General features: G+C 36.0%; 2 protein-coding genes across 2 annotated transcripts; one reads left to right on the top strand and one right to left on the bottom strand.

The window, feature by feature from the left end:
• The first annotated feature begins 33,742 nt into the window (after positions 1-33,742).
• On the top strand, positions 33,743-91,091 carry LOC149537506 (nifU-like protein 2, chloroplastic). Its single transcript, XM_089798927.1, has 4 exons — positions 33,743-34,120; positions 34,223-34,340; positions 59,588-59,898; positions 90,560-91,091. The coding sequence occupies exons 1-4, from the start codon at positions 34,043-34,045 to the stop codon at positions 90,746-90,748; spliced, it is 696 nt and encodes a 231-aa protein (XP_089655053.1). The 5' UTR covers positions 33,743-34,042; the 3' UTR covers positions 90,749-91,091.
• Positions 91,092-94,367: 3,276 nt separating this feature from the next.
• On the bottom strand, positions 94,368-108,722 carry LOC149537505 (uncharacterized). Its single transcript, XM_089802335.1, has 5 exons — positions 108,478-108,722; positions 101,029-101,590; positions 99,764-100,170; positions 98,950-99,036; positions 94,368-94,720 (listed from the first exon to the last, which is right to left on the bottom strand). Exons 1-5 carry the CDS (start codon positions 108,600-108,602, stop codon positions 94,471-94,473), a joined length of 1,431 nt encoding a protein of 476 aa, XP_089658461.1. The 5' UTR covers positions 108,603-108,722; the 3' UTR covers positions 94,368-94,470.
• Between the last annotated feature and the right edge of the window lie 34,399 nt (positions 108,723-143,121).

Raw genomic sequence — 143,121 nt, 5'->3', positions numbered from 1 at the left:
ATTACTGTAGGGATTAAGAGGGAGTTTTCTATACCTTGTAATCCTCAACATAATGGAGTTGCAAAACAAAAGAATAGATCAAATGTTGAATCAACTAAGCTATGATACATGATCAAAACCTTCATAATTTGTTCTGGGCTAAAGCATCTAACATTGCTATTTACATTCAAAATCAATGTTAGTACTTAGTCTTAGACAATATCACTCCAGAAGAAGTATTTACAAGCATCAAAATAGATCAAAGTCACCTAAGAATATTTGGGTGTCCAGTATATGTACACATTCCTAAAGAAAAGAGAACAAAGCTAGAACCATCCGGAAAGAAAGGAATTCTCATCGGGTATAGTGAAAACTCAAAAGGCTACAAGGTCTATATCCCAAGTGAAAGAACTATTGAAATTAGTAGGGATGTTGAATTTGAAGAAGATGTTGCCTTTCTAAAAATAATGATGAGATATTCACAAAACTTACCACTAAGATCATCTGATAGAGAATGAGAGGGAGAATGACACTTCATCTCTTATACCTACTTTTGACGATGTTGAAAATAACAACAATAAAAAGAGACCACTTTGGGCAGAAAATTCATAAAAGAAAATCATTTTGAACTCGATGAAGTAGAAAAGGAAGTAAGAAAACAAGAACTCAATCTTGTTACATTGCATTAGTAATAGAACTTATCAAATAAAAACCTTCTTACACTAAAGAAGCCTTATCAAGTCAACCTTGGAAGGAAGCTATGATTGAGAATACAATTCAATATTAAAAAATGATGTATGAGACATTGTACTTAGACCTAAAATAAATCAATAGTTTCTTCCAAATGGTTGTACAAAATCAAGCATGCACCTGACAACAACATTGAGAAATACAAAGCTAGATTCGTAGGACAAGGTTTCTCACAGAAGGAAGGTATTGATTATGAAGAAAATTTTGCTCTAGTTGCTAGGTATACATCAATTAGAACCATCTTGGCCATTGCAACATCTAAAGGATTGAAAGTCCATCAAATGGATGTTAAGAAACTTTTCTAAATGGTGAAATTGAAGAAGTGCACATTAAGAAACCTGAAGGTTATATTACTTACAACATAATTACTCATGTATGCAAGTTAAAGAAAGCACTATATGGGCTCAAACAAACTCCAAGAGTGTGGTATGAAAGAATAGACAATTATCTTACAAAGATGGGGTATTCTAAAAATGAAGTTGACCCTAATCTATATTTCAAAATAGATGGAAATTACATGATCATTCTAGTGTTATATGTTGATAACTTATTAATTATAGGTGAAGAACATCTAATAAGGAAATGCAAACAAGAATTGATAGCTGAATTTGACATGAAAGACTTAGAATTTCTTCACTACTTCCTAGGACTAGAAGTTTGGTAAAAGGGAAACTACATCTTTCTAAACCAAGAAAAATATAATATTGATATTCTAACTAAGTTTGGAATGATGGACTACAGATCAGCTTCTACTCCTATAGAACTTAATCTACATAAACTAAAGGATGACATGGATAAATCTAAGCCTGTTGATCCTACTCTCTACAAACAGATCATTGGCTCATTAATGTATTTAGTGAATACAAGTCCTGACATATGCTATGATACTAACACCTTGACATAGTTCATGGTTACTCCGAAGAAGATTCACTTGATCGAAACTAAACATATCCTAAGATATCTAAGAGGAACTATTGGCATGAAAATCAGATATGATCAAGTTGAGATAAATCTTCATGGTTTTTTAGATTCAGATTAAGAGGTTCTACTAAGCATAAGAGTACTTTAGGATGTTGCTTTAGTCTTGGATCTGGGATGATTTCCTGGTTTAGCAAGAAATAGTCCTCAGTTGCACTAAGCTCTATGGAAGTATAATACATAGCTACCTCCTTTGGAGCCAGAGAAGCAGTATGGCTACAAAAGCTCTTATTTGATCTATTCAGAGAAGCCTTGAAGCCTACCATCATTCATTGTGATAACCAGAGTTGTATTAAACTATCAACTAATCCAATGTTTCACAATCAGTCAAAGCATATTGATATTCCCTATCACTACAACAGAGATATGGTACATCGAGATATCATTAAACTTGAGTACATTAGTACTAATGAACAAAAATATGATATTTTTACGAAGGCTCTTGCTAAAGTGAAGTTGGTATACTTCAGAGAAAAACTTGGTATGATTAAATTATGATTTTGAACATTGAATTTAATTTCAATTCATATGTGTTTATGCTTCTATGGTTGTTGCTCCAGATATGTAATGAAAGGTGACAATCTTTCATGGACATATATATTCAAAAGTTATCTTTGTAAGGCGACGATCTTACAAATGATAGGCCTGTTATTATGACTATTGGTTGAGCTATTTTGAAAGTCATGAATAAAAAATTCATTATGATTACTCTAGATATTGTTTCAAACAATTAGAGATCATAATTCATGTTATGATAGTGTTCATAGCATTGTGATTTATGTTATTTGACAAGTCTTTATTTCTTAGAGTGGTAGTGTCAAATAATGTTTTATGTGTGGATATTCTAATATCTGGATTCTTTTTTACTTCTCCCTTGCTAAAGAGGGAGTGCTGAAAGTTTAGCTTAAGTAAAAAAAAAATATTATATATATATATATATATATATAGTTTAGACAAATATGGTTCAGATCAATCATATTACTATTGTTGTCAATTCACATTAGGTTCTATCATTTCAACTGCATTGGATTACTTTCAAAATTATCCATCATCTCTGATCAGGGATCGGTTCTTACTTGAATTGCCTTCGATAAGTATTAAGATCATTATCGAACATATTCCTGGGCATGATTAAATCATTTTATGTTTATGGTTAACTAAACATTAGTTTATGAACACGTAGGGACATGACCCCTATGTGGCCTTTGGCTTGTAGAGTCATTCCCTACAAGATTACAACTCTTCGCAATTATATATATATATAACTGTTCTCATTAGTGGACAAGGCAATATGAAAAACATAACATACTTGCAGTCCCAAGATTAATAAAGAAACATTGCAGATTAAAAAATACATTCCTATCAACATTCAACATTCCAGTCACAACATATCAAAAATAGATCTAAATGTATCTACCTGTCTCATTCAAGATACTCAAGCAAGTAAAAGTCTGATATAAATCTATTATTATTTCTATTAGGGATCCTATAAAATTAGGAAAAGGCCAAGATACATGATGATGATGGTAAGGTAATTGGACTGGTGAATAGATGAGAGGTAACTTATTCTATCTAGACCTATCGAGTGAGACATGTTTGTTTACACAATAAGAAGATGTTTGATTTTGGCACAAAAGATTATGTAATGTGAACTTTGACAATTTGGTTAATATCAGTAAGATGAAGAAAGTAAGAGGGTTGCCTAAACTAAAGAAGCCTGACAATGCTATGTGTAAACAATGTCAATTGGGAAAGATGACAAAGTATAGTTTTAAGAGAAAAACATATACTGCTAATGATATTTTGGAATTGGTTCATACTAACCTTTGTGGACCCATTGGTATTCAAAGTTACTGCGAAGATCATTTTTTCATTTTATTTGTGGATGACTACTCTAGAATGATGATTGTGATGTTTCTTAATGCTAAATCTAATGTTTTTCAATTATTTCAGTGGTATTTAGCAAGAGTTGAAAAAGAATTAGGGAAGAGTCTAAAGTTTTTGAGATCTAACAAAGGTGGTGAATTCATGTCACATGAGTTCAATACATCTACAATGATAGAGGAATCAAAAGACTAATGTTAGCACCAAGGACCCCTCCTTAGAATGAAATAGTTGAAAGGAGAAACAAATCAATAATGGATTGTGCAAGGACATTAATGATGGAGAAGAACGTATCAAAAAAATATTGGAGAGAAGTTATTGATACTGTTGTTTATACCCTGAATAGAGTACAAGTCAAGAAAGGTACAAATGCTACACTTTTTGAACTATGGTATGGTTATGCTCCTAATGTAAATTATTTCAAAATCTTTGGTAGTAGATGCTATGTATTGAAAGATAATAGGAATGGAAAGCTTGATGCAAAAAGTGATGAAGGCATATTTGTAGGTTATTCCACTAAAAGAAAATCTTATAAGTGTTTAAATTCTAACACTAACAAACTTGTGCAAAGTGCAAATGTGAGAGTTGACAAGTTCCTAGAAAGAGGTGAAACTTCATGTAATGAAGAACCTAAAGACTATAATACTTTCATCTATGTGAATGATGATGCTCCCAACACTCAAAGTGAATAGACAAGCCAAGTTGCAAGTTCCCATCATACAAGAAATGATAGAATACAAATGCAAATTGTTAAGCAATAGAGAGTGGGTGTCAAGCAATAGATTGGAGATGTCAAGTTACAGACAGGCAATGTCGATCATTAGATAGAAAATGTCGAGCATGTAGAACTTGAACTAGAACCATAACAAGGAAGAGAAAATGAACTTGAGATTAATTTTCAAGATGAACCTAATGAAGATCAAAGAAGAAAATTACATGTGCTAGCCAAATATGTGAGAAGACATCATAAACTTAAACAAATTATTGGTGATACTAAATCAAGTGTGATGACAAGAAGACTCAAAGATAATACATGCTTACTTTGTGAGTTTGAGCCCAAGTCAATAAAGGATGCTTTAGACAATGAAGATTGGATCCAGGCAATGAAGGAAGAAATTGACTAGATTGAGAAGAAAAATACTTGGACCTTAGTGCCAAGACCTAAAGACAAAAATGTAATTAGGACAAAGTGGGTTTTCAAAAAAAAGCTCAATGAGAATGGAGAAGTAACAAGAAATGGGGCAAGATTGGTATGCAAGGGTTATGCTCAAGAAGGAGTTGATTATGGAGAAACTTTTGCTCCTATGGCAATACTTGAAGGAGTCAGAACTGCTTGCATCCTCAGCCTACAAAAACTTCAAGGAATATCAGATGGATGTCAAATCTACATTTTTAAATGGTATACTAGAGGAAGAAGTATACATTGAACAACCTGAAAGATTTGTTAATCTAAACAAGAAGAACATGGTATGTAAATTGAACAAAGCCTTGTATGGATTGAAGTAAGCACCAAGAGCATGCTATGAAAGATTGCATAACTATTTGGTAAAGACTGGTTTTGAAAGGACAAATGATAACAATTACCTATATTTGAAGAATGGTAAGAACATTGAAGTATTGTTATCTGAAATATCCGTTGATGATATTATATTTGGAGGAAGATAAGCTTTATTCAAATCATTTGTTGATGAAATGAAGAAGGAATTTGAGATGTTTATGTTTGGTGAAATCAAATTATTTGTTGGATTACAAGTGTGCCAAATGAAGTTTGGTATTTTCATTACACAATCCAAATGTATTAAGAAGATACTAAAGACTTTTTTTATGGAAGATTCCAGGCCAACAAGTACACCTATGTCCACTAGAAAAAATCTATCTAAGATATGTCCACTGGACATAAGCTATCCAAGACTGATGATTTTTTCGATGTGAACTAGACCCTATACAAATCCATGATTGGAAAACTACAATATGTTGTTCACAACAAGCCAGGTATTGCTTTGGTAGTTGGGATAGTTGCTAGATTTTCAATGAATCCTAAAGAGAATCACATGATGGCAGTGAAAAGGATAATGAGATATCTAAAAGGTACAAAAGACTATGGATTGTATTGCAAAAGAAATGATAAGTTTAAACCAAGGGTGTTCACTATCTTAGATTGGATAGGACATATTGATGATGGGAAAAGCACTAGTGGAGGTGCATTCTGTCTAGGAAAGAGATTGGTGTCATGGACAAGCAAGAAGCATAATTGTATTTCCCAATCTATAGCTGAAGCTGAGTATGTGGTAACTGTATTGAACCGTTCAAATATTATGTGGATCAAATAGTTACTAAAAGGTATGAAAGAAGAAATCACAAATCCAATGGTTATCTGCTGTGATAACACAAGTGCTATTAACATTTTAAAGATTTCAGTGATGCACATTATGACAAAGCACATTGTTGTCAAGTATCACTACTTAAGGGAATTATTTCAAGACAAAGAAGTGAAGCTAGAATATGTGAATACTAAAGAATAGATTGTTGACATATTCACAAAACCCTTACCTAAAGATGCTCATGAATATCTTAGAGGTGAACTAGAGGCGATTCCCCCAATCAAAGCTACTTCAGTAGATAAGGTGCATTGCATCACGTATGCTTAACATAATACCCACATAGTGATGCAATACAACTCTACTTTGGGAAGTGCCTAAGGTAGATAATTTAGTACCGCATAAAAGATCAGTCATAGCCAGATGGAAACAATCAATCAAACATGCAAAATCTACATAATTTAGATGTATGAAGAATTTGAGATTGATACAGCTCCACATCTTTGGCATTGTTGTCAAAGAGGGAGAAATTACTTACGATGAAGAAATATACAAAAAAAGGAATTGTAGAAGGAGAAATTATAGAAAGAGGGAGAAATTACTACAAGAGAGATTCAGAGAGAGAAATTCAGAAAAGCACAATTAGACTATCAGTAACAAAATCTTTTGGATTGTATGGTAACTAAGATACAACAAGTATTGAGATATTTGAGATGTTGCCATCAATGACAAAGAGGGAGTTTGTTGGAAACTTACAATTGGACCAATTGTTGTTTTGTCATTAATGTCAAATCTATTGATATGATATATTGCTACCTAACATAAATATCATATCTATTTGATTGATGAAGAGGATTTGAGAAGTTGCTCATAATAATAGTACTTAGAGGAAATGTTGAGTTATGAAAAGGAAGTTATAGTGGAGATTTGATTAGATAGACTTTGATAAAGCAAAGTGATTTTTTATGTTAAGAAAGCTAAGCCAAGCCGAGTAGAAGTATAATATATAGTTAGTGCCGAGTAATGCTAGTGTTAACCAAGCTATAGTTAGTGCCAATAAAATCTACTATTGACCAAGCATTAGCATCGACCAAGAAAGATAGTTGATGCTGAGCCAAAAAGCTCTATAGAGACTGAGTATTTGGGTGATGACTAAATGCCAGAGTTCAGAGATTGCTGAGTGATAGTATGAGAATGAATTCAAGAAAATCATGAGAACAAGCTAAATCAATTGATTTCTTGGGGGATGTAAACCACGTTGAAGATACAATTGATGAGTTGGATGATTAAATTCAAGGCAAGGATTAGGTAAAGACATAATAGATGAATTATGGAGAACCTTCAAGAAGAAGATCAAGAAGATGGATATATACAATGGATCGTGTTGAACCTAATTGTAAACCCTAAGATCTTCGGTGGATGTAGAAAATGGTAAAGCACAAATTGCCTATTTAAAGAGTAATAGAGCCAAACATGTGTGTGCACAGAGCTGTTGTGTGTGTGTAGCTTATATGTAAAGAGAAACATACAGAGCAAGATTAATCAGTAACACACAAGTGTGAGTGACTATGAAGCTAATAGAGAAAGATTTCAAAGATGATGTTGATGTTGTTAAGTGAATCTAAGTAGAAGGCTTAAGTGTTATTTAGAAGAGTGGATTGAATGCTTGAAGGGTCTCTAAGCGAATCAAGATCATAGATGAAAGTGAAGAACTTATCAACCAATCAACACAAGGACCGAACAAAGATCTGAACTAAAAAAATTGAGTTGTAATCACTCATATCAAAACCTATTGTTTTCTTTCTAGTCATTGCAAACAGTTTGTATTGAAATCCATTTAACAGAAGTTAACCTAATAGTCATTTGAAGACTTAAGAGTTTGTGTAAATCATTTAACTAGGTGACATTCTAAATGGAATGACCAAAGTCCTCTTGTAATGCCACTCCTAATAGGGCGATTAAATCCTCTAACTAGGTCACATTTAATAGTGTGTTTTGTAAATTTTAACAGGGTTGGCTCCTAACAGAGCTCACTTCGAAAGAGTGAAAAAGAGTGACATGTTGCTAGTTGTTTTTCCAAAATTGGGTTTCCACATAAAATCCTCGTGTCAAACTATGATGAATGTTTTATAAATGTTTACATTTGATAATATTTTCATTATGCAATGCAAGTCATGTTTATGATAGTTTTACAGTATAGACCGAGCAACAACAAGATAAGAAGAATAATGAAATATTTATTGTTTAATTCTTCAAGTGGTACATATTGGCCTTGAGTAACTCCTTATCGACAATGGAGCAGAGGCAATAGTTGAAGCCTTCTTAATGAAAACCTAGTCTTGAGTCTATTGTTGAGTATTGTAACTTTGTTTTGCATCGTTCAACTTCCACATAGACATAACTATTGTATACATTTGTCAAAGAATGTATATTTTATTTTTTTTAGGTATGAATATAGTAGCTCTATAAACTATTTAATTTATCATGTAAATTATATATTATATATTTTAAATTTGTTTCTATTATTTTGATAATAGATCCTGGTGAATAAATTGTATATAATATAATTTAAAAAAATTCCTCTTATTCAATGATAATCTTGAATTGTGATCTCAAAAAAATACGCATTTTATTTCTAGATGGATTATGAGAATATAATAACTATTGTTTGTGATAGTTATGTATTATATGAGAACAATTACAATATTATAACAATGACCACGATGGTTGGAAAATTTTAGGATAATATTAGTACTTTGGATTTTATTGTTCAAAATATTAATGAAAAACATAAAATTGAATTTGAAAATCTAGTATCACTAATTTGTGCATGCTCTTATAATTAGCTAATGGTGGTTCTTGAGAAAGCAATGGAGGTAACACATGAGAAGACCATATTGGAGGATTTTCTCTGTCATATGTGTGTCCATGTTTTCCCTATAAAATTCTAAACTTCCTAAACTTGTAATTATGTTAGACAACTAAGAGGGGGTGAATCCGTTATATCCAATTATCCTACAGTCCCTTCAAACAATTTTAGTACCAAACAATATTCATAAACCTCAATAGTAACCACTTGATAGAATCAACTATTAACTCCTTCAATCATTTTATCAAAAACTTATAACTTATTCTTCTTGCATTACCAATTATTAGTAAATTGTTCTAGTTATAACCTAGTTATGATTTAGTTGTTACCGATCGTCTATTAGTTATTACCAAGTTGCAGTAAGATGTAAAACATATAAAATACTTGCAACACAAATAACATTCACACAATATGACAACAAGGTTTTTAACATGGAAACCTTGGTAAGGGAAAAACTACCTGGAACTGACAACCCAAAAATTTCACTATTTTGAAGTGATCTCTATTAGGAGCCAACCTTGTTATAGGTTACAAACACTTTATCAAAGTGATCTTGTTAGGGGATTTCACCATAAGATCAATTAGACCTTATCACTCCTTTTGCCAAACTAAAGAGTGGTTTGATTTAAAGGACTTACAAACACCACTAATCAATGTTACCATATAGGATATCACAAACTTGTTAGGTCCACTTAGTGCTTCTGAGATTTTCTACTACAATGGTTAAACAATAACAATATACAACTAATCTATTAGGATACCAACTACCCTTTCTAGTTTAGATATTTGTTCTTTTCTACTTATTCTTCTTCTTTATTAGATGGTTAATTCACTCTTCACATCAACTCCTCTTCTTATCTTTCCCCTGCTCTACTCGGTTCAATTGGCACAATTCACTTCATTAATCACCTTCATAACTTTGCATTCACATGACCAACATATGTATTGATAGCATTCAACAACTTAATCAACATGAGAAACAACCTAAAATTGTCTCCAAAATCTCCTTAAATACTTTTCTAAATGCTTCCAAATTCTTCCATCTTTTACCACTTAAACTGAATTCTCAATCTCAGGTTTAAAACATGTAATTCCTTCATATAATGAACATAGACATCTAGAAAATATAACCTTACGTAGAACTTCCTACCCATCCTTATCCTTCTTCAATTTACTTCATCATATATTTATTGAATTTCCCCAGTCATTGATCTTGTAACAAACTATTACTCTCTCTTTAGACCTTCTGAAGCTTTTTCATTTTTATTATTATGAAATGTTAGCTTTAGATTCCAATTCTTCAAACTTTTTTCTTCATGGTGATGTTTAGTAAACATAGCATTCACTCAGGAAACACAATACTCGATTAATACTAGACTATTTAGGCAATACTATCTTGCCAACTCGCTCAGTGATAACTGCAATCACTTAATGTATACTAACTTCCTTTAGTAACCTTGTAGCCCGGGTAAGCTTTGCATAGCTCTTTACATTATAACTTTACATGATTGTAGAACAATCAAATCAACATTACATCATGATTGACTAAGTCATTCAAGTACCCATTTAATACCTTATAGATCAACTCAACTCTTTGACTCAACATCATACTCAACAATGTACTTTCTTCAAATCCTCTTCATCAATCAAATGATATGGTATTCTACTGAATTAACATAATGTCTAATCAACTAAGACTTGACATTATTGACAACATAACAACTTATATGGCTCTTGCACATTACATTCATAGCATCATCAGTCAACAAACTTCATAGACTTACAACAATATCAGTCGGGGCTAACAAATAGTACACTCAATTTGGTTGGATGCAAACACCTTTTGGATTGTTTATGCTCATCTCTGACAATTCATGGTTTTCTTATAAGAAGAACTTAAGACTGGCTTTATCCATTTATGACTCCTCTACTTCTAATTGCGATATCAGATCCCTTATGCTTAACTTTTTCCATTGTCATTTTAGGCCTTGTATCAGGAAAAGGGAAGTTTCTGAGATAAGCGATGAAAGGTATCTTCCATATGGCACTGGCGGTTTGCCATCCAAAACCACACCGCCATTTTAATTTAGGAGAACCATTCAATATGTTGCAACTAATATCTAGTGCATCCAAATACTAAAGTCTACTCAAGCTTGAAGGAAATGGCCCTATCACAATATTTTATTTTAGAAACATCTAATGGAATGACACCCACAAGCGTTTTAGATCTCAAATCAATGCTATCAAGATTTCTCAAAATTAGAGCCTCAATGCCTAATTTCGAGAGCCCACCCCATGCTAAGTTGCATACACTACTCAAAATCATAAACTTAATCGTATTCCAATTTCAATTTTGTCCAACCAAACATAAGATAAACATATTCCCCTTCAAATTTTGGGTGAACCAAATAGATCGAGAATAATAAATCCAGAATAACAAATGCAAGAATAACAAATCTAGAATAACATATACATATTCCCAATTCCTATTTATGTGGCCAAACATACCCTATATTGATTAAGTCCCCATGCCCTCAATATTAACATATTTATGTGGTTATATATACCAGCTGTAAACATTCCAAGGAGAGGCTTTCAAAAAATATGAGGCTTGGCGAGTTGGGCTACCATGAGATAGAGAGCATACACACGATATTCCACCCAGGTGCTAAAATGGCTTACAAAAAGATTTTTCTAGCAACTAGATGGCCAAACTAATGGTGTTCATGACATTTACAAAAAGCTTCTTCAAACATTTCATTGTTGTGCTCCACTCATTAATGACTTTTTGGAAATCTGTTGCAATTAAGCGGATCCAAAAATTTGATGAAATATGAAAAATCTTCTTCAAACATTCTATTGTTGTCCTCTACTCATTAATGACATTCTAGAAATCCCATGTAATTAAGCGGATCCAAAAATTTGGTGAAATATGCACAAGTCAAAATAGGAATAGGAATATCGATTCCAATAACAAGTATTTTTTAGAATGGACAAATGCTCACTTTGAGGCCAACATAGGAATACACATTCTTATTCCCAATTCCAACTCTGCACACCAAATGAAGAATTAAAAATAAATTATTAGTTTCTCCATGGATGGGAAAACTATTAGGGCCTGCTTGTTTCATAGAATTAGCAAAATTAGCTTTTGATTCAAAACCAGATTTTATCAAAATCAGGTTTTGTATTTCAAAATCTGGTTTTGGGAAAATTATTAGTCTTGTTTGGTTCGCCTGGAAGATGCTAGGAAGATACAATTTCTTCATTTGGTTCATAAAATTAGAATTCTAAACTTTTGGAGGAGGAAGTTGGGGTGAGCATGGAGATTTGTAAGGTTGTCGAAGAAGGATTGTAGTAAAGTACGATGGAGAAGATTGTGAGGTTGTTCATGGAGGATGACTTGGGAAGTGAGTTACAGAAAAAGGTGAGACAACTGAAAGATACTACAAAGATTACAGTTTCTGAGGGGTGGGTATTTGTAGACAGAAAAACATGCAAGGGCTCTTCAATCTCTAGCATTAAAGACTTTTTAAGCGAAGTAAATCTCTATGTTTTCTCCCCTCAATCCTAAGTCATAAAGATTTTTTTTGTTATTTTTTTACATTTGAATTTTTCTTTTTGGGCTTTGGACTATGGTTATGTTAGTGAACATTTTTTCAAAAAGAAACTTACCATGATTAGATGTTTCGTTTTACATCCACTCAGAGATTTCTTGTATGTTATCAAAGAGCCGAACACACAATGCACAACAGTAAAATGAAAAATGTCAAGAGACACAACACACTACAGTAAAATGTAAAATGGTTCAAACATTAATCCATTTTTATTTTTTTCCAATTCTCAAAAAGTTAAACTTGGAATTCAATTCCCAATTCCACCTATCTATATGGAAGTGTGGCAACCTCATTTTGGGGCAAAATTAGAATTCCACAAATCTAATTCTACTTTATCATTTTCGACCCACACGACTAATTTAACAAAACTTGGTTATCACTATCCCAATTCGAGTTTGATCTATGAAACAAATGGGGCCTTAGATTCATTAGGTTCAATTAATCTGACCAATCAAATTTTAGATTTTTTTTGGGTCTATCATTTGTTATAAGGTTTGAAATATTTTCATATTTATTAAAGTAGAAAAAAGGTCATTTATCTAAGATTTTATTGGATCCTCCAAAAATTAGTAAGGAAGATATTAAATTTTGAAAATAAAAATTCTTATTTAATTATTGATAAGATTTGTACCAATTGCATTGATTGTACATTTAATTAATGCCCTTTGAACTTAACACTTTCTATTTATTTTAATATAAAAAGTAAAGTCACATGACAAAAAGGATGGCATGTGCAATACTAGTAAAATCAATAATCATAATCAAGACAATAAATGTTATTTTATTATAATAAAGATGGCATTTAATAAATGTGTCAAATATGCATTCAAAAAAATATTAAAAAATAAACTTTTTTTTTTTATATAAATATTTGAGTGTCTTTAATATTTAAAAAAACTATAAGCTAACTTTAATAGACAACTCAAAAAAATATTAAAAAAATGAAAATAAAATATCAATTTTGAAACTAATTTTTTTTTTGGTTTTGTTTTTTATTAAGTAAAACAGGTTTTTTTACAAGGGTTACTGAAACCTACCAGTTAACAATAAAAAACTACTAAAAGTTCAAGTCTCGCAACCAAGCAACAAAGAAAACAACAGGGCAAACCCAACCAATAGACGTAAACTAATTTAATCATATTCCCACTTTGAGATAAGATTTAATAATAAATAATTATATAAAGTTAATGATATTAAAAGAATAAATAATACATGCACAAATAAATAATACTAATATGTTTCATTATATATTATAAAATAAATATCATCATGTACTACTATACATACATGCATCTTAATTAGGTCTTTAGTATAGTAAGCATTAACCATATAAATTATTTTTTCATGAATAGTCCTTTTCAATTAATAAAATTTACTAAGATTAAAATTCACAAAAAAGGGTCGGGGGATACAGGATCACCCCGCGAATGAGTTCAATTGGTCGAAGCCGGAGTAAACAACATGGCCGCAGCCAACAACTATAAACTATTCATCGAAAAAAAACATTTAAAACAACCTCATGTTGCCAAGGCAGTACCAGCAGAGGGAGGAGGATCATCTTTATCAAGAAATCCCCACGCATTAGTGGGATTGTGAGGCGGACTAGGAACAATCTAGCTGTCAGCAGCATTTGCAGGATTTGGGGTAGTCGCAGTCTCCGCATCCTTCTTGTCTGGCCGTGAAGGAGAAATTGCTAGGGCCAGCCGAGAAAACTTGCCAGAGTGCGCCCGTCCAGGGGGAGGAGCCGGAGACCAGCCAGAAGCCCGCCCAGGGGGGGAGCCGGGGACCAGCTAGAACCACCACGTGGTGGGGAAGTGGAGTGGCGCCTTCAACCGCCATGACCACTGCTGGGAGAGCGGTGGCAGGGACCCTGGGAGCGCGACGTGTGTGAATGGCGACCAGAGGATTGGCGTCTGGAATGGCGACCGCGAGAGGAGGAGGCATCAGCCGAGGCATCTGAAGGCACTCTGGCAATGGTACAAGGAGCATTGCCCCAGTGGTTTAACAATTCCTGTAAGTGGGCAACCTCCAGGGCAACTTTATTAGCTTGCACCTGTATCTGCATAATGACATTGTTACAAATGCATGCCTTAGTGTACATTGCAATGTTAACATCCAAAAAACTGTGAGTGAATAAAACTGCATTCCTATCTTTCCATAAAGAAAACAAAATTTCCATCCTGAAGGCATGCCAAATCTGGGAAAACTTTCGAGGAAATCTGGGGGAATCACCCAGCAGGATCATGTGCCATGAAAAAGGTTCGGGCCTGAAAGGCTTGAAAAATCATGAATCCAGTGCCAATAATTCTGAGCATGCTTGCAAAACCAAAAAATATGCAAAAAGGACTCAGGTTGGCCACAGAAGGGGCATCTGGGATCAGGAACCCCAATCTGCTTGAGCTGAGGTCCCAGGGGAAGACCTTGGAAAGCAAGGCACCAAGCAAAGTGAGCAATCTTGGGTTCTGTAATGGCACTCCAAATGGTGTTGAACCGTTTTCTCCATTGAGAAAGCGAAGAATGCAAATGCCACCGTTGATTAAGCGTGTCCACCATCAGAAGGTGGGGCGAAAGCCATCTGTATCCCATATTGGGCTTATAATTGGTAAATGGAGTGGCAGGAAACCACTTCCAATCATACCACTAAGGTCGAACAGACTGAATCCCCACTTTATGAAGTAAGTGTACAGGGATGGAAGACAATAGAAGCTCATAAGTCTGGCGATCAACACGAACAAGGCGGTATTGAACTTGCATATCCTCCCAAGACCTGAAATTCATGGTGACTCTTGAAAAAATGTCCTTGGTAGTGCGAATGCCACATTTATAGAAACGCAGAGCACTGGCACCTTGAGTCTTGGCAAGAGGAATACCCTGGAAGGCAAATAGGTGAGACCACCAAATGTTCTGTTGATTTAAGGACAACCCATTGCGAAACTCATCACCAGCCCAACGAAGCCAATGTTTAACAACTTCCCAGGCTTTTCAGATGCTCTTTATAACGAAAGAGCCCTGTATGACCACTGGTTCACACATAGTGAGAAGGGTCTGAAAACCAATTCCCTTCCATGCCGGTCTGTTAGCAGGGAAGCTAGAAGAGATGCAATGCCTGACAAGAATTTTCCAGGCTTCATCTCCAGAAATAGCTCTGATAATCCATTTAGCATAGAGGGCAAGGCCCTGCTTTTGAGTGGAAAGCAGGCCGAGACCCAAAGATTCCCTTGGAAGACAACAGAAATCCCAAGCAACTCTATGAAAACCATGATGGTCAGAACCAGAGGCCCAAAGAAAATCTCTGAGCAAATGTTCTAATTTGAGATAGGAAGCTTTGGAGGGAGCCCAACAAGAAGAATAAAATACATGGGTGGCAACCAAAATCTTACAACAAATCCAGAATTTACCAGCAAGAGAAAGCGGCTTAGTGATCCAATAATCAAGCTTTTTGGTAATCTTTGTAAGCACATCATTCCAAAGTTCCACAAGGGAAGCCTGGAAAGCAAAGGGAATGCCAAGAAAGTGGAAAATTTCTCCATGAGTAACCCATTTCCATTGGAATTGGCTGAGCCAAGGTGGAGCTGGCAAAAAAGACTGTTGGTAACATAGCGTTTTATGCCATTGAATGGCAGAGCCAGAGGCTTGACAAAAAGTGTCAAGACAATTTAAAGCATTTTTGATATTTTCTTCATCTTCAAGAAGAGTAAGAAAAGAATCATCAGCAAAATGACCATTGACTAACTGGGAGGAAGAATCGGGCAAGGAAATGCCACGGACCATCCCTGAAGACATAGAGTGAGCAAGTAAATAACCAAAACCTTCAGCAGCAAGGACATAAAGCGCTGGAGCTAACGGACAACCTTGTCTGATGGAGTGAAAAAGTCCAAAAGCTTCAGATTGTGAATTATTGATGGTGATGCAAGCATTAGCGTCACCAAAGAGCATCTCCATGGACTAAAGGAAATTGGGACCAAAACCCAAAGCCTGGAGCATAGCCAAAATGAAAGGCCATTCAATGCGATCATAGGCTTTAGCAAAATCTATCTTTAAAAAGATAGCCTGCTGCTTGGACTTACGGGCCCATTCCATACCTTCCCAGACAACAATGATGTTGTCAAGAATATACCTGGATTTGATGAAGCTAGTTTGTTCAGGCCACACAATTAGAGGAAGCATATGGCGGATTTTGAGAGAAAGCGCCTTAGCAATGATCTTATCAGACACATTCAGGAGGGTGATGGGCCTCCAGTTGTAGATGTCCTCAGGATCACCAGCTTTAGGTATAAATTTAATATTGCCTTTATTTATAATCACTCCTAAGCTTTTAGAATGGTATGCTTCAAGATAGACTTTGTGTAGATCAGGACCAATTTGCTCCCAAAGATGTTTGTAAAATTCACAGGGAAATCCATCACACCCAAGGGATTTGTCATCCGCCATGGAGTAAACTGCCTCTTTAAGGTCTCGGAGGGAAAGAAGTTGCTCATAGAAAGTGCGTTGCTCAACCGCGAGGCAGTTTGGAGTAATAGTAATACACTTTCTGAGAGCCTCCTCTTGAGCAACCGAATGGCCCTACATAGCAAAAACGTTCTCATAGTGAAGAACAAAAGCTTGCAGGATGTCTGGCAGATTAGAAAGAACATCGATTCCCTATTTTATCTTTTTAATCCCATTATTGGTATGACGGGCTCGGAGAGCCTGGAAGAACTCCTTCGAGGCTTTGTCGCCAACCTCCAACCAGTGGAGACGAGCTTTGATTTGAGCTCCTCGGGCAGCATAGTTATCAGCAATTTGCTTTTCATGGCGAAGCTTGGCAAGCTGAAGTTGAAGATCCACATCAAAGGGGTTGAAGGTGAGCGCTTCAGAGGCTTTTTTGAGGGCAAGGGTGTTGGCTTCATAAGATTGTTTTCTGAAAATTGCCAGCTGATGCCTGTAGATGTGCAAAAAATGAGCCGTTCTGGTAATGGCATCATTCCACCATTGAATCCAACCTCGATGGGAATGTGGACGTGGTTCCAAATTCCAGACACGTTGTATGTGGGAGATGGTGGAGGCATGCAAGAGCACAGACGTGTTGAGGAAGAATTGAGACTTCACCACTTTGGGGACAGCTGTTTGCCAAGAAATGCCAAAATAAATGGGATAGTGATCTGACAACATCACATCTGTCAAGGGAATGACAGGTAGATCACGACCTTCAGAAAAATAAAAAAAAGATTGCGCCAAGATCATAGCACGATCAAGACATTTCAATATGCTGTCAGGACCGGCTTGAAAATTGGACCAAGTGTGCCAAGCCCCATTATCATGATGACGGCTAGTATTGGGATCAAAGAGGCCCAATTTATGATGCATGTAAAACCAAGCTTCTCTTTCCCCAGCTATCCAACGAAAAGGTAGAATGCCATCTTTGTCAGAGGCCACTTCAACCATATTGAAGTCCCCACATAGGACCCAAGTAGCTGGCGGCAGGTTGTTAGCAAGCCAAACCCACATTTGTGCCCTTTCCACAGCATCATTGGAGGCATAAACATTAATGACTCCAAAAGAATGATTGTTAATGGAAAGCAAAAGCCAAATAATACGGTGTGTGGGGTCATTAACCATATAAATCATTAATAATAAATAAATAAATAATAATAATAATAATAATAATAATATTAAAGATTATTATTTAATAAATAAAGACTAACCATAACATTAATAATAGTATTACTTATAGTTATAATATTATTATATTTTCATATGTAGTAATAAGTAGTATTCAATATATTAATATATAAATTATATTTGTATTTTTAATAAATAGTCACGACTTTGAAGAGTCATGGCTTTTGGAAGGTCTCTTTTTCCATATAAAATAAGAATTATGATATGGATTGGGGGATATGGGAAATAAATAGAACAAAATATATGATTTTTGACTCAAATTTATGTTATCAAACATGGATGGAGAAAGGGGTCATCACAATTAGTATTAGAGTTGGTTTTCCTACCAACCTGTGAGAATGTGTATGAGCAATAAAAAATGCAGTTCATTTGTTTGGAGTAGAGGATAGATTGTAGTTTGGAAGGATAACTAGTGCATGGAACAATTAATTGGTTTGTAGTAATCTATTTTGAAGCTGGTATTTTAACCGATTGAAATCTGGAAGCTATTACAAGATTTATAATTTTTATATGTGAAAAGGCAATACTAGAGCATTTGTTATTTCTGAGAAAGAGTGTGTTGAGCATATAACATTGGCATAAATTAAAGGAATATTTCCCGAGGAACCAATAGCTTGAAGTCACATATTTTTAATGTGGGTCCGACTCATCTGAAGATTGGTATATGAAATTATTTTTGAAACCAAAGAAAGGAATTCACAAGTTTATGAAAAATATTTGTATCGAGATAGTGTTTGCGGCTACTATATTGAAAGAAAAACTATGGAAATGGAAGATTTTATTCTAATAACTAAGTCCAACTTAGATGCTCAGGTTGAGCAGTAGACTTTTTAGTCATGGACAATTTTGAGAAATTGTTAAACAAAGACAATAGCACAAAAACATCGCTTAAGCAAAAAGCACTACATTTCAGATACAAAGATACTATATAGCTATTATTGGAGTCAAAATTAGATCATCACATATATCAGATTAATTAGATATAGAACAACAATATATTATATCCATTGCAGATTGTTGTAATAATAATAACACTAGTTTCAGTATTCAGATTACAAAGCAACAACTATAGCACGATAGGGTGAATTGGAAGAAACAACGAGGAGTGGCTTCAATACAAAAGCATTCTGAGAAGTGATGGCTTCAATAAATTCATTCACATAATCTGAAAGCCTTCTATGAGCTTCCTCTATGGACATCAGGTTGTTGAGATTGATACAAGTTGATTTAGTCTTCATCTAACATGCTTAATAGGAATAGACAAATTTTAAACTTCATTGTGTTGCCTGCATGTGCATTTATCTGATAGCCTAATATGGTTAGTTCTTGGCATGGAAACAATAGTAGTGATCATAAACTAATCCTCTGCTGCAACATATTGATTATTTAATGTCCATATCAAAGCAATACTAAATGAACATGGATGCACTTGTCAATTATCGTGGTCACTGGAAGAGACAAAATAGAGGAGCATCGTGATGTCATATACAGAATATTATAATTATATTTGTGGGCCATCTAATATGTACAGTGTGAAGAAGTAATATAATAACAACGATGTCAAATGTTATTGCATCAAGAAAGTATTTAGTTTGTAGACTAGTCCATTGCAACATGTTAAGAGCCTTTTATCTTTTATTCATGTATGGATCTACTATTTGATTTTCTGCACATCTAGCATATCAAGAGCCATTATGGAGCAACTAGGAAAATTATAATATAAAGGAGAAAAGATATTAGGATATTAGCAATGAATAGTAGCTCTAATCAACATCTTATCAAATAGACATTCTATTATCATCTAGCCAACTTAAGGAAGTTTATAAATTGAGTCTGAAGTGTTGATTTGGTATAACCAAATAACATTGGAAATCCTATTACACAATGAACAATGAATATGAAACATGCATTGAAAAGCCAGCGTCATGTTGGACTACTAACTCGACATGCATATTAGCATGCAAAATTGCAAATCAATCGCGAAGGACCAAGTCAAACATATAGCAGATTCAATAATAAAGAATTTTTCTATTGGTGACATCTTGAGTTATTATATATGGTGTGATTTTTAAAGAGATGGAACCTAATACAATCTGGAAAAAAAAAGGATCAAATTAAAGAGAGATTTCAAGTGGATATGACACTAAAAATTGGCATGAAAAGTTATAAGTTGCAAATTTGAGGAACAATTTTTTTTTGGAATTATAAAGAAAGGTCTCAGAAGGGGACATTATTAAAAATCTTTGTGCTTAAGTTCATGATGGATAGGGAGTGTGCATAGGGAGAGGAGTAAATCGGTCGCATTGGGGTATAGGAATCCCAATATGGATTTTAAGATCTAAGGGTGCCCCAAGCTGAGTGTGTCCAACCTCGAGCAGCAATAAATCTACCATCCACATCAAAATTAAACATGTTCCTAGTGGGTAGGGAGTGTGCTATCTGTCAAAAATCTCTGTCAATTGACCATGAAGAACCAGTCGCACAGGGGGAGGAGTAAATCAATCGCGTTGGGGCAAGAGAATCCCAATATGGATCAAGATTTGAGGGAGCCCCAAGTTGAGCGTGTCCAAACTCGAGCAGTTGTAAATCTACCATCCATAATAGAATAAAACATCTACCTAGCGGGTAGGGAGTGTGCACAAGGAGAGGAGTAAATTAGTTAGTATAGTAAGTATTAACCATATATTTATTAATAAATAAATAATAATTATAATAATAATATTAAAGATTATTATTTAATCAATAAAGACTAACCATAACATTAATAATAGTATAAATTATAGTTATGATATTATTATATTCACATATGCAATAATAAGTAGTATTCAATATATTAATATATAAATTATATTTATGTTTTTAATAAATAGTCAGGACTTTGAAGAGTCATGGCTTTTGGAAGGTCTCTTCTTCCATATAAAATAATAATTATGATATGGATTGGGGGATATGGGAAATAAATAGAACAAAATATATGATTCTGGACTCAAATTTATGTTATCAAACATGGATGAAGAAAGGGGTCATCACATCTAGCAACCAAGCAATAGAAAAAACATCAGGCCAAAGCCGACCAACAGATGTAAACAAAAAACACATGGCCAAAAGCTAGGGAATAAACAAAAAACTAGGAGCAACGATCAGGGCGCTAATTCTTTAGCCAGTTCCACTTTCTTGAGCTCTAGCTCTTCCATGGCCTTAGCTTCATTGGTCTTCGAATGGCTATCGTCTAGGGAGACCTCCTCTTCCTTCTTCCTCTTTTTTTGCTCTCCTTCTTTTGCTTAGGCTCTCTCCCTGCAAAGAAACATCCTTATCATCATCCCAAGTTTCCTCTTTGTCCTTTTCCTCTTTCCCCTTTTTGCTTTCCTCCATCATTACATGTAGTTGAATGATGTTATCATATTTAAGACCTTTATTATGTTAAGTCTCTGGTTAGCTGAGCTATGGAGAGAGCTCTCCATCTTTCCACTCTTTTTTCAATCTCAGAAACTCTTGCATCTAGCTTGCTAGTTCTGACATTCCCATCCCCCCTTTCAGCCTTTCTTGCCCTTATATCTTGAGCTTAATCTCTTCAATTTTATGGAAGATCCATTTAATGGATCAAAAATTGTCCACCAAACTGTTGTGAGCATTGTTAAGGAGGTTCATACCCATTTCCCTCGCATTGTCACTAAGAATCACCAAAGTCGGGTCAATGAGCTCTTCCAACTGTATTTTTCCATCCCTTTCCTCCAGAACCTTTGGGTGGATACATTCTCTAACTAGACCCATTTTCACAGTGCTAGCATGAAAGTTGCTCCATGCAAGTTTTGCTTCCCTTTGCATCAAGAGTAACAATGGTATTAGCCAAACCCTCTTCCTCTTTCGTTTCTTCCTGAGCTTTAATAATGCTCTCCTTACCCTTATCGAGAGCCTTCTCAACATCCTTCTCACCTCCTCTTTTCCTTTTGACTTAGATGTCCTCCTTCCTGCTTACCTGAGCCTTACTAGTTCCCTCCTCTCTCACCTTGCCCTCCTTATCCTAGTCCATCCCCTCTTCTTCATCATTATAATCCTCCTCCAAGTTTCCCTCCTACTCTATCCTTCTCTCTATTCCTTTCCCTGGCTTCTTTTTCTTCTTCCTACCCATATCCTTCATGATTTTAGCCACCTCCTCTTTGTCTTCTGAGTGTAGATCAACACTAGCTTCCATATCCGACGGGAGGTATGAGCTCTCTATCTCCTCAAAAGAATTTGCCTTCTGGGCTATAGCCCTTCCATGAGTATGAGGTTTAAAATGCTCATAAATGAGTAATAACAAACCCTCATGGAAGGCTGGATTAGCGTACACTTTCTTTTTATAATCCATAATACTCCTATTTGTAGAGAAAAATATTTTTTGTTTGTACTTTAGAAAAATATTAATAAAAAACCTCTAACATAGATCTTTATCTTAATGGCTCAAGGCTAATAACTTTACTATTATACAAATCTAATGATTAAAAAATAATTAAAACTTCAAAAGTGTATATCTTTTCTAATGATTTTTCATGATTTCATAAATCACATTTTGTTTGGTTAGTAATAATATTTTATTTATTTATTATAAACTTTCAAAGATACATGTATAGGCTAGATACAAAAGCCTTCCCACAAATGTTTTTACAACTTATATCACCTTCATCTAACATCTAGCCTGCATACATATTCATCTATTGCCCATTTAATTGGGATTATAAAGGCTGCATATTACTATATCAAAATTTACATAAAAGCCCTAAAAAGCCCTCGCTCCAGCCCTTCTTTGACTCTGTCCAAATTCTGTACCCATTCTTTGCTTTCGCAACACCTTTGCCCACTTTCCCATTGGTAGATCTATCCTTGATTATCCTTTGCTACCACAAACTTTGAGTTTCACTGGTATGATCTTGCCCCCATAACTTTTTTCGCTTGTATTTTGCAGGCTCTCAGCCCTCCGTTATCATCTTTCGATTTCCTTCTTTGTTCTTCACCAGAAGCTTGCCACCCCAAAAAACCACTTTGAAACCCCAAAAAATTGGACCTCCTTCCTCTGGTTTTTATTGATGAACAAAAAGCAAAATAATCCTTTACTAGGAACACAACCCTCACCACCATTCTTTTTTTCATGCTTCCTGCAATTCTCTGACATCAAGGATGGGAGACCAGAAACCCCTTAACCTTTCATCCATCCCTTTCTTTGAAAAAGCGAATCTCTTCCATCAACCTGAGCCATTTTGCTCTTATTTTTTCCTTGTAAGCTTCCTTGTCCACCTCAGTTGGTCACCAAATAAAACCAAATTTGACCCATTCCACTTCTTCCAAGAAAGCTAGTTCCAGCCCCCATGCTATCACCATTGCTGCAATATCCACATTAATTTTCCAGTGGTGGGTCGAATTTTGTAATAGTTCCCCAATTGTTCCCTTCACCACCTCCAAAACACCTTGTGATGGGCATTGAAGCAACAACTGCAATCTCTAATTTTGGACTGGGCTAAAAAGTGCATTATGCTATATGGTCATTCAAAAGATGAAGGTAGCTTCCATATCCACCCTCTATATTTTCCCTTGCCTATCACTTTCACCAGATCTGCACTTTACTATTTAAGCTTGTTAAAAGTTACCTTTACGACTACTTTATTTTATAGCACTTTGTCTTATTCACCAACTAAATCTAATCATTTTGTCCTTTACTTTTTAGCCTGTCTTTTCATTATGTAGGCATTGATTTCAGATCGCCCAAGTCCTTCCTCAATACTCCACTTTGATAGTCCTTTTGATCGTCATCCTCTACTCAATCATTATAAACAACACTTTTACTTTGGTTTTTTAGCTTCAAACATCACTCAAAACCCCCTCCCAATGACTATGCCATTCGAAACACTCTGCTCCCACCTCCAAACAATCTATTGCCCATTTTGATAATTGATTAGCTTATCCATTAGCCTCTTGAAACAGATGACACAATTTAAAGTCTTCCAACATTTTCAACTCCTCATTAACAGCTGTTAATTTTTTTCTAAGTGTCATGCCAAAATTTGATTTCTACTGATCTCTTGCACCACCACCATGGAATCCCCTTCCACAATTACTTTAAAAAACCCCCACCCCCCCGCCCCCCATAGACACACACACCTTTCTAGCACATTAAATTGCCAATAGCATAGCTTGGAATTCAACTTCATTTTTAGTACCATTCGATAATCTATTTGCCCATATAGCCAAAGTCTCTCCTTTATGATCCCTCACTATGCAAGCCACCCTTGATTTGCCAGGGTTACTCGTCATAGCACCATCAAAATTTACTTTTAACCATCCTTCCTTTGGAGCTTTTCACATTGCATTTTTTCTTTGCTCTTTCTTTGAATTACCCTTACTTATCGCTCTAGCTTGTCTGATTTTAATCCCTAGCCATTCCTTCTGAATATCTCTATCTTCTCTCATAAAAACACACTTTAAAAAATCCTTCTTAAAAATTGTTGTACTAACTACTTATTCAATAGAGTGGTCAATCCTTCTTAGGAGTTGTTCCACAGATTTTGACACCTCCTGAAATATTCTTCTGCTTTGCTCCTTCTGCACGTCCCATATTACAATTGATGGGCTTATCCTCCACATGCTTCTAGTTTATTTCTTTTGCTCATTCTTGGCCATGATATGAAGAAGTCAACTAAAGAAAAACTCCATGGTCCTATCCATCCTAACTTACCTCTTGGATATAACAATAGCATTTCGTTGCTACCTCACAATGTAACAGTAGATGATCCATTAATTCTTTCTCTCTACCACACATCACACATTTAGTTGGGCCTTGAAATCCTAATTTATTTCTTCTTTCCCCAGTCAAAATTTTGCCTTGGATAGCTAACCAGGAAAAAGTACCTGCCTTAGGCAAAATCTCTTTATGCCAGCATAAATCACTTGCTGCAAAACTAGCATCCCCTCTGTTTGCAATTAGCTCATAGCCTAGTCTTACAAAAAACTTTCCTGAGGCTACAAAACACCAACTAATCTTGTCCTTTCTAGCAATAACACAAACTTTCCTTCGAGAGAAAACATTTTTTAAGGATTGTTATTGTCTAGGGGATAGGCCCTCCACCCTCCAGTCCTTCCACTCCCAAAACTTATCAAAAACACCTTACTTTTCAATTAAGTAATCTCTAACTTTTCCACCCCACAAAACATATAATTTTTGTTTCAAGTCTCCATCCTAACATTCTTAGTTCAGAGCCTGATAACCATTCCATGAATCCTCCCATAAATTTTCTTGTTTAACATCACCAATCTTCCATGAAATGTGATATGTTATAACATGTCGACATGATATGATAAAGTTCCAAAAAACTAAACCTCTTAAGGGATTTTGGACTGTTAAGATCCTTGTTTCATCACTAGAGTCCAAATATTTTTCTCTTAAAATCTTAGTCCACATCTGATCAATATTTGTAACCATGTGCCACACTAAATTAGCACCTAAAGCCACATTCATAAGATTCCAGTCTCTAATTCTTGCTCCCCAATTCTTTTTTAGTCTACATATTTTCTCCCATCTTAGCAAAGGGATTTTCTTACTTTCCCTTGCTCCACTCCAAAAGAATCTATGTATCTATTTTTTCACACTGCTGATTAACTTCTTTGGAATTTTAAGGCACATCATTGAGAAAATTGGGACTACAAACACTATTGATTTTAACATTAAAATTCTTCTTGTCGATGACAACCACTTACCCTTCCAACCTTCCATCTTTTTGAAACACTTTTCCACACTTCACCTTTATTTTTGCCTTGGAACAACAGGATCCCTAAATATTTGCTTGGTAGTAGCCCATGCTTTATACTGAGGATTCTGTAGATAGCCACATTTTTACTTATAGTATTAAAGAAGAAAATCTCTGATTTTTCCCAATTAATCTTTTGTCCAAAGACTTTTGCATACAACTCCAATGTCCTCTTCATCATTCTGGCTCCTTGATCTAATGCTTCCCTTGTTATTAAAGTGTCATCTACAAACTAAAGGTGGGATATAGCTTCTACACCCCTAGCCACTTTCACACCTTTCCAAAGGCCTCTATTTCTCTTTATACTAATCAATCTCCCCAATACTTCGGTTAAAATGATAAAGAGAAAGGGGGATAGAGGATCCCCTTGTCTTATGTCTTTTTCTAATTCAAAAAAACCTTGAGGGCTGCTATTTACCAACATCAACAACTTGACAAAACTCAAACAACCTTTAACCCAACTAATCCAATTATCATTGAAACCAAACTTAATCAGAACTTTAAACAAAAAACCCCTATTCACTTCATCATAGGCTCTCCTAATATCTAATTTTACCATCATTTTACAAAGCTTCTTTTATTCTGATAGAATGAATCATTTCATGGGTTATAATAACACCTTCAAATATAGATCTCCCTGGTGCAAACCCACTTTGTTCCTTAGAAATCACCTCACTTAACATTTACTTTAGTCTATTCACAATCACTTTGTATATGATTTTATACAGAGTGCTACATAATGAAATAGGCCTAAACTCTTCAAAGGTCTTACATGCTTCCTTCTTTGGCACTAAATCTATGAAGGTCTTATTTAGGTCTTTTAAAACAAAACCCCCCTGTCTAGATTCCTCAACCACCTCCCACACTTCTTCACCCAAGTAGTCCCAAAAGAATTTGAAAAAGCTCCCTGTAAACCCATCCAATCCTAGGATTTTGTCCTTGCCTAGACCCCATAGAGCAACCTTAACCTCTTCTTTAGTCACTTATGCACACAACATTCTATTATGCATATTTGAAACACAGTGACAAATACAATTCAAGACTTCATCCCCTAACTCCCCTCCTACATCTAACCTTCCCCTATCTTGAAAAAAAGATATAGCCTCCCTCTTAATCTCCTTGGGGTCATTTACCATCATCCCTTATAAATTAACTACTGAGAAAATCTTATTATGCGCTCTTCTTACTTTGACCAAGTTATGGAAAAATTTGGTGTTTTTGTCTCCTTCCTTCAAACATGTCTCCCTAGATTTCTATCGCCAAAACACCTCCTCTCTAGTAAAGATCTTGTCATAAGCCTTTTTCAACTTATTTTTTTCTAGGAAGTCATCTTCCCTCATTCCCTACAAGATTATTATTTCACTTAATTCTTTTAAAGAGAGTTCCAACTCTAGTTTCTTTTTAAAAATATTTTGGAAGGATTCTCTATTCCAAACCTTCAATTTCCCTTTGATCTATTATAACTTTTTAAACATAGTAAAAGCTTTATTTCCTTCAAATTTTGGGGCTTTTTCCACCACTATTCAATCAAATCCTTAAAGCCATCTGCCCTTAACCACATTGCTTCAAATTTGAAACGGCACTTATTTGGAGAATGGTCTTCTTGAATTCTCAAACTAATTGAAAAAATGATTCGAACCATGGATAGGTAAGATTTCAGCTTCCACCATCCAATCAACATGTGTCCAATCCCCCCCTAAGATAAATCTATCCAACTTTTCTAGAATATTAACAAACCCTAGTCTTCTATTATTCCATGTGAATTCACCTTGCTTAAAAGGGATATTCACTAGCCCATTATTTGTCACAAAAGCTAAGAAGTCTTCCTGCTTAGCTAATCTCCATCCTCTTCCCCCCCTTTTCCCCCCTTAGATAGAGAATGACATTGTAATCACCACCCAAAATTGTAATCTCATCTTGTAGGACCTCTATTACCTTTGATAAAGATCTCCACAACACTTTTTTTCCTACTCTAAACCGGCCATACACATCGATTACATTAAATTCCAACCCAAGTTGCTTTGATCTTACCTTGAGCCATTTCCAATTACCTTCCTTCTGCATCACCATTACACTCGCTGAATCTTCCTTCCATAACACATATACACCTCCAAAAGCTCCTTTCGTTGCTACCCACTCACTACTCCATTTCCTAAATTTCCTTTTGGCTCCTGCTACATCCTCCACTTGTATCTTTGTTTCCTATAAAAGAACTCCATCCGGTCTTGCTTGATTAAGGCCTCTCTTGATCAAGCAAAACTTGTCAGGGACATTACAACCCCTAACATTCCATGAAAGGATCTTCATCCCTTTTGGGAGGGGTTCCCCCCCTTCCCATCTTTAGCTTACTTTGGCCTCTCACACTTCCTACTATCTGTATTAGGGCATTGAGTGTTCTCCTTCCTCTCTTTTGACATTCCCCCTCCTGAACTTTGTGACTCTTTCTTTCTGATTTCGCTAGGGTATTTTTTCTTTTAGGGCCATCATATCCTCGAGCCCAAGATAATCCTCCTCCAACATATCCTCCCTATCCATTGCTTCCCCATTAGAGCTCTCATCAGAGCTAGAGGATCCAAAACACCCTTTCCAGTTTCTGATTGGGGAGATTTCTATGTCTTTATAGACTTTGACCTCACATCTATCTTCTTCCCCTACTATGGCGAACCCATAGTCTTCCTCTTCCTCATTGTCCCTGTGCACCACTTCTTCATTCCAAATCCCACCTTCTTCATTATTGATGCAGGAGCATCCTGGGTTGCACTATTATCCTGCATATTTTTAGTTTTTATTTTGTTGCTGAAACTAGGTTCTGCTAAAGTTGTATTTTCTAGTTTTTGGGTGCCTATTGCAGACTATGTAACTAATTTTTCATAATGAATGAAGGGTTGCGCACTTCAAGGATTGAAGAGGGCCTAGAGTAAAATCTATGTTCCAGGGTGCAAGTTCTAACTCCTTATAGATTGGGAGTTACAACAATTCTCTTGGAACATTGATTTTTGGCAATTCTACACAATAGTTTTCTGTGCTCAACTTTCAGAATGGATGCACACTTTTTCTTGATGAATCAGACCTTGCACACTTCATAGGTTGTAGAGGACCTAGATATCTACCCATAGTTTGAAGTGCAAGTTCTAACTCAATCAGAGCTAGGAGATATCACAATTTTTCTTGGACATCGATTTCAGAACAATTAATTGTTGATGTAGGCCGACTTGTGTATTTAATATTAGGTTTATTTTCATTTAATATTTGCTGAGAGTTGACTTGTGGCTTCTCCATGTTCTAGAATGATCTGTAAGCCATTTTGGCTAGTACAAATAGAGTGTTTAGGCTAGGAGCTAGGGGAGTTAAGAGGGAAGAGTTTTGGGCAATTTAAAGAGATGATTTGAGAGAAAAACTGGAAAGTGTGAATTTGCTGTTGTTCTTTATGTATGAATGTAATTTGTATCTAGCCATAACCCAGAAGGCCTTATAGCCAGGCATGTATGTTGAATATTTGTACAATCAATGAAAGTATTTTACTCTTCTTCCTCCTTTGGTTGCTGTTCTTTGTGTTTGCTTCTTTCGTGTTAACTCTTGTAGGGTGGTTCAGAGAGCTGGGTGTGCCCTTGGCCCTAGTTTTTCCTATCCTTCCTTGCATCAATTACATACCTCCCTTCTAATATTTTTGGTTTCCTCTCTACCAATTAAATCCATAAGATCTTCTATCATCCCCAAAACTCCCCCCTACTCCCTTTCCCCAACTATCCACTACCCCTCCTTACTACTCACTCTTCCCTCCAAATATTTAGTTTGAACTTAAACTTCAACACCCTTCTCTTCCCGACTTTCCTTCTGCACCTTCAAAGACATTTCTTCGCTTAAACACTCCACTTGCTCATTCACCATTTCTCCCCCCCCCCCCCCCCCCCCCCTTCCTTCTCACTATCTCTTACGTTGTTCTCTCTAGCTTTCCAGATCATAATGCTTTCCATTTCTGCAACAATTACTTTTGAGCTCTCCTCCTTCCTTTTCTGCATCCCTGCCCTTGCTTCAGCTAACACTAACATCCTATTTAGTAACCTTTCATCCTCCTTACCCTTCTGTCACCTCTCCTGCTTACACATCTTCAACTCATGTTCTTCACATAGATAGTGTTCACACACCACCAATCCTTCTTCTATTAACATAGGTTATCTCTAGACTCCCTCTTTTGGAAAAACCTCAATCATTTCTTATATGGGATGACAATCATTCCACATTATACAAATTCTTACGAACATTTGTAAAGTTTCCTCATCAATCATTTCCACACCCTTAACAAAGGTACCCAATTTATTGCCTATCATCCTATACAATGATCATTCCAATATTCTCGAGGGAGATTTCTCAAGCCCACCCAGATAGGAAATTGTTTTATTATTTCCTTTGTGGGGTCAAAGTTTGGAATCCAAGCTTCCATATAAAAACCAAAACCTTCTAGGAAATATGCCCTCCCCTCATTCAAAATCTAGTCCCTATCTTGTGCCCAATCCACTGTAACCATGCAAAACCCATTCTCCAATCTTTTAAAGTCTTTAACCCTTCCCCACTTTTCATTACACTAGTTTTTTAGCTTTCCTATTGCAAGCCAAGGTCCTCCCCATTTTAGAAAGAAGACATTACTTTCCAAAAAACCCCTCTTCTCCTTCATAGGGCCTTGTTCTAAAACTACTCTTTCCACTGTGCATCTTACCATCTTCTAGACCTCAATCCTATATTTCTCTTGGTTTTCCACTGCTTGTGGTTTCCTCATTCGTTTTGCAATCTCTCCAAAGTCCACTTTTTCCCCCAACTTAAAAGATGTAAATCTCTGCATTGGATGGCTTCTGTGTCCATAGTAACTGGTCCTTTCTCCTCCATTTTGTCATCTCCCCTCACCTTGCAACTCCACTTTTTTCCATTGAACATGCTTTTGAAAATTTCTTCCCTCTCCCTACCATCTCCCATTTTTGTTACCCCAATAGTTCAGACCTTCATGCCTTCTGGAAGGTTCAAACCTTTGGAGTTGCTGAAAACTTCTACCTTGTTCGTTGAACCTTCCTTCCTACTCGAAAACCTAGCTCTCCACTGCTCAGCCATCGAAGGAATTTTTTGGTTCTTTCAATTTCCTCTCTATTCATAAATCACATTTTTTCAATTAATGATAATTTTTTTTTGAAGCAATGACATTTATTTTGACAATATTTTTAACGATAAAATTAAATAATCCAATGATTTAATGACATAAATATTAATATTTTTTGAATTCTCTCTAATAACATATCACTCTATCTCTTTTATCTCTATTTTCATACATGATCTCCTTCATTTCCATTTCCATCTATAAATTTCTACTTCCTTACTTTCTAACTATTGATAGGAACTTTGACCCATTGATCTCTTATTGTTACTTTCTAACTATTAATAGGAACTTTGACTCATTGATCTCTTATTAGTCCCTACCTTATTATAAGGCAGGGAAGGGAACTAATGTTCCTGGTAGACTCCCCTCTCGATCGATTAATTAATTTATGTCGAACAAAGCTAATGGTGTATTGACGGGTTTCTAAGGTTCAATTTTTTATATGAATTGTTATATAGAAATTTTAGTTTTTTGATTGGCTGGAGACCATTTTCTTGGGGATATATCATAATTTTTTAAGTTAAAAAAACAAGAAAAATAGGCTTTGTCGAACTGTATTTAATATTTTTAAAAAATAATGTGGGATGTCTTTTTCGGTGACAACATTTCGGTGTGGAAACATGTAGTGACATTTATTCACATATTATTTGTCAATAATCAATTCAAATAATTTAACTTGCGCAAGACGAAAAGTATTCTTAATAAAAGAACATTTAAAGGTGTATGTTCAAATTTTTAGAAGTAATAGGTACTAACTTTGAAGGAATCTATTTTTAATATTATTTTGTTGGCTTACATTTCAATATTTGTTTTTATGAATGAGAGAATAATCCTGATTATTATTTACTTATGTTTGATATTGATATTTTATTTTTTTAAATTTTAAATAGATATTTTATTTAATTATTATTAAATTAAAAAATAAAACACTATAACATCTTCAAACATTACACTAATCATAGGGGGGGAAAAACCAACCTTCAAATTTAAAACTTTCATTTAGAATTTTAGTGCACCTATGTATTCAATATTTAATTCAAATATTAGTAGAAGTTGTAAATTCCAAAATAAAACGTTGATCTCATTTCTATATTGCTATAATCAACTTTAATTTGATGAGATCAATGATATTTTACTTAATTATTATGTTTCATATTGATTTTTAATTATTTTTCAATAGATCAAAATATTCATACATACTCTTTAAATACATTAAAGAGAGTGCACAACTAATATTGGGGTGTGCGCACTAGTGTCTTATCTAATAAGTATTGTTTCACCAAGTGCTCTAGTTGAGCTACTTATTGTACGTGGGAATGACAACACATGTATTGATTCACAAGTAGATGTATTGATTCCCACGTAGATGTATAGATTCATAAGTGGACATCTAAATTAGTTGCAATGGACTACAAGTAGTAGTAGTTAAGGACTTCTAAATTTGCACTAGGTAGGGACTCGAGCTCTCCTAGAACTATTGCTGAATTACTCTAATTTTAAGATCTTATTTTAATTGCCAAATCTGCCTATGGTTTGCAAGATCATCTATGCTCTCTTGAGCGCTTTTGCGGAATGGTGGGGATGCAGGTCAATATCAGCAAGACTAAGGTTATGATTTTCTCTAATAATAAAAAACAACACCAACATGAATTTTATTACAATGGAAGTGTTCTTGAAGAAGTTGCGGAGTATAAATACCTTGGCATCGATTTCAACAAAAAACTAAGCTGGTCTAGCTGCAAGTATAAAAGGATATTAGGTGGGTGAAAGGCTTTTTATGCTCTTCAGAATAGGTGCCGTGAAGTAGAGTTGTGGGATTGGAAAACTATTCAAACCTTGTTCGATCTTCTTGTGCTGCCAGTTGTTCTTTATGGGTGTGAATTATGGGCCAGCAACACTACTATAGCACAATGGAAACAAATCGAAGGAATCCAAAAGCGCTTGATCACAAGCAAGTTTAAAATCAAAAGCACTGTTCCATATGATATCATGCTAAGTGAAATGGGGGCTGCTCCTATTGAGGCACTTGCTTTGGTTCGCCTTCTAAGTTATCTAAAAAGAATCGAAAAAATGAAAGAGGATAGATGGCCTAAAGTGGTCTTTAGTGACACACTATGTCAGCGAAAAAGGACATGGATGCAACAAAACATCAAATGGATGAGTAAATGGAATATTCAATTCAAAATGTGCCCCACAAATAATAAAGAAATAAAGGTCTTTGTCAGGGAGAAATTCTACAAGAGAAATTGGAGAAGCGAGATCGGAAGGAAGAAATTATATTATATAAATGAGTTCAACCCCGCTTGTGATCAACTCCAAAAAGCATACATAGGAGCCAACATTTCTTGGAGGGCTAAAATTCTTATTGCTCAACTGAGAACCAACTCTCACCAACTTCGTTGTGAGACCGGACGTTGGAAGAGGCCAAAGGAGGCTTGGGAAGAAAGAATTTGCAGATTCTACAATTCTGGGAAAGTGGAAACTGAACAACACTTTATTTTAGAATGTGAAGCCTACAAGAGTAGTAGAGATAAATTTGCGAACACTATATGTGACAGTTCTTGGCATAACCTATTCAACGAAGAGTACATTGAGCAATTGGGTGGACTCATCATCATCCTACACAAGCAACGAACATTGTTACTTAAGTCTGCTTGAGTTGTCTTGTTGTCCCATAGGCTATTTTTAGCCTCGTGGACGTTAAAATTTTATCTATCTATCTATCTAACTTTGTTCGTTTATTCATGTAACCGCTAATTTGCTAGAGTGCCTTGCGCTTCTCACCGACTCTGCCGGAAGTATAGCCTATATGTACATAAGCGTGCGCTTATATAAAGCCAAACTATTGTAGTTGTTCTGTTTGGGTTTGTCAAGGAACATCTCCTATGTGGATATAACAGGTCAGCCAAAACCCATCCACGTGGGTGTCTGAAGGCCAGTCTACCACAACCCTCTAATCCCTTCTAGTAACAGATATTTCCCATCTCCCTTTCTCCTCTGTAGATGCAGACCTCACCTGTTTCTAAGTAAAATTTCGACATTTCTAATAAGGTAGCAGAAAAAGAAGGATGCAAATGCAGGAGGCACTTAGCAGGTGCCACTGCCATCACAATTCATACCCAGCTTCTCGACCTACGTTCGTCAAGGTGATTTCTTTCGTTTCCTAATTCTTATTTCGTTTAATATGTATGTTGAATCCTGAATCAAATTGGGAAAATATAGCGGCGCTTACATGTTTATTTTAACAGAACTGCAATTCAAATCTCGTACAAGGATTGGCAGCGAAGAATATCAGACCCGATTCTCCTTGTTTTCTTGGACTTAGAAGCTTTCGACATAAGCGCCCATCAACAAGGAGTGGGCATGGTAAGTCTGAATTGTTTTATATTGAAATGTAATTTGGATCATTATTGGTTTCATATTAGCGATGTTTATCGATTTCTATCAGTAATCAAATAGGTACTGTATATTCCCGTTTCACATGTCCAAATAACAATTTCAAAAAGGTCCAAAAAAGGACTCATGACCGATATAAAATAACCCAGCCTAAATTATCCATTTCGTATTGAATTGTCCCGGTGATGTTTCGAACCATTGGATTATATTTGTTTTTTTATGACAAATTAAAATCAAAGGGACTCATGAAGACCATTGTCTATGCAGCACCCAAAATGACGTATTTACTGCAATTATTAATTAATATTATAGTAAATGGATCGTTTTGGGTGCTGCATAGCCGTTGCCCTTATGAAGTGGTGGTGCAAGTCTGCATTCATTGAATTTTTCAAAGATTTTTGTGGGTTTGGACACGCTGGTGGTCTTTTTCTGGTCTTAAATGCACCCTAATTACACTAGTGAATAGATTAGGGAATGCTCTTTATCATTTCAATTTGGGTTTGTCTCAAATCTCAAACGTTTATGCAACCTCGTAGATTTTAGAGATTATTAGTATTACAATTCCAAAGCAAATGACTGAGAACCTTATTTTCTTGTGAACATCTTATAAACAACACCCATACCTATAAGAGATACCTCCTGGTAACAGATAACTGAATTTGTTAAAAACATACTATTAAAATTGCAAATCCTCATAGGTTATACTCCCCGGACGTATCTCCATTCATACATATCCGGGTTACTCCCGAGGAGTATAATACCTTTATTTTTGCACCTGTGTAGTGTAATTGCTTTTGGAATCGTAAATCTTAGGAATTTGCTTATTGGAAATACCCAAGATGCATTACTAGTTTACACATTCGCTTCTAGTAAATCCATTTGTATTAGGCCTTCGTATGATGCATACTTTTTGGTGCAAATAATGAAACATCTAGGAGGCTAGGATAATGCTCACAAGAAATACTTTCAGATATAGACAACGTATGTGACTTAAAAAATCAATAATATTTTTTTAGGCCAGACAAAGCATTTGTCTTGATTCTTAAGTACATAGATAGCTAAGGGAGAGAATTGAGTACTTGAGCACCCTAATGTTTTATCAAAATCCTGAGTGGAAATTTCAAATCACTCCCAATTTTTTACAGTAGCTTACTTGGCAAGTTGTCTGCTTATAACTAAGGTTTCAAGGCCGCAACATCATTTATGATGCCATACTAGCATGCTTTTTGCCAAGTTGTCCAAAACAGTACAAATAAAAAGTGAGACCAATGGTCATACAAAAAGGGTACCCATACTTGCACAGCTGATGTGGCATCACGTCATTGTTTGTTTTTTACAATTAAGAGTACATTTCATTCAATTATGGGTAGTCATCATTGTACTAACAACTTTAAAACATTGTGCACAATTATTGGTGCAATATTGTCAAAAAAATTGGACATTAAGACAATAAGTATGGATATTAAATCACTAAGTGTGGATATCAAATGAACAACTCCTATTACAAACATTTGAATCCGTTCAAGTACTGGATCCTTCCCTCTGTATGGTTATCAATCAAATAAATCGTTGTTTTTGACCATTAACCAAATTGTTCTAAGATGTGTATTTTTGTTCATTGCAAGTGTTTTATTCACTCTGAGATTGACAGGAGAAAGAGTGCTCACTTTCTGGCTTCCAACATAAGGGTAAACTTAAATTTGAGACTGGTTTGAAATGTTATAAAAGGGTAGCTGAGATAGAGATCTTACCACTTCTGGAGATTGCAGAAAAATTCTATTCTGTATTGATTCAAAAATTCATGATTCAGATTGATGGTCATCTCTGCAAGAACAATTGTTTTTCTGTTATCAGCATAGTAACATGGGGATGCCCCCGTGCCCCCGCCTCCCCCCTCCCCCTTTGCCTTACGTCCTGGAGACAGGGACGCACCGGGGACTTGGGGACTCCGTTCCCCTGTCCCCAGCGGCACCACTAGATTTTGCCACCTCCATTGAGGATGGGGGGATGTCCCGGTGTTGACTATTTGCTTATTCGACTATTTATGTTCAATGTTTGATGTTCCAATTCAATGCAATGTACAAGTATTTACTCTTTTACATTTCTATATCTTATTTCGCAATACATCTTTTCATAACTACTATTTTAAGTAACATATTTATAGTATATACAACCCCTTTCGTCCTCCGCCACCATCCCCAAATTAAAACCCCTCTATCCCCCATCCCGGAAACTTGTCCTACTGTTCCGTCCTCCCCCTATCCCACAAGGTGGTGTAACTATAGTTATCAGTCACAATGTTTCTCTTTATTAGCATTCTTTGCTACGTCCTCATGCTGTTGTGCGGTGCTCTCCTCATGCTCGCTTCATTTCCTATGCTTGTGTAACTCCATTCTAATGTGCGTTGCCTCTGTGTGCTTATTCAGTGCAATGGTTTGCGGGCTCTATATTTCAGTTTTATATGTTATACTATATTGCCTAAACTTCATTACTTGGCACGGATATTATTTGATAAGTGATGATATAGTGTATCCTTCTCATACGAAAAGTGGCAATCATTTCTATTTTTATAATATATTGTCTTATTTACTAGTGACAATTTCTGCTTATTATTTATGATGATGAAATTTGTAATGGCAATTTCAAGCATCATGGTGAATGAGGAGACTATTTTATTGATTCATTTGTGTGGATGCTACTTCTTCTAGGGATAGTATCTCTGGGCGGGTGCCTTTGTGAATATTTCATAGCTCTCAATTCATAAAATAAAAGGGTTTCTTTTAAGATCCTGGACGTGCATCTACAAGATAATTTTTGTATTGAACTTGGTTCAGCTGTCTCTTTGTGTGTATGAGCAACTTACAATTAAAAACTATAGTCAATGATATGTTTGTTCTTGGCATTGTGTCTTGTGTGAGGAGATATATTATTAATAACTCTGATCAAGTGTGATTATCGAGTTCTGAAGATTTTGTCAGTGGCAAAGTATTTGCAATAAGTTTGTAAGGATCTAAATAAAGGAATTACTTTTGAGTGGGCTGGGTCGCTTCCCTCATTAAGTAGGGTTTTTCCCAGTATAATTGCATTGTTGTTTGATTGTTTTTCATTTAATCTGTTATTATTGTTATTTAATTATTTCTGGTTCAAAATTTAATATGGTATTAGAGCAGGTCTAAAAAATTTCAATCCAGATTTAGAAGTATTCTGCATTTGTGTGAAAATGGTGAATGGTTTTAACATTGAAGATAGGTTAGATGGCTCCTCAAATTTTGCTTCTTCCCAAGGTTTTGGTTGCTTTTGAAGAAAATGACGTTTTTATGTCAATTCTGAAGTTGCAGAGCCATCTAATGATGCTGAAAAAATTAAATGGAAGAAGAACAAGACTATGGCTAAAAAGATCATTATTGATTCAGTTAAGGTTCATTTGATTCCTGTTATGTCAAAATTGGAATCTGCAAACGACTTGTTCAAGACTTTAAAGGAGTTGTGTGAGTTTAACAATACCAATAGAGTTCTTGCATTGAGGCGTCAACTATTGCATGTTAAGATGGCAAGAGGTGAATCTGTAGTTTCATTGTTTATGAAAATTACAAAACTAAAGGGTCAACTTAGTGCAACTGGTGAAACGTTTTCAGACAAAGATCTTGTTATGCTTGTTATGAATGGACTTCCACATTCTTGGAAATCCTTTATTCAGGCTGTTAGTGGAAGAGGTGAGATTCCAAAATTTGATAGATTAAGGGCAGATTGCATTCAAGAAGAGTGCATATTAGAAGTAAGAGGAAATGGTCAAAGAAACCATTGTGAAGATGATCATGTAGTTGCAGCTCACTCTTCTAGAGAACAGGGAGAAAGGAAACTTTAAGCGGTTCAGAGACGAGTTTTGAGTGTACCCTTGACTTCAGGAAGAAAAAGAGAGACCTCTCTCGAGTTCAGTGTTTCAGGCGTGATAAATTTGGTTATTTTGCAAGAGATTGCACCACAAGACGATTGCCTTGTGCTGCTCTTACTGCTGCAAAGGTTGAGGATTCTTCTCCTCAAAGAGAGTCTAGCAATAATTCTGAAGGTTTCTTTATCATCTTTGCACTCTTCAACAATGTTCCTACAAGTAGTGATGCATGGCTGATCGACAATGGTGGATCTTGTCACATCACTGGGTTCAAAGAACATCTACTTAATTTGAAGGAAAACAATTCACATTTACAAGGCATTATTGGTGATGATGCAAGTTGCCCAGTGAAAGGTGCTGGTTCTACATCTTTCAAATTGGATTTTGGTATTCCACTGCACCTAAGAGATGTATTGTTTGCACTTGGCATAAAAAGAGATCTGATTTCTATATCAGCCTTGGAAGGCAAAGGCTATCGTGTTGCTTTTGTTGATGGTAAAGTCTTGGCATGGAAAAAGAATTCTGATTTTCAACCAGCTTGTGAAATTGGGGTACATCATGATAGCCTCTACAAGCTTTTAGATTGTCCAATCCATGCACTTTCTCATGATACTTCTGGTTCAAATGAACTTTGGCACAAGAGGTTTGGGCACTTAAATTTCAGAACTTTAGCCATTATGGAGAAGGCTATAGTTGGCCTTCCAAAGCTAAATCAAAATCATGGAGGAGTTTGCAAGTGATGCACTCTAACTAAGAATATTAAGAGTACTTTTCGTAGTTGCAAATATAGAGCTAAAGATATTCTAAGAATTGATACATTCAAATTTATGTGGTTGTAATGATCCCATCTTTTGGCCTTCACGTTCTCCAAAGTCTAAGTGGAGGATAAGAAAAAATTAAATTAATTTCTTAAAAATTCATTAAATAAATTAAAATTAAAAGGTGGCTTTATATTTAATTAATTTAATTAATTATTGTATTACAAAGGAGATGCATCTAGAGTGTGTATTAATTATTGGAAAGGTGGAAGCCTCTAGAAGCACAATTAATTATTGCAAGAGAGAAGTTTCTAGAGAGTGCATTAATTATTGGAAGGGGGAAGCTTCTAGCACTTGCAATTAATTAATGTTTTAGTTCTTTCTAGAGGAGTGAAGAAATAGGATAAATAGGGGTGAGAGTCTCATTGTTTAGCATGGGATTATTGTATCGGATGATGATGACTTGCATTTGATAAGAGCTTGGATGTGTGAATCACACTCTTTTTTGGCAATAGGGGACGTTCATTCTCTGTTGTAACATTCTAGACGTCATTCCCTTAGGGTTTGGCCTTTGGAATACATCTCTTTGTACTTGATTGCAGCATTTTTAGAATTAATATAATTTCAGCAGTTGATTCAGCTTTTGGGCATTCCTGGGTGACCATTACAATGGTATCAGAGCTATAAGTCCTGCCATCCTGTGGAGATCATATTGATAGCCGGATAAAGATGTATATTAGTCCAGATCAAGATGTGATGTTCAGACAGTTATTGAGTACATTAGAGAAGAGGCAATGCATGCAACAGGAGCAGAATAGGCGAATGGATATGATGTTGCAGCTTATGGCTAGACAGATGGGCATCAACATTGATGATTTGTATGTTGCTCCAGCGCAGAAGGTAGTTGATTCTTCAGATGGGATCGAGACACCACCGGGCTATGCTATTGGTGATAGTCAGGAGTCCACATATGAAGCTTTGTCAGAGGATGGCGATGCAACAATAATGGGATTAGGAGAATGCGAGGATATTGTCCTATCAGCAGCCACTTCTGTGTCCGTTGAACCATCCAACAAGGAGTTTAGCAGTATGCATGCAGTTGTAGATGTGTGCTTTAATGATAGTACACCTATTATTGCTAATGAGGTGAGTAATATAGTGACAGAGTCATATTATACTATTGATCAACAAAGTGTAGATGTTCACTTCTGCGATAGTACTATGTTCAACATGGATGCCACATTGTCTTATGACAATTTGATGTTTGAGGTTGATATTGATCACTCTCCTGAGTGGAGTTGGGCTTTGTTTTCACCATCTACAAATATTCAGTTTTGTGTTGCAACAGTTGGGAAGAAGAGATTTCATAGATCTTATACGGAGTTACCTTTTGGTGACATTCTAACTTCTTCACCAGTATTGGGTGCTAGGTTGCACGACATGTGGTTGGTCCTAATGATGCTGATTTGTAGTTGGTTTAATGTCCATATGGATATCACACATTGCTTCAATTGGGATCCAGGTGGAGGTTGGAGTCCATTATGTTAATTGCTTGAGGACAAGCAATTTCAAGGAGGGCGGATTTGTAATGATCCCATCTTTTGGCCTTCACGTTCTCCAAAGTCTAAGTGGAGGATAAGAAAAAATTAAATTAATTTCTTATAAAGTCATTAAATAAATTAAAATTAAAAGGTGGCTTTATATTTAATTAATTTAATTAATTATTGTATTACAAAGGAGATGCATCTAGAGTGTGTATTAATTATTGGAAAGGTGGAAGCCTCTAGAAGCACAATTAATTATTGCAAGAGAGAAGTTTCTAGAGAGTGCATTAATTATTGGAAGGGGGAAGCTTCTAGCACTTGCAATTAATTAATGTTTTAGTTCTTTCTAGAAGAGTGAAGGAATAGGATAAATAGGGGTGAGAGTCTCATTGTTTAGCATGGGATTATTGTATTGGATGATGATGACTTGCATTTGATAAGAGCTTGGATGTGTGAATCACACTCCCTCCTTTTGGCAATAGAGGACGTTCATTCTCTGTTGTAACATTCTAGATGTCATTCTTTAGGGTTTGGCCTTTGGAATACATCTCTTTGTACTTGATTGCAGCATTTTTAGAATTAATATAATTTCAGCAGTTGATTCAGCTTTTGGGCATTCCTGGGTGACCATTACAGTGGTCCCATGTCTATTGCATCTCTTAGTAGTTATTGTTGTGATGTGGAGCCTAATTAGACTTGGAGGTTTATTCGGCGCGGTTTCCCCCTAGATTATTTCTACGAGGGTTTGGGGGCAGCGCTCCCAAGACAAGGTCAAGGGACAATGCCCCTTGCGGGATGCTGCCCCCTGCAGTACAGGGTGGGGTCAAGGGGCAACATCCCTGCAGGGGTTTTCCAGAAGCCAAAAATGACCGTATTATTGTAAAAGGCATCGGTTGCTATTTTTCTATTAGATGACTTATTCTAGCCCTGATTTTGTAAGTGGCAAAAACTTGTTTAAAATGGCTTAGGGTTAGGGATTTCGTAATGTATGATGAAATTGTAGCTTCTTGCGGCAGTATTGAGCTGTAAGAAATTGCAGATTGTAGATTGTAATCATTGGATAATAATAATATTGGACTTGTTATTGGTGGATGTAGCCCAAAGATTGGGTGAACCACATTAAATCCTTGTGTCTTGTGTTCTCTTTTGTGTGATTTATTATTTTCTGATATTGGTTATATTTGTATGTAACTATTATTTCACAAAACACATACAGTTGTGGTACCATTGCATTCGATCAGTTTTGGATGATTGACAATTAAAGCTGGAGAAGATACATATAGATGATAACCTAGCAAATATGTTTACAAAGGCAGTCACAAAGGAGAAACTGAACTCATCTTCAGCTTCCCAGTTAGTCTTCTAGACCGAACTGAATAAAAGAACAACAGAGTCCAGAGTGGTTTGATATTCCAGGGGGAGCTACAGGTTAAGTGATGCTATGATCAGTCTCCAAGTGGGAGGTTGTTGTGGAATTTGATTAGTCTCCAAGGGGGAGATTGTTGTAATGTGGAGCGTAATTGGACTTGGAGGTTTATTCGGCACGGTTTCCCCCCAGATTATTTCTACGGCAGTACGCCTCCAAGATGGGGTCAATGGGCAATGGCCCAGGTGCACTTCTTGTCGCAGTCAAGGGGCAACACTCTTATGGGGGTTTTTGCCAAACATGACCCTACTATTGTAAAAGGCGTCGACTGCTATTTTTCTATTGGATGACTTATTCTAGCCCTAATTTTGTAAGTGGCAAAAACTTGTTTAAAATGGCTTAGGGTTAGGGATTTCATTATGTATGATGAGATTGTAGCTTCTTGCGGTGGTATTAAGCTGTAAGGGATTGAGGATTGTAATCATTGGATAATAATAATATTGGACTTGATGTTGGTGGAGGTAGCCCAGGGATTGGGTGAACCACATTAAATCCTTGTGTCTTGTGTTCTCTTCTGTGCAATTTATTATTTTCTGATATTGATTATATTTGCATGTAACTGTTATTTTTGTCTGTGGTTAATCCTAACAATTATTGGTATTATATTACATTCATAGATCATTTTTCTCATAAATTTTGAATCTATTTTCTTAAGTCCAAGGAATTTGATGTGTTGTCCCATTTTAAAGAATTTAAAACTTTAGTTGGAAATTTGTCTAACAAAAGGATTAAGATCTTAAGGTTTGATAATGGTGGAGATTATGCATATGGTATTTTTCATAATTATTGTGTTAGCTGGGATTAAGAGGGAGTTTTGTGTTCCCTATAGTCCTCAACAAAACGTTGTAGCTGAAAGAAAGAATAGGACAATTTTTGAGACAATGAAAACAATGATTCATGATCAAAGTCTTCAATTTTTTCTATGAGCTGAAGCTTGTAGGGCAATAGGACACATTCAGAATCGTAGTCCTCGTCAGATTCTTGGCAAGATTACACTAGAAGAAGCATTTCTCAGATACTAAATCAGACATTACTAACTTCAGAATTTTTGAATTGCCAGTTTATATTCACATTCCAATAGAGAAAGAGCTAAATTGGAACCTTGAGGAAAGAAAGGTATCATTGGAGGTGGTTGTGATTTTTCAAAAGCATATAGGATATATTTTTCAGAAAAAAACCAAGCTGAAATCAGAAGGAATGTTACAATTGATGAAGATGTAGCTTGCAAGTTATCCAAAAAGTCTAACATCGGTAATGTTGAAGAAAATTTTGAGCATCCTCAAGATGTAGTCATGACTGATTTGAAACCATCTTAAGAGATTCAGAGTGAAAATGCAGGTTCAGATTATATTGCTGATTCAATTGATTCTATAGACAATTCAGCAGCTTCTAGTATTTCTACAGCCAATAAGGAAAGAACTTTATAGGCTAGAAACATTATGGAAGAAGCTGAAAATTGTGCAGCCCCTCGTGACACTTTTAGAGAAAGTAAAAGACCTCAATAGTCTGCTGGTTATGTTGCATTAAGGAGTCACATAATTGCATCTGAACCTTCTACTATTGAAGAATCTTCAAATCAGCTAGTGTGGAAGGATGCAATGATGGAGGAGTATTAGTCTATCCTTAAAAATGATGTATGAGAATATACTTCCAAGACGAAAAGGTAAATCTGTGATTTCTTCTAAATGGTTATTTAAAATTAAAAACGATGAGATGGTAGTTTAGAGAAATATAAGGCTAGATTTGTTGCTAGAGGTTTTTCTCACAGAAAAATGTATAAATTATGAAAAAAACCTTTTCTCTTGTAGCACATTATACTTCTGTTAGGACAATCATTGCTATTATAGATGTGAAGGGTTAGAAACTTCACCAAATGGATATCAAAACAATATTCTTAAATGGAGTTACTGAAGAGTAAGCTTACATTGAGCAGCCTAAAGGGTTTGTAATTCATGATAGAGATTCTCATGCATGCAAGTTGAAAAAGGCTTTGTATGGTCTTAAGCAAGCTCCTCGTGCTTGGTATGAGAGATTTGATAACTATCTTCTATGTTTGGGCTTTCAAAAGAATGATCTAGATCCAAATTTGTATTTAAGGTAATTGATATCAAAGTGTTGATTCTTGTGCTTTACGTTGATGATTTATTTCTTACTAGTGATGATGACCTTATTGATAAGTGTAAGAATGAGCTTACTTCAGAATTTGAAATGAAAAATCTTGGATTGTTGCATTATTTTCTTTGACTTGAGGTATGACAAAGATCACATGAAATTATTAAGTCAGAAAATATGCAATAGATCACAGTTCAACTTATCGTTATCGACAACTTATCACCAAGGGCAAAAAACAAGATATTGACAAATATTAGAGATAAATCGGGAACTTCTTGGGAAAATATCAAGAACTTAAAAATTGCTCAAATTAAATTGGAAATGCATTTTTTTGCAAAATTCAATAAGGAGATGCATCTAATGAGTAAACAAACCAAACAAGATGATTAGGTATATATAAATACAAATAGGATACAAAATTGCATCCTCATATGGAATGCTGATTGCTTGTAGCCATAATCTAAGCAAATACAAATTGAAAATAGAAAATTGTCTTTTTAAAACTATAAGCAAATACAATTGTCAAGTACAAAATCAAAATAGGCTACATCTTCCTCTTCCCCTTCTCCTTCTTAGCAACTCTGGTAAAAACTACTAGAGTGGGAGGGAATCTAGCCTTGCAGGTCTGCTCTAGTTGTGGTTGTGGTTGTAATTGGACCTCCATTCTAGATGTACATGGTGCTAACACTGGCAATGCCTCCTCATCATCTGTATCCTCCTCATCAATGTCATCCAATCTTGCTACGAATCCACCCTCCTTCATAGCTTGCGTCTTTAAATCATAGATGTCATCGTTTGTGAACAATGGAGGTTGCTCCTATGATATCTAATCATAGTAGGGATCTATGTCATCAACATCAAGTGGACAAGTTACCTTCGTTATGCACAACTTAAGGTTATAATGCACATAAGCAAGGCCATTGAGACATTTCTGCGCTAACTTATTCCCCTTCTTCGTATGAGGCCTCAAATAAGCTCCAATTATGCTTACAACTAGATGAGCTACATGGTTGACATAAGATGCGAAGGGAAAATTTTGCAGATTTGGAACATTTCCACTCCAATTTTGCCACCAAGCATTTGCAAGATAAATAGTGAAGAGTTAGAAAGCGAGGTGAAAACATATATTAGTAACTTAGTTTTTATCTTCTTATCATGCATGCAAAAGACACTAAAACTCCAAATATTGTACATGGGGTTTCAGTGTTTTTCCCTCTTCTTGCCAAGTTCGAGGAGAATAGCTATCTCATTGCATTCTAATACACTTCCATCTTGGCCACAATGAATGAAGTACCATTGCATGCAATTAATGAAGTCTTCCATGACCTCTCCATTGGGATCTCCATTGGATGGAGAGAAGCGGAAACAAGGGTTGAGGAAGTACCCTGCCGCATGAATGGGTTGGTAGAGCTGATTGGTCCACCTCCTATCAATAATTTCCCATATGTGGTCAAATTTTAGGTTGACCCCCTTGTAATAATTTTTAAACACCTCTCTGGCCCTACCCATGGCCTCATAAAGATACTCCATTGGGATTTTCTCCCCATCTACCAAGTGGAGAATTTTAATCAAGGGCTTTGTCAACTACAATTGAAAAGTATAATTTTTTTATCATTAATCAGAGACTAGAGTTATAAATTAATAATGAAAGACTCGATTATTGAATACAACAAAATTAAATATTCAACTTTTGATGTTTCCAAGTTACCTTCACAATTTTTGTAGCACCATTAAAAAAGTGGTTATTAAAGATGACGAATGCAACCATCAAGTTTCTTTGAATAACTTGAGTTTAGCCATTGTTGACACAAATTCAATTGCTTCAAATGATTCAAAGACCTAATAACACTTTGCAATGTTGCGAAAATCGTTGCAAATCTTGTGACAACAAATTTAACCAACTCCTTCCCATGGGTGAATTCTTTCTTCAAGTAGAGAACCCAACGGTGAGTGTAGATATATTGTGTTACCTTTTTTGCATCCTCTATAGTCGGCCTCACCCAATCCAATTTTCCTATGTCCTCCAAAAGAAGGTCAAGGACATGCATTGCACAAGGAGACCAAAAAAGTGTGCTATACTTATCTTGGAGGATCCTAACCGCTACTGCATATGCCGTTGCATTGTCAATTATTATTTGCACCATATTAGAAAACCCCACCTCTATTACAACTTACTCTAACATTAGAGCCAAAGTTTCAATTGACTTTATCTTGTCTGAGGCATCCAAAGATTTCAAAAAGACCACTTAATCCTTGCAAAAAACCAAAAACATTGATGATGGTTTGATTTCTTCCATCCATCTTGTAAGAATTTGGCTTAGACCAAAATTCATCCAAGAACTAAGAACTCAAACACAAGCACAACAGTAGACCAAAAATAGAGTATGATTAGAATGATCATATATTAATTCAATATGCCATATTATGAGTACACTAGGAGTTCCTATAGATAAAGGCCTCTGGAGAGCTTCTAGAATGTGTCTAGAAAGAATTAGGAGATAAGCATGACAACTAAGCACATATCCTTCACAATAAGAGGATAAGCACGATGAGATGTCTAGAATGTTGTAGACACTATGTGCTCAAATAATGTGCTAACTTCTAAGTGTAGACAACATGTGCATAATTAGAGTGTAAACTCCTGTGTTGTCAACATGACAACTCACAAGAGTACGCATACTCCTAGGTGAGTAATAAATAAATAATAAAATATATGCATTAACATAAGTAAACTTAAGTAAGTGTAAATAGCAAATACTTATTTACACCAACATCCCCTCTTAAGTGCAACTTAGGGGAATGCCCTTAAGCTTACATAATCGAGGATGAAATGCATGATGGGTTTCGGCTACTAGGCCATGTTAGGTACCCATGTACATAATGATATGCAATCTCTCATAAAGCGGAGAAAGAGGGAAAACCTCGTGGGAAAAACCCTCCCCCAAAAAGAGATGAAAAACACACATGATGTATGGATGGATGTAGTAATCAAGATCCCCCCATTATGACATACATCAAATATATTAGGAGAAAGACAAAACCCCGAAGAGGAAAAAGTTCCCCCCAAAAAAGGAGGAGACACAGTAGTCCACCCCCCCCCCCCCCCCCCCCCTAAAGGTAGTGTGTCGATCAGTGAGAAATGCTCCAATGTAGAAGCTGATCCATGACCGCTGTATAATGTTCCTCCCCTTTGGAAGAAACAATGGCAAAGGTACAGGTGAGATGCTTCCCCTATGTGTGGAAAGAATCTCAATGATGAAAGGTATCTCTGAAACCTGTTCAAGTGTCCATGTGTCAATGTCGATGGTTGCTCCCCCCAATACTGCAAAAAAGAACATGTGCACATTGAGCAAGGATCCATGTAGAACCTGTCTCAAAGAACCGACAGTCTCCTCAAATGATAAAGAGACCTCCTGCAACTGTTGTACATAAGTATCCACAATCATATCAGCCTGTAAAGACTAATCATGTAGAGAATGGACATGAGGGTCAAAGTGGGCCCTCGTAACAACTATAGAAGGATCGTCCTCATCAAAGAGAAGCTGAATATCATCAAAGAAGTCCTCCAAATCTGTTGTGTGTGACTCGACGAACAAACCTGAAATGTAAGTCAAGAAGTCATCACCTGAGGCTAGAACTGGAAGACATAGTGTACCCTATTGTGCTGAAGTACATGAATCTATCACTGCGAAAACAGATGAAGAATTCGCCTCAGAGAAGACGAATATCATCAATAGTGTCTGCCACATCTTCAATGTGAGACTCCACGAACAGGCCTGCAAGGGCAGGAAGTTGTTGTTGCATGAAGGTAAAGTAGGAAGACATGAAGGGTCTTGCTGCACTGAATCCGAAGCATCTGTGGTTGGAACTAAATTAGTAGAATCAATAGGAGAATCAGGAGGTGAGATCTCAACAGGAGTTGAAGGGACCATAATTGGAGTGATTGGATGTAGAATGTCCTCTAGAAATGGAGGAACACATGGATCTCCATATGCTTCCCAAAGAGCCATCCAAACATCATGAGGAAAACTTGCCATAAGAAGAGGAGCAAAGGATTCCTTACTCATACTGTTATACATAAAGCCAAGAAGTTTAGAAATATATTTGAATGAAGGTGGTATCTTCAAGCAAAGAGAATGAATCACTTCCTGATGTTCTCTTAGATGATCAAGCATCAAAGCACACTCCATTTCTGAAGTTCCTCGGTGTCAGCTTTGGTCTTATACCAGACTAACATATGTGACAAGACTCCATGAGATCAATATATGTATGGACCCTCCAAATAATAGAAATAATCAATCAATCCCCCCTAATGTATGATTTGGCACTTAGTGCAATAGCCACATGCCAATTTAGGGACTATTTCTGAAAACGGTATTTATGTCCACAGAACCTATAATCTGATTGCAGATCTAGAAAGTAGACAAAAAAATATACACTTGAAAAAAAAACAGAACTTGTTTTGGAGTCCAGATGAGCCCGTACCAAGCATTTGAAGTGGCAAAAACGGGATTTGCGACGTGCCAAAAAATTTAGGAATAGAGATCTTAAACCACCTGCACCAATGTGTAGATCGCAAAATTCTACCCCAAAACAAAAAAAAATTACTCGCAAAAAGGAGTCCGTATGAGGAAGATATCACTGTTTGAAAATCGCTGTTATTATTATATTTTTCCTGAATCGCTGCCGCGCCTCCAAAAATCAAAAGGCTCTAGATTTTGCCTCAGATGTCTGATTTGGATGAAACAAAATCTGATTTGGGGTTTTTTTGACCTTTTGAATATGATGCAAATATTTAATTTGCACCAGCAAGCTTCAATCTTCACCTGCAAAATATCTCTCCTACAGATTTGATGGCCAATTTTTTCGGAAAAAATAACGCAAATCCGAAAAAAATATCAGAGAGGCAGATGAAAAAAAATGCAGATCTGAAAATTAAATGTATAGATCTAAAATGATCATACCAATTTTGCAAATCGGGCCTTCGGGTTGCCGATTTGCAAAAAATTTTTGCCTCAATTTTGACTATTGCCCAACATAGGCGAATTTATAGTCAATTCACCGAATCGACGCACCGGACGCAATCCGCTTTGGTTCTAGACACTCCCAATTTCTGCGAATTCTTCAAATCTTTGGATCGAAGGTGTTGAAGCAACAATGGTTTCGAATGGCTATGCGATGAGAAAATCTCTGAGCTTTGATACCATGTAAGAATTTTGCTTAGGCCAGAATTCACCCAAGAACTAAGAACTCAAACACAAGCACAACAGTAGACCAAAAATAGAGTATGATCAAAATGACGATATATTCATTCAATATGCCATATTATGAGTACACTAGGAGTGTTTGTATATAAAGGCCTCTGGAGAGCTTCTAGAATGTGTCTAAAAAGAACTAGGAGATAAGCATGACAACTAAGCACATATCCTCCACAATAAGAGGATAAGCACGATGAGGTGTCTAGAATGTTGTAGACACCATGTGCTCAAATAATGTGCTAACTCCTAAGTGTAGACAACGTGTGCATAATTAGAGTGCAAACTCCTGTGTTGTCAACATGACAACTCACAAGAGTACGCATACTCCTAGGTGAGTAATAAATAAATAATAAAATATATGCATTAACCTAAGTAAACTTGAGTAAGTGTAAATAGTAAATACTTATTTACACCAACACATCCATCCTTTTGAAAGTATAGTGCATCCAAATTGTTTCCATTGTAATCTTTGGTATTCTACCACATCTTTGACTCTAGAAACATCATCTTTGAGCAACCTATAAGCATGAAATAAAATTGTGTACACATTTAAAAAAAAAAAATTATATTAAACAAAAATAAGTAAATTTTAAAACTGTAAAACATTTAAAAATTAAAACAAGTGAACTAACCTCCCACTCAAGTCTTTCGGAGTAGGTGTCTTGTACCCCCCTTTCTTGCCACGGTAATTCTTGTCACAAAATGAAGCCAATAGGGACCAGTTGCAACATTGAATGGGATGTTGTTAAAAAGCCAAAAATTGACACATTGAATGTTGACTTGGTGATGCACATCATTCCACCCAGTACGCTCCAGTGATGGTTGTGCTCTAGGAGTGTTTCTATGCACAAAAAAACCATCTATAGCAGATGCGTGTAGAGAACGAATGGAAGTGGAAATCAAGGAGATGGTAGGTTTGCATATTTGTGGGCCACGCTAAGAGCCCGCTATGCCCTCAAGTGCTTCTTTATCAAGGTTGGTTGGAATACCTAGTCACAATTCACATTATTTTATTATGAAATGATCATTGTTTTAGCAAAATCTAGATTCTAAATTATTGATGGTGATTGTAAAATAATAAAAGATTCTTAAAAAGGAGATAGTGTGAGTCTTGAGATGCCTTGAGATTCAAAAATGGCTGCCCTCATGGCCAATTTTGTCCTTTCCATTCGAAACTTTTTCTCTTCTTGAGCAGAGAGCAACACATTCATCTCTCTTTATTTCATTTGTGGTGAATTGACTTGTGTCACGCTTTTTTATTCCCCCAATGTGGTAATTCAAATGAGATATGCCTCCACTAATTACTTTTTCACATTTTATGCATATCATAGTCTTATAGTCAGGTTCTTCAAAAGCATATGCCATGCCTTGTCTCTAGCCCTTTTAGGACGCGATCCTGCATATCCTAACAAACATGCATCTACTTGGGCATAGACAAACCTAGTTGTAGAAGCATCCTTATTTGGTATTTTGATGAAGAATCAACCTACACATGTCACATACAAAACGAGAGTACAAATTTCAAAATTTAATGAAGAAATTTAAAAATAAACTAAATTAGTTTAAAATTTTAGATAAGTTTAAACATAGCTGAAACTTGAAAGAAAAAAACAAATTAAGGTGTTAGGTTATGAAATTGGAAAAATTGCTAAAAATTGATGTTAGATCTTATCTAGTACCTTCTAAAAGGAGTCAAAGTAGATTCGAAATGGTATGATAGAGGTTGTATAAACTTGGATGCATTTAATACAAGACAAAATGGTTTTAAAACAAAAGAGAAAGAATCTTGAAAGCTTACTTGTGAGTCTGATTTTGCTTGAAAAATCTCTTTGAATCTGCTCCAAATACACAATAAATCAATCTAGAAGGCTGCAAATGATGGCCTTTCTCCTCCCAAAGCTTTCTACCCTCCCCAAATTTGCTCTGCCAATGGAAAAAATGAATATGCCCGCTTGTTGGGTTGTCACAGTTCCATTTTACTAGTGTGGGTGATAAGTTTTCTCATATTGTGAGAAGATGGTAAGTTATCGCCAGCATTTTCTCAACATATCGAGAATATTTTTCAAGTTATCTGCGAGATTTTTTTGGCAATATCTTGATATGGATTATTGTCATGTTGAACTTCTCGCAAGAAGATAATTGATCGCCAAGAAGTTGACGACAAGTTAATCTATGCAATGAATACCTTGAAAATATTTGGCATGCTAGATTGTAAATCTATGGTTACTCCTATGGAAGCAAATATGAAAAAATTACATGAGAATGCAGTTGTTTCAGATTTGGTTGATTCTACAACGTTTAGTAGCTAATTGGTTCCTTATTTGGTTAACACAGGTTGTGATATATATTATGCAGTAAATGAATCAATTTATATGTTGACCAAGGCAGATCCATCTTGTGGCAGTCAAAAATATTTTGAGATACGGTCGTGGTATAGTAAGATATGGTTCAAAACACTCTTCAAGTGTTGAACTAAATTTACGAGGGTTTTCTAATTCAGATTGGGTAGAGAGTGTGTGTGATAGGAAGAGTACTTCTGGATGTTGTTTGAGTTGGGTTCAATAATGATTTCCAGGTGCAACAGAAAACAATCATGTGTTGCTTAGAGTACTGCTAAAGGAAAAAATGTTATATCTTGTGTGGCTGCAAGAAAATTTGTGTGGCCTCAAAAATTACTTACAATTTATTTGGATAGCCTTTTGAACCTACTATGATTATGTATGACAATCAAAGTTGTGTGAAACTTTCGGTTAATCCAATCTTTCATGACATGACAAAACATGTGAAAATTAAATATCATTGTTTCAGGGATAGAGTTCAAAGAAAAGCCATTGATCTTAGGTATATTTCTACAAAGGAGCGAATTGCACAAATTCTCACCAAGCCACTTCCAAGAGTGAAGTTTTGTTACTTTCCATATAAGCTTGGTATTGTAAAGAATCATGTTGTTGTTGAGAGTCTCTCAGTTCCAATGATTCATTTCTTCTCAATGAGTTCTTCTCTAGGAGAGAAGTTCAAGGTGAGATCCCTTGTTCCACTCTCTAAGAGTAGGTATGGTGGATCCACCCTTTGCAAGTAGGCATGGTGGAAATGCATTCTTCTCTTCGAGAAGTCTGAGGTGAAAACCCTCATTCCACCCTTTGCATGTAGGCATGGTGAAAGTCATGTGTTACTCCATGACTTCATCTTTATGTTTTTATGATTCACCCTCTAGGAGTAGCTATGGTGAATATTGTTATGTTGAGACAACAATTTTAAAGACTAAATCTATGATGTGAATTTCTACTGACATTATCTTCGATTGCAGCTATGTCGACTTGTCATGAGAAGGCTCTTTGAAGATCTCTCTCTTGCTAAGAGGGAGTGTTGAAAAGGGTAGCTGCGGTAGAGATCTTACAACTTTTGGAGATTGCAGAAATTTTCTATTCTGTATTGATTTAGAAATTCATGTTTTACTTTGATGGTTATCTCTGTAATAACACAGTGATTTTCTGTTATCAGTCACAATGTCTTTCTTTATTAGTATTCTTTGCTATGTCCTCATGCTGATGTGCGATGCTCTCCTTATGCTTTCTTCATTTCCTATGTGTGTGTAACTCCATTCTGATGTGCGTCACCTCCGTGTGCTTATTCAACAAATTGTTCGTGGACTCTATTTTTTAGTTTTATATGTTATTATATATTTGCCTAAACTTCATTACTTGGTACAAATATTATTTGATAATTGATGACATGTCATCTTTATCATTCGAATCATTTTGTGGATACGACATTCTCTTGCTTATGGTTAAGTGGCAATTGTTTCTCTTTTTATAATATATCGTCACATTTACTAGTGATAGTATCTGCTTATTATATATGGAGGCAAAATTTGTAATGTCAATTTCAAGCATCGAGGTGAATGAAGAGACTATTGTTTTTGTGTTGAACTTGATTCAGCCGTCTCTTTGTGTGTACGAGAATCTTATATTAAATACTATAGTTTGTGATATATTTGTTCTTGGTATTGTGTCTTGCTTGAGGAGATATTTTATTGAGAACTTTGATCAAGTGTGATTATTGAGTTCTGAAGATTTTGTCAGAAACAGAGTATTTGTAATAAGTTTTTAAGAATTTGAATAAAGGAATTACTTTTGAGTGGGTTGGGTTGTTTCCCTCATCGAGGAGGGTTTTTATTAGGATAATTGCATTGTGTTGTCTGATTGTTTTTCATTTAATCTGTAATTATTGTTATTTGATTATTTTTGTGTCAAAATTTAAAATGAAATGTAGACAGTAATGAAAATAAAAAATAAACCCATAGAAGCAATAATCTGCCGAAAAATCCCAACCATACTGATTAATCTTGTATCCTAGAGCTAGTCAATTTTTTCCCTGAAAAAGTTGTCAACCAATCATTGACCCAATTTTATCAATGACCTTTTTGTTTTTAAAGTGTATTAAAATCCCTGAAATATAACAAAAAAAAAAAAATCATTGCAAAAACCCATGGAACCCTACAAAAAGTTCATGAAATTGATGAATCAATAAAAAATAGGGTTGATTCTAGGATGAAAGTGAAGTCAATGCAAGATCAACATGGAAACAATTTGTAATTTTGCTCCTTTAGTTTTCTTTCCAACCTCTAGAAAATGCTAAACAGAGTAGCGAAGGAACTGACGGTCATCAACCGAATTTGAAAGGGTCTCAATCATACTAAATTGCAGGGGACATTTGAGATAGTGTTAAAGCAGTTAATGAATTTGCTCTGAATCACTGTTCATATGACCCGAGCTCTTTGTACACCTCGCCCTATGGATTCTAATGTGATCATATATATATATAATAATTTTAAAATTATAACTATTACACACTTTTATAGACAGCCCTTTCATGGGAAACCAATGAACCCTTATAGCTTGTAATTAATATTATAAAGTAGTTTCAAATTTTAAATTATTATGATTTTAATTTATCATTGTTAATTAATATATTTAATTTTTCATTAACTTTGGTCTCCATCTAAAATAGTAGTTGCTAAAACTAGTGTCTTGCTAATCTTTTACTTCGACTAAACAAATGGCTTTTGTTGAATTCTACCCCCTCTATAAAGGACTTGCCATTTGCCATTTTCGAATATAAAGCATTGCAATTGTGGAATATGATTTATAAGCTTTTTCAAATATTGAACTATACATACATAACTCCTTGCCTCAATCACAATGGAAGTCTTGAATCACTTCAAAATGGTTTCCACTTTTAATAAATTCCAACTTCCGATAAATTGCCAACAGTAGCCAGATTGTTGTCTGATAAATTTTGATCTCAGATACTTCATCGACTTAGTTAATATGCGATCCCACACTTGGACAACTGTTTGGTGACTGCCTCTTAATAAGTGAATCAAACATTTTGACTATCTAATCAGCAATGTGGATATAAATAAAAAAATCTATTAATGTTTATATCCACATTGCTGATTAGATAGTCAAAATATTCAGTTCACTTTTTAAGAGGCAGACACCAAACAGTTGCTTTAGTGTGAGATCAAATATTAGCCAAGTCTATGAAGTACATGAGATCGAAATGAATTTTAAAAATCATATATATTTTTTGTTTATATCTATATTGCTGATTACATAGGCAAAATATTCAATTCACTTTCTAAGAGGGCAGTCACCAAATAGTTGTCTAAGTCTCGAATCAATTAGCTAAGTCTATTAAGTAGCAGTTGGTGAAGTATCACAAATCAAAACTTATCAGACTTTTAAAGATTGCAGTCACCAAATAGTTGTCTAGGTCTGAGATCAAATATTAGATAGAAATATTTGATCTCAGACTTGGACAACTATTTGGTGACTGCCCTCTTTAAACATCTGATAAGTTTTGATCTCAAGACTTCAACAACTATTCGGTGACTGCCCTCTTTAAACATCTGATAAGTTATGATCTTAGCTACTTCAAAGTCTTAGCTATTATTTGATTTGAGACTTTGTTAGCATGAATGCTGATGATATTCCTTTGGGGGAGTAACTAAGGATTGCTAGAGCATGTGGGAGATTGTTAGCATGAGTGACACGTTGTATTCATGACCGTGTTTGTCGTTGATGACAACATAGTATGGTTTCTGTAAAGACTAGCAGAGTAGCAGACAAAGATCGAGGTTGTATGGGTAGAGAATTGATGATCAAGTGAATGCTGTTAAGGACATGTTCTGCATTGTGTCCTAATGATGAGGTTAAGTGCACATGAAGTAAGTCGTTGTTTGCATGAATGTTGATGATATTCCTTTGGGAGAGTATCTTAAGCATTGTAAGAGCATGTGGGAGATTGTTAGCATGATTGATATGTTGCATTCATGACTGTGTTTTTCATTGATGACAACATAGTATGGTTTTTGTAAAGAGTAGCAAAGTAGTAGACAAAGATCGAGGTTGTATGGACAGAGAATTGATATCAAGTGAATCGCGGTTAAGGACGTGTTCTACATTGTGTCCTAATGACGAGGTTAAGTACGCATGAAGTAAGTCGAAGACATTAGAAGGTATACTTGATTTACAGAGAGAAGTACACAGACAGAGTATCTAAGAATCAGTTTTTGATGAATGGATTGTATCTCCTAACAGAGATATAATTGTGATATGCGAGGTTAGATAGTGATAGAGGACAGCCTAAAGATGACGCCAACGAGTGTGCAAGCTCTGGAGTCGCACATGTGAAAAGTTGTAAAGATTGTGAGCTAACAGTGTTGTGTAATTGCGAAATAATTAATTATCTTAATGTGGTCCTATTATAATTAATTGGGAAAAACTCAAGGCCGACTCAAGGAATTGTATTGAGGACTTGCTATAAAGGAAAGTATTTTCCTTGATTGTAAGAATAAGTTGTGAGCGAGAAAGTGCAAACAAAAGAAAAGTATTTGGTAAATGCAAGCGAGCGATCCAAGGGATTATTGGATGCGAAGTTGGTGATCTAGTAACAAGATTAGAAGAGGCAGTTCGGTTGACAAGATAGAGGAAGTACAAGTGCAATTCACTTCTATTATTTTGCAAGGAATAATATGGAGATCATTTGGACAATGGGTTCATTGGTCTTGCCCCTGAAGCTATTTGGTCAGTGGGTTCATCTGCCTTCTACAACTCCTAACAGGGATTCAAAGTCTCCTAACAAGGACTGATATGTACTGAATGTTTTTATTCACTCCTAATAGGGTCCATCCTCTAACAAGGAATATTTATATTAGTACATCATTTTGTGGGTCCCATCCCCACCAGGGTTTTCCCTCTGATAAAGGGTTTCCCTAGTTAACATATCTGGTGTTATTGTGTATGAGTATCTTGTTATGGTTGTTGATTATATTGCTCAAATGGTTAAGGATTAATAAGGTTGATAACTGTTGTAATAGTTGGATAACTGACTCATCTCCCCCCTCTCAGTTATATTGGTGGACTTTACATTCTAATAGACTTACCATTTGCATTTGGCGTGACTGGTTTGGGACTTTTTCATTATTGTCCTGATGTAGATGTTTGGCAGACATGTGGTAGCATTTTCATTTCACAGTCAAAGTATATCAGGAGTTTCCTAGATAAATTCAGGATGGCAAATTACAAGCCTTCATCTACATGTATGGAGAAAGGGCTGACTATTAGCCAAATCAAATTCAGTAGTGGTGAATGAGTCAGCTTATAGGAAACTAGTAGGCAGTTATATATCTTACAACCTCTAGACTTGATCTTAGCTATGTTGTGATATACATATGTAACGTCCTCTTCCTATAATGAGATTTAAGAAATAACAGATAAAATAAAATAGAATTAATGAATGAATAATCATAATAAATTATAATATAAATTACTATTAACTACATAACAATGAATGAATATAATCTATTCAAATTTAATGTATAAGTAGATAAATATAATAATAACATGAATCAATAGTATATAACAATCATGCATTCCATATCATGCGATCTGCATATTCTATTCAACACCCCACAATCTACATATATACTCACGGGCAAAAGGAAGATCAGTACAAGCATTATTCAGGTTTATTAAAATAATTAAATACAACCTCATTAAAGGTGACAAAACAGTGATAAGGTGTAAAGCAATGGTACAATTATTATAACCAGGGGCAGCCAGTAATATGAGTGCCATGTTAATATTTGCTAAGTTAATAAGTGCATTAAGACAGGCATTGAGAATATTAAAAAATAAAAAATAAAAATCAAATAATAATAGATTAAGATTTATCCAGAAGTTATCAACCAGTGTGACTACAGAGTAGACATGAATATTATGAATTCTCATTCCAGAGTGTAGGTATAAAATGGATTCACAAAGGAAATAATACATATAATAATTATATCTCTTCAACAACTATATGGTTCTACATAGACATACAAACATTGATATGATTCTAAGTTGGGAATCGAATAGAAGAGGATTATCATTTTATATCTAGGCAATAGCCAAATAAGAGAGGAATACGTGCAACTACCTATAAGAGTAGACTATTGAATAGGATATCAATACAAGGGGAGTATTGCATAAGGAAGGAGGCAATAAATACCAGCAGCCAATGAAGTAGAATAAACACTCATATTCATTTGCTATATCTGGCATGCATCTGCTATGTTCCCATGGTATAGTAATGGTTTCCATTAAATGAATGTAGTAAGTACTTGTGACTGCTTATGGGTATCCATTTAGCATCATATTTCTGAGAGGAATAGTGGCCTAGGTTTAATTGCTGATTCCTTTCTACAGATTATGTAAGGACTTATGAGCTATGTGACTTAAGTAGATTTCCTTTCTGTATATTTATATTACTAACTGCAGTGCAGTATATCAACACAAATTTCTGTGTAAATTTACTTTGCTACAATAGACTTACATGTATACTTACATTTGTAAGTGCATTATACCAATACAATTTTTTGTGTATTATATTTTTAATTGCATTATATTACTACTTCACATGGTAGGTAAGGCTCGTAGTGGAATGGGCATAGGTTACATCATACAAAGGCACTATCTTGTGAGGGATGATCCAATGGGTAGAGGAAGTTATAATAAGAGGGAATAGTAAGGCTCACTAGGTATGCCAACCTCATGAAGTGTGGGGCCAAGGGCGACAAAGTTCTGCTCTTGGGCCTAGGGTTGGGCTAGGGCACCCTTTTGTAATTTTTCCATCCACCTTTAGGAAAGCAAAATATTACACATTACATATTGTTATGGATCGGAAATTTCTTTATCAAGCTATAAATGTATAAGATGGATTATATCATGAATGTGTATTTGTGCTCTTGTTCCCTGTTTGGGTGTTGTAGGACCTAAATCACAACTTACTGTGTTTGAAGTCATTTTGATTGATAAGGTTATATCTCTAATCATCTTACAACTCTTATTTTAATGGAATTTGTGATTCTAGGGCAAAAATTAATGCAATCCCAAAATGGGTCATGCCACATATGTTGTTTCATGACATTCCCTGCAACTGAAAATTGGGTTGCAGTAAAATATGTACTAAGATATGTGAAAGGGACACCAGACTTTGACATTTTGTAAAGATACTTGTCTGATTGGTTTTACAAACACAAATTAGGAAGGTTTCATTGATGATAGGAAGTCTACGTCTAGGTGTCTTTAATATTGGCATAGGTGCATTCACATGGACTAGTAGAATATTGGGGATCTATTAAAGCAACATGTGAGGCAATATGGCCATGGAGAATGATTTTTGACATGTGAATTTCTCAGATTACTTCACCCTTGTTTTGTGACAATCAAGGGCTGCTAAGGCTTGCTAAGAATCCATTTTTCCACGATTGGACCAAATATGTAGAGCTTCATTGTCATTTCATTAAATAGCTTGTTGAAGATGGAACTATGATATTGTAAGTATGTTCCAACTGTCAATTCAATTGCAAATATACTAATCAAGTCTTTGAGCCCAGATAAGTTTGTAACATTTTGGGTGCAACTTGGTGTAGTTAATAGAATGGCTATTAATGGAGCGTGTTAGAATAATATTGTCATAGCTATTATTTAATAGTCACTTTATGTATCTTTAGTTTAGTTTAGATTCTTTCTATTTCCATTCTTAGTTAATGATTGTTTTTCTAGAAACAGTGTATCTAACTAGTTAAACAAACTTCAAAAAATGAAGAATGCATTTTTTCATTTCCATCATTCCGAATAAAATTTCTAGATTTCTAACTCCTCAACTTCTTGACTGCAGTTGTCAAAGTGATTGCCAGTCTATCCACAACTGGAGGTTTGGCATTGACTGAAGAGAATGTTGAAAAAGTGCTGGATGATGTGCGACCATATCTTATGGCAGATGGAGGTAATGTAGAATTATATGAAGTTGATGGTCTAGTTGTCACATTGAAACTACAAGGAGCTTGTGGATCATGCCCAAGTTCAATGACAACTATGAAGATGGGAATAGAAGCACGCCTGAAGGAGAAGATACCAGAAATTGTTGCAGTAAAACAAGTAATGGATACAGAAACAGGACTTGAGTTAAATGAAGAAAATGTTGAAAAGGTGATTGTTTTCTTACTTTCTTGATAACAATAGGGGTTTATCTCCGAAATATAAACTAAAAGTTCAAAACAAAAGCAATTATCAGAACAGCTATTTGACTCACAGTTTTAACAGAAACTATTGTTGATGGTAAAGCCACTTTTGAAGGCCTATTGGGTACTGAAATCATTGTTTCTTTGTATACTAGATGAATACTATTAATTTTGTGTGAATGACAAAGTTCAAACCACAACTTTCCTTATGTTTTCGCTGTTGATTTTGTTTAGCACTCGAGCATTGCGTAGTTCTGCATTATATTGCTTTTAATTTATTTAAGACTTAACATTCACTTAAAGTTGCATGAGTCAAGGTGGTATTTAACATCCTATTGCATGCACTGGACATTTAAAATATTTGTCTCTTGAAGTTTGGTCAACCACCATCGAGGGGCAAACAATAAGAAATACGTTTGGAGTTGCCAAGAGCCCAGTTGACTAGCTAATCCACCACTTATTGCATCCTCTGGGAAATGGCTGAATTGAACCTCTTAAAACTTGTCAAACAAGCTTTTATTGTGCAATTACCTTGCTATTTGCCAATGTTTGCAATGGAATCAATTAGAATCAGATAAATAGCTAATGATTACCTTTTGGTTAGATTCAACTTGTAGTTCTAACATTTTGTCACCCAGATTTGAAAGCCTCTCGCATTCCTTTATAAACAATTTTAGTTTCCAATAGATTATCCGTTATATGTTCCAATTTTTCAGCAAAGAGGAATGCTTCAGATTTGTCGGAAACCTATCAATTTCCCCCACACTAGTTTGACCATGATTGCCCTTTGAGGCACCATCCTTGTTCAAAGAATTTCTATTCAAATAAAAAGTATTGTAATTGGTACCTTATATCCTATGTAGTAGTGACAGAATATTAAAACTTTAGAGCAACTACACATGTAACCTACAATATTTATTAACTTGATGTATGAACCCGTGTCTTACAGTGCCCATTCCCTCAATTGCATTTACATTCACTAAAATGCAAATTATGTAGGTATCGCTCATTACAATTGGTTGCCCCACATATTGCATCTAAAAATATACATAGAGAACATTCAATTGCAGACTTCTTAAATGGAAACCAAAAACCATCAAATTTATGTCTAGTTAGAGAAAGTTCTAAAATGACCAGCCAAATAAAGAATGCAATCTAAATAGGGAAAACCATAACATGTCTTACATTAATTTATTGAAAAAAACAAACATGTGCATATACTATGACTTAGAAAAATGCCTCTCAACTATTTCCCCAATTGAGTTCTTGCATTACAATTTGGTATACAAAATTTCTGATCCATTTAACTCTGTAGATTACCTCCATTTATATCACTTGATGATTGCACAGCTCCTTTTTAAAATACAGTTACATTTTTAAATACTTCCAAATGTTTGTACATATGAAAGATGGGAAAATATGCGATATGCTCTAGAGGGAAAGCCGAAGGTCTAGCCAAAGATAAGTATCCCTCAATGTGGAATATAGGTGTTACAAAGGAAGATGTCGCTAATGTTCACATGAATGATGAATCCCTTCCTCACATGTGCTAACATAATCACATCCCACTAAGGAAAACGCTTCAGTCAACATGAAGGATATGAGTCCTAAAATGACATATCTCCCTTTCACAAACATGAATGATTTCTTCGATATGCGTACCTTAATTTGTTGTGACTATTCACTTCCATTTGAAATTTATCTAGTCTTTAGAAATAGTGCATTATTCTTGATATGTAACCCCAAGGACCTATCCTTTACCACACTTTTTGCAATAATTATTTTAGGAATATCTACCATTAAAAGCACCAAAAAATTTGAAAGTAATCATAATCCTCCCCTAGATCAAGGTTCACAAGCTATTACAGACTTCAAAATAGTCCTGATCCACTCATCTTTTGTTTTAATTGGGACAAGAAAATTGTTCAAAGAAGTCCTCATTATGCCAAGGGTTACCATGAGCATGAGAATCCCATACTTGTTTCATAGCTTGTACATGCCCCTTATTATCACTTTTTGTGATTTTCTACATTGTTCATTCCATGTGATAACATGAAAAACTAGCATGCGTTCTCTTGTAGCCCATCCATACGATACCATTTGAGCCAAAGAAATATGCATCAATGCACCTCCCATATATTCAAACCAAAATATCTGTGTATGGTCCCGAAAATTAATATTATTATCTCTTGGGCCCCTTTTCATTTTATTTTGTTTTGGCTGTGTCAATACATTTGTAATCCTTCGGGAAGTTTCCTTCCCTCCTTCTCCGAGCCATATGTAAGGTTGCATTAGTTATTGTTGTACATATGCAAGTTTGGTATTGTTCTTTGTATTTGTGAATTCCATTGGGATTTTGTTGTCTACCATTTCAAAGGTGAAAGATCGTCCCTATTTGGCATTTGTAGTTTTGGTGGGTGTCACTCCACACCCTAATCTGCTTTTGTTCTAATATTGTTGTAATTTGAAGTGCTATCATTATTGTTATTTGAATTCCATCTTGCTTGTGTGAGTCTTCATCATGGAAGTAGGTTTTAATTATCATATAACAACAACATCCATATTCCGTTACAATTATAATCTAAGATATAGGGCATTTGGATTGACATTGTACGACATCTTACAATCTTGGTGCCACGAAATACTACTATGAGACACAACACTATATGGCTTGGTAACTACCTTATGACATAGTGTTGATGTGATTGTACGGTCTTGCTCTACATAACCTATCGCACAAACATTGCTATTACAAAGGGGTGATTACCATACCTAGACCATCACCATATGGGCATCCAGGAATCACAAGTCACCATACGAAGTGCCTAGCTACCATAAGGTATAGGAAGTTGTCATTTGGACAATGTTTTGCACAAAAGGCTTTTGTACGGAGTTGTTGCTATAGGTAGTTTCAAAGGGAGACATCTTACACTGTAGTATTGTACATTCATGTATGCTCCTATCTTTGGACATTGTACCTAGTTGGATAGGGCAATTGGGAGTTTGTGTATTGATTGGTTTTGGGACATTATAGTGCTACCAAAGTTGGTGATTCTACTAGCTTGTCAAGTTGTGGATGCAAGTGTACACCAAAAGGAGGTACCATACTCAATAGGGGAACTACTGGATCCTGCGGTTGAAGTCATGGCACTATTAAGGGAGCTAACTAGAAGCGGGGAAGAATGATAATGACTCATGGAGGAGACATTGTGGAGATTGACTAAAGGGAATAAAAACGAAGAACAAATGGACACGACAATAAGTATGTCAGAGGGAGAGAAAAACATCAACATTCACGCTCTTGACCATCCATGTTGACACTTCTGTGGAGAACTGAATCACCTCCCAAAGAGCAAGATCTCACCTTCTAGGTAATGCAAGAACAGGTAAGACAAGATTGGAGGAACACGAATCTCGAAGGAGACATCCTTCAGGGATTATGTTGATTTGCATAAGAGATAATCAGGTGTCAATAGTCGTGGCTACTAGAATGATAAACTCAAATGATAGATAGACAAGGTAAATTTGTCATCCTTTCACTTATTTGACTCAACATCCGTAGAGGCATGGGTATAAAAGGTAGATACATATTTCTAGCTTAACTCGATGCTCGAGGATGAGATAATTAAATTTGTCACGCTTCACTTGGGAGGTATCGCTCACAAATGGTGGCATTTATGGGTCAATTTAATGGCCAAATATATGTGTTTTCTGCTACTATGATTTTAGACCCCATAAGTTCCATGGTGTTTTATGTTGTTTTAAACTACTCTTTTTAATGCTTCAGGTCCAAATACTCTAAACTATGTTAATAGTATATAATGCTTATGCACTTTACTTGTTTTACATAAATGCTTGATATGTTGGACTATAATTGCCTTTATGTTATTCCTATGTGAATGATTAAAGTGTGATAAGTCCCTGCAACTAAGTGGTTTATCTTTCCTGCATCCATGTGATGTATGCATGTTTAATTAGGATTAGGATTTAATGAATGAATGAAACGTGAAATAAATTAATTTGCATCTCTTGTACTCCTAACCCCTCGTTGGAGGCACAGGTTAACAATAAGGAAAGGAATGTCATCTTTTTGTAGTATCAATTAACGACTTAGAGGAAGGGAAAGGATGTGTCCCTAGATCACCCACTCTTAGGAGAATTTTAGATGTATTCCCCAAAGAAATTCCAAGGGTGCCTCTGAAAAGGGACACTGACTTTGCATAGACTAGGTACCAAGAGAGAAACTAATCTCGAAAGCTCTGAACCGCATGACCACTCAGGAACTCAGTGAACTCAAGCTTCAATTAGAGGAACTTTGGAGAAGGGCCTTGGGGATCTCTAGTGATATTTGTGAAGAGGAAAGATGGATCTCTAAGGTTGTCTATTCATTACAAGCAACTGAACAAGATTGCTATAAAAAACTGATACTTTTTACCCCGCATTGATGATCTATTTGATCAAATGAAAGGAGCTAAGATATATTCAAAGATAGACCTTAAATCAGGCTATCACCTACTCAGAATCCACAAAGTTGACAATCATCGTACGACCTTCTGAACCCGATATGGGCATTATGAATTAACCATGGTTCCTTTTGGATTGATCAACTCCCGATTTGTTTTTATGAGTCTTATGAATGGAGTATTTAGGACCTATATGGACAAATTTGTGATTGTATAGATGATATACTGACATAGAATGTGAAAGAGCACAATCATCTACTACAATTAGTACAATGCCTACAAGACAATCAATTATATTCCAACCTAAAAATGTGAATTCTTCCAGACCAAGGTTAAGTATTTGGGGCATGTCATTTCAGGGGATGGGATTTTGGTTGATCCAACAAAGATCCAAGCAACAGTAGACTGGTCGATGTGTGCAAACGTATTGAAAGTTCATAGTTTCATGGGTCTGGTAGGATATTACAATAGATTTGCTATGGGATTTTTAAGGATTACACTCCCTATCACTTCACTTCAAAGAAAAGGAAAGAAGTTCATTTGGATGGACAAATGTGAGGAAGCATTCTAGTGTTTTAAGGAAAGACTTACAAGTGCTCTGATTTTGGTTGTACCTGATCCTTTTGGGGATTTTGTGGTTTGCGTAGACACTTCTCTGGAGGGAATAGGTGTAGTAATCAAACAAGAGGGTAGTGTGATTGCTTATGAATTGATAAATTTCAAGGATCACAAACTAGATTGCCCAACTCATAATCTGGAATCAGCAGCAGTAGTGCCCACCTTGGTCTGATGGAGACATTTGTTGCTAGGACATAAGTTTGACCTCTGCATTGATCCTCATAGTTTGCAATACATCTTTACTCAGCTGAATCTTAATGCAAGGCAATGAAGGTGGATGGAGTTCTTATGTGAGTATAATTTTGATGTAAGGTATATTTAAAGCAAGGGAAACGTGGTGGCAGATACCCTCAGTAGGAGACATGTATTGTCTACAATTGTACTCAGTATTGACCTTAGTGCAAGGGTTGTACAAGATTAACCTTCAAATGATTGGTATAAGGAAGTTACTGTAGAAATTGAGTTAGGAAGGCCAATGGAGGGTCGATTTTCAAGTACACATTGGAAGACGATGGGTTACTTCGGTATGAAGGAAGAATATATGTGCCTAGTACAAGAGAACTTCGTAAGACTATCCTTGTTGAAGCCCATCTAGCACCCTATTCAACTCATCCTAGAGTGAAGAAGATGCATGCAAATCTAAAACAGATATACCTTTGGTTAGGGATGGAAAGAGACAATGGATTTTGTGGCTCGATGTCTGGAATCTCAGAGGGTAAAAGTCAAACACTAGCATCCAATAAGACTTATACAATCACATCTCATTTCAAAATGAAAATGGGACATCATATCCATGGATTTCATAGTGGGTCTACCACTAACCTCTAGAAGGCATGATGCAATAATGGTACAGTACTAAGGCAGCTCACTTCTCCCCAATTTAGTCAACATACATAACTGCCCCTCTAGCTAGGATCTACATGAAGGATATTGGCGGACTTCATAATATTCTTACATGGATAATCTCGGACAAAGATTTCATCTCCATGTCTGCACTCTAGACCTCTTTGCAATAGGCATTGCTACATAGTTGAATTTCATTTCTACAAACACCTGTAAATAGATGGACAAATGAAAAGATTTATTGAGGTGTTGGAAGATATGTTGAGGATGTACATCATGGGCAGACATACATATTGAGAAGATTAATTGTATTTGACAGAATTTGCCTGTAACAAAGGTTATCATAACTCTATCTGCAAGACACCATATTAGGTTTTATACACTCGTCCTTGCAAGACACCATTCTAGGTTTTATATAGTCTTCCTTGCAAGACACCTTTGATTTGGGACCGTTTAGAGGACATGATACTCCAAGGTCCAGAGATGTTGCAAGATATGGAGTCTCGGGGGCAAAGGATCACGGAACACTTAGTTGCAACATAGGACAAGCAAAAGAAGTATGTTGATACACACATAACAGATAGACACTTTACAGTTGGAGCCAAATTTTTCTTGAGGATTCGTCCATAGAAGAGGCTAATTCACTATGGAAAAGGGTCAAAACTAGTACCAAGATTTGTGGGACCATTTGAGATCCTCAAGAGGATATGACCCATTGTTTATCGGTTTCGCCTATGGCCCAACATAGTACGCATTCTTGATGTGTTTCATGTTTTAGTACTTAAGAGTATATATTCTTGATACTTCTCATGTTTTGGATTGGACATCTTTGTAGGTTGTGAAAGGGCATTTGGCTTTGGAGTTGTTGTGTATCTTACAAGAGCGGACCCTGACCCTTCCTGATAGCAACATAGAGAAGGTAAGGGTCCAATGAGACTTGGACAATGAGACATCAATGACTTAGGAGGAAACCAACATGATGAGAGTTGTTTATCATTATTTGTTTACATGCTTCCAGGATTCAATCTTGTACTAGGAGGGGGATGTAGTGCCTACTCTAGATATACTATTTACTATGTTCAGATTTGATATTATGTTTTGTATCTTCTATGGACTCTCATGTGATGTGCAATTGCTTTATGAGATATGTTTATGATGTGGCATTTTGCAGTTAATGGATATATATACCATGTGAGATCAATTTATATATTAGATTTGATTATGATTATTGGTCTAACCCCGCTATCTAATTTTGTAATTTATATATATTCTGCTTGGTGTGTTTTCCAAATGAGGGGAGGTAGTCGTAATCACTCCTATGGGAGATTTCAATGATGTCGCACTCCTTCCTTTCCTGTCATTGTTTGTATATATATGTATATTTGTTGTTGTTTCTTGGTGATGCATATGTGTGCAACTACCAGGTATCAACTCCACCTGGCTACACAGGTTTGAGCATGCCTTGATATCCTTGAACAGTTGTTCCGAAGATGGTCCATAGTTTACAAATGGGAAAACCCTATGGCTTTTTATTATTATTGTTTAGTCTCTTGATTTTGTCTTCTCCTTCTAGGTTCCTTGGCGAGGCATCACATTTTAGTTGGAAGGAATGGAATTGTTGCCACGAGGCATCACATTTTAGTTGGAAGGAATGAAATTGTTGCCAAGTGCGTGCTACCACTCGAAGGCAGATGGTTAGAAAGAGATTGTAAACAAATGATTGGAGGGTTATCTCATGAACTACGTTTCAGCACCACAAAAGGCATGGGTCTATTGGTTACACTTGGTAGAACATTGTTACAACACCACGCACCACATGTCAATAGGTATGACACCCTTCAAAGCGCTATATGATTATGAGCCTTTATCATCCATAGATTTGGAATTGGATGACAATTGCACACCAAGGACTAAAGACTTACTACAAGAAAATCTAGATATCTTGAAATCTCTCAAGGACAACCTGCGAAGGGCTTAGAACTAGCAAAAGATGCATGTCAACTGACACAGGGTTTCACAAAGTATTGAGGTAGGTGATTTGGTATACCTCCAACTTGAACTGTACAAACAATCCTCTATGAAGTCTTCTGGTAAGGAGAAGCTGAAGCCGCGCTTTTATGGACCCTACAGAGTTGTTTAGAGGGTGGGAGAAGTTGCTTACGAGTTGGAACTTTTCGAGGGGAGTCAGATTCACAATGTTTTTCATGTGTTGTGCCTCAAGAAGGTTGTCATGTAACCTATCACAGTGTCGAAGGAACTACCATGATGAAGAGGGAAACCAATTCTGGAACCAATTGAGATTATTGACGTAAGAGAGAAGAAGCTGAGGTTGTGCATCGTCAAGGAATTCCTAGTATGGTGAAGGGACCTACTAATCAAGGATGCTACTTGGGAAAGATAAATCTAATTCTACAGATGCTTGAGGGCAAGCAACTCTTGGGCTAGGAGTACTATAATGTCTCCAATATTATTTAATAATTTGATAATTATGCATGGCCCCAAAAATCAATATTGCTATCTCTTGGGTCTTTTTAAATTTTATTGTCAGTAATGTTTTGGCTATGTCAGCACATTTGTGCTATATATAAGGTCGGCTTATTATTATTGTAGGTATGTAATTTGATAGTTTTCTTAATATGTACAAATTCCAATGGGATTCTATTTTTTTCCATTTTGGAGGTGAAAGATCCTTTGTACTTAGTATTTGTGTTTTCTGTGGGAGTGACTCCTTACCCTATTATACTCGTTCCAAGATTCCTGTAACCTAAAGTACTATCGTTATCATTATTTGAATTTTCCTATATGAGTCTCCATCTCAAAAGTAGGGTATACTTATCATATAACGAAAACATCCATATTCCCTAGTGACAATTATAATCTGAGACAGAGAGCATTCAGATTGACACTGTACAATCTTGGTGCCACGAAATACTTCCTCGAGACTCAACATCGAACAACTTGGCTAACTATCATGTGATATAGTTGCTAATGTAACCATATGGTCCTACACTACATAACCTATTGTACAAACAATGCCATTTCAAAGGAGCGATTGTCGTATGTAGACCAACACTATATAGGCTTGTTCACCGTATGGACACCCAGGAATGCAAGTTGCTATATGAACTACCTAGGTACCCTACAATAGAGGAAGTTGTCATTCAGACAACATTTTGCACAAAAGGCTTTCATATGGAGATGTTGCTACTAGTATTGAAGGGAGGCATCTCATGTTGTTGTACCATACATCCACGTATGCTCCACTCAGCCACCAAATTGTTCACCTATCTCTGGACACCGTGCATAGTTGGAGAGGGTGATTGGGAGTTTGTGCACCGATTGGTTTTGGGACATTACACAAAGATATAAACATCAATGCACCAACCACTATACTAGCAACTCAATGACAGCCATGTGACACAATCTATGACTACCCATTCACATCCACTTTATATTATTTCAACTTTTGTTTCCTTTTTATTGTTTCCTCTACAATTATGGAAGAGTTTTATATCCACTATTGTATCTCTTCCTTTCCTAATTTGAGAAGAGTTGAATGTCCTTACTTGTAGCTTTTCTTTCCTAGATTTGACTATGTAATGAATTTGAAAGAACGGTTAAAGGATTAAGAATTAATATCACTAGAGCCCCTCAATTTCATTTTACATCTTTATTTTGTTCACAAATGTAGAGATATCATATAATAATCCAATTACTTCAAATGCTTGTGAAAATGTTAGAGCTCATTGTTGCATACTTAGCATTCCTAGATACTACTTTCATGGGAAATACCCTTGGAAGCCATTTGACATTTATTTCAGACAAATTGGGATCAAAATCTTTTATTTAACTTGATCCTTCTTCGATATTTATGTTACATTCTCATTGATTAGTGGACATTCTAATGATATTTGATAACCTGGCTTTTATGACACCATCAATAAGCTCCCCAATATCTTCTGTGGCCCTTGCCATGCCATTTTCCTCTCTTCCAAAATCCTTTAATAGGTACTAATTTATTACTGTTCTTGTAACCACAAACATCTTGAGATAAATTCTAGAGATGCATAGCTACTTTTAAGCTTATCTTGAAGAGTTGGACCTTGAGTCTATGCATTTGCCTTTTCATCATTATATTCTTCATTTAACTTGGCATTCCCTTGTAGCAACTTGTCATAATCTACTTGTAGCTTCTTCATTGTTGCCTTTGGAGTTAAAACCTCTCCCAATGCTTTGCAATCAAGTGTCCATGTAATCCTTATAGGTCTTCATAGATTATTGGCTTGTTATGCATAGTTTCAAACTCTCAATAGCTCATATTGCCAAAGTCTCATGTTTTGGATTGAATTTAGACCCCTGGTAGAAAATACTCACTACGTTCAACACATTTAAATACCTCCCCCACCTCCTTGCTCTTAGGAATACTGGATACAATGTTAGAGGCTATATCTCATCCAAGTAGGAGCAAACATCTAGTACTCCTTACTCTACAATGGTTGAAGTGGCATAAATGCCTAAATTTGTTTGCTTTCAACTAGAATCGATTGACCATGTTGTGGTGTACAGGACATAGTCGTGATGTGCGAGTTTTTCTCTTTGATGAGGGCATTGGAGTCAATAGATCTGTTGCCACTAGGTGATGGGGTAAAACAAATCTATCTTCCTACTTTCCTTGATCTGAAATCTTTTTTTATTTCAGCTTGGGAGGGTTGCAGTCCTAGAGTTTAACATTGTCCAATTTGACCCTCATTCTTTCTTTCAGATCTTTCCCTTTTAACAACACACCTTATATTTGGGACCATTTATATGTCTTCTCTCTAAAGTTTGATGCAGTTCCACCTATCCAATATTTAAGTTGACTTGGTCTATGCAACTTGTTGCTAAATTTTCTCTCTAAAGATATTAGTGCTCAAAACCCAATTGGCCTACAATTTTATGTTGTTAATGGTGACTTCTAGATCACATGGACCGGCTTCATTAGTTTCCCTTTTAAATTTGTCAATTATACCATCTTGTCCAACCCAAAATGGTAAACTTTGAAGATTGGACTTGTGGGAGAAAGAAACCTCCTTAATTTTGGCTCATAAAATACTCTTGATGAGTTGTGCATCTATCTTATTGCTTCCTAAACTGTAATCCTTCATGGTACTCCTCTTGTCTATTGTGTGAAACCAAAGTTGCACCATACACTAATGAAAATGTAATTGTCATGCAAAAACTAGTCTCCCAATCATGAGCAATGGTTTACTCTTGATCCTTTCTCAAGTTCCTAAGCCCTCAAAAAATCTTGCAAGTTCTTGGTTTATCTTGCCCCAACTCTCTTAAGATAAGATGCACAAGATAAGGTTCACCGATAAATGGGCCAATAAAAAAAATTACAATATTTTGTGGGCCAATGAGATGAGGGGTTAGGTAGACTTTTGTAGAAGAAGAAACTTGCAGATAACCAACATGTAATGAACCAATAAGATAGGGCCACTTGTATTTGCACCAAGTCATCTTTAAAAAAAATTCTTATCTTTATCCCTTTTGTTATGGCAAGATCAATGAATCTAGACATAAAATGATGACATTCTTCTATTAGTACACTTGGCACATTCTCATTGGCTGAGGATATGGCTACCACCTTATCATTCCTTAACAGGGAAACCACCATTTGTAAATAGTTGTGAAATAAAAATGATAATTTAAACATATCAAGTTAGTAAGACAAAAACACATCACAAATTTGCTATTTTAATTTTTAGCAACAACAGTTAATTGGGTAATGCAAATTGAAATCCCATCTCCCATCTTCAAATTGATTTGCAACCTATAATAATCAGCATAATTACTTTTTAAAAATGTTACTTTCCTTGTTTAAAATTGATGCCAGTTATTTAAATTTGATGACTCCTTGAATAAATCAATCTTAGTTGGCCCCATTTGGCTGACATTTGTTAATATTTTTGCAAAATTAAGGACCTTGGAATAATTCATTCAATGCATGACCCCTTTACTGTTAAGTTTGTGGCTTCAGTCAAATTGAATCGATTATGAGATTCATTGTTGATGGTAAATCATCATTTGGACAAATATTCTTATATATATATAAAATATTATAATACATATTATATTATATATAATATGTATAAATGCATATATAGATATTTATATTATTGTTAATATATTTATTATTATCTAATGATGATTACCATAGAGACATGTCTCCTTCTCTCATATTTAAAGTCTTCAAATCTGCATTTGGAACACACCAATAAAAATGGCAATGTTATTACATTTGCCAAAAAGATCTTTAATACAACATGTTATCAAACCTAAAGTTTAAATGTAAGAAAGTGTTTAAAGAGATGATAGATAGATACAAATTTCAAATATTAAAGTGGAAAATTAGATAACCATTTAAGGGAACCAAATGTAAGGAAGAGACACAGTCCGGACAGCACAAGCAAGGAGTAGAAGTTGACGGTAGCAGTTTACAATTATTAGAGTCAGCATTGATAATCCAAAAGCTGCAAACATTCATCATCGAACATCCAAAGAAGAAACAAATAAGCAGCAACTATAATGTTACGTCCCATATTTTGACCTAATTTAAATTTATTGATAGCTGTTAAAGTGAATGGATTTCCTTTCATAATCATGTGAAAAGGGTAGTTAAATATATCTGTTGTATTCATTATGTTAACTGTTTATTGATGATGATCGTTAACCATTGTTTTTCATGTGATGATTAGCAATTGCTTGATTTCGGAATTATAGTTAATAATTAAATTACTTATCTACATAGGCAAGATCCTACAACACAATGGTAAATTGTGAGCCTCTTAATTGGGAGGTCTTGGGTTCGAATCTACCCAAAGCTTATCTAAAAATCAAAATAATTAATCACAAACAAATAATAATGAACCTTGGCTTCGGCCTCTTATCAATCAAAAAAAAAAAAAATTCCTTATCTACATTAAATGTTATTATGGATTTATCTTGGAACTTGTTATTATCATGGAAAATGTTGCACGAGTGATTGCAGGACAAGATGAAGGGGAGAAGCATTGCTAAATAGGATCAACGGAATGGGATACTAGTTTAGTCCAATTATTGGGTTGACAGGTATAACCTTTAATTGTCTTGGTAAGGACCTAGTGACTTGAACATCAGGATACAATCGAAGGACCCGCATGAGCTATTTAATAAACATTTAAAACATTAATTACTTTAATTAAAAAATAATGCGTACTTCAAATGGTTTTTGTTTGACTTTCCACCACATCATTATAACGTATATTTATGCATGTGCACATAGATATAGAAGTAAAGGTGACACCATAATAATATTTTTATAAAATAAATAATATGATGCGACCTCATGAGTACATCTACATGCAAGTAGATAAATATATTATATTTATTCTTGATTTTTAACCTTCAAATCTTTTTCCATATTTATTAAAATTCTTGCTAGAAATTGAAATGCACATTTGGCATATTGGCATTCAAGAAGCCATGTCCTTTTTTTTTTTAAGTTACAACTTCTTAGAAGCCAAAAGGTTTTTCAAATACTTCTTTATATTAAGCCGTGAGAGACCATGGGTATTATTACAAACGATATATCTTTGCATTATTCCACCTGATATCCCTCTACATATTTCCTTGCCGCGAATTGCCATTTCATTGAATATTTTTGCTGAAGACATGATTGGTAATCATATTGAGATCTGCGTTGAAGTTATTTTCATGAAGGAACTCAATATTTGCATCCAGCCAAGGCTCCAATACTTCTGAACTTACGGGTTATGTGGTTGACTTACCATATCCAATCGATATATATATATATATATAATTTTATCAAATATCACTGCATTGTATTTACAGCAGTAAGCTACAAAATCTTGAAATGTTGTACAACATCCTTGTTTAATATCATCGGATAAGTTCATCCTTAAGTTAGAAGTTCTCATGATAAGTCGAGACAAATTGTTCATGATATGATTTCACATTTTTATTTTACTGCTGAATATCAGAATAAAATGGTATTTATTTTGTAAAGATTATATTTCTCAGGTCACAAAAACGTGATATGTTGAAAACATGTAATATTCTTATATCAAGTTGAGGATCAACAGACAGAGCTGATTGCTCTGAGATTCAAACACTTAAGACTCACCCGGCTGTATAGTCAAGGAAGAGGTGAAGAGGTTAGATAGAAATCTGCAATAACATGGAAATAAAAATCAAACATGATATATAATTCTAAATTATTTTTAAAAGAAAAATAATTTAATAGCTCATGCATGTTCATATTTATTGTTCCCTTATTGTCAAGTTGAGTGGTGGTGATCAGGTTATTGAACCCATTTGAAAACCTTGGCCAAGGTTGTTAAAGATATGTTTGCCATCTATGATCACTTGATGTCAGTAGTGCCAGTTATTCAAACATGTCCCTCTATAACTGTGCGGACATTCTAAACACTGGAATGCTCAAGTGATTGGACTAAAAATATCCCAAGCTTGATCCCAGGGTAAGGAGGGCCTTTCTATTGAATAGATTGTCTGGGGATGAATATGGTCCGAAGTTGAGAGGTTAAGCCTAAGTCAATGCTTTTCCTCTTACCAAAAGCCAAGGCTTGCACAACCAATTAAAGACTCACCAGTTACTTCTCGTATGTTCCTCTTTCTATTTCATGCTATGCATTTACTTTACTTGTATGCAAGGAAAGATAGTAAATCGTTATCTGAGTTATTTAAGTTGATCATTGATACAGTTATTTCAGTTGATCATTGTTACAGTTATTTCAGTTGATCGTTATTACGGTTATTTCAGTTTGGTTTTGTTATCTTAGTTAATCATTAGTAGTTACAATCAGTTAATGTCTCGTGAAAAGGAATTCAAGATAGTTTGTTTCAATAATTAGTTGAGGAAAACCTTTTATTTTGTTATGGAAATCCGTTTGTTACATATAATCCAACATGGTAAACATTAGAAAATTAGGAATAGCGATTACAGTCATCCTGACTTTATACAATTCAAGGTGAACTTTAGACATTAACTCATAAAACAGTTCGAAGACAGCAAAATTTCCGCAAATGAGTAAGGACATAGGGATGAGCAGTTGATTAGAAAAATCTGCATTTCATTAAGGAGAGTTGTGTCGAATTACAATAAACATGAGATAGAGTCTATACCATAAACTGGTTTAACCGTCTTCTGCAAATAATATTCAGCGATGTGACAGATATATACAATGATCAGAAGATATTGTGGGAATTCAATAAAGTAAGAAAGGTGATCTGCTGAATAAGGGGAATCAACGCAAGTAAACATTTAAGCAATAAACCAGATCTCGACAAAAAATCTAAGGAGCATCAAATATAATTGCAAATATGACTTGATCATGTCCTTAGCATGACAGATACGTCTGAGGTCAGTCAATGATAAATGTGATATACCAACATTCAGGAGGCACAAATTACAGAGATTCAGCGGCCAACGACTAATATATTAAACAACCATTAGGAAGAACAAACAAATGGGCAGAGATATATTGAAGAACTAAATCATGGTCAGTAATTCTATTGGCAAACACGGGAGAATGAGAAACTCATCTAGTGACATACGCTACCCAACATGGACTTTCCTCCCCTTAATAATCAATTGAACATTTGAAAGAAATTCAGTGGTCAATATTGACCATTTACATTATTTATTACATATAGTGTCATCGTTGTATAAGGATATAACTTGGTATCAAATATAATAGCGAAGCATGAAATGCTTTTATCAAGGAATGTTAAATTTCTTATCAAATATGCTAGTCAAAACCCACAATGAAGAGAGTTTGTGAATTATATGAAAGCAAGGGAAAATACATGGGACAAACCCAATTAATAATTATAATCGAAAAGCTCATAAGTAAACTAAAACTAGTACCTTACCATTGATGGTGGCATATAAACTATTTCTCTTGCAGCGTGGTTACCACTGAAGTGTTAGGGGAGATTGATAATCAACACTCTTAAAACAAGATGCAGAGTGTGGAAGAATCATTTCCAATTATAGTGACCAAGTATCTAGACAATTCTCCACGCCAAGGTGTAGTAATCCAGTTACAATATTAATGTATAATCATCATTCGGAGACCCCCAAGTAGGTTACTTGATATGGAGAATATTGCATTTGTAATGATGAAGAGAATATAAAAGAATATATCAGGTCTACGAAGGGTTAGATGGATAGATATACAAATCATTCTTGAACAGACATATAAGACTTATGTGAAAAGTAATCCAACACATACACTAGATCCATGAAAAATAGATGGGTAGAAAGGCTAAGAAGTGTATAGAATGTTTCAAGATTGTGAAAGGTTCCATAGGCAGATTCAAATGTTATATAAGTCCAACTTGAGAGGTTGATTCAAGAAGCTTACGTCAACATCAACCAAAGCTCTAGTATCATGAATTTGTCATATGATCGATAACATCAATTACAATTAAAATAGCCAAACTATCCAAATTGTATAGTTATGGTTACCAAAGAATTTGAACCATCAATGGTTATCTGCCTAAGTTGCCAATTCGGGTTTGGGGACAGATTCGGATTCGGGGTTCGGGCAAATTTTTTTTTTCCCATTTGGGTCCGTGAGTATGTGTATATATATATATATGCAAAAAAAAAAAAAAAACTCACATAGTTGTAAAAGTAAAACTAAGTCATTCCATAGTATGAATATATCAATGTTACTTGATTATTGATCAATGCCAAATGTCAAAGATAAACATTAAATACTCACTCATTAATCCATGTTAATGTTGTAAATAAAATCATACATTGAAGTACTAAAATGCAAAATGGAATTTCAAAACATAGACTACTTCATCAGATTGATAGATAATAAATTATGACTTAATAAGGTTAGAAACATGGTGATAACTCATAAATGACTCAATGACTCAATGACAAATGTTTAAACATAGTTTATCAAAGATGCAAATGCTCTTCAAGGGTCAAATGGGTCATCAAAATATGAGAGATCAATGGCTTCATCCTCATCTATATCATTGACATTTTCCTCATCATTGGAATCCAAACCGGTTCCACTAGCCCCAGATGCAGCCACATCCTCCTCCTCATCCTCCTCAATATCTAGCAAGGCAATTCTAGATATATCTTGGACAGTCATATCCAAGTCAGAAGTCTCAGGTAGTACATCCCACAACTTCTCTAGTCCCTTCTTATATCCTGGATTCTTGCGTGATAGGAGGTGCAAGTTGTTGTGAATAAATACCAAGTCCTCTACTTTCTTCGAACGCAACAGTTACGCTTCACTGAGTGGATAAAGGAGTATGTACTCCAATTCTGCTTAGCAGCAAAAGAGCTTGCAACCTAGAGAGAACCAACAAATTTTAAAAAATTAGCTAAGTAATTTTACAATACAATAGGAATTTAAGAGTGCTAATTTGACAAGCTAAGTGGCCATAAGAAAAGGAAAAAAACTTAAATACATACTTGTGACAAGATCTTAATGGCAAGAGGTTGGAGGTACATGTAACTTTCCCCATGTAAGTACCACCATCCAATGGCATCCAATCTACTTTGGTCATTGATTGCATCAGGTTCTGCATTTTTGCTTGAGACAAAATCAACAAACTCTCTCCTAACATTTGATGCCACATCAGGATCACTAAAGAGCTTGCTAAGTGCCCTCTTATACCCAGCAGCAACTTCATGATCTCTATATGGTGCCACTCTACCAGGAATAGCAAGGATCTCACTGCTATAATATCTAGGAGAAAGTGCATATGCCAGGAGGTGTAAAGGTGTAGTCATCTTGTTCCAACGATGTAGAATAATTTTCTCCACCTTATTGTACAAGGTATCAGGATCCTGCTCTCTCCTCTGAATGACCTGGGATGTCAAATGATGTACATGTAAGTTATCTTGATGTAGTGTTAATAACTTAATTAAAATAAAAAATCAAAATCTCTCAATAAACAAGGATAAATTATTGTATAAAAATTTAAATTTACTGATTTCATTCTTTCTAGCGTGGAGTCCATGGCATCTTATATGTTCCCCAAACAAGGCTCATCCGTGTCGGCATACCGAAGCATAGTCATGATGGGTTCGGTGAATTCTAATGCATTTTCCACCCTATTCCAAAAATCATCACTCGAGATCAAATCCTTTACAGTTTTGGCCTTTTTTGTATCAGCTTGCTTCCATCCACCCCATTTGTTGTTAATAACCATTTGACACAATGCCTCTTTCACCCTCACAAGTTGTCTAAGGATGATTGTGTATGAAGCAAACCTTGTTTCAGCAACCTATTACCATGTTAATTCAAATTGTAAGTTAATATGATAAGTTGATAACACAAAAATTTAAGAATATGTATTAAATTTTGTAAAGTATGACACAAAAATTAAAATGATAAATGAAGCTAAATAAAGTTTAAAATTTACCTTCAATAATTCCAAGCGGGAGAAAGTTCTGAAAATTGCTTGTGACATATGGTGGTTTGTCACAAACATTTGGATCTGCTCACCCTCCTCATACACATTTTTCATCCATTCAATTTGGCTGCCCATTGTTTTCATCACCAAGTTCAAGGTGTGGACAGTGCATGGTGTCCAAAAAGATATGCTCATATCGTGCTTCTACCAAAGCACCTGCAGCCTTACAAACTTTAGCATTGTCCGTTATTACTTGGACAACATTGTCAGCGCCCACGGACTCTATGGATTCAATGAAAAGTTAGGCAATAAAATTTGCATCGTTTACTTGCCCTTCACAATCAACCGCCTTCAAAAACATTGCCCCCTTTGGGCAAACAACAATCACATTTATTAATGGACGGTTTTTGCAATCTTTCCATCCATCAGAGACAATGCTCACCCCTGTTTGGATCCAAGAATCTCTTATTGGTTTGAGGAGGTTTTCTACATTTTTTCTCTCCTTATGCAATATGGTGGTTCTCAACTTTTCATATCTAGGGGATTGGTAACCATGAGGTGCATCATTTATTGCTTTCACCATCTCTCTCTAATAAGGCGATCTCACTAAATTGAATGAAACACCATTTGTAATGAGGCAACGCCCAATCTTTGTCAGCAATTTCTCTCGTCATTTTCAAATGCCGTATCTAATGGGCCTCTCTTGCGGGATGGGGGTGTTTTTATTTCATCTTCATCCACAGATGGGGCAGGTAGGAAGGGATGTGGTCTACTAGTTGTTCGAGAGGGTGGTGTTGGTGGTTTTTGCTTTGACTTATCTTTTTTTGCCTTTGACACTAACCTATCAGCCTCTTGTTGTTCTTTTAACATGCCTGATATTTGAGGAGCCGGCAACCTTTTTTTACCTCCCTTTGGGGGCCCCTCACATGGAAATCCCTTGACGTGGTGGACCTATTGTTGATGCCGATAATGTTGATGCGAGTTTTGTATCACTTACATAACATATTAGGATTTGAATATTTGATATAGGATATCAAACATACAACTCCTCTTTTGAAAAGTTAATGCTCATGAGACATGAGTATAACTCCAATGTTCCTTACTCTTGTGGATACTCGCTCAGTTTTATCAATGTGATTTGCTGATAATCACGTAGGTGGCCTTACGCAAATTGTTGAGGATGACTTGGACTTTGGTGGGATGAAGGTGATGGTGGTTCGGTTTGTGAAATGTGCAGAGGCAGATAATGTTGATGGTGGCGATGACAGAGGATGTGTCTACCAATGGTGATGTTGATGGGAAAGCGATGGTGGTGGAAGGTGAATGGATGTGTTCTAATACTCGACCTACTCCTCTAACTTTTTTCCCTAAACTTTGATTACCTAGCTACTCACTATTCTACTCCTACTCCTATGAATGGAAGGTTAGCAAATGGACGGGGATTGAACCTAATGAGAGCTGACTAGCGGCCTCACTTCCATAGGTGCAATGATTCAAAGGAATAATAAACTAGCTTACCACACAAAGCTTCCCAACCAGCGGCTAGGATGCTAGTGGTCTAGTATTGATCCCTATCAAACATTTACCAATGCTACCATACAACTGTCCATCTACTTCAACCTCACTTAAACAACTTAAACAAATTGAAAAGAAATCTAGCTATGTGGAAGTAGAAAACATGCAATAATATCCAATGTTCTTAATCAACATGCAAATCGCGACAATGAAGAAGAGAGCAATTTTGGTATTATCTTCGCAACAATTTCTCCAACACTTTACAAATGAGAGCAAATGGCCTTTTATAGGGGCCAAATATACAATGGACGGTGGAGATCAAAACAAGATCAACGATCCAGATTGGATCCTCAAAACCCTAATTAGGGTTGCCACCCCATCGGCCAATGAGAAGTTGCCACCTCGTCGATGGACCAATGAAAAAAGTGCAAAAAGTGGCAACCAATGAGAAGGCACCAAAATGGTGGCCAATGAGAAATAGACACTTGTCCTATTCTAGAAGAAAGGGGAAATTTGCCACTTGGGCTTACATCAGATGATCTTCTAATATAACTCTTCCCTTTTCTTTCATTTTTTAAGCTAAGGCAATGAACTTAGCTAGCCTTTCGTTAACTTCTTTCATAGGAGGACAAGGTGTGTGCTTCGCCCTGAGTTCCGCTGACTTCGCCACGTTGCTCGCTACTTGTAGTATCCTTTCGTGATCCTTCGCAAATCCAATAAAAGCATTAAGAGAGGAAAGGGTGCCCAAATGCTTCTTCCCGATGGCAACCTTTCCCAACTCATCCAACCTCGATCCAAAATCTGTCTCATTGATATCCTCTTCTCTAATATCCTCAAAATCAAGTGCCACCCCAACGTCGCTCATCATGGTTGAAATAGAAGTGTCGACGCTTGGACTGTGTCATGCAATCTCATTATGTATTTCCTCAAGTGTTCTAAATCTGGTAGTTAATGCAACAAACCAATATTCAACTATACTCAATCCTCTCTCATCAACCATCCCGGCCCTTTGCAAATATGCATTTGGTAGCCCAATGAACGCCTATAGCCTAGGAATAGCCAAATCTTTGATGGGAAGGAAACCTTTCCACTCTCCTTCGAATAATCTAAACTTGTCTCTAACGGCCACTAATGACTGGAATGTCGAGATGAAGGAAGGCAAGAAATTTCGCCCATCTTGGATTGTATCATGGATCCAATCCTCGACTTTGTGTAGTTGAGCTGATATCTCTTCTGAATTGCTCCCGCTGTCTTGAGGAAGGGCTGCTTGGTGTAGCTATTGGATGGGCCGGCAATCTCTCCAATATTTATTCTCAGCCTCCAACTTTACTATCCTTTCATTTGCCTTCCTTAACCTCTCTCTGATTGATGCTATACCTTCCTGGACCTCCTCACACTCCATAGCATTTGTATTCCTTCCCAAGTTATGTTCCACTATCTCATATTCTTGGGCCACAATCTCATTCACTGCCTTGTTGACTGTTGGAATAGCAATATGAACCTTTCGGTGACCATCACTGTTGCTCCTGATTACCCTTGCCACCATTCTTACCATTTGTTTTTGGTTCTCGTTATCACCCTTTTCCATTAACCCTTGGATGTCCTTAGCTGTATGGGCTGTTACCACCTCACCTCTTGGCATAAGCATTTGTCTTAACCATAGTGCTGCAGTGCATCTCCCCAAATCTGGATTCGGTTCGACTAACAAAGCATCACCAACGGCCTCGAGTTCCTGACTTATTGCCTCGATGTCGATTGGTCCATCTTCTTCTCTACTAGTTTCTTCCATATCATTTCTTTGCTGGTTCTCCAAGAGAGGGGAGTACTCGATGCTTTCACTATAGCCACTTGATTCCGAATCAGAGCTCACCTCCACCGTAGCCCCTTTATCATTTGAATTGACCTCTTGGCTTCTAGTCTCAATTATACTCTCTCTTGATGGCGCTGCATATTGTCTCTTGGTTGGAGGCTTTGGATGTTCTTTGCCCTTCTCTACCTCCAAAACTTTCTTGCTATTTCTAACCATTTCCTATTGCCGACCACTTCCTTCATTCCTGTGTTCGACCAATTCTACTTATCTCTCCTTTGGCCTCATCATCTCATAGGTAAAGGGGATCCTTTGCCTTTGCAACTTCCTTAGTCTTTCATTATACCATGACTCAGTATGTAAATACACTACCCTTGTGACTGCCTCCAAGGAAGGATCCTGATGGTCATCCCAATCCACTAGATTCAATTCTGTTCCTTCTACTATATCATAGTCTTCTCTCAACACATTTTCATCATCCTCCAGTTGATCCAGAATATCAAGGCCTCTCTATCTAATAGCCCTCATCATGTTCACCGACAGCCTTGAGAAAGCTAGCTTTCTCACGTGAAAGTCATCTTTGGCATGGCCCAAAAGTCTTCTATGGTGGGAACATGCTTGAATTCATTTCCATGAGATACCTTGATAAGACCCTTAGGATCAAATCCTTGCCTTGCTTTGTACCATCCCAGATGATACCATTCCAATTCCTTCTCCGCAGCTTCAAAGGAGGCTTGATTTGGGCAACTATCATTGCTAATTATGACTGAGAATGTAACGCCTGTTTTCCTTTCATTTCTCATCATTCTATCATAGTGCTCAAGTTGCCTAGCCAATTCCATTAAAACTACCTTGTCAGGTGGGTATCTTGGAAGCCTCTTAGGACAAACTGTACTTCCTGCCACTCTAATGTATGTAAACTGTGGAAATTGGATGAATCAACACCCATATTTCTTTATCTTTGCTTCTGCATCCGATGAAAGTCTTTTAGCAAGTGTCCCTTGCAATACCCTTACTATCTTCATGGCAAAGGCATCACAAAATATCTTGTAATCATTGTTATTGTGCAAATGGAGCTGTGGATAGCATTCATGTACCAAATATTGCCCCGGTCCATTACCAACTTCTCCTAAGGCCTTTAGTTCTGGACTCTTGTACAATCTAGCAATTAGGTAGAACAGATAGGAGCCCATGTAGAATTGCCTTTGGTTTTGCACGGTTCTGAGTTGCAATTCTAAGATCTCGCTTATGATCTTAGCCCAATCAAACCTTCTTTTCCCCTTTTCAATCTCATCAATGAAGAAGTACATCCAGTTTTCAAATTGCATTCCTTGAGCTAGGCCCATGATTCAACTAAAAAGAACAACGAGATCACCCTATTCTGGTTTAAAATCTGCCATTGTGAACCTTGTTGATTTGCTAACACCTTCCTTTCCCTCGTGAATCCAATTGTGCTTTAGATGCGTGAAATAGGCCTCTTGGTTATCTTGAAATGATTTGGTTGCCCGATCCATCATCACAACCGTCATACTTTTGTACTGGGGAATGTTGAATGTTTTTTCGATTGCTTGTTCGCCAATGTTGGCCAACACTCTCTTCCCTTCACCAAAAATGATGGATTTACTGTTTAGATCAAATTTGGATGCACACTCTATAATCAACTCTGGACATGGCAATGTAGGAGGAAAAGTCGCCGCATGTACAATTCCACTTTTGTATATCCTATTTGCCAAAGGGGATTGTCCTTCCTTTAGTCTTTCTTTCATCCGTATCATGTCCATTGTACCAATATTGGTGTCGATTATTCTCTTCATTTTCGAGAAGAAGGGCGTTTTGGGCATCATATCCTCTTTGTCTTTCTTAGTGTTTGTCCGCTTGGAATTCTTACTTGCACTAACATCTTCCATGCTTGTCGCCCTATTACAAGATGGTAGAGTGGAGGACTAGAAGGCAAGTAGAACCAAGGGAAGCAATCCTAAGACTATAACGAAAGAAGAATGTCAGCTTAAGGACCCCATTCAACTCTAAATGATTTGAAATTACCTTTACCAATAGCCAAGGGGAATTGTCCTTCCTTTAGTCTTTTCTTCATCCGTATCATGTCCACTGCACCGATATTGGTGTCGGTTATTCTCTTCATTTTCGAGAAGAAGAGCGTTTTGGGCATCATATCCTCTTTGTCTTTCATAGTCTTGTCCGCTTGGGATTTTTACTTGCACTAACATCCTCCATGCTTGTCGCCCTATTACGGGATGGTAGAGTGGTGGACCAGAAGGCAAGTAGAACCAAAGGAAGCAATCCTAAGACTAGAATGAAAGAAGGATGTCAGCTTAAGGACCCTTTGCAACTCTAGATGATGAAAATTCACCTTAACCAATAATCTTACAGCGACTTTTTTGGAATTAGGACTTGACCTTAAGAATTTCAAATCCCTTGCAAATCAGAAATTTATCATGTAATTCATCTCCAAATAAAATTACCCAACCTAGGGCAAAAATCGCAGCCTCTTGAAAAAATCAGAATTTTATCTTCCACATATTTCGGCTCCCACAAATTTCGCCTAGCAAAAAGAGTGCAGATCTGCTCTTGCAAAATCACCAACACCTTGAGAAGGAGAAGTGAGAAGTGAGGAAGAAATGGGAGAGAGGCCTCCTCTTATACCCAACTTTCTTACTCTCTCCAAGCTAGCCAACTTGGACCCTGGGAGCAAGAAAAACAAATAATTAATGCAAAATTATGACTCACAATTAAATATTTAGCTAAAATTAATTTTGCCATGATGAAAATTGCTTTTTAAAATTGCCAATTAGTTCTAAATTGCAAAAGGAAATTAGATGGTGCTTTGGAGATGTTAAATATTTTCATTTAATGAGGATTTAGTAATTAATACGTTATAAAAATTGGATTTTGGCTAATCAAAAGCCATTTTTCAATATTAAATTACCAATTTTATTAAAGGCAAAAAGTTTTCAAGGCAATTTTAATCTATTAAAGCCAATTTTTTGTAATTTTTACCCAAATCGATTTTGCTATGCCAAATTTTTTTTGACAATAGTAAAATAAAATTGCTTCTAGAGCCAAAAATCGATTTTTGCAATTTAGCCTGATTTCAACAAAATTAAAATTTTCACCAAAGAAAAATTTGAGATTTTCCAAAACTTAAGTCTTAACAAAAATTTTTCCTTTTGAAAGATTATTCAAATTTACACAATTATATCCGAATTTTCAAAGGAAAACGTCTTAGTACAAATTTACAATTTTATTCTGCCAAATATTGCTCTTTAAAATTTTGTTTGGCCTAAAGATGAAATTGGTTGCTCTAGAAAATCAAGTTGAAACTGGGTGAAAATAAGCTAAGCTTCCCCACATTTGTCGTGAAGGTGCCAAGGCGTGAAATTTTCAAAACTCAAAAATTTTGGGCAATCCAAAAATTTGCTGAGGCGATTAAAAAAAAAGGGGGTCCCCAAAGAATTTGGGGTGATGGTGTGAGAATCTCACAACACCTATCAAATGATGTTTAACCCGGTAATAGGAGCTTCTATATTGGTTTTGGCAAAAATTGCATTTCCATATATACCCTCCCTCTCCAACACATTGCTCAATTCTTGTTGTATACTTCCACAAAGGAGAGCCTCTATCAATTTTAAATCTTTGGGATCCCACCTCACCCATTGAACCCTAACTACTCATTCTTGGATTCTTGCAATCTATTAAAACAAATTTAAAAAAATATTTCAAAACTTATACAAAACTTGATAAAAATTTAGAACAATAAATATTTAAAAAAACTAAAAACAAACTATGAAAGAAGCAAAAGGAAGGATCAAATGCATACCTGAAACACTCAGCATTGATTATTTGAAAGATTTGAGACTCCACAAACAATCTCTACAACCTTATCTTCAAACTTGCAAAATGGCCACACCAAAATGAGAGAGCAAAATGACAAAGCAAATGAGAGATTAGAGGAATGAAATGCATCTAATAGGCCTTACTTTAGAGTTTTGCAAAAAATAATAATAAAAAAACATATTTTTAATGCTTTTTTGGGCCACTTTTTGGCCCCACCTGCCGCAGGTCCGCCTGGATTCACTCGGGTTTGCGACGGGTCTGGGTAGGGTTTGTATTTTCTTGCACGAACCCGGGCGGACCCGTAGGGCAAAATTTGGACCTTGCTCGGACTCATCATGAACCTGGGCTCGAATCCGGCTAACCCGAGCTCCAGGGTCCAAATCCGACAACTTAGTTATCCGCTTGATGACCAAAGCTTTGAGTATGAGTAATAGGTTCGTGAACACTCTAAATCAAAATATTGGTATATGGTGGATGGATTTAGAGAAATGTCAATACTCGAGAAGAAGAAAGAAGAAGTTACTAACGAAGATAGAGGTTGATGTCATTTTGGATGATTATCTCTATTTAGACTTGATATTGATTGAAAACTCTATAGAAATAAAATGTGGGAATTTTACCTTGCGGAGGGAGAATAATTAATTTAACCCAATGTTTCATTCCCATTGGAGACATTTTCTGATTTAAGGTAGATGGACCTTCATTGGAGAAATTAGTATCAAGAATGTTAATGTACAGATAAGTATTTTTATGTATTACATTTATCTACTCATTATAGTCTCTCTCTTATTTGTATTTGTATATGTACTATATGAGAGGTTTTCCTTGATCGTTTCCTTTGTATCTGAAGATGATCTTGCAAAAAAAGAAGGTTGGTAGTTTACACGTGCTATCAAATATTGTGCAAACTCAATCTTATGATAGTAACTCGAATGAAGCTATGATCCAGAATTCATTAGTCATCTGATGATTAGTGGTGTTCTTGAAATTGAATATTCTTGATGATTGAGATTACGAGTATTTTTCCATTAAGAGGGAGTTTGACACTTCTTCAAAGGCAATGTAGGAGCTCAAAACATTGATACAGGGAGTTTAAAAATACTTGTGTATGAATGCATGATTTTGATGGGCCTACCCCTGTGTACATCATGAGGAAATAACAACTTATCACCAAAAAGAAGAAGATTGATATCAATTTTAGAGGGAGTTCAATAGGCATCCTTAGGCAAAGAGAGCTCTAATGGAGTAACTAAAGGACCTGACTTCCTAGGATTGTTGTTCAAAGGGAGAATTTTGTGGCGTGATCTCTTCTCTAAGGGAAAAGACTAAAGTGAAATTCCTTGTAATGCATTCTTCTTTGTGAGAGAGAATTTGAGGTGAAAGCTCTAGTTCTACCCTCTAACTTGGTTCATGGTGGTTACTATTTTGCATATGTGGATTATGCCATGAAAAGTGATGATCTTTCATTGATATATATCTAGAAGGTAGCTATTGTAAGGTGACGATCTTATAACGGAAGTCATGATAACAAACGTATCATGATCAAACTTCATTAAGTTGTTGTCCTAGAGTGTCGAAGATCATGATACTTATCATGATAGAGACCACGACATTGTGATTTTTTGTTATCTGATAGTCTACATTAAGTTGTTGTCCCGAAGTGCCGGAAATCAGATAACTCATATCCTACTAGGATATAACATATTCTTTTGTTAGGCATCAAGGATTTGATGCCAAGTACATACCAAAAGAATATAAGTATGACGAATATCATATGATTAATATTTCCTGTGGAATTATACTTCGAATTATATTGAGAGATAACATCTAAGCTAATGAATATATGTCGATCTCCTTAAATATGTCATTCCATGAATATTATATTGAGATGATATCTCTTTATATACCTGAAAGCATAATGTGTTCTATAACAATTCTCCCTAGCTAAAGAGAGAATGTTAAGTTTGTAGCTTCAGTAAAATTGATTCGATTATGAGATTCATTGTTGATGGTAAATCATCATTATATATATATATATATATATATATATAGAAGAGTATAAATATTATTGTTAATATATTTATTATTATACAATGATGATTAACTGTAGAGACATGTCTCTTCATGTCTCATGAAGAGACATGTCTCCTCTCATATTTATAAGTCTTCAAATCTGCATTTGGAACACACCAGTAAAAATGGCAATATTATTACATTTGCATAAGACAATCTTTAATACAATAAGATTTACAACTTATGGTTGATTGGATAATATTTGATTTATTGTCATTTATGATTTATTTTCCATAATTTCAATTGCCCAATTGTTAAAATGAATACCATTTGGGTGAATAATTTTTAGTAACAAAATTTAAATAGACAATGCAAATATCATCTCATCTCTCATCTTCAAATTGATTTGCAACCATTGATAATCAACATAATGTAAAAAAAAAATGTTATTTTCCTTGTTTAAAACTGATGCCAATTATTTAAATTTGATGACTCTTTGAATAAATCAATTTTAATTGGCCCCTTTTGGTTGACATTGATTGATTCTTTTGCAAAACCAAGGACCTTGAAATAATTCATTCAATGCTTAATCCCTTTCCAACTTCTAGTTGATTGGAAAATATTTAATTTATTACCATTTATGATTTGTTTTCCATTAATTGTAATTGTCTATTTGTTAAAATGGATGCCATTTGGATGAATTAATAATTCTTTTTAAAAATTAATTCGTATTTCGCAAAATCGAGGTAAATTTAACTCATCACAAGTTAAACCTATTTTCATTTTGTAGATTTGTGGTAAATTCAATCTCATCTCAATTTTGAAACCCAATTTCATTTTGCAAATTTGAGGTAAATTTTCTCTCATTCAATTTAAAACCCATCTTCATTTTGCAAAATCGAGGTAGATTTAAAATCTATTTTCATTTTGCAAAATCAAGGTGATGCAAGGGACTCCCCTTAATACCATAAACTCATAATAGAAATAAAGAAACAACAACAAATGCGAGAACAAAATATGAACTTCTTATTATGGCTGCAAATGCGAAATTACAGAATTCTCAATTACAATATGCTAACCCAAATGGGCGCCTTCATTACAGTAATCTGCAAGACAGTGCTGTGAACTATCACTCAGAGCTGTCTTAGACAATGTTTAGGCCTTTCTTAAATAGGTAGTTTTTATGCCGCCCGAGAAGGTTCTAAATGCTTAAACTTAATACCTAGGGTCGACAGACCCTAACAGTACACAGAGTCGGCCAAATATATCTTTGACAAATTATTTTAGAAATTTCAGTAGCCCAACTTTTGAAGGCCATAACTCACGAACCATTGCTCCGATTGGCTATTATAACCACTTTTCGGAAACACCAGCTTCTGATCTACAGCCATAAAAGTGCGCTTGCACCCTTCTGTAGAGTTTTCGGACCTCCTCCGGGCACTCTAAGGCCTCTAATGGTGAACCTGAAGATTTTTCCAGCAAATTTTTCCACCGAAAATGCGCAATAACTTCTCTGATACTAATGCTTGAGCAATGAGATTTTTATGGTAGGCTTACAACTCTAAAATGAACCTTCCTATAGAAAATGAGAACATTCTGAGCTCGTATGACAAACTTACTAAAAATAGTAAGTTCTCATAAATAGTAACCACCTTGTCTACTAGTCCTTATTAAAATAGAAAACGCTGAAAATAAAATATTATTGGGTGATGCAAGATTGCCCTTACACCCAAGATGCTTTTGCATCACAAGGTGAATTGGGCCTTATCTTGATTTGAAAATTAATTTCAATTCCAATTAATGCCACTAAAATTGATCTCCCCTTTGATAAATTCATTGAAATTGAGTTGATTCCTTCATCCAATATGACTTAAAAGTATATTCCTTTATCCGACCTCTTGAGACAAAAAGGGGCTTCCTACCCACAACTTGAGATGAAGAGGTGCTTCCTCTACCCCCAACTTGAGAGGTAGAGGTGCTTCCTCTCACTCATTTTAAGACAAAGGGGTGCTTCTTCACACTCATGCTTTAGCAAATTTACACATCCTTGGCTGAAAATTTTACTTTAATTTCTCAATTCCAAACTTTGCCAAATTTTCCAAATTTTTAAATTTTTTGGCACTTCACCAAATATTGCCAATTTGGCTCAATTTTCATATTTGATGTTCTAAGAAGGCTTTCTAAATCCTAAAATGTTGCCAAACTTGCTCTACTACCTTAACCTACCAACAAAAGAGTGGGTCTCCATTTGCAATGGGGCAGTGATGTGAAAACCTCACAATAAGTACTTTGTGTAGATCGCAATTATTCAATTGCCTTGGTAGCATTTTATTGTGGTCAAGTGAATTATGTGTAAGATTGGAGAGGTAAATGTGGCTTGCGTATTATTGTAGAGGAGAAAGATCAAATGACCATTGAAATAGAAAGATGCTCTCTACTACATAATCTTTAGCATTTGAGTAGAATCTTCTTTCATTTCATGTATGATCTCGAGTCAGCTACTTTTATAGTCTGCCTTCCAATGTCATGTCTTCTATTGATATAAACTCCCAATAGCCTTCTGATCAAAGTTTCCAGCAATGCATGGATTACCCTACTTTTATTTTACATCAATGGGTTTTTTTCTTGTACAAATTACCAGTTTCTATTTCAATTTCTACATTTGACTCCTTGTGATATGTGACTGAAGCATTTTATAAATTGATATCATTATAATAAGATTTGTACAGTAAGTATTGAGAATATTGAAACTGCTTTTGTGATCGCTATATGAATGGGTAGTTCAGTATTTCAGTTTTTCTTTGTTGAGGCTCCTGTAATTATTATTTTTAAATGGAGATGAGCATTATCTTCAATTTAATGATGAAGTGAATTACAAATCTCAATTTTGGCAAGAGAATTCCACTTGGGAAATGTGTGTATATGGGTGTGTATTATCTTTCTAATCATGTTTTATAGTCTTCAACCATTTTCATTTATTGTAATCAAAACTAAGAATATGTAGAAAGTAATTCACACTCCATCTGCTTGCAAGTTGTTCCACTGATTCATTGATTTTGTAACAGATTCTTGCAGAAATAAGGCCCTATCTAGCAGGTACTGGGGGCGGAGAGATTGAAGTAGCTGGGATTGATGGTCCTGTTGTGAAAGTTCGGATTAGTGGACCTGCAGCTGAAGTAATGACTGTCCGTGTTGCTATAACACAGAAATTGCGGGAGAAGATTCCTGAAATTGCAGCAGTCCAACTACTATAAGCTGGGTTTTCAACCCCAACAATTCACATGTGAAGTAGAAGATGCACTGCTCTGTAATAATAGAAAGGAATGGAAACTATTTGTACTCATTTTACATCTTATCCTGCTGTTAAAAAAGTACTCATTACAGTGCATTAGTCATAGGTTTGTTTTCCAGTGGATGTTCTCAACTTGAAGAAACAATGTTCTACGCCACTTCTCAGCTGGAGATTCAACCCTGGTGCTTTAAGCAATGTTGAAAAACTAGTTAAATTGCCTGACAGTGACTGATATTTCGGACATTTTTTGAAAATGTCCTAGAGGACACATATTATGATCCAGTCAAATTATATTATTCCCATCATGAGTATTCTTTCATTGTAATTCTTAAGATGTCACCAGTTGACCAATTTTAATTTGCCAGTTCGATACATTTAACTTTAAATAGGCATGCAGGGCCATAACCATGAGAAGAAAAGCTTGGTATGGTCATCTAGTGACTTAAATATTGATGATGCTATTTGTAAATATTGCCTAATGCACGTGGAGAATTATGTGTTTCACAGGGATGTTTTCACATCCAACAACTTTGCCATCCCCATGCCCACTGGCATTTCATGTATGTCAGGATGGCAGGGAACAACCCCTAGCTATCTCAAAAATCTTCAAATCTTTGAAACGTTTCCCAAAAAGTGTTGCTGTAAGAAGAAATGTCACGTGGATGTTTGGCAGATCCCAAGACAGCTAGGGATGTCTGAGATGTCCCTCAACCGTCCCAGAAACAAGGCAAGTTTTCATAGTGTTAAATAAATAACATAACCATTCATGACTAAAATAAGACTATTAAATATATCATGACAGCATTCAAGTGGCAGCAATTAATATTTCATGACAGTAATATAACGGCAATGATTTGAAGTTTTGATTTCACTGTGCAAACTTAAACTCAAAATTCCCAAACTTCAAAATTCTATAACTTCTGGGTTCGTGCATTTTGAGCATAACCCGTTATTATGTTAGTTATCTAAAAAGTGATCTTCAAATCCCATTGCCTCACTTTTATTTATCAACAGACATTAAAAGAACTGATTTCTTTATTTAGATTTTGTCAATTGTAATTCATTTCCATGCAAATACCCCGTTTTTACTGTTTATGTTAGCATTCAGTACCTAAGTTTCCACAATTTGGATTGCATTTTCAAGTCCCAGTACTTACTTTTTTTCATCAATATACATCAATACAATTTCCTTATTTATTTATATTATATCAATTTTAATTTATTTCTGTCCATGTCATTTTCTTTTATAGATAAATCATCATATGAAAACATTGATCTATTAAAAAAAGTTGTAATGCTAATGTCAAGTGCTGATGGTTCTGATCTTAAATCAAATCAAAGCTATATTGGTTCAAAGCTATATTGGTGTAGAAAGATTATATCAAAGAGCTATCTTAAAGAGTGCTAAGATGACAATTCGTCATTTTTAAATTTGAATGAAAACAAAAGAAAAAATGTAACTTGTGATATTTGCTATCATGATTCAACTGTGTAGTTTTCAAGTCAAACTCATTGACCCATGTTTCATGAGCAGTGGTTCACAATAACCCACTCTCATTGACACATGTTCCACAGCTTGATGCCATATGATGGCTTTCCTATATTTTTCAAGTGCCCTCTAATCTTTGGGCATGGTTGTGGGTAGATTAAAAGAAACAGACTCCAAAGGTAACATCAACATTGTGCTACAAATTATGATGTTGCCAAAATTCTTATGGATAGTTTCACTAGATAAAGATTCTCATAAAATAAAATTGTGATGACTGTGTGTGTGAGATTCTCCTATTTATCAAAATACATTACATGAAAGATAACCATCATTCGATAGAGCAGACTTGAAAAGAATTTTTTGGTCCTTTTACTGTCATGCCCAGGCATATTGAAGACTATTTTCCATCTCCTCTTTTCTTTTAGATGATAGATTTGATTCTATGGGTAAGGAATCCTCGGAGAAATTGTGTGTGAATGTGGTCTCACTAAATATGTGATGTGTCAATGAGGACAAGATGGACAGCTTGATGCCATATTATTTTTCATGTGCTCTCTAAGCTGTGGGCATGGCTGTGGTTAGATTAAAACAAAAAACTCCAAAGGTAGCATCAATATTTGTGCAACAAACTATGATGTTGCCAAAATTCTTATGGATAGTTTCATTAGATAAAGATTCTCATAAAATTAAATTGTGATGAATGTGTGTGTGCTTCCTGTTTCAGAGATCTTAAAACAGAGCTCTTTTGTTCAAAGCTAAGAGTTCTTCTGATCAAAGCTATGAGGAGGCAGCTATGGAAAAGAGGTGGCTCACATGCAAGACACTGTTCACATAGAAATGAGAGAGAGACAAGAAACCATCTTAGTCAAATTGACTCGGAAACTACACAGTTGAATCCTGATAGCAATATCACAATTTGACTTGCTGTGCAAAATATCTCCTAATTATCAAAATCCATAACATGAAAGATACCCATCATCGATAGAACAGACTTAAAAACAAATTTTTGGTCCTTTTACTGTCACATCCAGGCATACTGAAAACTTCTTCTCATCTCCTCTCTTCTTTCAAATGGTAGATTTGATGCAATGGATAAGGAATCCTTGGAGAAATTGTGTGAATGTGATCTCACTAAAGATGTGATGTCTCAATGTCAACGAGACTGGGTTCTTGTGAACCACTATTCATGAAACATGGGTCAATGATTCCGAAACTACACAGTTGAATCTTGATAGCAATATTACAATTTGACATGCTGTGGAGAATATATCCTACTAATCAAAATACTTAACATGAAAGATACCCATCATTCGATAGAGCAGACATAAAAACAAAGTTTTGGTCCCTTTACTATCACGCCCTGGCATACTGAAGACTTCTTTTCATCTCCTCTCTTCAGAGTGTAGATTTGATTCCATGGATAAGGAATCCTTGGACAAATGCTGTTTGAATGTGATCTCACTAAAGATGTTATGTTTCAATGAGGACAAGAACGACACTTTGCAGCTTGATGCCGTATGATGGCTTTCCTATCTTTTTCAAGTGCTCTCTAATCTGCGGGCATGGTTGTGGTTGGATTAAAAGAAACAAACTCCAAAAAAATTCTTATGGACAGTTTCACTAGAAAAGATTCTCATAAAATTAAATTGTGATGAATGTGTGTGAGATTCCTGTTTTAGACATCTTAAAACAGAGTTATTTTGTTCAAAGCTATGAGGCAGATGTCGAAAAGAGGTGGCTCACATGCAGGACACTGTTCAAATAGAAATGAGAGAGAGAGAGAAGAACCATCTTAGTCAAATTGACATAATTGCAGAAATTTATTATCATGCACTAACACATCTGAACAAACATACCAAATCAAGTATAACAAACTATTCTAAATTTCACTATATAACGGTTCCATTCTTGTTAGTGCATACAAACAAGCATACATAGTCTTTTGTGTAGAAGATCAAAAAGGAAATCCAATCCCACAGTGGGTAACTGGCAATCTTTTCGGATAAAGGGTTACTGATGTCAGCCTAGGAATTCCTTGGCTGCAAAAAGCCTTACCTACATACTCATAAGGATGTTCATTCATACCATGAAAACTTGTAGATTACACTGACATGAATTTTCCCATGACATACATCAACTGTTGACTTGAAAGCAAGGACTAATACAATTGTGATATTCAATTCTGATTGTTTCGGTCATATACTTTCACGCCTCTCATCACTGTGAAGAATCTCCTCTGAGTTTTGCCATATATGAACATTACCACCTCTACCACCAGCAGCCAGCATACCAAAGCACAAAGGATGCTTTGCCAATCGAATAGGAATTACAGTCATCAATGGGCTGTTCAAAGTAGTTGTCTGCTTTGTTATAGTACAATATACATTGAGCCCCTTATCTTTATGACCAAAAAAAAGGTACTGATCATCCCATCCCCATGTTAATCTGCACAAGAAACCGAAGCATTTAGAAATATCACAATTTTGAGAACACACCAGTGCATATAATCTCAAGAATTTTTTAGTTCTGAGAATGCATTGCATTACTGTCATTCATCATGAAAATGACACAAATATATTTTGTGTGCATGCCTAACTATTGAGAAAAGGATCATAATAACACACCACTGCATATGAAGTTTGAAATAACTTATTAGTTCTGAGTGAATTGCACCACTTTCACCACATGCAATTCTGTCCTCATCATATTCCAAATATTTGTTCAGTTTAGTGAAATTAACCAGATTAAAATCCTTCTGGAATAAAATAGAAAAATGAAAAAAAAAACAAATGATAAATATATTCTCCATTACAACTTATGTTAAGGTCTAATGTCATACAAACACAGAGCATATGCTCCTTCCATGTCAGCCACTCTCATTAGGAAAGACACTTTCAATCCTCGATGACATAAGCTCATCCAACTAGATGATGCAATCTTGCATATAGAAAACCAAATTATCACATCATGTCTTGCCATATGTTGGACAAAGAAGCCCTCTCCTATTTAGATATGCTCCTAAAGCTAGCTTTTCTCAATAATGCAATCCGTTCCTAATTCTTGTGAAAGAATCCTAGGTCATTGTATAGCTTTATTTGATTATCCCCCAAAAGAAATATTTGTCCTTTGTACTGCTGTATTTACTGAATCCTTCATAACAATATTTAGGCCTCGCAAATATACCTAGATTTTATTCCTGTTAAAATTCCTAGAATAGCTTGCATAAAGAAAACTGATTTATTACAATATGTCTTGCCTTATGGTAAAGAAATAAGCCCTCTCCTACTTAGATACACTTCTAAAGATAGCTTTTCTCAAATAATATTGCAATCCTCGCTTAATTCTTGTAAAGAAACCTTGGGTACTTGGATAGCTGTATTTGATTATACTCCCAAAGCAATATTTTCCCTTTGTGCTACTGTGGTTACCGAACCTCCAAAAAAATATTTAGACTCGGCAATTATTTATGCTCATCACGTTTCCCAGAATAGACCTCACCTACATTTTATTCCCATCAACACACTTTTTGTTCTCATCTGATTTTCCTGGAATACAGTTATGCTATATTCCTATCCTATTTCCCAGAAGAAAACATATAACATTTTCCGGTCAAAGTTATGGTCCCTAGTCAAATGTATTTTCTAGCCCTCTTGAATTAGTTGATCCCCAATTAATGTAGAGAATGAATGATGGTGGAAAATGTTACATTCCTCTAAAGAGACGTCCTCTTCAGGTATATTTTGTAATTGCAACAGGCATTGTGTTGTAATTCTATTTCTTAGACATCCATATCTGTCTGGAGGCCATTTAGCCTCAGAAGAAAATCCAATATAGCTTCCATCCAGAATGACGTAAACTTTGTCTTCATTGTCAAATTAAACAGAAAAGGCGTCTCAGTTTCTAATTTACAGAGTTCAAATCAGCACTATGGTACTTGATATATGGGTACATGTCCTGATCCCTGGAAGTGGGCATCCCCATCCCCCTAGCATTTTGGGGATGGCAGGATGGTATGGAAACGTCTCCATGCCGTCCTCCTTGCACCAAAATTTGCAGGATATGGGCAGTAAATCCCAATCTCTGGGATGGATGGGGGGCATCTGAGACGTCCTTAGGCTGTTCTGGGGACAGCTAGGCCTCCCCTGTGGCTGGGCATGTATCGTCCAATGAAAATCCAAAAAATTACGATTGTGGTTAAACATGCAGCATTGCCTAACGTAAACTTCTTTTGGTATTGAAAGTAGCTACAACACTTGGGTATTTCAATTTAATATTCAGATCATATAACTATGCATAGATTACCAACTGTATTTGAAATGTTCGTAACAGAATATATTGTTGCTGATATAAATAACACTTCTGAAAGTGGAATTCAGGAAATATGAAATCTCATTCAATGCTCAGATTTAAGTACCTTGAAAATGAATAATAAAATTGGACAGCAAACTAAAATAACAATGTAGATGATGAGCATCCCCACACAATCTGCCCTAATATAAGGGCGTGATCCCTAATGTAAGTATGAAATACATCCAATTCTAGGGTTAGGCCACATATGCGTAATGATCTATTCAACAAATTGCAATGAATACATTGGAGTTCAATCATAACAAGGATTGCATTGGGAAACATGATAGGGCACCCCAAGTATCCTCTACCCTAGGGCCCAACAGCAGGAGCTTGTCCTCTGTGGCCTTATGTAATCCTTAAAACATTTTCATGAGGTTGCATACCTAGTGAGGGCTTTACATAATTCCGCTCCACCATGTCAACCCTCCTTTTAGGATTGAAGATCTGTTTGTTATTCACTTCAATAATTGATTCATTTGGGGATAGTAGGCGAGCTGCAATAGTATGCCCTTAACACTTAACGCTATGTTCCAAGGCGGACCTTATTCTCCTTAGCCTCATATGGTCCCTATCAATGGTCATTAAACATCATTATGAGTAACATACCTAATGGGAATCTCTCTATTCGCCCTCATGACTGATCATTAAAATTCAGTGTTACACTGGGACTCACCCCCCTCCCAAATCTTGGAGTACCCATACCCGAGACGTCCCCACACCGGGTACTCGCGTACCCAAGTACCCCCACCTCCACCATTCCACAACCATGCTGCTGCTGGAATGGGGACTTGGATTTCTATTTGAATTTTTATTTTTGACTGTTACTATTGGGGATGAAGTATGTTACTATTGGGTATGAAGTATGTTACTATGTTGAATGTTCAATGGTTCTAGTGCATGTTGCAATTTTGCTATGTTCAAGTCTTTTAATTTGGTAGGCTCTACTGAAACATCATTTCATAGCAAGCATCCCAAGTTCTATATGTATACTATACAACACCCTTCTGTGCCCCATCCTCCCCTTTGCTGCCGTCCCTTGGCCGTCCCGAAAATGGGGCCCAATTTCCCCTGTCCTGAAAACTTGTCCTGTTGTCCCGACGTACCCGAGTATTGGTGTTACATTGTTAAAATTGGACTTTTGTAATATATCAAATTCAAAAAGTCATTTAGTTTATATATATTCCATCAAATGCATATGATCAGATGTGAACATTAGATATATTTTCATCCATATATAAGTCTATCCATCATACCACAACAGTAAGGAAGTTACTGATAGTTCCAGTGGATGTATGCACTTAGTGTCATCAGCTTACTTGATGCCAGCCCCGAGTATCTCTAGGTTCTTGCTGTCAGTATCTCTTCAAGACCAACAGTGTCCTTAATTTCTGACATTGAAATGGTTGCTGTGGGATAGATCAGCGGGGTTTAACAGTCTGAGATCACTGATGAATGCTGCTGCTTCTTTTACCTGATGAGTGCAGATTTAATAATGATTCTCCTTCAGACATCTGCTATAATTTACATTAAGGCAAAATCTCCTTCCATGTTGAAGAGTCCGGCTCTTTATCGCTTCAAATGTACTCCTCCTTTGAAATGGTTGCAACTCTTCATTTACCACCTAATTATAAGTACTACCTTTTTAAGGTGTATCAAACTCTTAATTGTTGTTTAATAATAATTAATAGCTACCGCTTCTTTTATAATCACTATCTTCTATTAAGAAATTGCTGCATATAATCAAACATAATCCCTTCCTTGATAATCGCTGATATATGCAAGCAGTCATTGCCTTTAAACTTATCTTTATCTAAAAACTATAATCTAAGGAAAAACTGGTTTCTCCTGATTTAGGGACATTACATCTTATCAAAGAATATACCATATCTTGGCATAAGAAATGGCAACAAAACCATATCATTGTATTCTGTGCAAGTAAGGCTTTGAGAGTCATTCTGGCCAAATCTAATAGGAATCCCAAATGTATCTAGAATGTTTCTGGTACAAACACATCCTCACTGCATCTTTGGAGGGCACTGGACAGAGTTCCAGCTACCTAGATTAAAATATAATCCAGATTCATCAAAGAGAAGAATAGTGGCTCATCCCATCTTTGAGTATCATGGCTATCGTGCAGGACTGAAAACTAAAAGAATCTTCCAGCACGAAAAATTTACAGCAACTGACATCAAAAGACAAATAATATACACATTTTTTGAGCCACAATAAATACTACCCGTATATTTACCTGCTTGCATACAGTAGAAGGAAATTAGTTTTTCTCAAGCCTCCAATTACTTTGTTAATGGAGATTAATATCATACCTGAAATTACATTGAGGATTGTAGTGATATGTGACGCCAATATTCTCTGAATCAAGTCCGCGCCATATTCCCACACTGTTATCACGGCTGTGAGGACATAATCCCAATACCATAGTTCAGAAAAACTAGCTTTAATTAAAGAGCAGTAATTTCCAAAAAACAATGCTTCCTGAATTATCCATAAAATGCATAATTATTAAAAAACAACGCATTTTTCCAGAAGTTAAACATACAAAAAGCCAATTGAACTAATAAAAAAAGAAACAATTAGCTTATTGACCTTGGTATCATCTTTAATTCATCAAATGTTCCCATTATCTTAAGTGTATGTATTCAGTCTGTAATACTTGTATTCCAGACCAAGAAGAAAGGCAATTCATCCACTCCTGAGAAATAAAATAAAAGACTAAACTTAACACCCGAATTAATGCTTACAAAATATGAAAATGTAATCAATCAATTACTAAAGGAAGAGAAATCGGCATTTAACAATCTAGGAGCCTAGAGAAGTTTCCATGTCAAATAATTGCTATAAGATTGTATCAGTATCACCAATGATTTTGTAATTGTTAATTCTCTGTTGTAAATCAACAAAATTTTGCATACTAAATAAAATGTTTCTTAGCATGTTATTTAACAAAACTTACCAATTTGGACCTCATAAATGGAAATTAATTGTAGACATGAGTTTTCAACAATGCATGAAAATGATCGAGTGCTTTCAGATTCAACAGTGTATGTAGAAATGAAATGTGCCAGTTTCTACCAGTTGTGCGATCATCTAAAAATAAATTATAATTTAACAAGTACAAACCTTGTGGTTGCAAGATAGTTTCCGCTTGGAGAAAAGTAAGCACAGTACACTGCTTTTTTATGTTGCATTGTGACCAAACTTTCATTGTTGCTCGTTTTCATCTTTCTCAAATCAAATACTTTTGCTGTGCCATCATTTGAACTTGTTGATACCACATACGGCTTCTGAGGATTAAAATCTATAGAATTTATTCTTTCCTCATGTAAACTGTAGGAATTTGGCACATTTCTTACTCTCCAATCTAGCATCTTCATTTCACCATGCCCCTCAGCGAAATAGAGAGATTGGTAACTAAATAGTGGAGTGCCGATAGCAGAAAGTTTGTCAACACTATTGTATACCATGTTGAATACTTCTTTCTCAATGTCCATAGAACGGATAAAGCCATCATAGCTACAAGAAATTACCTGTCATGTGTTCATGTGTACAAGATTTTGTCATTGATCATTTGGTAAAAAAAACTTATTTCCTGAGAAGGTATATAGCATTAAGTTCAGTATAAAATTGCAATAAAATGGAAATAAATTATAATAACAATTCCGACAGAGAAAAGTATCTTCCTCATCTGTCTCTCATATTAGCTTCTAAAGAAAACATTAAACATTCTGATGATAAATACAGTAGATTATGAGTTATAGCCCACGTTATTTGACATAACATCAACATAAAACGTGGGCAGAAAAAAATCTAGCCACTATAAGAAACTACATGTTAGAGAATAAACTGAATTGAGTGCAAAAGTTAATTTCTAACTTCATTTCATATTTTTGTTTGCCAATTTAAAAAATCTGACAATTTTGTCAATTTCCAATCTTTTCCCAAACTATACCCATCAGGAAACCACGCCAGACAACAGTGAGCTTTAAGCCACAACATCTAAAATATGAGGGGCTGCACCGCGAAATTTAACCCCATGACTCCGGATTTTTAATATGAAGATTCTACACTTTCCTGTTTACTTCATTTGTATCTGTTATGTGGCTGCCCGTGCATTCAAAATATAAATGTTATCGTCCTGCATGGAGCTCCACTGAAAAGGTATCATTGATACCTCAGTTTGATCATTTTATATGGACTTGCATGTTTTCTCCTGCAGTTGCTCGCTGCTCACTTTTATTCGATGATGGATCATGGAGTGTGATCCAAAACGATGATGCAAAGAATTTACACAAGTGAATCCAGAAACGTTTAAGCTATCATTCATGAACTGTGGAAATCTAAAAAGTTTAAGAGACTTAATTTACAAGATAAATAATCCAAGTTCAAATCTCTGCAATTGAAAAGGGTTTGACTGCAATGCCTGTAATCTGAGAGGCATGAGGGCGATAAATATGAAGCCCATTGTAATCTCCTTCCGATGCATTGCAATGAGCATCCCACAAACTCAAATGTCCTTCGTTGTCTCCAGTAACCACTATAATCCTTTGTCTGCAAGGAAAAAATTCGAGACACCAGATCGTTCTTGGGGTGGTTCTGATTATATGCTTAGAGTCTAGTTTTAGGTCTGCCACCTTAAACTCGGGTATGTGGCATTTCAAATCCACTGAAGAGGCAATGTTCCTGAGACCTTTAATCTTGTCAACATAAATAGTATAAGACTCATTGCCTTTTTGTTCTACATAAGTTTCTGCAAAACTCAGTGGCCCCACCTTCGAGATGGGGTAATCGGGAATAGTCACATTGAAAGCATTCTGCCAGGACTCGGTAGAGTTTCCATTATATTTTGAGCCCTCCTGAATTTCAGGCGAAATTCCTTTAATGCGCAAGGATGTCCGTAGAAGGGAGGGTTTTGGTTCTTTGGCAATCTTTAAACGCTTGGTCTGTGACCTGCAATATACAAGTAAAATGATACCATCAGACAATATTGCGATACTGCGAATATCTTTGCAGTAATAAAATTTCTAATTTCTAGATTCAGCAGGACTATAACAAAGTTCCCAGACTTTGTCCACATGATCGAGTGATTGACAAGAGGATTCACCATATGTAAGACACGGTTCGACTCTGGCAGGCTTACACCCCTTGTGTGTGTGTGCATAAATATGTCAGCGTAATATGAAAAATCTTTAAAGTGAGTGTTTATCTAAAACAACAAAAATAATTTTATTCCGACCAGCATCAAGGATGAGTATTGATCTGTCCCTTATTACAACTTCATCACAGTGGAATTCCCTGCCACGTTTATGTATCAAGTGGATCAAATTTCCATGGACCACACAATCAAAACAGACAAGGACCTTTAGGCACTCTGCAATAAATCAAGGTTCCCCTCTCCCTTACCACTCGATCTTTCTGCCTCATAGCTTCGTTCAAGTCCATTGAGAGGCACAAATGCTCTAGAGCCCCTTTAAAACTTATTCCCTTCTTGTTTTTGTTTAGCCATTCGAGCCGTCAGGGAGAGCCCTTAATTTGATGAATCCCATCATGATACAAAAATGCCCTGGTGATAGTAAGAAATTACTACTGGCAGGCGACCCTTACAATTTTTAGAGGCCAATTTGAAAAAATATATGTAATAACAAAAACTATGTGATGAACAGCCTTTAAAAAAGGGAAAAAACAATCTTCTGAACAAATAAAATTTTCCTTAGCGCGTTCAAAGGAATGGCCAGAGTTCTAACAGCAACAGGCGTGATGTATTAATTAAATTGGAAAAGATGTATATCTAATATACTGGGTGGAATGTATTGTTTGTTGAGTACGTGTCAGTTTTGAAATTCATACAGGTTTATACTCGGACACATAAGAATGCAATAAATTGGTACTTTTTCACAGCGAACATGTGTGATATCTAAGCCCACCCAGGTGTTATTTACATCAATAGAGAATGCGGGTAATGGTGGAAAATATTTCAGCGGTGACATCTAAGCCACGCGCTACGCCAAAAGAAGAATACCATATCTAAAATATGTTTGCATTTTATCCCTAGTAGTCGCAGACCATTTTGACTGGTGTTAGGAACCTGTGTGTTCCTTCTGTTTATTTTGTTAGAGTAGTGTTGTTGGACGCATATGCTTTGTAAGTCGTCCCGTGAGTATATTTTATTATCCCACATGCATAGGTAGTATTACTTTTCTAGATCGTACTCAGTATATAAGAATAGGTTGAGGCCCTTGATGGGCACGGACGAATTTATTGTATTGAGCTTGCTCAAAGGAGGTTACCCCCTCGAAGTGGCCTGCGATCAGTAGATTCATTCTGAGTTCTGCTATCACTTTGTATTCTGTTATTTCGAGCATTCTCACGATATTGCTATAAGGAGGTTCATCACATCTGGTATCAGAGCACTCTCTTGGGCTCGCTGGGTGGAAATTACATCAAATTTTTTTTTCTGTCGTGGCCTTCAGGTTCCTCTCACTTCTAATATCTCTTGTTATTGCAATAACTCTTTTCAGTTGTTCTGTCTGTGAGTGAATTTTTCTAAGTCGACTGTTTAAAAAAAAAAAAAAAAAGAGTAAAAATTTTTCTGTTTTTTAGTCGTAGCTTCCTTGTTTGCTTTCTGTTTCTGCTCATACTTCCGCAGAACGTCTGCAATATCATTTCGCATACTTCCTTCCTTGGCGACCCAACCCCAAATTTTACATATCAAAGCCCTAAATCCCTCATTTATCTAATTTTAGGGTTTGCCCTATCTTTTTCACCTCTCATCCAATCGCCACCAAACTGAGCCACAAGATTCAATTCCTCATTTTGCTCCCTTATCCCTCTTGGACTGTTCGCCTCATTTCGCCTCCCTACCCTTGAAACCCTCATTTTTCTGTTTCCCTTGTCCCCAGATAGTCTCCCACCACCCGTCGAACACCCATTTCCTATCTGAGTTTTACCCAAATCCAAGTTTGCCGTAACTAAAGAAGTTTTTGTTTCTCATCTTCTACCCATTTCAAAAAAAAAAAAAAAAAAAAAAAAAAAAAAAAAAACCTTGCTTTATGGTTGTTACGCGTACAGGAGCAAAAATCATGGAAGAAGAAATGGCATCCCTCAAAACCAAACTTCAAGATCTGGATGACAAAATTCTGGGTCTTAACTTTCAGCAGTCAGCCATGAGCCGAAACCATTCAGGAGATACTGGGTCCTCTTCTGGCAATTTCCGTGGACCAAAGCTTGATTTTCCACGCTTCGATGGTTCTGATCCGACTGGATGGATCTATAGGGCAGAGCAGTATTTCAGCTTGCATAATACTTTGGATAACCACAAAGTCCCCCTTGCATCTTTTCATTTGGAACATGAAGCTCTTCAATGGTTCCGTTGGTACATCAAGGCTAATGTAGGCCCAACATGGAGAGAATTGTGCACCCTCATTTTGGAGCGCTTTGGCCCTAGTTCCTTTGATGATTTCACAGGAGCACTCACTAAACTGCGTCAAACAGGCACTGTAAGAGAATACCAGACAGAGTTTGAAAAATTAGCTAATCACACAGAGGGCTTGTCTGATGAATTCTTCCGTAGTTGTTTTGTCAGTGGTCTGAAGGATGCACTTCGCTCAGAAGTCAAAATGTTTCGACCTACTACAATGATGGAAGCCCTTGGGTTGGCTAAGTTAGCCGAAGACAAGATTAGTGCTCTACAACGCTCCAGATCTAATTTTGTTCCATTCAGAAATACAGGTTCTCACAACCCTCCAGTCATACCAGCTCCCAGAACTACTCCGATCAAGCACTTGTCTGAAACAGAGATGCAAGTCAGGCGAGACAAAGGGCTTTGTTATAATTGTGATGAGAAATGGTCTCGGGGCCATAGATGTGTTCAGCAAAAGCTCTATCTCTTGGATGTGGATTCTCCACCGGAACTGGAAGAATATGTAGATGCTCAGGACACAGTGGATGATGAGGTTGAGCCTCACCAGCCTGAACCTCCTTCACCAGAAGCTCCACCAGAGATATCTGTCCATGCTTTGGCAGGAGTCACTACTCCACAAACCATGCGGGTCCAGGGTTTCTTCAAGAAGATCCCTCTTACTATACTCATTGATTCTGGTAGCACTCATAACTTCATTGATCCACGAATAGCCAAACAGGCTGATTGCTTTATCCATCCCTGCTCTAGCTTTGAAGTCATGATTGCCAATGGGGGCACTTTACCTTGTAAAGGGAAATGTCGCAATGTACGTCTCTCTATTGGCGATTATAACATGCGCTCTGACATGTTTGCCTTACCCTTAGGTGGCTGTGATGTGGTTTTGGGTGCCCAATGGTTACGCACTCTTGGCCCCATTCTCTGGGATTTTGCTGAACTTTGGATGCAGTTTTCAGCCGAGGGGCACCAACACACTTTGAAAGGCTTACAACCAGGGTCTCTCAGCATCATCAGTTCACACCGTATGGAAAAACTTCTTAAGAAGAATTCACATGGTGTCATCGCTCAGCTCCATTCCATTCAGATGCAGCCATCAGCAGTCTCTAGCACTCCTGCCGATCTCCAACACATTTTGGACAAGTATTCTGGTGTATTTGCTGAACCTGTGGGATTACCTCCTTCTCGTCCAGAGGACCACCGTATTCAGCTCCTTCCTGGCAGTGTTCCGCCCAACATCAGGCCCTACCGCTACCCATTTCATCAGAAGACCGAAATCGAGATACTTGTCCGTGACTTACTGAAGCAAGGTATTATTCGCCCTAGTACCAGTTCCTTTTCTTCTCCAGTTCTGCTTGTTCGCAAAAAAGATGGGTCATGGCGACTCTGCATTGATTTCCGAGCACTTAATCATCTCACTATAAAGGACAAGTTTCCCATTCCAGTTGTTGATGAACTTCTTGATGAACTTCATGGGGCTCATTTTTTCTCCAAGTTAGATCTTCGTTCTGGGTATCATCAAATTCGGGTTAATGAGGAGGATATACCTAAAACTGCCTTCCGCACACATGATGGTCACTATGAATTTTTAGTCATGCTCTTTGGCCTCACGAATGCTCCTTCAACATTTCAGGCAGTGATGAATAACATATTTCGACCATACCTCCGGAAATTCATTCTGGTCTTCTTTGATGATATCCTCATATATAGCAAAACTTGGGCTGAGCATCTCCATCATCTGGAGCTTGTCTTGCAACTTCTCTCTGATCATCAACTCTGTGCAAAACTATCTAAATGTGTGTTTGGCCAGGAGGAAGTGGAGTATCTCGGGCATATTGTTGCACACCATGGAGTGCAGGTGGATCCTACAAAAATAGATGCCATGAAAACTTGGCCGCATCCTAAAACTCTCAAGAGCCTTCGGGGTTTTTTGGGGTTGACTGGCTACTACCGCAAGTTTGTCAAAGATTACGGGAAAATTGCAGCACCATTGACAGCTCTGTTAAAAAAGGATGCCTTCTCCTGGACCCCTGTTGCTGAGACTGCATTTGAACAACTGAAACAGGCTATGTGCAGCACACCTGTTCTCGCAATGCCAGATTTTTCCAAACCCTTCACTATTGAGAGTGATGCTTGCGGCAATGGATTGGGTGCTGTTCTCCTGCAAGATGACCATCCTATTGCGTTCACTAGCAAAGCCCTCTCTGGTAAGAATCTAGCCCTCTCTACTTATGAAAAAGAAATGATGGCTATTTTGCATGCTGTACAGAAGTGGCGGCCATACCTCTTAGGGAGTCATTTTTGCATCAGAACCGATCACCAAAGTCTGAAATACTTCCTGGAACAACGGGTATCCTCTCCTACACAACAGAAATGGGTCAGCAAACTCATGGGGTATGATTATGAGATCACCTACAAGAAGGGTAAGGAGAATATTGTGGCAGATGCTCTTTCTCGCACATTTGATAATCAAGCTTCCCTTTCCGCTATTTCTATGCCCATTCCCAATTGGTTAGCGTCTGTTCAGCAGGGCTATGATAGTGACTCTTCTTTATCTCAAATCATTCACCAGCTAGCCAATAATCCTTCTGCTATACCACATTACTCTTGGGATGGTGCTTCTCTTCGATACAAGGGTCGGCTAGTGCTTCCTCAGAACCCAGCTCTACATCAGGCTATTTTTTATGAACTCCATGCTTCTCCTTCAGCAGGGCACTCAGGCTTCCTCAAAACTTATGAGCGAGCAAGGAGAAACTTCTTTTGGAAAGGGATGAAACAGACGATTCAACAGATGGTGGCTGAATGTGATACTTGCCAACGCCACAAGGGTGAAACGACCCTCCTTCCTGGCTTGCTCGAACCATTGCCCATCCCTACACGGATTTGGACTGATATTTCTATGGATTTCATTGAAGGGCTTCCTAAATCCGGTGGCAAGACAGTGATCTTGGTTGTGGTTGATCGTCTCTCGAAATATAGTCATTTTTGTGCCCTCAGCCACCCCTATACTGCCTCCTCTGTTGCACAAATCTTCATGGACCAGATATTTCGTCTTCATGGACTCCCTTCTTCCATTGTCTCTGATCGTGATGCAACTTTTACCAGTCATTTTTGGATTGAACTGTTTCAGAAAACTGGCACCAAACTGAAGATGACTTCGGGCTATCACCCACAAACTGATGGTCAAACTGAAATTGTCAATAAATGCTTGGAAACTTATCTTCGTTGCTTCACTTCCGAACAGCAACATCAGTGGGCCAAGTGGCTCCCTTTAGCTGAATGGTGGTACAATACCTCTTACCACACTGCCTCTAAAATGACTCCATATGAAGCAGTCTATGGTCAGGCACCTCCAGTGCTCCTTCCCTACACTCCCAACAGCTCACCAATCCAGGCAGTTGACATAGTTCTCCGCAGCAGGGATCAGATTCTTCGTACCTTACAGGATAATCTTCACATGGCCCGTAATCGGATGAAACAGCAAGCAGATCAACACCGTTCTGAGCGCTCATTTCAAGTTGGGGATATGGTTTTTCTTCGTCTACAGCCATACAAACAATCCTCCCTAAAGCTGAAAGGGCGTCATAAGCTGGCCCCAAAATTTTATGGGCCTTATAAGGTTCTGCAGAAGATTGGTTCAGTTGCTTATAAACTGGAACTTCCTCCTTCTTCCCGCATTCATCCAGTCTTTCATGTTTCTTGTCTAAAGAAAGTTCTGGGTACCACTGTCAGAGCACAAACTACTCTCCCTGAAATGGATACGGAAGGATCCATTATCCTGGAGCCGGTGGCAATCATTGACCAGCGCACTCGCCAGCTTCGCTCTCGCTCCATCTCTGAGGTCTTGATTCAGTGGCATGGCATGCAACCAGAGGATGCTACCTGGGAACCCCTTCTTCAGATTCAACAACAATTTCCACACCTTAAGCTTTGAGGACAAAGCTTTTTTCTAAGGGAGAGGGGATGTTAGGAACCTGTGTGTTCCTTCTGTTTATTTTGTTAGAGTAGTGTTGTTGGACGCATATGCTTTGTAAGTCGTCCTGTGAGTATATTTTATTATCCCACATGCATAGGTAGTATTACTTTTCTAGATCGTACTCAGTATATAAGAATAGGTTGAGGCCCTTGATGGACACGGACGAATTTATTGTATTGAGCTTGCTCAAAGGAGGTTACCCCCTCGAAGTGGCCTGCGATCAGTAGATTCATTCTGAGTTCTGCTATCACTTTGTATTCTGTTATTTCGAGCATTCTCACGATATTGCTATAAGGAGGTTCATCACAACTGGACGGAAGCTAAAATAATCTCATCCGGTAGCCAAAACAATAAAAATCGTGTACTCTGTAAACAAAATTATTGATTTAGATAAGAATTACAAAGTTTTTGTTGGAGATATCAGTTTCATGTTAAGAAAGAGTTTACTTTCGCTTTTTTGACGCGGACCGGAGGTCTTGAGCTGCAGAATGCACGCGCAGAACTGCTAGCATCTGGCTATTGCGTTCAATGTTTTCTTGCCGCTTGCGTTCGTATTCTGTCATTTTATCCATTTTTATTTTATTTGCTTGAAGCCCTGCAATACAGGGAATAGGGTTTGGTTAGGATAGGGAATTTGCTCGGAAGGGCAAGAGGAGCCTGAATCGAAATGGAAACTAAGGCGGGAATGAATTTCTCATGTTGCCCGCTATGCTTAGCAAGGAATGTACGGCGCACATACGCTTGACATGAACAGTTCAGTCCCGCGATTTAAATTTCGAGGCCTTTTTTGAAGTGCCTCGACTTCATCACAACGGTCGCCTTCTTAAAGGGTGAGGGCCGAAGGAGAGTGTCTTCTATAAGTTAGCTAAACTGGTCTTCTGAAATCAAATTTTGATCATGGTAAACTTAGAAATAGGCATATTGAGAAAATTGTGGCTTTGTTTATGTATATCTTTTTTCTCCTTTATTTATTTATTTCTATGTCTTTTTAAGTGAAACTATTAATAGTTTCATTTGAATATACATTTGAAGATGATTAATAAAAAATAAACCCATATAGTTGTTGATTTCACAAATTGTTGCTTAAAATTTTTAATAGTAACTATTTGTCAAAATAAACTAAGTTTAATGAGAACCCATCCTTACTCTCCAATAATCATAAAAGTTGTAGAGTGTTTTAAAAACATCTCATTATGCATTTATTATATAGTTTAGAGATAAGAGGGCTAATTATTGGTATATAATATTGATTAAAAAAAGATGTTTATAAGGCAAGAGCCTACAACACAATGGTAAAATTGTGAGGTTCTTATCTAGAGGGTCTTGGGTTTGAATCTATTTGAGCTTAATAATAATAATTAATAACAATATGTAATGATAATTAATCTTGGCTTTTGGCCTCTTATTGATCAAAAAAAAATTATTGTAAGTTGTTTATTAGAATCTCATTTTAAGTTGTGTTTTTGAATCTATGACAGTGGGTTATGTATCAAGTGACTTAATTTAATATTATATATAAGTGAGCATAGTTGTCAATATTTAGTGCACATCTCTTAAATTAGTTATATTTGTCAATGTGAACAACTTATATAATTAAGTATAATAGATGGTGACTATTCCTCCATTAAGAATAAGTCTATATTAAAGGGGGAACCTACTTTAAGGAGATTATCATCATTGTACATACACGTGAATAATATGTTAAACATATTTGGGATCTCTTAGAGATGTAACACAGAGTGGCCTTCTCTATGAGGAGTATCATATGGTATTACACTACCCTGAGGTTTAATCCATTTTGGCATATATTGTATATTAACTCATCTTCAACATGTACAATTCCTGAGCTTTAGTCATATTTCTTCTCTATGTATTACAATTGTTCTATATGTGAGAATCATAACATGGTGAAGATCTAACAATCTAAAAGATGTTCTGTGTTTTGTTTTAGTTCAATCTCACTCTTGTAATATTAAGCCAATGTTTATTATTTGCACCTTTTTTTGTGAAAATGATCTTTGGTGGTTTTTTTATCTTTATTGTGTAGCCTTTTTTTTCTTAGTTATAATTTTCATTTTATTAAAAGATAAAGAAGCATTAGGGTATGTGCAGGATCATGGTGTGCCAAAAAGTGGTGATGTGAAAAAAAAAGAGTTTGAAGACGCCTAAAAGCGCTTCAAAATTCGCTCTGACTTTTTTTTATCTATCCAGGAACCAAACCTGGAAGGTTAAGCCAAGCCTTATCGGATATCCGATATGATATCAGATATCCGATTTGATATCGGATATCCGATTTTAAATCAAATATCCGACTAATAATTATAATCATATAATAGTATGATATATTATTTAATATTATTATTATTTAATAATAATAAGATATAATAATAATATCATATTAAATAATAATAATATTATTAAATAATATATCATACTATTATATTATTATAATAATAATATTATTATTTAATATTATTATTATTATAATAATAATAATAATATTATAATTATTATTATACTATAATATAATAATATTATTATAATTATTATTATACTATAATATAATAATAATATTATTATAATAATTATTATACTATAATATAATAATAATATTATTATTATATTATAATCGTATAATATTATACTATAATAATAATATTATAATGTATTATATTATAATAACATATTATATTATAATAATATAATATAATATTTCATATATTATAATATATAGTAATGTAATATATATATATATATATAATAATAAAAAGTAATATCTTATAATATAATATATAATAAAAAAGTATAATATATTATAAATTATAATAATATAATATAATAATAATATTATTATATAATACAATATTTTATATTATAATATATAGTAAATTAATATAATAAATATAAAATATAATATAAAAATATATAAAATGTAATATATATTATATATTATATGTTATATTATATATATTGTACTCATTTTATGTTATTGTGCCATATCGAATATCCGATATAGTAGCGGATATCCGATACCTGTACATTGGATTAAATAAAATCACAGACCCGCAGGCTGGCCAGTATTGCCATAGCGGATCAGATATCAGATATCGGGTATGTTCCCCCCCCCCCCCCCCCTCAACTCATTTTAAACCTAAATTTAATAGATTTTAACATGATTTTGTTTGTTTTAGTTGAATCTAGGTTTTTTTTGACAAAAATGGTTAAAATTTAGATTTTTAAAAAAATATATATTACGTTTTGCAATTCAATAGGAATGGCTGATCAAAATGATGACATTGAGGTAGGGAATAATATTCCTCGTAACCCACCACCAAACGATCCAGTATCCTCACAAAACCCTCCACCAAATGATCCTCTACCTCCTCAAAACCCTCCTCGAATCGAGGATTTGATAAATGAAAATCTCACTGAGTTGAGAGGTTTACATTGAACATACAATAATGTACCTGCACTGGCTCCTATGTTATCCACGTTAAACACCATAGTGGATAACATTGAAACCCTTACAAAGCAACAAAATGTCGCTCTTCGTTGGCGTGATAAAATGCACCAGATGTTTGATGATGGTTTGGAATATGATGAGGTCGTAGCCCTCAACATAACCAAAGACGATTTGGCTAGCCTTTTTGCTAACCCAAAAACGGGTATACCAGTTGACCCAAAAAAAACCAAACTATCGATTAAATGGTGCACAAATGACGCCATACGTGCAAATTTTTGGGACCGTTGGTGGATGGTCTTTGATATCCCTCCACATGGCAATTTAGACATACCATTTTATTTCCTTAGAAAATTATATGCAGAATTTGTGTTGAAACTTAAAGTGAACTATTGGAGCATGAAGCCCAACATGGGCTTAGGACTAGGAGCTCCTCAGGATAGACCCTCTTCCCAGCGAAAGAAACTTGGCACTTTTGTCCCCCCCCCCCTAATATCTCCCCCCCTCCTTGGGTGCAACATCCAGATATTATGGTAGAGGCTAGCTCTCAGACCATCATACCCATTCATAGGCTGAGTAGCCTAATGATATCTCAGGCTAGGTCAGTCCTGCCTCCTCGTGTTGATGATGTTGGCGCCAGTTCATCATCAGCTAGCTCATCACACGTTTGTGTGCCTCACACTTGCATTACATGCAAGAATATTTGCCTGGGTCCCATAGGTGATCTTCCTGAGTATCATTTTGTATTAGATGAGGATACACCAGATGCATGTGCAGAGGCTACAGAGCCTGATGCGAGAGAGGAGGGGAATGCAGAGGCATGGACTCCTTCGGTGTCAGTACGTGTATACATTTTTTTGTTATGAAATATGTGATTTAAAGTTAATTTTTATAATAGAGTAATTTTAATTTTTAAGCCATACTGACTTTTACATGTATGTGATCTTCATTCATGTTTAGTTGATGACCGAGGAGGAGCTCAGACAGATAGATGATGCTACACTCTCGGCCATTTCATTTGGCCTTGAGACATCTACGGTACATTATGTTGTGTTCGTATTTTTTTTTTTCTATTTGATATTGTAGCATATATGGTTGCTAATCTTTCTTTTATCTTGCAGATACCACCTGCCTCGGGGGGACAAAGTGTGGGGGTGAGCCAGCATGCATTGACAAAGGAAAGGTAATTAGATGTTTTCTAATTGATTAAATATTGATGCATTCTTGTAAAATGTTTGTGGTAATCTCATTTAATTACATTCTTTATTGTATATAGGGTGTGGCTACTGGCGATGAGCCTATACAGATTCGACATCCTAAATCATCAGGGATTTTCATTCGCACAGAGAGCCCCATTGTGTGTATAAGTATCATTTTTAAAAAAAAAAATTTATTGATGCAGAGGAAAGTATGATTGTTGTTCTATACAATTTTTGTGATTTTTTTCGTACCAATAATGATTCATGTCTTGCATATGTTCATTACAACTTAAATAGGCTTATATGCACTTGTCCAACCGACCAAGTTGGTTACAAAGGTTTATTTAATCAAACAAATACCAAATTACTACTTTCTCTCCAAAACTAATATGACCATTTGAATTTGAAATTCAAATTTCGAACTATAGTTTTAATGCATTCCCTAACTTTCTAAACTATTCCACTGACTCAAAATTGGTCATATGGATTTATTAAATGCAACTAAGTATGAAACTATCCTGAGACTACCCCATATGGCTCTTTTGGCCATTTTACATCATGTTGCCCTTAGGTCCTTACTAGGGCTTTTATGACTTTTGTCTTTCAAAGTACATTGTTTATTACATAATTCTATTATTGGTTTTAATATATCCCAATTAACAATCAATGATGTCTTTGATCCTCTATCTTCATCTGGTACCAAGGCTCTCTTAGATGATTTAATAGGTGCCCCTGCACCAAACACCCCACCTTCAAAGCAACTCTTGTCCCAAGAGTTAAGGGGTACTATCTTCTTTCCTCCCATCCTTCTAGAGGGATGTTTGCAACTTTGCACCTGCAATGTATTACCCTACACACCTGCATACAAATCATTAGAAACAAAAAGCATTGGATCCTTGTTACCAGTCATGGTAACCTTACTGCCTACTGATTGTCAACAGTCATGTTTTATCCTTGACAAAGGCTGAATAACTTGTTGTATGAGGTCATGCTGACCCTGTCTCTTATCCTCCATGGATATGTTCACTTCTTTGTTCACTCTCGTCACCAAAGGACACCATACTATTCCTATCATCACTCCTTTTGCTGTCACTGTCTGCTTGTAAGCAAAATTCTGAGTTTTGTCTTGAACAATCTCATCCTTCATAACCAAAAGAGATGGCTTCAGTGGCAGATCTGTCATATCATGTTTACTCTACCTCTGCTCCTGCAACTCCACAAACTCTTTCTTGCCAAAACAAATAACTCTTTCCTCATCATGACCAGTCAAAGGATTTAGCTTAAACTTCACACCATCTTTGTGTACTATATAAACATTTGATGAGCCAAAATGAATAGTGTTCCTTGAGGCTTGCCAAGGCCTTCTAAGGATTACATGGAAACATGTCATTAGAATGTGATCACATATAGCTTGATCTTTTATATTCTCCTATAGAGAAATCCACTATTGCTTGCTCCCTTACAACAATATTTTGTGCATCATTGACCCAAAATGCCCTATATGGTCTATCAATAGGATACTTCTTCAATCCTAGTTTATTTACCATTTCATAAGACACTAAATCATCAAAGGAACTAGATTCTATTATCATCTTACAAATCCTACCATGGCTCATGCAATTTGTCCTGAAAATGGATGGTCTGGTCTCCTTTTGCTGCTGCATTTGTGGTCCTCTTCTCACCATCAAAGATTCTCCTTCAAGTTCAGGGTCTGCATTATCGTACTTCTTTTCTTCCTCTTCTCCTTGGGTCAAGGTGACTCTCCTCTCCTCCTTCCTGAAATCCACACCTTTCTTAGGGCACTTGTAGGATTGATTGCCTACTCCTCCACATGTGAAGCAATTGCCTGTGAAAACACTATTACCTCTTCCACTTCCAAATCTTCCTCCCCTGAAACTTCCTCTTGTCTCAGATGTAATCTCTTTTCCTTTATCTTTCTCTTGATTGTTTGAAGTGTCAAACTGACTTCTTACACCTCTTCCTCTCATTGTTCCACCTCCTCTTTGATTTGCTTGCCTCTCATTCTTTCTTTTCAACTTCTCCTCTGCCCGGATTGCCAACTAAAAACATTATCCAAGTGTCCTTAGTACATTCAATCCTATTTCATCTTGAATATTGTACTTGAGGCCATTAATGTATCTAGCCACCTTCTCATCTTCATCTTCCAGTCCTCCCCTAATACTCAGGGTATGGAATTTCTCAATATAGGACATGACATCCATATCCCTCTATTTCAAATTGTTCCTTCTTATCTTTAAATTTGGATTGCTAAATCAGATGGCAAGAATTGATTTCTCACCATGGTCTTCATTCTTTCCTAATTTGAAATCTTATTCAATCCCCTTTTGATGCAAAGTCTGTAGCAACTACCTTCCACAAGCAAATAAATGGCTGTCACAATCCAACTTAGGATTCTAGGACTTCTCACAAGTCCTCTTACCCACTCCGGGTATACTCAACCTCCAAGCCAAACAAGGCAATCCCACTTCAAAAGCCTCACCAACTGTCACTAGAAATGGAGACAATCATGGACATACTATTCCAACCCAAACTCATAAATTTGTTTGGTTCCACCAAACTCCCAACACACCTTTGCACTTCTAGGCCTACAAACCTTGTAGCCTTCCAATTAGCTTCTTTGCACTTTTCTCCCAGTATCCCTTAATAGCATAGGGACTTCTCCATAGGTCCAAACACCCTTCTTGGCACCTACTAAGAATCCAAAAGCTTTTGGGCTGATCTTGCTCCAGCACCCTCCAAACTGCTTCTTGGTACCTGGGCCTAGTTGATCAAGTTAGGCTAGGGCTTCAAGGAAGAATGGGCAAGGTGGGTTCCCAAGACCCAAAACACTTAAGGAAATCTCCAACACAGTCAATGCATCCAACTCCAGCACTCAAACTGATCAGAAGTGCTTGCAACCATGATTGTCACTAATTACCTTGCAAAAATCGGTCAAGCACATGGGCTTGCTTGACCTAGGGCCGACTTGGAAAAATAGTTGCCCTTCTCTCCAGGCCTCCAACCTCTGGTATTATGTTGCCTAGTCTCCTGACTTGCATATCCCTCAGTTTTAGAGGGTGCCACTGGTGGGAATGCAAGTTAGGGATGCATTTTTGGAAGGGTCTAGGAAATAAGGGTTTTCAGACCACCTTCTACTAAAATGTAGATAACTTTTAAACCCCAACTCCTTTTTGAGTCAAAGCAAAACCAAAAGTTTCCTGACTCACCCTTGCAACTATTTCATACACTTAGCAATCATAAAAGTTCCGTACGGATCTGTACCAGCATAACAACCGAGCGATTACCAGTAAATTTCCAAAAAATTAATATTTTTATTATTTTTTCTCCAAACCACTGCACACTCTGATCTCCCCCTTTCAACTGAGATCACATATGACATATATAAAGGTCTACATGACCGTTGGAACAACCATATAGGCGTTCCCAACCATAAAACAAACAAACAACCACTTTTTGCTAATACTGTTTAGACTCTAAATACCCTATTCTAAGGCCTTTTGGTCCCATGGAGTCACTTGGTTTATAACCACACCAAAATGCTTGTGGGCCTTACATGTGCCTTTATTACAAAACATAGACCAACTTGTAAAATATGGACCAAACCTTTATTCCAACTTCCTAATCTACTTGAATCCTCACTTTCATGGAGTGCCAAGGTGTCCGGCAACATAGATACTTGTTCCCCCCTGCCACATAGGTTAGGTGCCCTGCACCACCTTTCCTCTCTCTCATTCTGAACACTAGTCCACCAAGTGAGTGATGTTCCTCTCAGTCTCGTTGTTGCTACTTTTACCTTCTTATCTGCCTCTATGTCTTCAAGATCAAAGTAGTTCTCAAGGGCCTCTATCCACCCTAGCACTTCTTCACTATCCATTTTACCCTGGTAGATTGGAAAATCAATATGGTTCTTCCCACCATTACCTTGTACTGCCTTAATGATTCTCATAAATCTCCTTTCTTTTAGATCATCTGTTGTCTCATGCTCTTGCCTTGCATTACCAACCTCTTCTTCTTCATGGTTCTCTCCATGATTTCTTCCTCTAACCTCTTCTCCTCTAGGTTCTTGTCTTTCCTTTTCTAAGGATTCTATCCTTGCAATAAGCTTCAGCCTCTCTCTTCTCATCTATCTTTCTTCCCTCACTCTAGATGCTTCAAGTTCTCTCCTCTCTCTTTTCTCTTTTGCCAAATCTTCTCTCAATTCTTCAAGTTCTCTAGCCATTTGATTTTTAGGAGGCATTTTCACAACAAGTTTTCTTCCTTCCCAAGGGCCAACTCACTGATTCTCTTTCTTTCCTCACCATGAAATCTCTGGACACCACTTATGTACCTTTCAAATCTGGGACACACAAGGAGGAATTAGACATGCCAAGGCTTCAACAAAGGGACCAGCACATTAAGGATTTTCAAGATTATAGGTCTTGGTCACACTCCTAAACACCCAAACTTCAAAACCCCCTTAAAATGGCTTAAAAACTAGGGCCTGCTTGTTCAAACCCCAAAACTCAATTCTAGAACGTTTTGACTTGTCTAATGACAAGATATGATCATGACAACCTACATGAACCTATCAAATGACTCATCTACCATATGAAATCCTAAAATCCTATCTCATGCCCAATTACAACTTTTTTCCACATATGAGTCCAACATTATAACTTTTTATGCTTCCATGAGCCATAATTGGTGCAAGGATTGCCCAATTGACTTCAAGAGATGTTCCATGACCTCTGTAATGCCTTGGATCTTCAATGTTCCCCTGATGAGCATGGGATGCTCCTACATCACTTATCTTCATAAATAAATTCAAAACTAATTTTCGTGATATTAACAACTACTATTTTGTATCTCATAGGAGACTCCTAGTGCACATGAGGTTCGATGAGACAGTTATGTAGATTTGATGACGCGACCACTCACTCCTGAGGAGGAGCCTACAATAGTAAGTTGTAGTTTGAATTCATGATTAAATATGTTATAAATTTAGCATGCTATGAATTATAATGTTATAGTTTAAATTGTAGATTCATCTGACAAAGGTATTTGAACATATACAGCCCACAATCAGAGAGGTACCAGCATTGCCGAGGGCATACGAGAGGACTCCTGACCGGCGCAGGAGGTCGACGAGAGAGGTATTTATTATGAAATTTTGATAGTATTAATCTCCATTACAAAAAAGATCATTATGCATTTGAGTAATTCAATGTTAGATACGTAGAATCATATAAATTTAGTAGTCTAACTTTGGGTTTTCCTTTTTTGTTTATGTAGGAGGCATCCGATCCACCTAGTGTAGCGAAGAGGCTACATTTTGATCATCCACCAACACCCTAGGATAGTATAGTTTTCGTAAGATGCATCATGAGACATTTTGAGATGGCATATGCCACATTGTATACAGAAACATTGATATTATACACATTTGGATGGCAGGATCAGCCACATTTTGTATATGGATCTATGTATTTTGATATATATATATATATATATATATATATATATATATATATATATATATTTGAGTACTTTGTCTATGGATACATGATCTTTGATATATATTTGTGTAAAATTTTGTCTATGGATACATGTATTTTGATATATATTTTTGTCATTTACGTGCACAATGATATACATATTAATTTAGTATCTAGTATTGTTCAATTTATCGTGGATCATGTGTCATGCCCTAAATTTTACTAGTAAAAACACAACAATTTTTTATTTTTTTTGTATCTTATGAAGCGCATAAGAAATTGCATATTGTAAAACAAGGTTATCATTGAATAGGAGTTCAAGACTCATGTGGATAGTGTGAAGGTGTTAACATTTTAGTCATAGGTGGTTTTCAAATAGATTGGATGACAATCTAGTTCAAGTTAGCGTCACAAGTCAAACGAGCAAGTTCAAGATACAACACTCATAAATTAGTGAGGTGATTCATATCCTAACAAGCCTCTGATACTAATATTCTATTAGGGTGTGTCGGTTGTATCATATGGACTAGGTCGTGATTCTAGCATGTAAGGGAAGGGGATCATAATTACTTATTATCCTCATTACCAATGTACACACATTCATTAATCATTAAAATATATATTAATGTGACAATTACTATATGGTGTGGAAGTGTAGTATATCTTAATCGATTAAACACACATATCTAGAGAATTTAGATTTAGTACTCATCACATGAGCACCCTTAGTCAAATAAGAAAATGTGCACTTATCTACCACACTATATCGGATCTAACCATTGGAAATTAGAAAAGATATGTCCCAAAGGTAGCTTCGAATTCTACATGATGGAGAAGGGGCCACTTGCATTGATAGTATCCATCATTCAACACATTAGTTACACAACTTATGGAATAAACAAATTGTTTTATGTGCCAAACGTGTATCATGTGCTTGCATCCATATCTTACTGGTTACAGGTCCTCTCGAAGATTGGACCAATACTGAGTCATTTTCTCCCTCTTTACTCTATTTAGTCATCCTTATGCATTCTATCAACATTGCTTCCTCACCAAACTAGCACTCACTACAGTTTTCTAAACACAAAAATTAATATTTCAATACATAAATTAAACTCACTCTAACAAAAGACAATTACTAACTATCTAGCTCATCAACTACTAACTAATCTAGCTACATTGCCATGCTTTTACATTTACTATTTTAATTACTATAATTACTATACTATTACATTTACTTTTTACATTATTACATCTAACTATTCACCATAAGCTCACTTTCTCACTATCAATATTATTATTATCAAAGCATGTTAAGATTTAACGTAGTTTCATAGTACGAATTAGTAAGCACATAAAATGAGGAACTCTTAGTAAGTCTAAGGGCCAATTCAAAGTACTTAACTCAATAATAATTCATGATCTGTATTTAAACACATCCTACTACACCATCGTATTGAGTGTGTCAATTTAAATTTGTTAGATGAATTGTTTATGCAAGGATTAGGTGCAAGCGTATAAGTAAGGTTTGTATATAACATACCTTGTCGTTCTGACATATATGTATCAATGTATCAATGTGCTTTATTGACTAGATAAAACTAGATTTGAGTTATTATTTTAATCCACCATCCATCCTTATCCTTGATTCTCCAATCCCATCATCCCGACAACTTACTTCATATTAACCCTATTATATGTACATCCAATCAATCTTGGTTTTTATTTTATTTTTGAGTTAAATATTTAAATTTTTCATATTCTCTAACATGCACACTAATATGCCTTTATTTATTTAATTACTAATTTATTATTTGAGTGTTGGATGTGACTTAAAGGTCACAAGATTGTAATGTGTACCATTCTGTCACTTAGAAAATATATTAGTCTAGGACACTCATTAGTCTCTATATGCTATTATTATTTTTATTTTTATTGGATAGCAATCTAGAATCTGGGAATATTCTTTAATATTTTATTGCTCTGTGTTAAGGAAGGGATTTATTTGCCTTTACCATACATTTTCTAGAGAGGAAAATGCATGCCTACAACAATGTATCTCATAGATTTTATTATGTCTTCTCTTACAACAAACTTCATTTTGTTATATCATAAAATTAATTTGATGATTTCCTTGCTTAGAATTGCATTAAGCTTGGTAATTAAAATCAATGTTATCCATGCATGTGATATGAACATAAAATTTTCCTTCCAAATTATTGAGTGCACAACAAGATTGTAAGCAATCTACTAAGTTTTAAATTTATACAATCAATGGTATCACATAACATCTATGGTTTGTTATTATCAACTAGTCATTTACAATACCACAAGGAGAAAACTTTCTTTCACATTTTCAAATGATAACAATGATATCAAAGCAAATCTGTGACTTGTACCAATGCTTTCATAACAATATAAGCTCCAAATGAAACATGCATATACAACCTTATCAATTATTTCTTCTACATGTACATTAGGTAACAATGATACAATCTCCTTCCATCACAATGGGGCAACATAAGGGACTTTTCAAAATCATAAAGAACATGGACATTGAAAGATATGGACAATGAGTAGCATGAACATTGTCAAACATGATCGTTGAGAACATGAACAAGCTGGTGAATCCTCCTTCACAAATGAGGGCACAATGTCAAGTTTTCTCATCCAACATCAATCTGCAAGATGATCATTCCAAGCCATTTCCATTGCTCCCTTGGACATAAATCTGCATATGCAACACAACAAAATAACAAGGACCATGGGTGCTTTCCACCCAACCATAGGCCTCAAAGAGACCACCCTCGCGCTAGGGAACAAGGCTCAAACTGGGATACACATACAATCTTTCAATGCATAAACATTACATTTCAAACTTGAACAATTTCCCCCAAGACTATTTCACAATGGCTTCATAGACGGAACCATAAACATAGGGTGAAGGTGTGTTCTAAAATGGAGACTTTCCATACCAAACCATATTTGCAATAAACAATTTTCATGCCCTCTCGAGGCTATCATAATTCAAAAAATTTCATGCCCTCTCGGGGCTATCATAAATGAACCATTTAATGCCCTCTCGGGGCCTCCACATTTCCTCCTCCAAACCCACTACCATCAACTGTAACTCCTCAAACTTCCTTTCTACACCATACTTTCCTTATCACCCCCAGCAAGATATGAAATGTTATGGCATACAATGGAGCCCATACTCCAAGGTTCTCAATACATTTTTTGAACCCAACTTAAGCCCTTCACCCTGGCCTTCTCTTCCCTTCCCACAAGGGTGAGTGTAAGTCCCATGCCCATAACAATACTCAAGCACAAAACAAGAAAACAAAACCAAGTAGAAATAAAATAAGAAATTTTCAAGAGCACATCACATTTTCACAACACAATATCAAGACCCATAATACAACAAGGAAATAGACGAAATCCAAACCTCATACTCACAATACTCCACACAATACAACAAGATGCACAATGGTGTCACACTAATCTACATGGAATGAACACCATTCAAGCACTCACATGAATGCTACTCCACAATGCAATGCATACTCCATTGATAAACTCCACACTTGCATATTTGCTTAACCATGCTAAAAGAAAGAAATGGAAAAGAAGCAAGTTTGAGATACCAACCTTCGTCCAAGCTAGGGTAAGGATAATTGTAGTAGAGCTCCCCTAATCTCCCTCCAAAACCTACCTGTCTCTAAAATTAGAGAGCAGGCAAACACCCCACTAGTTTGGCCAAGACCCTCTAATAAAGCCTTCCCACTAACTTATTTTAGAAAAAACACTAAGCCACTCCATCCTTACAAACTTGTCTCCTCTAATGGTTCATTGATAGCCCTCACGAGCTTTGAGTTATGACCCTCGAAGGATCGACCTCAAAATGCACTTAGAGCACCTTGAAGATTCCTCGGTACGGGGTGGCCGCAAATGATGGATGGTCTTTGTGGCCAGAACAAGGGTGTGACTAGTGTTCACCCACCCATCCGAAGCTAATGGCACTGACGATTCGATGCCAAGATCAGCGGTTTCAAAGTTACGCTGTGGTGCACCTATGAACTGAGGCACACTGTGAGTTTTGGCATCGAGCGAGATCGCTGTGCTGAATCCAAATGGTATGTGATCCCTCGAAAATGAGATAGGTTATTTTAGGCCTGAGTATCACTGTCCTGTAGCATTTGACAGTCATCGATAGCCCTCATGAGCTCTGAGTTATGACCCTCGAAAGATCGACTGCAAAATGCACTTAGAGCACCTTGGAGACTCCTCGATACGGGGTGACCGCAAATGATGGATGGTCTTCGTGGCCAGAACAAGGGTGTGACTAGGGTTCACTCGCCCATCTGGAGCTAATGACACTAATGATTCGATGCCAAGATCGGCGGTTTCAAAGTTATGCTGTGGTGCACCTCTGAACTGAGGCACATTGTGAGTTTTGGCATCGAGCGAGATCGCCGTGCTGAATCCAAACGGAATGTGATCTCTCAAAAATGAGATAGGTTATTTTAGGCCTCAGTATCACCGTCCTGTAGCATTTGATAATTCATCGATAGCCCTCACGAGCTTTGAGTTATGACCCTCGAAAGATCGACCTCAAAATGCACTTAGAGCACCTTGGAGACTCCTCGGTATGAGGTGGCCACAAATGATAGAGGGTCTATGTGGTTGGAACAAGGGTGTAAGTATGGTTCACCCACCCACTCGGAGCTAATGGCACTGACTTGTAGCTGTTAGGAGTTAGATTTTGAAAAGTTATCAAGAAAGGTTGACCCCTTTGACTTGTATCATGAAAGGTTGCTTTGTGCCTTGCTTGATTGTTTGAAGACTACTCCATGTGTCACTATCTTTCTTGGAAAAAAAATTGCTTTTGAACATCAAGCTTGCAATATTATCAATTATTGTCAAACTTTTTCAACCAAGTCAAAACGTCAAATGCAAATATTTGTTTGCATTTTTTGCTAAGGGGAGTTTCATAAATTGACATTGATTTTCTATGTCTCTAGTGCTTGAACATGCTTAAAATGGCTCTTTGGTCTTAGAGCTATTGGTATTTTCTAACTTCATGGTCTATGATATGCATAATAAGAATTTCTTTCACTAAATGGTTTCCTTGATCTATTGACTACACTTAAATTTGTTCACTTGTCATATCTCTTTCTTTATGTTCAATACAAAGAGCTAGAAGAGACAAATAATCTTTCTTACCTTCATCTCTCTAAGCACATGATAGAAATCAATTCTAAAATTGAGAAAAGGTTAGAGGAGAATATTGCATTCTTAAATTAATCTCCCTTAAGACCTTTACATACACACGGGGCATTCTTAAATTAATCTCCATGGAAGAAAATTTCATAAAACTAAAGATTCCATAGTGTTGAAACATAAAATCCAAGATCTCATTTATGATGGGATTGTTGATACCTCTAATGACTCATGTGTCACAAGATCATGCTGATGAACCTATGTCAAGTGATGATTTCCTTGACACCTTCACTTCTTATAACACTAATGAACCTCCTAAAGTGTCAAAGCTTTCGAAAATGCCTCCACCAAATAAAGAACCTAATTCTTTCCATATAGACCATGCGTACCCTCAAGGGCTACAACTAAAAGAAAATCAAGCTAACCATGTGTAACCTATTTTACTTTCTCATCCACTCATAGCCTTCATATCCAACTTCATATCATGTCATTATGCATGTGATAACTTGCTTATTGGCTTTAATTGCTTATCCTACATGCTATCTTCTTTCATGGATTTCATGGCTTATCCCAAATGTGCTTCATACAAATTTTCAATATGAAAGTCTTTCAAAACATTATACAATATTATGACTCTTTATGCTTTCAAATGCTATGATTGGTTGCAAAATGGAAGAAATCAAGTATTCTAATTGTTCATCTGTACTTTCTAGATTTTTCTTATTTGATTAGTTTGATAAAAATAGTTTTAATAATTATAATATTAGCTTTATGTCAAATAAGGAAAAAACCAAATTTGTAATAAGATATCCGCATGCAATTATCTTTCATATAGTTATAAATGCTCTTAAAATTGTCATTATAGCCTTGTATCACATGCAAATATGATTTGGAAGAACTTGTTCAATATCTTCCTCTTATAATTCCTTACAAAGAACCTACCAAAATACAAAAACCATATACAAAAAACTACACATTTTACATCATAATACATTATAAATTTTAGAAATTCTCCCCAATACCACCCCCCTCCAACTCTTCATGATGTACCTACATTCCAATATCATAAAAAAATTAGTAACTTATTGTATTAAACAAGATAAGCATCAATTCATTAAATCGTTATGAAGAAAATAACATAAGAAGTATATATACCTAGTCGAGTATTCCAATAGGGTCCTCTCTCTGTTTTAGGGTCTCCAACAGGGCTTCATGATCAGCATTAGCAATACTAAAAAGTTCTTTTACCTTTGGTCTTCCTTGATGCTTCAATAACTTTACATTTGTTGCTATAATAAGATGCGAATATATGAGAATTACTTTATGCTTCTGATATTCTTCGAATGTAGGAATTCTGTTCCTTCTACGCATGTATGTCCGCAGCCATGTTCCAACAACAACCACTGAACCAGTAGGATACGTGAATCCATCATCATCTGTGATCAGTTGTACAAGTTTTTGTTTGCCTCTTACACAATGTGCTAATCAATAATCAGATTTCTCATCATTCCCCTATGGTGTAACCAATGCAAAGACATGTCTTGGCTGAAGTAGATCTGATAGATGGTTATGCTCAAGTGAACTTTCCATGTCATCATTTTTGATAGAGGGTATGATAGACAATGGAGTAAGATAATGTGGAGCCCATGTGTCCACCCACTCACTTGACTCACAGTGATCTCAATCACACTAAAAACAAGTACGACAAAAACAAGCTAGTTGTCGTGTCCAAATGGTCCATGTACTAGAATTAGAGCTCCGAAATGAATGCATTTTTTATGAGTCTCTCACTATAGCACAATCTGATCTATCACCTATGGACCCTTCCTCAATCAACCAAAAGAACTTGCGTACCACTGAATCAAGAGTCCCCCCCTGTGATAATGCTAAACTACACCAATCAACAATGCTACGAGCATCAAGAAGCTCTGTTGTTGAAATCTTCAGTTGCTCCTTAACTAGAGCTCTCTTCACACATGCCCCTGCTCCATCATGTTCCCCTTTTCCCTAGCCGAACTCAAAAAAACTCCAAATATGAGGCACCCCTCTCTCTACGTACATCCTACACAACCAATAAAACATGCAAGCATTCTTGAATTGACCTGTACAGTTATCTGACCAAATGATATGTCTATCCATAGCAATTGCATGCTCATGTAAGAAATTAAAAAAAATCTCAAAACAATGTTGCACAAACTCATGAGAGTGAGATTTATCATCACTCATATAAAAATGATACTCTCTAATAATCTTTCGATTATCTTCCGCACTATAATCTTTCGATAGTCTATATGTTATGTGAACAAAAATTGCAATCTGAATGGAGTTGTAATACTAAGATTGTGTCTCATTTTGAGGTTGCAATGTGTAGTTCTCAGCAAAATCAACAACTAATATAATAGTGCCAATCGGAAAAGTCTCCTTACACGTTCTAAATTGTTGATCCAACCACTGAGACCTGTGACTATGTCTTGCATACTTGTAAAAAAGATTTTCCTTGAAATCTGAAATAAAATTAGCCACACTAATATCTTTTCCAACCAATTCACATCTAGAGCTCTCACTCCCACTCTTCAATGTGTATTTCACCGTTTCATATACCTTTTTTTTTTAGTATTGTATTTCCAAGATCTTGTTCGCACCCCTCATGGAAACATGTGTCAAACTTGGATAAGCCACCACATTCTGAACACTTCTCATTTAAGCAAGCATTTCTATAAAAGGAACAACCATCAACTCTATGACATAAGAGTTGATCTAGCAAGTCTCTTGATGATTTTGGAAGCCCACTAGCCCCACAATCCTCCAACATTTCTTTACTATGCAAAGTAGAACGGATGAAGTGTAATAGTTCATGGTGCATAGAAAACTCAACATGATATTTGCAACAACATGTATTTCAAATTTTGAGTGGCACACAATAAAATGGCTTCAAAGATTCAAAATCCCTTTGTGATATATGAAGACTTGGATGACTCTCTCTAAATTGTTTGAACAACATAGTTTGACTTACTTCTAAATGGTGTTTAGGATGTGGCGTGCGATCTTTGATGCCAATTCTCAACTTTAAGACGTCTTTAGCATTGGGTGATACTCGTGAGTTAGAGTGCCAAAATTGTGTAATTTCTTCCTTCACATTGTTGGATAGCTTCTTATCAAAACGTGGAAGTCTCCCACCAAATGCCCATGTTTCATTTTGAAGAGGATCATCAATTTTCTCTCGTCGACTAAGTGCTCTTCTCAAAGTAGTACGATTTAAATTCAAATCAATACAAGTTTGTCTCATATATCTACCCTTTCTCAAATGATGACTTACCAAAGAGGTGGTAATGACCCTTCGAGCAGCTCTATTATCCTTCTCTCTGCTATTTTTTTCAATGCTATTGAGAGCACTGAAAAGATTCTTCACGATAATGGCATTTCTTTCCAACTTTTTATTGACATGAATCTTCAATTTGGAAACCATAGGTATCATCTTTTGCATCTTTAATAAGTGCATGAAAAGCTGACATTGCTCTACCACTATCTTGTTGCCGAAAAACATCTGATATAGTCTTGAAGCCCATAACCGAATGGTTCTTTCTAATTTTTTTCCTTCCAAACTAGCAATAATCATTTCATCAATTTCAATTATCCATTTTGGTGTTTTAGAACCTTCATGCCGATTATAATTAGGAGATATGTAAGGTTCTTGTGCATTAGGTTCCTGTGCATTGTCATCTTCGACATGGTCAATTATGCAATTTGGATTATGACTTGGTGGCATTTCTTCTTCAAAATTTTCATTCTCCAAATTTTCAATTTCAGCATTATCATTTTCAATAGGTACATTTTCATTCCCCAACTGTACATATTCATTATCTGATTCTATTATTTCACCTTCGATTAATTCATCGTCAACTTGACTGATATTTAGCATACCTTGTCTTTTTCTTCAATGTTCCATTTTGTCCCTTTCTCTATATGTCGCAATGTCTTCATTGGATATCTTCCTTTTGTATTTATCCTTTCGATGACTGCTGCTCCCCATTCAGATGACAAATTTGAACACCTAAGGTTATATTTTCAATTTTTTTTTTATTAGTTGGGTCCCAAAATGCGACTTTTATTAAAACCCGTGAAAAAAATTTGAAAAAGTGATGTTGTCGAGTTTGCAGGGAAAGGGAATTATTGGGAATTGGTGCCAATAAAATCGGATATCTGATCCTAAATCGGATATCCGATATTGCAAAGTGAATTTTTGGAAGGAAAACTTGCTATAATTTCTTTCTTTTGCCATAATTATATTAATATTATCGAAATGAAAACTTGCTATAATTTTTCGACTTTGGTTTATTACTAAGCTAATAGTATAGTAGTATTAATATATAATAGTATTAATATATAGTAATATTAATATATAGTATTAATATTATTACTATAGATATAATAGTGTAAATATTTAGTGTTTATTTATAATATTATTATTATTATGCTACAATATAGTATTAATATATATATATATATATATATATATATTATTATAGATATGATAATATTAATATTTAATGTTTATTTATATTATTATTATTATTATCATAAAATAGTATAAATACTATATATATATATCCTTTCATTTTTTAACCCATATACATACGAACGATTTGAATATGTCTGTAGGGGTCCTAGGACCACTAGGGACATATCCCGTTATTTAATGGGTCAAAGAGGGTCATAGGTCACCCTATGACCCCCTTTGACCCATATGGCCCATTCAAATATGTCCCTAGGACCCTTAGGGGCATATGTCGTTGTTTAATGGGTCAAAGGGCCCTATGACCCCCTTTGACCCATATGAACGAGTCAAATATGTCCCTAGGAGTTATAGGACCCCTAGAGACATATGTTGTCGTTTAATGGGTCAAAAGGGGTCAAAGGTCACCCTATGACCCCCTTTGACCCATATGAACGATTCAAATATGTCCCTAGGGGTCCTAAGACCCCTAGAGACATATGTCATCGTTTAATGGGTCAAAGGGTGTCATAGGTCACCCTATGACCCCCTTTGACCCATATGAACGATTCGAATATGTCCCTAAGGGTTATAGGACACCTAGAGACATATGTCGTTGTTTAATGGGTCAAAGGGAGTCATAGGTCACCCTATGACCCCCTTTGACCCATATGAACAATTCGAATATGTTCTTAGGGGTTCTAGGACCTCTAGAGACATATGTCATCGTTTAATGGGTCAAAGGGGGTCATAGATCACCATATGACCCCATTTGACCCATATGACCCATTCGAATATGTTCCTAAGGGTATGAGGACCTCTAGCAACATATGTCATCGTTTAATGGGTCAAAGGGGGTCATAGGTCACCCTATGACCGCCTTTCACCCAATATGAACGATTCGAATATATCCCTAGGGGTCCTAGGACTCCTAGTGACATATGTCGTCGTTTAATGGGTCAAAGGGTGTCATAGGTCACCCTATGACCCCCTTTGACCCATATAAACGATTTGAATATGTCCCTAGGGGTTATAGGACCCCTAAAGACATATGTCATCGTTTAATGGGTATAAAGGGGTCATAAGTCACCCTATGAGCCCCTTTGACTCATATGAATGATTCAAATATGTCCATAGGGGTTTTAGGACCCCTAGAGACATATGTCATCTTTTAATGAGTCAAAAGGGGTCATAAGTCACCCTATGACCTCTTTTGACCAATATGAACGATTTGAATATGTCCCTAGGGGTTCTAGGACCCCTAGAGACATATGTCATCGTTTAATGGGTCAAAGCGGGTCATAGGTCACCCTATGACTCCCTTTGACCCATATGACCCATTCGAATATGTTCTTAGGGGTTCGAGGACTCCTAGCGACATATGTCATCATTTAATGGGTCAAAGAGGGTCATAGGTCACCCTATGACCCCCTTTGACCCATATTACCCATTGAATATGTCCCTATGAGTTCTAGGAATCCTAGAGACATATGTTGTCATTTAATGGGTCAAAGAGAGTCATAGGTCACCCTATGACCCCCTTTGACCCATATTACCCATTCAAATATGTTCCTAGGGGTCCTAGAATCCCTAGAGACATATGTCATCATTTAATGGGTCGAAAGGAGTCATAGGTCACCCTATGACCCCCTTTGACCCATATGAACGATTTGAATATGTCCCTAGGGGTCCTAGAACCCCTACGGACATATGTTATCGTTTAATGGGTCAAAGGGGGTCATAGGTCACCCTATGACCCCTTTTGACTCATATGAACAATTCGAATGTCCTTGGGGGTTCTAGGACCCCTAGAGACATATGTTATCGTTTAATGGGTCAAAGGGGGTCATAAGTCACCCTATGACTCCCTTTGACCCATATGACCCATTCGAATATGTTCCTAGGGGTCCAAAGACCCCTAGTGACATATGTCATTGATTAATGGGTCAAAGAGGGTCATAGGTCACCCTATGACCCCTTTTGACCCATATGACCCATTCGAATATGTTCCTAGGGGTCCAAGGACCCCTAGCGACATATGTCATCGTTTAATGGGTCAAAGGGTGTCATAAGGCACCCTATGACTCCCTTTGACCCATATTAACGATTCAAATATGTCCCTAGGGGTTATAGGACCCCTAGAGACGTATGTCATCGTTTAATGGGTCAAAGGGGGTCATAGGTCACCCTATGACCCTCTTTGTCCCATATGAACAATTCGAATATGTCCCTAGGGGTTTTAGGACCCCTAGCGACATATGCTATCATTTAATGGGTCAAAGGGGGTCATAGGTCACCCTATGACCCCCTTTGACCCATATGACCCATTCAAATATGTTCCTAGGGGTCCGAGGACCCCTAGCGACATATGTTGTCGTTTAATGGGTCAAAGAGGGTCATAAGTCACCCTATGACCCCCTTTGACCCATATTACTCATTCGAATATGTCCCTATGGGTTCTAGGATCCTTAGCGACATATGTTGTCATTTAATGGGTCAATCAGAGTCATAGGTCACCCTATGACCCCCTTTGACCCATATTACCCATTCAAATATGTCCTTAGGGGTCCTAGAACCCCTAGGAACATATGTCATCGTTTAATGGGTCAAAGAGGGTCATAGGTCACCCTATGACCCCCTTTGACCCATATGAACGATTCAAATATGTCCCTATGGGTCCTAGGATCCCTAGAGACATATGTCATCGTTTAATGGGTCAAAGGGTGTCATAAGGCACCCTATGACCCCCTTTGACCCATATGAACGATTCGAATATGTCCCTAGGGGTCTTAGGACCTCTAGGGACATATGTCATTGCTTAATGGGTCAAAGGGGGTCATAAGTTACCCTATGACCCCCTTTGACCCATATGGCCCATTCAAATATGTCCTTAGGACCCTTAGGGACATATGTCATCATTTAATGGGTAAAAGGGGGTCATAGGGCACCCTATGACCCCCTTTGACCCATATGAACAATTCGAATATATCCTTAGGGGTCCGAGGAACCCTAACGACATATGTCATCATTTAATGGGTCAAAGGGTGTCATAGGTCACCCTACGACCCCCTTTGACCCATATGAATAATTCGAATATGTCTCTAGGGGTTATAGGACCCGTAGAGACACATGTCATCGTTTAATGGGTCAAAGGGGGTCATAGGTCACCCTATGACCCCCTTTGACCCATATGAACGATTCGAATATGTCCCTAGGGGTCTTAGTGTATATGAGCAATGTTAGTATGCTAATAGAAACCAAATTTAAATAAAGCGTCTACAAACTAAACAAAATTCATAAACTTCAAGATAGACTAAGATGAGTTCTCAATTGAGAATATGAGCCATTAATGGGCTCTCTCAATAAGAAGCTCTCTTGTTGAGTAGCTTTGTCTAAATAGATAGCATGTATGCTCAAGCTTATGCTTCAAAAAGGGCTTCAAATGGAGTTGGAATTTGGGTGTGAGTGTATGGTTTTGATGTAAGATGGCTTCTCAAAATGGCATTATGACTTTACTTCATGGATTGTGTTATTTTGCAAAGGGGAAGGATCCAATTTATAGGCAAGAGGCTTGAGGGATTGAGGGCTAAGATGCAAGGATGGGGAAAAACTCATGAAGGGCTTAGATTGCATGAGAGGAGAGCACATAGATTGTGCTTCTTACAAACAATCAGGGAGTGACACATGTCACAGGGTGAGAGGATGGAGGAAAGGGCAAGGATGAGTCAACAAAGGAGGCTCAAGAGATAAAATCTTCATAAAGACCCTTCATAAGTGCTTTGTAAGAACATTTATGACTCTGTGGGCTTTATAAAGTTTTGTGGTTGGGGATATTTGTGAGAGATACCATGAAATTCGAATTTGTGGGTTTAGGGGGGTTTTAAGCTTGCTTAGGGTTGTAAAAATGATTAGAGGAAGGGTTAGAGATGGCTTAGGACTAGGCAAGTGGATGGCAAGTGGATTGCAATTAATGAGGGTGGGTGAAGGAGGAGATATTTGTTAACTTTGGCTTGAGTTAGCAAGTCTTAACCCATGTTTAGGGAATGTGACAAGGTTAGGAGGGGATTAGGATTAGGGTTAAAGACATCTTCTAGAAGAGTCTAGGCTTTGGATGAGGATGAAGACTTTCTAGAAGAGTCTAGAACTTCTTAGGATAAGATTTTATGAAATAAATAAAGTTTTATTTATTTCAAGGGTTTGGGTTGAGGAGATATTTATTAAAATATTTTTAATAAACATGAGGATTAATATTTAATCTTGATTAAATATTTTGAGTTTGGATTAGGGGTAGGAAATGATGGGATTAGCCTTTAATTAAAATTAATGAAGGATTAGAAGATTTTGGAAGAGGTTAGTGGTCTTAAGGAAATTGGCCAAGTTCTGGGCAATAAATAAATTTTTTTATTTATTTTGGGTTTTTTGGTCAATTTATTAATTAAATAATTAATAAATAAGGAAATAATGTTTAAATAAGATTTAAACATTTTTTGGGAGGGATTCCTTAATTAAATATTTTTAATTAAGATAAAGGGATTTAATGGCATAAAAATAAATTAATTAATTAAATAATTAATTAATTAATAAATGATGATGTCATCAGAAATTTTTCAGAAAATAAAAATACTTTATTTTCTAAAGGTTTTTAGGTGTCTACACTTAGTACCCCTAGGGACATATGTCATCGTTTAATGGGTCAAAAGTTGTCATAGGTCACCCTATGACCCCCTTTGACCCATATGAACGATTCAAACATGTCCTTATGGGTCCTAGGACCCCTAGGGACATATGTCGTCGTTTAATGGGTCAAAGGGGTCATAGGTCACCCTATGACCCCCTTTGACACATGAACAATTCGAATATGTCCCTAGGGGTTCTAGGACCCCTAGAGACATATGTTGTCATTTAATGGGTCAAAAGGGGTCATAGGTCACCCTATGACCCCGTTTGACCCATATGACCCATTCGAATATGTTCCTAGGGGTCCGAGGACCTCTAGCGACATATGTCGTCATTTAATGAGTCAAAGGGGGTCATAGGTCACCCTATGACCCCCTTTGACCCATATGAACGATTCAAATATATCCCTAAGGGTCCTAGGACCCCTAGGGACATATGTCGTTGTTTAATGGATCAAAGGGCGTCATATGTCACCCTATGACCCCCTTTGACCCATATGAACAATTCGACTATGTCCCTAGGGGTTATAGGACCCCTAGAGACATATGTCGTCGTTTAATGGGTCAAAGGGGGTCATAGGTCACCCTATGACCCCCTTTGACCTATATGAATCATTCAAATATGTTTCTAAGGGTCTGAGGACCTCTAGCGACATATGTCATCATTTAATGGGTCAAAGGAGGTCATAGGTCACCATATGACCCCCTTTGACCCATATGAACGATTCAAATATATCCCTAGGGGTCCTAGGACCCTTAGGGACATATGTCATTTTTTAACGGGTCAAAGGGTATCATAGGTCACCCTATGACCCCTTTTGACCCATATGAACGATTCGAATATGTCCCTAGGGGTTATAGGACCCCTAGCGACATATGTCATCGTTTAATGGGTCAAAGGAGGTCATAAGTCACCCTATGACTCCCTTTGACCCATATGAACAATTCCAATATGTCCCTAGAGGTTCTAGGAGCCCTAGAGACATATGTCATCGTTTAATGGGTCAAAGGGGGTCATAGGTCACCCTATGACCCCCTTTGACCCATATGACCCATTCTAGTATGTTTCTAGGGGTCTGAGGACCCCTAGCGACATATGTCATCGTTTCATGGGTCAAAGAGGGTCACAGGTCACCCTATGACCCCCTTTGACCCATATGAACAATTCGAATATGTCCCTAGGCGTTCTACGACCTCTAGAGACATATGTCATCGTTTAATGGGTCAAAGGGGGTCATAGGTCACCTTATGACCCCCTTTGACCCATTCGAATATGTTCCTAGGGGTCCGACGACCCCTAGCGACATATGTTATCGTTTAATGGGTCAAAGCGGGTCATAGGTCACCCTATGATCCCCTTTCACCCATATTACATATTCGAATATGTCTCTAGGGGTTCTAAGACCCCTAGAGACATATGTTGTCGTTTAATTGGTCAAAGAGAGTTATAAGTCACCCTATGACCCCCTTTGAATCATATTACCCATTCGAATATGTCTTTAGGGGTCTTAGAACCCCTAGAGACATATGTCGTCGTTTAATGGGTCAAGGGGGGTCATAGGTCACCTTATGACCCCCTTTGACCCATATGAACGATTAAAATATGTCCCTATGGGTCCTAGGACCTGTAGGGACATATGTCATCGTTTAATGGGTCAAAGGGTGTCATAAGGCACCCTATGACCCCCTTTGACCCATATGAACGATTCGAATATGTCCCTAGGGGTCTTAGGACTCCTAGGGACATATGTCATCGTTAAATTTTCCCACCTCAACATATCGGATATCTGATTTCAAATCGAATATCCGATTTGCAATCGAATATCCGATTTGCAATCGAATATCTGATTAGGCTTGGTAAATACCAAGCCTGCCCGGTCAACCCAAAAGACGTGTTTGAAGAGGGTTTTAGTGATACTCAGACTTTGGGTAGCCGTCTAACAATGTTATTTTGATCGAAATTGAATAAAACGAAAAGGGTTTTTTAATATCGATCTATAGATTTCATAAATATAATTTTTGTCAAATTCTGAGTTCGATAAGTGTTTATTAGTTAATTATCAATGAAGATAATTGTAAAGTGTTGATTGACATACTGATTGAAAAATAGCTATAACTTTCAAACGGTATAACATTTTTTAAATCTAAAAGTTGCGTCACATTCTATACTTCGAATAGTATAAGGAAAAAAAAAAAAAATTTGGTAAAATTTTCTATTAGTTAGGGTGGTCAGACACGAGACTTTTTTTTTTTTCAAAAAAGTTTTGGTAGAAAATTCATAGTTAATTATTTATTTGGAATAAAAATACCGAAAAATATGCATCACATCCGGGCATGAGTCTACTTTTCATATCTATAATTATATTAAAAAATATTATGATTTGATTTTGATTAAGGTGGTCAGACATACACCTACTTTTTATTTTCGCCCTGAAATTTTCTTAGTACTGCATTAAAATTCAAACTTTTGACCAATTAATTATTTTTTTCTCCTGATAAGGCCTGGTAGTTTAGAAACTACATTCAATTTTTTACGATTATTTTCTTACAACTTTTTGATATAAAGTCCATAACCACTTCAAAATTATGTGTCAAGTTGACATAAACCTGATTTGCTGATTTTTAACTGCCACTTAAGGCCATAGTTTGGTACACCATGATCCTGCACATACCCATTACATAAAGTGGAAGAGTGTTTCAAAACCAACATTGGACTTACAACGATGAAGTCAAAGCTATGAGCAATCCATCCAGAAATTAGAGGATATAGCTATGCAGTTGAAGCTAATATGTGCAGAATAGAATTACACATGCAAAAAATAGGTAAAACAATACATTCAAATCATGTTACCACATAAAAGCATGAAATTAACACCATACTTCAAAATCGCCATTTCAAATGAGCAGAAACAAGTGCAACCTATATTCATTTGATGTGCTCTTGAATACTTGTGGTTTTTCTTCCTAACACAATATACTTAATCCCACAAGTGATTAATAAATACAAACTTGTATATACACTAATGTAGTAGATTGAATAGCTCAAGGAGTAGTCATGATATAAAACTATCCACAAGCATTCAATATGAATGCAAGAAGAGTAGGTAATAATGTTAAATGCATTATTAAATGACATTCTAGATACCAATGCAATACTACCAGTAAATCTTTATGAATGTATACAACTACAAAACAAGAATTAGCAATAATACACTAGATCACTAAATGAATGTTATAAAAGCTTTGGAATTCAAACTAGGATAATACCACTACATGTAATAATGAGATATGAATTACCTGAGACAAGGGCCCTATTTATAGATTTTTGGGAGGGAATAGAAAGGTAGATCTATGTAGTATCCACATAGGTGCCACAAGGGAGACACATAAGCCATGAAAGTCCATGGTTGCTCACACATTTGTGAGTAACATGTGATGCAGTGGATGCATGTGTACTAAAGTACACATGTCATAGGTGCTATAGATTTTATAAGAGATTCTTTACCACTAAAAAACAATTGGTAAGTGTAAGAAGTTGTCATCAAGGTTTTAAGGAACTATGCTTGAGAAAATTTAGCATTTTTTGCAAACATGCAGAGAATACAATCAGTTTTTTGAATTCAACAAAATTAAGTTTTGAAGGGAGCCTAAACCTTTACAAGGAGGTCTCAAAAAATGAAACTTGAAAGCCCGCAAAAAAGAATGGGACAAAAACCAAAATGAGGGTGTTGAAGACAGGCTCCTTCAACCTAGAAAAACCAATGCATGAGAAATCAATATGCATCCAGGAAAAAAAGGAAGTGAAAAAGAAAAATCCCTCCCAAACACTCATAAACAATAACCAAAATGCATTATATTTTTTTCATGTCGCTGTGAGAACAAAGGTTCATATCAAAAGAGGGCAAAGATGTTTTATATTTTTTCCTTTTCACAATAACTCAACCCTCTTCTACCTTAGGGAACTATATCTTACCAAGTCATCAAATCTAGAAACGGAGTAACAAAAATCTAAGGAGGAAAACTAGAAGCCCTCGCAATAAGACTAGAATAAGATTCATCAGTAGTCTGAGTAGTAAGGCCAGTAGTAGGAGAAGAGACAACAATAATACTATCCCCAATAATTGGCCTATCATTGCCAGCATCAACCAGACACCAATTCACACAAATAATAGGGGCAACTGTAAGAGATGCAAAAGGAATATTCCTAGAAGCTCCATCAATATAAGCTAGATTAGATCGAGAAGAAACCAAAACCTCTTGAGCATTAGTGGCCACCACCAATGAAAAGCTTCTTTGATTACCAAATTTCTTTAAAACTATATAATGTTGGACTAAAGCACAATCCAACCAAGAGGCAAACAGTTCCTTTTTTTTGAAGATCACATTGAGCTATCGAATGACCTATTTCAAAGCATCTTCTAGACCTGAAGGGAATCCCTTCATAGTCCAAAGTTTGAATCCAACTTCCCTTCAAAGACTTGGTAAAGATTTCAAGAGGGAAAGCCCTTAGAAACATTCAAGGGTAAAAGTGGAATGATACATACTAGTAGATTCATTATCAAGCATAAGAAAGCCTCCCAAAGCTTCACCCAATGTCTCAAAAAAAGGGTTTACCCAAAGATGAAGACAGAAACAATGATATATATATATATATATATATATATTTGATAGGTAAACGGCCGAAGCCTAGGTTATTTTTTATTATTATTAATATTAATTATTATTATGAATCGCGAGTAGATTCAAACCCAAGACCTCTCCGATGAGAGGCTCGCAACTTACCAATGCGTTGTAGGTTCTTGCCTAAGAAACAATGATAATTAATTACTAAAAAATAATTATAATGTTACTATAGAATATTAATTAAATAAAATTTGATTAATGTTAGATAGATAAAGGATGATTTTAAAGTGTCTCAAAAAAGACAAGGTTTTCATCTTTTGTTAAGAAAATTTATCAAGAAATGGTGTCTAGAGAAGGCCATATTGATTTTTCGGGGAAGCATTGTGAAAAAGTAATAATCAAGAAGAAATATTAGATCATTTCTATACTAGTAACCTTGAAGAATAGACATTAAAATGTTTCCTCTACAAGCATGCAACCTAAGTTTGAAGATGAAGAAAATATGCATCAAGATGAATCCCTAACATATTTTATTCCCACATGGTGTCTTGAGGGTTTTGATGATGATTTTCTCTATAGAGAAGACATTCATGTTCAAACATATTCTCCATTGAATAAACAATCCTTACTAGTGAATTTCAACCCATTAACTCATTTATTTCTCCTTCCATTATGTCATCGAGTAATGATATGTTGGAGTTAGATAAGTTAAAATAAAATCAAGTGTCATCTTTGAAAAATGAGCTTATGATTGTTGAACAAAATACTTGTGAAGTAGCCTTGTATTCTTAGTTAGTAGAAAAATTTTCTTCAAAAGGACTACAAATCATAAATCATGGCATTAAAAGTCACCTTGTGTATAAAGCAATTGTAAAAAGGAAGAAAAAAAAGATGTTTATGGAGATGATACAAAGGGAGACACAATCTTTTCCCAATCAGATGATGAAAGTGTTAGTATTAATATTTCCAAAGAGGCTCAAAAGAATGATTACTTCCACGAGAGATTTGTTTTCATCATTGTCCTACTAGTTTGTGCTATGAATTTATTTACAGTAAATTATCCTCTCAAACCTTTCTTTATAGCCATAAATCATTGTCAAAAGAGATGTATACATTTAGAGAAGAATTCAAACCTAATGTGGTTAAATTAGTTGAACAGAATCACATTGTGTTTCACTATTCACAAGAGACACATAAGGCCATAAAAGTAGCATCTTACCTTAGAATGGAATTAGGAACTAAAGAAATGTGTTCTGATCAAGTGATTGAAAAATGTGGAAATGATGAATTTGGTTTTTATGTTCATTCAAAAGACTCTTATTCATTTGTGTATCAATCTCTAAGAAACACTTCTCATTGTGTGGACTCATTTGAACATACATGTACCAAAATGAAAAATATTATTGTGACCTGTTATCATGACGAAGATCAAATGAATAATAAAGAGGAAGTAATAAAGAAAAACCAACTTATGCAAGTCGATCTTAATGAGAATATATTTTCAAATCAAAACCATTTTATGGAATGTCAAATTGAAACAAGGTCAGTGGAAGCAACAAAGTTTTGAGTATCATAGAAGAATCAAAGGATTGTCGATAAAAAATCAAGAGAAACATAGAAATAAGGTTTGCCTCATAGTAGTATTACTTGTATACTAAAGACATTGGATATAGATCATTTTTCTTCTACTGACCTCTTTTATATGAATCCATTGATTGAAAGAGAATGGTCAAGGCTCTCAATTGCAAATCCAAATCATCAAAGGTGTATTAGAAGGCTTTAAACTCTAATACTTCAACTTTTAAATTTTTTTTCTAATAAAAAACATGTAGAATGAAAATTGATTTAATTGCATATTTAAACTATTTTAATGTGAAACAATTATTTAGAAATGTTGTCTCATTTAGACTGGTTGTACATGCCAAACATACCAAGACTAGAATTCAAAGACAACGCATAAAAGTGGTCCCACAACTACATCAAAGTTACCACCTCTTATTACATCATAATATCTATTTCCCTTAACTATCAATGGGTTCACATAATCCACCTAGAGTTTCTATGAGGTAAGCGTCACCTACCATGAAAATATTTTGAGTAGAAGTTTTGATTGTGTCAATATAATTTTTGGTTTAGCTCTAGTTTCTCTTGTCAATTCCTTTGTTGCCTCCCTTGATGACTCTATTTCCCATGAATAATGAACTTCTCTCTGATGAGATTCTGAATTCATCTTGCATCCTTTGCAGTCCTTGTGATGTAGGAGCATCTTGGGTGTACGAGCAATCTTGCATTACCCAAAAATATTTTTATTTTCAGCCTTCTCTATTTTAATAAGGACTAATAGATAGGGGGTTACTATTTCTAGAAACTTGCTATTTTTAGTAATTTTTTCACACGAGCTTGGAATGTTCTCATTTTTCACATGAAGGTTCATTTTAGAATTATAAGCCTACCATAAAAATCTCATTGCTCTAGCTTAAGTATCATAGAATTTATTGCAGATTTTCGGTGGAAAATTTTGGAGAAAAATCTTTGAACTTGGTTTTGAAGGCCTTAGAGGCCCCAGATGAGGTTTTGAAACTAGATGGAAGGGTGCTTACGCGATTTCAAGCCTGTAGATCAAGAGCTGGCATTTCTGAAAAGTGGTTATAATAGCCAATCAGAGCAATAATTTGAGAGTTATGGCCTTCTAAAGTTGGGTTTTGCAAAATTTCTAAAATAAATGTAAAAAATGTATTTAGCTGACTCTATATGTATTTTTAGGGTCTGTTAGCCCTAGGTATTAAGTTTGAATCTTTAGAACCTTCCTGCGCGACATAAAATTGTCTATTTAAGAAAGGCTTGACCATTGTCTAGAACAACTCTGGGTGATAGTTCACAACTTAGTCTTGCAAATTATTGTAATGAAGCCGCACATGTGTGTTAGCATATTGTACTTGTGAATTCTGTAATTCTGCATTTGCGGTGATAATAAGAAGTCCATTTTTTTTCTCACATTTGATGTTGTTTCTTTGTTTTTGTTATGGGTTTATGGTATTAAGGGGAGCACCCTTCATCACCTTGTCCCCAGTTAGAGCTAGCTATTTCCTAGATTTTTTAAAGGGCCGAAATTTGTTAAGAAGTTAACCTGGATAATCCATAGGTCTATGGGTGCAGATCGTGCCTAACTCTCCTTGTTATATATTCCATTGAATGGAATTTGTAATTACTTATACTTGCTTTATAGGTGTCAGCGATCTAGAGTAATAGGTTTTAGTTTTTATCTTAACTAACTTTAGTTAGTACTAACAAACAACTATTCTATGGCCACTGACTTAGGGTGAATTAATTACTTGTTAAATGCTAAGGGTTATGTCCCTTAAGGGACATACCCTCTAAAATGGATATATAGGAAGGCAATCAAGGCAATTTGGAGACACACAACACACTTACAGTCTGATCTCCAAGTCTTAATAGCCTCACGAGTTCTTAGCAACAATTTTACTACTCTGGTTTGCACATATACCAGGATCTATAGTCATCTCATCTGCATATTAAGACCTGAATATAAGATTTAGTGCCAAGGTTATTCCTAAACCTAAGTAGACTTTAATCTTGAAGTCTGATCCTATTATCAGAATCTATAGAATGTTACATGGTATCAGAGCCCTGTTATTAGATCTAGGGCTCTACAGATTTTCAATTATCAGACTTGTTTATATCCAGCAGTTATCCTTCATTTCCAATGGCATATACAATCAAGCCTGAAGATAGATTCGATGGAAAGGAAAATTTTGAAGCATGGAAATTCAAAATCTTGATGATTCTTTAAGAAAATAATGTTAGACAGTTTATTGATGGAGCATCCAAATAGCCACCTGTTGAACCTCACAAATCCATATGGACCAATGGAAATAGGAAAGTCATTCAAATCATCTTGGATGGAGTTAAGAATGACATCGTACCTATGCTTAAAAAACACCAAACTGCCTACGATATGATGAATGCATTACGAAATGCATTTGAAGTAAATAATGCAATGAGGGTCCTTGCACTAAAGAGACAACTAAATCACATCCAAATAAAGAAAGGAGAATCAATAAAGTCTTATTTTCTAAGAGTTTCTGGTATTAGAGATGAATTATCAACCATAGGAACCATCATAAATGACACCAAACTAACGCTCATGGCCATAGATGGATTGCCAGAATCATGGGAAACATCTACACAAGGAATAAGTGCTAGAGATCAACTTACAAATTTTAATAGACTTAAGAATGATTGTCTTTAGGAAGAATCAAGAAAACTAAAGAAAGGAGAAAAACCTAAAGTGGAAGATGAAGAACTTCACATTCTTAATGCCAACTCTTATAAAGGCAAGAAAAAGCATTTCAAGAAAAATAAAGGAATATAATTTGTGATCAGAAGAATGGAAAGCCCAAGAAAGACCTATCAAAAATAAAATGTGAAAAATGTGAAAAATTTGGACACTACAGATCTAATTGTCCAGAAAACTACAAACAACAAGCGAATTGCACAAATGTTGTTAGAGAAGAAGAAACTTATGATCCAAAGAATCATGTTTTGTATTCCTCCTTATCAAATGAAATCTCAAATAAGGCATGGGTAATAGATAGTGGATCCTCCAAGCATATAATGGGATACAAAGAAACTCTAGATTTCTTGTTCGAGAAAGTTAACAGTGAAGTTACTATTGGTGATAACTCAACACATTCAGTTAAAGGAATTGGTAGCTGCACTTTGAAGCTAAAGACAGGAAATACTCTTCTTCTTAAAGATGTACTATGTGTACTAGGGATAAAAAGGAACCTAATATCAATTACAGCGTTAGAAGATGATGGACATAATGTTGCATTCATGGATGTCAAAGTAGTAACTTGGGGTAAGAACTCTTCCATCAAGAAAACTAAAGTAATTGGTCAAAGAAAGGGATATTTGTATGAACTAATTATAGAACCCATTCAAGCCCTTGTTCACAAAGCAGAAGATTCAAATGAAATATGGCACAAAAGATTACGACACCTAAACTTTAAGACCCTATCTACTATGGAAAAGATGGTTACCAGATTACCAAAATTAAACCAAGATCACCCTAGTATTTGAAAAGGGTGTGCCCTAGGTAAAAATACTAGAAGTCCTTTTCATGATAGTACTAGAAAAACAAATAATGTACTAGAATTAATTCATTTAGATTTATGTGGATCCATGTATGTTCCCTCCCTTGGAGGATTCTGGTATTATGTCTTGTTCATAGATGATTTCTCTAGGAAAACATGGATTTATTTTTTTAAATGCAAAGAATCAGAAGAAATCTTACAAAGATTTAAGGAATTCAAAGCATTAACTGGACATAAAATTAAAACCCTTAGAATAGATAATGGAGGAGAATATACCTTCAGATTTGTTCAATTTTTTTTGCAAAGAATTAGGGATCAAGAGGGAGTATATTGTTCCTTATAACCCTAAACAAAATGGGGTAGCTAAAAGGAAAAATAGGACAATTATAGAAGTTGCTAGGGCTATGATTTTTGACCAAAATCTAGAATACTATCTTTGGGTAGAAGCCTCTTGTACTGCTGTATACATCCAAAATAGAAGCCCTCACTCCTATCTTAAAGATAAGACCCCTGAAGAAGTATTTACTAAAATAAAACCTAATATAAGTCATCTCAGAATCTTTGGATGTCCTGTATACATTCATGTGCCAAAAGAAAAGATAACCAAATTAGAACCATCTGGAAGGAAGGGTATCTTTGTAGGGTATAGTGAAACTTCTAAAGCATATAGAATTTTCATACCTGGACAGAAAACTATTGAACTTAGTAGAGATGTAATCTTTGAGGAAGATCTTGCATTTAAAAGAGCAATAAATTCCCATGAACCCTCTCCTTTATCAAATTATGAAAGAATAAGTGAATTTGAATCC

This window comes from Cupressus sempervirens, chromosome 9 (assembly GCF_028749045.1).
Source record: "Cupressus sempervirens isolate cs-2001-9-10 chromosome 9, ASM2874904v1, whole genome shotgun sequence".
NCBI classification, from domain to species: Eukaryota; Viridiplantae; Streptophyta; class Pinopsida; order Cupressales; family Cupressaceae; genus Cupressus; species Cupressus sempervirens.
Note: the sequence above shows the minus strand (reverse complement) of the source record. Positions and strands in the feature narration are given on the sequence as shown.

What these genes read in the sequence shown, in the direction of transcription:
- LOC149537506 (XM_089798927.1), top strand. Translation starts at nt 34,043, where the DNA reads ATGCAAATGCAGGAGGCACTTAGCAGGTGCCACTGCCATCACAATTCA. An exon ending in ATCAACAAGGAGTGGGCATG is followed by an intron (nt 34,341 to 59,587) that starts GTAAGTCTGAAT and finishes TCTTGACTGCAG; the next exon opens with TTGTCAAAGTGATTGCCAGT. An exon ending in ATGAAGAAAATGTTGAAAAG is followed by an intron (nt 59,899 to 90,559) that starts GTGATTGTTTTC and finishes ATTTTGTAACAG; the next exon opens with ATTCTTGCAGAAATAAGGCC.
- LOC149537505 (XM_089802335.1), bottom strand. Translation starts at nt 108,602, where the DNA reads ATGGATAAAATGACAGAATACGAACGCAAGCGGCAAGAAAACATTGAA. An exon ending in CCTTTTCAATTGCAGAGATT is followed by an intron (nt 100,171 to 101,028) that starts TGAACTTGGATT and finishes AACACATGACAG; the next exon opens with GTAATTTCTTGTAGCTATGA. An exon ending in AACTATCTTGCAACCACAAG is followed by an intron (nt 99,037 to 99,763) that starts GTTTGTACTTGT and finishes ATGTCCTCACAG; the next exon opens with CCGTGATAACAGTGTGGGAA.